The following is a 144,179-nucleotide window of genomic DNA, read 5'->3' on the forward strand; positions in this document are numbered from 1 at the left end:
TGTGCAGATTAGTTTCTCCCATGTGCAATAAATGCCTCGACATAGCAACAGGTATTACAGGAAAAGCCATAAAGCCTTTGAATGAAAACAAACGCTGCTGTGACAGTGATGTACTGTCTTGTTGGTATATGTATGATTTCTATACATTTTACATCAGATAAAAACTTTGGTTGTAAGATTCAGATAATTATTTTTTAAAAGCGAGACATTTTAAATGAGAATAAGAAAGAAAAGTGCTTCTTTGTGCCCCCCTCTCCCTGTTAATGCCCTACCTGCCCCCCTGGCAAAACTTTGCAAGACCCGCACAGTTTATAGCTGATGTTATCAGCTGATACTAGAAATTAATAGCAAATAAATTCTAACAACAGCTGATCAAGCTTAAACGTGCTGCTGTTGTTTAGCAGCTGTAAAGCTGCTGGTCATGATGTCGGTTTGGATATGTGGTGAGAGGGAAACATGAAGATGAAACCAGGAGATGTCCTTACTGAATCATCAGAGCTGAACAGGTGATGGAGAAACAGGTTTACCTTTTAGGTGACATGAATGAGTTGAAGTTATGAAGTGTTTCTGAGAGACAAATAACACCAGGATCCTTTTCTATGTAGCTGACAGCTGGTAACTGTGCAGGGGCGGGTCTAGCAAAGTGTTGCCAGGGGGGCATGTAGGGCATTAACAGGGAGAGGGGGGCACAAAGAAATACTTTTCTTTCTTATTCTCATTTAAAATGTCTAGCTTTTAAAAAATAATTATGAGTCTTACAACAAACGATTGATAGATTGATGCATATATACCATCAGAACAGCGTACATCACTGTCACAACAGTGTTTGTTTTCATTCAAAGGCTTTATGATTCTTCCTATAATGGTGGGCCGGTCTCTAGTCAAAATGCCCGGGACGATTTTCTGTCCCAGTCCAGCCCTGTATGCAGCTCATCTGCAGTCTGCTGTTACCTACATCTTCCTATTCAGAAGGCAGAATTTCCGAGTTCTGAGTACAATCAAAAGCACCACGACTGCAGTTTTTGTGTTGGATGTAAAAAGCGCACATGACTCTGTGACGTAGGCTAGAATCATGGCAGCAGTCAATGACGGTCCAGGCGTGGGATTTCTCTCGTGGAAATATGCACATTATCTTTTTCTTTCCATTGGTAGGTGGCACAGTGCACTGTGGCACGTAAGCAAGCTAGAAGACTGCAAAGTTATGGAAGCAACACATTAACAAGAGAAGTCCTGAGTAAAACCAAAGTTACTTTCCCTAGTAACTAGTTACTTTGAAAGTAACGAGTAACTTGAAGTAACTGAGTTACTTTTGATAGAAGTAACTAGTAATGTAACTAAGTAACTTACCCAACACTGCGTGCACAAATGGAACAAGGCAGTCCTACACATTTGTGTAATGTGTGCATTGAAGGACAAATCCTGGTCGAGAACGACTCCATGATTCCTCACAGTGTTACTGGAGGCCAGGGTAATGCCATCCATGTTCTGAGATGTTTAGCTAAGTACAATAACCTCAGTTTTATCTGAATTTAGAAGCAGAAAATTCAATCGTCCAGGTATTTGTCTTTATGATATGCCCACAGTTTAACCGCTCGATTCAGCATGGATAAACCAACATGGGTATCGTCTGCATAGCAGTGAAAATGTATGCAGGTTTTCTAATAATGTTACCAAAGGGAAGCGTGTACAATGTAAACATTATTGGTACAGCAGTGCCCTCTGTTGGCCAAATATGAACAAAGGACAATCCCACAATAAAGAAGTCCATGTGCAAGGCAAGGTCCACATTTCAGCAGCTTTGGGAAAGATTGTTATGCGGAGTTTCCAGCAGAGGTTAGGGGTGTTTTCCATGGGAGGACATCATGGCTGATAAAACCTCTGAGCAATCACTGCCGATTCTCTTGCTGTCTGCTCTCCTCTGGCCAGTGATTCCAATTTTAGGCAAAGCCGTTTTTTTCCTTAGAAATGCATGGAGTCTGTTTCAGATTAGAAGCTCACAGCATCTCACTGGAAAAGGGGATGTCATTAAAGTGTTGGCTCGCCACCTGCTTCTGTAGCGAGAGTACAGAGCAGGTGAAAGAGAGCCTGGAGAGGTGGAGGTTTGCCCTGGAGAGAAGGCGAGTGAGAGTCAGGAGAAGGAAGACAGAATACATGCGAGTGTGAATGAGAGGAAAACTGGTAACAATGTGAAAAAGTTGAAAATTGAAATTCTTGAAAATGTCTTAAAAGTAAAAAATATTTCAAGTGGGTGGAGACGAGCGTCAGAGGTGAACTGTGACAGGTGGAGAGCAGTGGGAGTGAAAGGGAAGGTTTACGAGGTGTTACTGAGACCTGCTGTGATGTGTGGCAGGGACAAAAAGACAGGAGGCCAAGCTGAAGATGCTGGACAAGATTAGAAAGACATCAATCAGATCAAGTTCAGTGTTTTGGAGACACAATTAGAGATGCAAGGTTGAGATGGTGCAGAGGAGGGAGAGTGGATACACCGGGCAAAGGATGCTGAAGATGGAGGCAGGAGAAAAAGAGCGAGACGATGCCAGAGGTTCATGCATAGGTATGATGGAGGAGGTTGCTGAGATAGGGTGATGGAGCAGCTGAAAGGAGAAGAAGAAGGGTCACCATCTGCTGCTGCCTTTGTGCCTTCAAATGGAATCTGAAAGTCTCAAACTCTATTTTAGGGATTCTTCCAAAAAGAAAACACCTGATTTAATGTCACGATGATAAAGATGGAGAGTCCAAAATCTGCCAAAGCTGACTGCAAAAGCCACATAATGCATAAAACCTGACATGAGTCATTCTCATCAAACCATTCAGTGACCTCTTAATCAACAGGAATGCTTCACCGCCACATAAAAGCATTGATTGTACACAGAGATCCTTAAACCTGTAAGGGGACAATTACACCTCCCAGTTCAGAATAAATAACTCCTAATGGCTTTAAAGAGAGGGCTACTGTAAGGATCCACAATTTGCGCAACTAAACTGTTTGGTGATAATAATCTTAACACAGCTTACGGTGACTCAGGACTCATCACATGCTCACTCAGATTCCCTCAGGTCATCTGTCTGCATATTAACAAGGTTCACATATAACGTTTTAATTACACTTCCAATCTTATGCCCCATGGACTGAGCTAAATATAGAAGCATGCAATTAATCGTGTTGTAGATAGATGTGCAGACAGATTTGTTGTTGTTTTTTAACATCGCTGTCCTTCAGTGACACAGAAGTCTGTTTCACCGTTGAGTGAATGGGATCGTGAGCAGGTGCATGCTCTGATAAAATCCAGACATAAGATGCGTGAAGATGGGAGACGTGGTGAGGCAGAACGAAAGCGTGGCTGCATTCTTCTCAAAAACATCCACCATCCTCGGTGCATTAGTGCCCTTGAGCAACATGCTGAATTTGCTCCAGCTCTGTGGTTATGCAGCACATTGTGGGCGTTGACATGCCGCAGTATTTATTGGGAAATGTTCTAGCAAATACACATGATATAAATGTGTTTTTGTTTGTTCTCCATCAGTTCATACGATGCTGGAAAAATGATGAAGTTCAAAAGAAGGCAGGAGAGTACTGAAAACGAGACAAGAAGCTTTGACAATTCTGCTCCACTCCATCAACGACAAAGCAGCTTTTGAATTATGCAGATCAACAACACTGGGGTCATTGTCTTCTTCTTACTACTGCGCTTCATCAGCTTACCTCATTGTGTTCCCCACAGAATTATCCCAACAATGGTCCATTGTTTGCCACAGCGTGGCTTGTTTCTTTTGCTAACCACTTGAGGGCGGTATAACCCAGATTACCAACCTACTGTCTTTTAGAAACAAAGGATGGGAAACAGATTGATGAATTGATGAATGGGCAGCCTTGGATTTGAAATGAAAGAGAACATTTACTTTTATTCTGAAAAGCACAGCTTTTTGTCTCCAGCAGAGAGATACAGAGCTCCCTGCAGAGCAAACATGGAAGGTGGAAAAGCTTTGTTTGTGTTTGTTTGTGTGCAAGTTAAGGGGTCGGGCACTTACTCCTGGTGCAATTTATCAGTATGTATACAGAAAAATAGAGACATCAAATGCATTTCAGGTATGCAGAACCACCTATATATCCATCCATCCATCTTCATCCGCTTTATCCGAGGCCGGGTCGCGGGGGCAGCAGCCTAAGCAAAGAGGCCCAGACCTCCCTCTCCCCAGCCACCTCCTCCAGCTTATCCGGGGGAACACCAAGGCATTCCCAGGCTAGCCGAGAGATATAATCTCTCCAGCGTGTCCTGGGTCTGCCCCGGGGCCCCCTCCCGGTGGGACATGCCTGGAACACCTCACCCAGGAGGCGCCCACCTCAGCTGGCTCCTCTATATATATATATATTTATATATATATATATATATATATATATATATATCACCCTATCTCTCTCCCTTAGATATATATAATTTTTTTTATTTTTTTATTTATTTTAATGCAATATAAAACTCTGCATTTAAACATTGGTTATTATTAATTTCTGGCTCTCTTCCACAATGTGTCTTTTGTCCTGTCCCCCTCTCTGAGCCTGGTTCTGCCAGACGTTTCTTCCTGATAAAGGTGAGCTTTTCCTTCCCACTGTCGCCAGCTGCCCAGTCATCTGACTGTTGGGCTTTTCTTTGTATTATTGTAGGGTCTTTACCTTACAATGTAAAGGGCCTTGAGGTGACTTTTAGTGTGATTTGCCGCTACGTAAAATGCTGATTGTTCTGTTATAGGGCCAAGCGTTCAGGAGTCGTCATTATAACAACTTATGCTGCAGTTACAATTAAGAAAAACTTAAACTTCAGAAACATATTTGACACATGTTACTTTATTCCCAACATTCTATGATAAACATTATTACGTGTCATCTCCTTATGTCAATGACAGTGGAGGTTTTTGCCCGACATTAGTTGGGCTGTATCACATTTGATATGTGAGTTTTTGTATGTTTTAAGATTTCTACATCATCTGTGTGATTTTTCCCCTCGGATAAACATAAATTAATTGCACTTTATGGTTTCAAGTAATAAACTGGAAAATAAAAGCTGGTAGCAGATATGATACATAATAAAACTCATTTATGGAAATTAATATTGATTTTTTTTTTATTTGTCAGAAGGTTCAATAAACACTAAAAAAACCAGAGCTTTGTCCATTTTTACTGTGTCCATGGAAACCTCACAGCTGAAACTAATTGTAGAGAGTACACTTCTGTCAGTATTGTGTTTGGTAAAACGCGGTCAAACTTATTGTACTTTGAAACACATTAATATGAAGTAGATGAAAGAAAAATGGTTAAAGATAATATACAGGAAACATGTTTGAGATGCATAAAAGTTGACGTGTCTCACACCAATTTCCATCAATCTATTAACAGACATGGTAGACAGCTTCAGTTCTTCGCTGAAGCTGTCTACCATGAGGCCAACTTCTGGTTAACTGGCAAACAAGCTGACCCCTTATCACTGTAGTAGAGGTACAAGACGCCATTAAATCCTTAAACACAGGTAAATCGCCGGGCCCTGACGGTTACTCTGCAGAATACTATAAAGTCAATTCTGATCTTATGGCACCGTTGTTGAAAGATATGTATAATGAAGCCTTTTCAAAATGTCAATTACCCAAGACTTTGTCCGAAGCTACTATTTGTTTAATTTTGAAAAAGGATAAGGATCCTTTGTTGTGCAGTAGTTACAGACCAATTTCTCTTTTAAATATTGATTTTAAAATACTATCTAAAATCCTCGCACTTAGGCTACAACGTGCTCTGTCACAAATTATCGCCTTTGACCAGACGGGGTTTATGGCCGGCAGGCACTCATATGACAATTCAAGACGCCTCTTGAATATTATCCATACATCGTGCAACTCAATTCCAGAGGTTGTGGTATCTCTTGACGCGGAGAAAGCTTTCGACCGCGTCGAGTGGAGCTTCCTCTATAAGGTGATGGATAGGTTTGGCTTGGGGGCTGACTTTATTCTCTGGGTTAAGCTACTATATTCCTCGCCATCCGCCTGTATTCGTACTAACAACAACTTGTCTTTGCCTTTTCCACTTGAGAGGGGCACTAGGCAAGGGTGCCCTCTCTCACCCCTCCTATTTGCCATTGCTATCGAGCCTCTTGCAATATGGCTGCGTTCAGAGGATAGATTTAAAGGCATTACAAGGTTCGGTGTGACTCACAAACTCTCCCTTTATGCAGATGACTTGCTCCTGTACATTTCTGACCCTCTAAACTCATTCCCGGTGCTTTTTGACATACTGGACCAATATGGTACACTGTCAGGATATAAGGTCAATTATCAAAAAAGTGAGTTGCAACCCCTTAATTCCCTGGCCAGAGCTCTTCCCCACTCAATAGTGCCTTTCAAGTGGACAGAAACCGGATTTAGATATTTGGGGGTTTTTATTTCCTCTTCTATACATAAAATGATGAGGGAGAATTTTCTATCCCTACTAGAAAATGTTGGGAAAGATTGTGACCGTTGGACTTCTCTACCATTGTCAGTGGCAGGGAGACTTAACCTGATAAGGATGAGTGTCCTCCCAAAATTCTTGTATCTTTTTCAACATGTCCCGATTTTTCTTACCAAGGCATTTTTTGACAAGTTAGAAAAGATTCTGTTACATTTCATATGGGGAGGGAAACAAGCTAGAATTTGCAAGTCTATTCTTCAGTCCTCTAAAAGTGATGGTGGTCTTGGTTTGCCCAATTTTAGACACTACTATTGGGCAGCTAACATACAAAAACTTTTACAATGGGTTCATAACGACCCCCCTGTAACAGCCTGGGTACAAATGGAAACTGCATCTAGCTGTTACTCATTATCATCAATACTCAGCTCACCACTCCCTTTTTCTCCAACCCTTGTTGGGGATAATCTAATAGCTAAGGAAACAGTAACTATTTGGCGACAGTTCAGAAAATACTTCGGGCTACTTGGACCGTCTTTGCTAACACCTTTATCAAAAAATTTTAATTTTGCACCTTCAAACACTGATGCGGCCTTTAGTAGTTGGAAAGATAACGGACTTAGGACTGTTAAGGACTTGTATAGTCAGGACACCTTTCTATCTTTTGCTGACCTATCGTCCAAATACGACCTGCCTAACTCCAACTTTTTTCGCTATCTTCAGGCTAGAAATTTTGTAAAAACGCAGTTTCCTCACTTTCCCAATCGGCCTCCAGAAACAAATCTGGATATCATCCTGCAGACGAACCCTCATCAAAACAGACTGATATCAGCCTTGTATAAAATACTAGATGCTTTGGTCCCCAAATCCATTTCTCATATTAAGTCGAGATGGGAGGAGGAGCTTCAGACAACCCTGCCAGAACAGCAGTGGGATCGTGCTTTGAAATTGATTCACTCGTCTTCAATTTGTGCTCGTCATGCTTTGATTCAGTGTAAGGTGGTCTATAAAGTACACTATACAAACGCAAAATTATCTAAAATCTATCCAACCATCAGTGATGCCTGTAGCAGATGTGGACTATCGCCTGCCAACCATGTCCACATGTTTTGGTCATGTTCGAAACTAAGTGCATTTTGGAGGAATATATTCGACACACTTAGCCAAGCATATGGCCAGACTGTCCTTCCTAACCCACTCTCTGCAATTTTTGGCATTCCTCCTGACTTGAACTTATCTGGTCCCCTCAAACAGGCCCTAGCCTTTACCACTTTACTGGCCCGGAGGCTTATTCTGTTGAAGTGGAAGCTTCCCCACCCCCCAACTCATGACCATTGGGTGAGAGATGTACTCTTTAACTTAAAGCTGGAAAAACTTAGATTCTCTCTAAAAGGTTCTATTAGGGAATTTAATAAAATCTGGAAATCATTTCTCTTGCTGGTCGACACTATTACTTTACTTCCTGAGTCTGCAGTGAACTGAGCGAAGCTACATTATAATGTTTTTGTTTTTTTTTTGTTTTTTTTATACCTTATCTATTTGTTTTTCCTTTTGTTTTGCTTGGTCCTTTCTCTGTTATTTGTTTTTTCTGTTTTTGTTTTGTTTGTTTTTGTTTGTCTGTTTGGTTACGGGGCGGGGGGAGGGGGGAGGAGTTGTGGTTGTTGTTGTTTTTTGGGGGGTTATGCTTGTTATGTATATGGGTCCTGAGGTGTTGGTTTTTTTTTTTTTGTTTGTTTTTTGTTTTTTGTTTTTTGTTTTTTTTTCTCTTTTTCTTTTCTAAATTTATTTTTTGGGTTTTTGTGTGTGTGTGTGTGTGTGGGTGTGTGTGTGTGTGTGTGTGTGGGCAGAAACTGGCTTTCTGCAGTGTTTTGTCTATTGTAGACCTGGTAGGGGGAGAATTTGGGTTGGGGGGTTAGAGGGTATAATGGACATACCACTGTTCTGAAATTAAGATGGACTTAACTGTTGCTAACTTTGTATGTCATTGTTGAAATTAATAAAACAAAGTTGAAATATAAAAATGAAAAAAAAAAAACAAAAAAAAAAAACAAAAAAAAAACAAGCTGACCCTTTAATGTTACACTAGCTGAAAAGAAACTGAGGACCATTCAAAGTCATTTTACTCTGTGAGCCACATAAAGCCTACTTTGATCTAAATGGGCTGGAACAGTGGAACTCCCCTTTCTGTAGCTATTTTAATATAGGAAAAAGAATTGTAATTTCAGCAGTATGTCTGAGTTTTTGTTCATGATAAAGAAATGATGCTGTAGTAAATGAAAGAAATCTGTCAGCATGGCTCTTTGGGCTTAACTTGTAAGAAATAAATGTGCAAAATTGCAGAAAAAGCTCTGGTATTTCATTGTCCAGACTGTCCTGTCATCATAATATAGAAAGTTTTTCTTAAATGACAGAAAACTTTTTTTTTAAAAATCTGAAATCACCAAAATAAAAAATAAACAACAAATCTTTATTAGTTTGCGAAAAACAAGACCTTTTCTGTAATTTAACTATCACTTTATTTACACTGGGTTAGTGTGAATAGGAAAATCATTAGGAAAAGCTGCAAAACCTTTCAAAATACAGTTAGAAGTTCAAAATGTATCTCCTTCACGTTTTCCAAAGCAGTCCAACGGGCTGGAGTCCGATACTGGCCCCGGGCCTTATGTTTGACACCCCCGCTCTATGGCATGGTATTGCCTTCAACAAACGTTTTGGTTATTACGCCCTCCCTTAACCCCTTAGTGTATCATATCTGATAAGTCAGTTTTTGAGACTCTTTGATCACCAGCACGTTTTAAGCAACACGTTTAAAAAAATGCCGGATGTAGAAAATGCGATTCAAATTAAAAGTTGTTTACGCAAATTTATATTTCATTCATCAAAAAAAGTCGGAGGGTTCGAAGAACACTGAATTTTCTGGTAACTTTGTCACGGTTCAGACTTTAACGGGGTGAAAAGCGTCAGATTTTGCGGCACTGCTACCTGTGTGCGACGCGTGGCCCCGCCCCTGTGCGTTCGCTTTGCGCAATTACGTCGCCGCGCTGCCGCTGCTGTGCTGCAGGGCAGACAGGCAAAGCAGCTGCGGAGACAGCGGGGAGTGCTGACAACAGCGCACAGGCTCGTGCTGGGAAACTCAGAAACGCAACATTTTCCTAATTTGCGGCTTTAATGTGCGGCTTTCTTCGCGCCTGAAACGTTCACTCTTTGTTTCGGTGCATGCGTGGGATTATTTTCTCATTCCGTCGGCCTGAAATGACTGCTGGTCCCCGCGTCTAGCCAATGGTTACCGCTGGGGGTCCTGTCCTGTGGATTATCCGTCGTCGCCGAGCCAGTCGCATGGTCGAGCCCGGAGGAGGCCCCTCTCTGCTGGATGGATGTGCGTGAATCAGCGCGGAACTCTGAGCCACTGATGAGCGCTGTGATAAAGATGTCGCCTGGATTTTATCGGCAGCGGCTGGACTGATCTTGGATGTTCGGGCTCTGTTGCCCCCCCACCCCCCCTGTATACACAGACCATTTCCTCACATAACAAAAATTGTATTCCTTAAAAACTGGACGCCCCTGGAGCAGTTTATGACGGTAAGAAAGACGCTCAGTCACAGCTTTTCCCCCCCTCTTGGAGCCAGCTGACGCGGGTTAGCTAGCTAGCTTAGCGCTGTCACTTTTATCCAAGTTGTTCCCGCACACACTAAATAGCCAGAATTGCGAAATAACAGCGGGAGAGCGCTGTTTCAAAAGGCACGTTTTGCAACTGCGCTTGTGTTTGTTCAGTGGAATCTCATAAAAAGCCCCAGCACATACACATTTTCTCCCACAGCCTTAATAGCCAGCGGTTGTGTAGCTTGCTAGCTGTTTCTTAGCTCATTCGATATCTCGCAGCTTACAAGCTGATCCAATGTGCGCAACATTAGTGCGCATTTAAAGGCTTATTTAATCAATGAAACTTTGTTAGCAGCCTCCCCGGATCCGTTTCATGTGTTAAGATAAACGGCTCGTTTATCTGCCAGTCACCGGACAGCGCACAATAAGCCCTTTAATGAGCAGTTAGAGCTCTCTGGAACCAGCGCGGCGTCATTTAATGTTGTGGCTTTAAATATGGCACACACCTCTTATCGAGCGATAGGCACCAGTGAGCGCTTATTACACGGTTCCTGCGTCCCGTGTGTTGTTTGACGGGCTCCGTGGATTTATTTTAACGTGTAGCTTGGTGCATTCAGCGACCACAGAGCTGGTTGTGTGTTTTTGGTCAATCGTTGCTAAATAATTGTTGGTGAAGCAGCGTTTGTGTACATGTCACATTCCTGAAATGTCACGGGAGGGGGGCCTGCGTGGACGAGCTGCTGAGACGCAGCCCGTGCATTCGTATTTATTCTTTTTTTTATTTTTTAATGTGAATAAAATGATGGAGATGATGTGCTGATCGGTAAGGTTTTAATGTAATGGATGTAAGGGGGTTCGCTGGGATGAGGCGTCCTCATTTTTTCGATGACGTAATCCCCCACCATCCGTGCCACATCTTTGGGTCGCAGTCGGTTCCTCTGCTGCCTGCTGCTCCCCAGTCTGCTGCCGCTGCTGAGATCATATGTACCCTGCTCTGTGCTGTTTATCTGACCGTGTCTCCGTCTCCCTTCGCTCCCTGACTAAACTGTGACATGACTTTAGAGTGATGTCCTCTGAATGGGAACCAGGAGCTGGGCTCAGTGTTCTCCAAAACAAACCCAGGCATCCAACCTGCACGGCATACTGTGCATAAACAGCAGAGTCATATAGCAGTTCGTGAAACTGTCATTGCATTCAGTCTGTTTTGTGTTCCTGCACATGAAATTTTGTATGATGGTCGTATATGTACTGATTTGTGTCCATGTACCCAATGTGAATGTTTTCACTCTTTTAAAGAGTAACAAAGTGCATTTTTGGGGGGTTTGGTGAGAGAGCCTCCTCTGCTCACACCAGACAGCACAACTACAATCCCATAATTCAATTAAGTTATATTTGCACAGTGCCAAATCACAACAACAGTCACCTCAAGGTGCTTTATATTGTAAGTTAAAGACCCTACAATAATACATACAGAGAAAAACCCCACAATCAGACAACTCCCTATGAGTTAACACTTGGTGACTGTGGGAAGGAAAAAATCCCTTTTAACAAGAAGAAACCTCCAGCAGAGCCAGGCTCAGGGACGGGCGGCCATCTGCCACGACTGCTTGGTGGGGATGGGAGAGAGATGGGACAAAAGACATGCTGTGGAAGAGAGCCAGAGATTAATAATAACTTGAGAGGTGTATAAGCACATAGTGAGTGAAGAAGAAAGACTCAGTGCATCATGGGAGTCCCCCAGCAGCCTACGCCTATTGCAGCATACCTAAGGGAGGATTCAGGGTCACCTGGTCCAGCCCTAACTATATGCTTTAGCAAAAAGGAAAGTTTGAAGCCTAATCTTGAAAGTAGAGATAGTGTCTGTCTCCTGAATCCAAACTGGAAGCTGGTTCCACAGAAGAGGGGCCTGAAAACTGAAGGCTCTGCCTCCCATTCTACTTTTAAATACTCTAGGAACAACAAGTAGGCCTGCAGAGCGAGAGCCAAGTGCTCTAATAGGGTGATATGGTGCTACAAGGTCATTAAGATAAGATGGGGCCTGATTATTTAAGACCTTGTATGTGAGGAGCAGGATTTTGAATTCTGGATTTAACAGGAAGCCAAAACAGGAGAAATCTGCTCTCTTTCTAGTCCCTGTCAGGACTCTTGCTGCAGCACTTTGGATTAGCTGAAGGCTTTTCAGTGAGTTTTTAGGACATCCTGATAATAATGAATTACAGTCGTCCAGCCTGGAAGTAATAAATGCATGAACTAGTTTTTCAGCATCACTCTGAGACAGGATATTTCTAATTTTAGCGATATTGCACAAATGGAAGAACGCAGTCTTACATATTTGTTTAATCTGCACAAATATGGACAGATTTTCAATTGTTATTTGAAGTACTTTATTAATCATCTTTAGGAAGTCCATTGTTGGGTTTTGGAATTAAAGGAACGGAGTTATACTTAGACAAGAAAAACTACTCCTGAGGTTTAGGCTTTAGAAGTACTAAAATTACTGGATTAGGATTAGCTAATGGGTTAGGTTTTAGGTTTCTTTCTTAGTTGCCAGGGAAACAGGACCCTCTAAATAAGCCGGCTGATACTAGACAACAGCTGTAGTTACAAAACATGCTTCCTATTGAAATACATGTCAAAGTCATGCTGACTGGCTTTGGGGGGGAAAAAGGAGAAGTCATGTCCATGAGCTCTTTTTTATGTATTTATTTTTTGGGACTATTTCATGTTTAGATTTAAGGGCAGGCTGGCATACAACACATGACTTACATGTATTAGACACAGAGCTGTTTCGACAGGAGCGTTTCTGTGTGTTTTTGTCCCCTCCAAAAAAAGGTAACAGATTGCTGTCCAGAAATGTATGCGAGCTGCTGTTTGGTGTTGGTCTTGACCTGAATCCATGTGGGAATCCCTGCTCAGGCTGCTAGTTTCTGGAGCTGAACTACTTATCCTGGGAATTAGGCCTGTCATGCATCACATTTTTATTTGGGACAGTATTCCAGGCTGTTGATTGCGACCATATCGTGTTAAGCCGTGGAAGCAAGGATTATTTGGCATTAGAGACTTGCTGGCTTGTGCAGTCATTAGTACTGCAACTGATGCTGGTTTTGTTATGAATTGCAGGTAGCAAGATTTAGTTTTAAATATGAAACGTAAATATGTGATACTGCTTTGAAAACAAGCCAAACCACGATGGGGTTTGAGCTGAAGATGCGAGTGTCCATCCGTTTACCGGACAATCCATAATCACGAAGCAGAATCCCACCCCGAACGCTGGTGCACACAGTGGGAGTGGGTGCTGTGCCGTGGCTGTGTTAGCATCTAAATACGACTAAGTACAGCAGAGCAAAGTTTGCTTCCATAAAATAAAAATGCACTCATCGTTTTTATTTTTATACACATTATAAATTCATGAGCGGTGTTCTGAGGAGAATCCTGCTTTGACCCCGTCTGCTCTGCCCGAATCTGAAGAGGTTTAAGCAGCGGATAGACACAGTTGGTGGAGCTTAGATCGCCTGCGGCAACAGCCCTGCTTTACTTCAGCGCCACACCTGAACCTGCCATCCCTGCGGTGTACATTAGGAGGGTGTGTGTGTGCGAGGAGGAGAAAGACATAAGAGGTACAGGTGTGGCAAGGGTAATTGGGATAAACTGCACCTGCTAGCAGAGGGCAGGGGGCTCCCGCGGGAGCACCTTTGGTGTCAGGAATGATCAGATCCCCAGGTAACCTGCTCAGATTTGTGAATGATTCAGTGAATGTGATGAGGAGGCAAACTATAATTTATGCATTTATGGGCGCCACAGACTGGAAGGCTTTGAAAAGACTTGGAGAAAACTTAAGCCTGAAGACGGTGTGTCAAAACTCAGAGGTTTAATCATAGATTGTAAGACTGGAGATGCTGCAGGGTCAATATTTGCAAGAGTACAACAAAAATTCCTCTCGGATTATTTCCCATCATCCTCCTGGTGGAAATTTACAAGATGTCGAACAATAGAGCAGAAACAGAACAAGCGCTTGGCCACAGCTGTGCGTGTGTGTGTGTGTGTGTGTGTGTGCGTGCATGCATGTGTGTGCACGCTCTATGGTTTGTTCTGCAAAAAAAGAAAGAAAAAGAGAAGACGCAGCAGAATGCGTGCACGACTCTGGCTGAGCGAACAGAGAGCGTGCCACCCTTCTGGCCGATGACAATATTTACATGGCTAAACTTCATGATTTACATGAGCCAAGATGAAAAAAACAGATATTAAACATATGTTATGATTATCATTAGAGTTTGCAACGCATTTATTTTGCTCATAATTTTCTATTGTTCAATAAGACTTTAAATATCTGATGGGCTTTTTACTGCAGTGAGTGCATAAGCGTATCCATGTGAGCATAAGGCTGTTTAATTTCACTCGGGAGCTTTATTGTCAACAAAATGACAACTACGTCAACCTCTCATGCTGTGTGACAATCAAAACAAGCCAGTGATATGGATGAGGATCACAAAATGCTTGTGCTGGTGATTGCCAGAGTAACCACCAGCACAAGTGTTGCACATAAGTCAGAAAAAAGTGACGCGCGGAGGTCGAAAGTGCAGCAGATTTGCATCTATTTCAGCTTGATTAGTCCTCTCATTGTCAATTTATCATCACACCATTTCTGTAACTACAGGGAAGGTGCATAAAGATGTCAGCCCCTCGGTTAAACATAGGTTATAAACCAGCCCACCTAGCAGTTTGGCCAAAGGTCAGCTGTTCTTGTTATGTGTACAGTCAGGGTTGGGCTGGGAGCAGCAGAGTGTTGGGGAAATGTGATTTTAAAGAGCCTAGAAAACTGAACAATTCTTGAGGACTTGATGCTGAGTTTCTGTACTGTCATAAAGTCATGTCTGTTCAGGGGAACGTCCGTCTGACTTTATCTTTCCAGCATTTCTTCCATCCTCGCCGTCTCCTTTTGTCCTTTCCTTATTTTCTTCTGCTTCCTTCCCTCCTCCTCTCCTCGTCCGGCTGCCTGCTCTTGTTAGTCTCAACGTTGGATAGCACACCCTTTCTCTCAGCGTGGTGCTTCTCCACGCTGACAGCTTAGTGTTGCTGCTAACTGAGAGTATTGGTAAGAAGATTGCTGGCTGGGTGCTGCAGGCAAGATACGTTATCATGCTTTAAAGATGCTAGCATTTGCAAGCCTCAGATAAGTAGGCTTGGAAATGTTGCCAGAAACGCTGTGAAAAAGCCCGTCAGAAACTTTGTGTAAAACTCGAAACATTTTGAGGCCATATATGTAGTTATTGTCATTTTTGCCTTCTTTATTTGATTGACACCAGCTTCCTGTGACCTTTTGCTCACAGCCCTGTTCATGTTTAGCCAAGAGGACCAGCGACCTTTCGTTATGACCCTTTGGACAGCTCGCAGTCCTGTTTGCACACATGAAATGGAAGTTTAACCATTGATCCACAGAGTTTGGCCGTTTCACTTTGGAGTATCATGCCAGCTTTCTGCAGTTACCCGTACGCCGTCAGCATTATCGCGCTGGACTGAACTTCCTTTAGTCTGTCAGACTGGCTGTGCACAAGTGAACCAGCAGCCATTCATTCACACAAATATCCAGCCAGATATCTCTCAGAAAGGCAGCTAGTTAGTGGTCTGTTGCTTGGGCGGATATGGCACGACTTTTTAGCGAAAACCGTCTCCCGAGCTCCAAACACAGCTGTGTTTATTTGGCGCGAGATACCACAGCTACAGGATGCCAGGATGAAGGTGCCTCGGCAGATCCAAACTTCCAAAATGGAAAGCGGATAGCGGCACATTTACAATGACACAGATTTTTGTTTTTGATATGCTGCGACGAACGAGTTATCAAATGGTGGATGAGTGTGACAGGCTTTTAGACATCTTGTCTGAATATCAATGGAAAGTAAAGCGGGAGGTTGACATGCACGAGTTTTTCAAAATCAAAATCCCAGACTAAAAATAATAATTGTCTGCTTGTGAACAGCGGGACAAAAATAAAAGCTGCCTTGTGGATTGGGTGTAGCTGTTCTTGCACTGAATATTATTTGCAAATGAATGCTGTATGTTATGACTGGATGCAGGTGTTGTAGCGGTTCTTCATGATATATTTTGTTGGCCATGTTTGATTTACTTCTGAGAAATCTTATTCTTTGTCCAGCTTCAGTGTGCTTGAGTCACGCATAACTAATCAGGTGAAACTGCATATTATGATAATGGTGCTCTCACTTAGCGGGGGGGTCATAATGGTTTGATTAGCTGGAGCAGCATGCTGTCCAGGCGAAGGGGAGGTGGATGCAGACTCCCTACTGCTTAGGCAAACGCAATTAATGCCTCATAGAGCTGCATCGATTACTCCATTGCTTAGTTGAGGAGAATGAATTGAAAATTATGATGATTTTAATCTTTAATTAATCCATTTGAGTTATTTAAAAGACATCCAGATATATTCTAAATGTAACACTTACTTATCCTGCAGGCTAATGGACAAATAAAACAGGACATCACCGATGGACACATTTCGAAAGTATCTATTAGGTGATAAAATTATTGTTTGCAGAAATGCAGACAGGTTCATTTTTAGGGTTCAATCAGAGCAATCGCTGATATTTGAGTAAGTAGTAACTGTCTTTGAACTGAGGTTGGCATGCAAAAAATAACCATCACAAATCAAACGTTTACTTTTACAAAGGTGGTCAAAATGTTCCGTTATTCACAGCATGTAAGTTGAAGCAAAGTCTAAGCTTTGTCTTTGTTGGATGATCTGGAAGCTTTAAGTGGCTGTCGTGCTGTATCATCACATCAAGCCGGCCTGGATCATCCACAGTCCTTTTTTTCCCAGCGGAGGCCCTAGGATGAGACTTCAAGGGATAAAGATCTCATGAAAAGCCTCCCTTCACTGCATCCCTAAACTGTTCTTGGCATTAGTTGACGGAGGAGAACGCAAATGCCCGATACAGCCTTTAATCTGCCAGCGCCCTAATTAAAAGTCTGTGTGATGACTGGTCTTGTCTAATATAAGAATAGTGCAGGTAATACTCTGCAAGTATGTGGTCTTCTCGCTGCATCCTGCGTGCTCTACCCAGGCAGCATGTTCACTTATACCAAACTGAGCTTTTCCCAGAAGTGAAAACGCATCTAAACCAAACGTATGAGGATGATTTGTAACGGTTCTTCAGACTTGTTCCAAATTTTGTGTGTTTTAATGGCTTTAGGAGAGGATCCTGTTTTAAAAAAAGAAAAAGGTACTTGAGGATTTTGGACAGTAATGTGTTTGCGTACAGGTAGGACTGAGTTTTGGAATCATACCCGTTGTTATGGAGGACCACAGAATGAAAATATGGAAAAAAAATAATGCGCTGGAAACACAAACTTTTCTGTCTTCTTACCGTCTTCAACGTGATTCACTGTGTTCTGACACCCACACTGCTGTAGACTTTGGAAACATTGTGACTCGAGGCGTCTATTGTAATTCAGCATCCTTTATTGGCCCTATTATGAGTCATCTGTGTGTTCTAATAGGGCTGTACAATTTATCAAAAATCCTATTCAATTAAAATTATGATTTCTAACAATTATGAAAACAAAGATGATGGAAATAAAGCAATGATGGGGCTGCCTTGCTTTGACAGTACAGCTGCTCTCATTTAGTCTTGTGTTAGAAACCCAGCTCACCTCTTTCCTTCGCAACGTTTGAACCTCTCCGAAAGGCCAGACTGACTCCCTGAAAGGCTGAGGCCAATTTAAACCAGCCTGAGACACGACGACTTTGGGCAACAAGACAGATAAACCAATCGAACGGCCTGGAAACTGTTTCACAGGGAGCCCAATTAGAGGGTGAGATTATAGCTGTGAGACAGAATTACTTGGATACATGTAAATCTTCGTACAGCCACTGATCACTTGAGATGGATAAACAGGCATAAACAGAGAAATGACCGTTTGATAGGTGTGGAGACAGAAAGGAAAGAGGGTGACTTCCTGGCATGAGTGGGCGTGTCTAATGTGTGAATTGATGTTTGTTCTTATTGGTTACATTCATGAGTTTACCAATACCGGTAACCTTATAGCTCTGAAATACCAGGAACTTCCTGTGATCCTTTCCATAAATAAACTCAAAAAATGAACTGAACTCCTTCTAGAACAGTCCAAGTATTACCGGGGAGGTACTCATCTAATGCAGCTATTGGGTGTCTAGAACCAGTTGTAGATGATTGTGCTCGTTATTTATTTATCTGTCTACCTCTCTGCAGTCTTCTTGTTCAGACTGCTGTCGTTCAAATTATCGGGAGTGTTGGCAAACTTTGTCAAACCAGTTAGAAAATGCGATGTTAATCGTACTTGTGGGTAATAACGCCGCGATGCCCTCAATATGCTGCGTTTTGGGAACGTCTTTGTAAAACTGCTGCACCGGTGAGATAATCATATCTGACGTTTTGGGGAAGTTGTCTGTTAAATTTGGAGAGCGCTCTGGAGCGAGCAGAAGAAATGTAATTCAAGTTTGCCCTGGCAAAATGAAGTTTTATACCAGTTTATGAGTAAAACTGCTACATCCTAACATTATTATCAGGATTCCTCTTCAGTGCTGCCCCACCCCCGTGTTTACTATCCTCAGGTATGTGAGCACAGCTGACTCCCTGGTTATGTTCCAGTGCTTGTTCAGACTTGTGTTTTCCTTCACTCTCCTCCATCCCACATCCATTTAACCCAGCAGCAGGTAGACACGTGTGCGCTTACACATACAAGCCAATGAACATTTGAGTTGTAGATCAATTGCCACGTGCCCATTTTAACCTGCCACCTGTGCAACCTGAGCTCGGTGTGTGCGTGTCACCTTCAGATCCTCAGGTCTGCCTTTGAAACAGCTGCTTAAAGAGCCTTGAATACCTCGGGGGGTCAGAGGACACAGTTGCTTAAGAACAGTGGGTCAGAGCCAAAAATGGATTGCTCTTTTTCTGCTGTGCCCTCGATGTAAAAACTGCATTGAAGGGCTTCTGGGCTTTTGTACTTCCTCTGTAGACAAAGGGAATTTTGACGTGACTGAGTTGCAAAATCCCAAATTTAGCCCGTTGTAATGTTTATCCTGAATATAATGTTTTGAGCTATTTTAAAAGTAATGAGAACGGGTCATAGGAGATATTTAGCCTACCTTAGTGACGGTAAGAGTGCTGTTATTTTGGTGACATAGTTAACATCTCCAACTTTTCAGTCTTATGCCATCTTTTTTCAGACATGCAGCGTTATTTTTGTGCTGCACTTGACGGGCTTATTACTGGAACGTCAACGGTTTACATGGTAAAACCTGGTTTTATCCGCTGCTTGTTGTTGTTGGAGGACTGTCGAGGAAGCCCGGAGTGATTCCGTATCCAACCTAAACACTCACTAAAAGAGGAGTTTGAAAACCTGGGACATTACTATTTTTACTTCGTGCTACTTATTTCCTCACCGTCAGGCCTGTTTTCTGTCCAAAAAAATCCTCGTTGGTCTTGAATCATATTCCACAGGACCAGCTTGTCCAAGACAAAGCTGTTTGTAAATTCTCTCTCTGTAATTTGGTCAGTTTTAGCCAGCAGATGGCTTGTGCCAAATGTAAATTTATAAATTTGTGCTGTGAAAATGTTTTCACTGTGTATATGAGTCGATGCAGGGACGACAGCGATGGGGATGTCAACATGCTTAAGTTGCTGCGCTCCTTTGTTTATTCCCGGGCCTCCGCAGCCTTTCTCAGCTGGACTCAAAGCCCGAGGATAGAAACGGTCCCGTCAAAGAGCCGACTTTGTCACAAACAAACAAAAAACAATAAACCCCGATTATAGCTGGCATACACTAAGTACACACATCAAAACTATTTACTCGTATGCCTTCACACACACATGAACTCGAGTGTCATCTCATTCTTAATCCACAGGGTTTAATATGATTGGCTGTAACAGCTTCAACTCTTCTAGGAAGGTTTGCCACAAGGTTTAGGAGTGTTTACAGGACTTTCTCCCAGAAGAGCGTTTGTGAGGTCACACCTTGATGTTGGACAGCCTGGATCGGCGTTTCAGTTCATCCCAAAGGTCTTCTGTCAGGTTGAGGTCAGGACTTTGTGCAGGCCAGTCAAGTTCTTCCTCACCAGACTCGCTCATCCTTGTCTTTCAGGATCATGCTTTGTGCACTTTGTTCCTTTCACTGCACCTAATGGGCCGAGCCCCACTCCTGAAAAACACCATAAATCCCTCCTCCACCAGACTTTACACTTAGCAGCGCAGCCAGGCAAGTACCGTTGTCCTGGCATCCACCAATCCCAGACTCGTCCATCAGATTGCCAGAGGGAGAAGCGTGATTGGTCGCTCCAGAGAACACGTCTTTACTGCTCTAGAATCCAGTGGCTGCGTCTTTACACCGCTGTATATGACACCTTGCATTGCGCTCGGTGATGTAAGGCTTGTGTGCAGCTGGTCGCCATGGAAACCCATTCCACCAACACATCTATGCATGCGCTGTTCCTGACTCTGCAGAAAGCCGGTAACCTTTGTGCGGCTCAGCATCCGCTGACCCCGGTCTGAGATTTTATGTGGCCTACCACTTCACGACTCAGTTGCTGCTGTTCCCACTCACTTTCACATTGTTATTGTACCGCTAACACCTGATTGAGGAATAATTTATATATAATTTCAGCAATTTAAGCCTACGAGGCAGCCTCTGGCCATCCACAGTCCAGTTTCATTGACCTAATGCTGTGTTTCTGTCATTTTGGCTTGAGCAGAGCTAAACTGTTAGTGAGCTGGGACTTTTAGGGAGGGCTGAAAGCACACCGCAGTAAAGTAAAGGGATGTTATTGGTTAGAAAAATGAGGCACGAGAGCTTTTTAAAAGTAAAGGTTTTATCCCAGTTTTCTTGTTTTCAGGATCATAATTTAAATTTGATGAAACGCCTCCGTATAGATACTTTGCAAAGAGCTAATAAAAAGCTAAAGTTGTCAGATTATAACCAGTTTGGAAAGTACAGCTTCCCATATTTTATTTTATCTATTTAGTTATTTACATGGACTCTTGAGGAAAAATCCCTTGTCTCCCGATTCTGCACATTCATATGCAGAGATCTGTTTCTGCAAATTAAGCTTGGTAGTAAATCTATGAAAACAGATTGAGGCTATAGTGAGCGATTTCCATTTAATCCTAATTGTTTGCATTGGTGCAATTCTGTGCAACTGCCAAACAAGGCAACAGGTCAACACTCGTCACCGGAGAGTTTGAAGGGCTGCTGAGTCAGCCTCACGCTTTACATAAAGGCTGCTGAGTGTACGCGGCTCTGTGCGGCTTCATTTCAACAAAAGGAAGTCTCGTGTCTGCGACGGTCGAATGATGTTACTGTGAGCCGCTTTAGACAAAAGCACGTGTGCCGCATGTATGCAATTTATCGACTGCGCTCGTCATTTGTTAGCAGTGTTGCGACTCATCCTGCTAAAAGAGACCAATGTAACTGTGGTCAAACACTTTGCTGCTGTTTAAACCCTCCTCAGAATACCATTAAACCCAGATGGTGTTTAAATTTGGACGTATATCGGTTAAATTTTAAGTGTGTGTGTGTGTGGAGAGAAAGCTAAACAAAATGGACAGCCATAGCCTGAGAGAAAAATGTGTGTGTCAGATTTGAGAATGAGAGGATCGAGAGAACAAGAGTGTGTGAGTGAGAGAGAAGCCAGCCTCGCTGCTATTTTCTGGGGCAGGCCATCAGGCTGCGAGGCAGCAGGGAGGGATAATAACAGAAGCTGTTACATTCTTGTGGTTTCTCTGATTTCAGCATGAGGCAGGGGGCTGGCTCCGGCTGACTCATGGCCGCTCTGCCCGCTCTTTCTCTTTCGGCCTCTCTGCCAGCACTGGAGCCTCTAGCCAGAGGACAATACATGACATTTCGTCACTTTAATCTCAGACATGTTAATTACAGGACCATAAATCTGAGCTTTTTTTGCAACTCCCCTGAGCAGAAACCTACCGACTGATTAAAACTGGCTAAGCTTTCACTTCCACGGTGAGCGGTGGCAGTAATTTCTCTTTATGGTTTGGTTGTTCAGGCTTGTTGCTCGGGCTGATTAAAGGCTGATTTTTAGTGGCTGCAGCTGAGGACAGGCCCCTTATTTAGATATTAGGTATCCTAGGATATGACTGTTCGTGTTTCGTTTGTATTGATCTTTAGAGGAGCTGGTAAATTGTTTTATGTACCCTTTATTGATCAACAGCACTAGATTGACACTGAGCTGTGTGTGGTTGTTGGATGTGAGTCAGAATCGTAGAGCTGAGGCTTTACTGAACAAGCTAGAAAAACAAAACCACAGTCATGTGTTCGTATGGATTAAAGCCAGTCCTTCTACATATTAAAAAAACAGATGTGCATCCTTTTTGGGACATTACATTTCAGACGCTAAGACCTTAAATCATTAGCGGCCTTTAAAAACCCATCGGAAATGATATGATGCCTCTTTGAAGTCATGTGTTTTTAGATGCTTGGTTGCTTTCAGAACCGTTTTTTGTCATTTCTCTTGTGCAACAGCTTCGCTCTGAAGTTGAAGCTCATTTTTAGGATCCGACATCTAAGTATCAGGTTGCACTCTTTTTGTGAAATCAAATAAATGCGGGGCAGGTTAAATCGAGTGCTCTTTTACTCTTTTTCGTACGTCAGGCGTGCATCGCAATACTCGGATCAGTGACACGGCTGCAGCTTTATTGTCGCACAGTATTCCACATCAAACCCGAGCGAGTGCCGTCTGAAGGCTGTCCCTACTGGGTCAGGACATTTACAGTTCACTGGTTTGAGCGATGCTAGCAGAAATAAAAATTCAGGGGAAAAAACTCGCTGCTTGCAGATTTGGATCAGCTGTTTGAGTTTAGCACATAAGCATGCGTCACATTTTTTTCTGCAAAGCAGATTGTGGCCTGAAAAGCGGCTCATCCACACAAAAATTCAAACTAAAGCACCTCAGGAGATGCAAAAAAAGGCAACAAATTGCTGTCTCAGTATTTTTTCACCAGCAGCTAACCTTATTTTTTAAAGCGTGGCAACATTTTACAGGCTCTGAGGTGACTGTCAGGTAGGCCCACGCTTTCCTGTTTTGGCCCTGTTTACCAACCGCAATGTGTTCCACCCACCTCCATCTCTTCATCTTCACCTCTTCATACAAGCCGTGGTGGAGAGACATCCCCTAACACCTCTCCCACACACATGCTTCGTGCTATTTAAGCTATATAATACATTCAAACAAGCTGTTTAATCATCAACACTGCTTTTGAATCACATCTTCCGCTCGAATTGGCCGTATCGCAGCAGAGCCTTTGGCTGTTTTTCGGCAGATCGAAATAGTTTGAAGTTCTTTATGATCTCCCCCAAGCCCACATATATTTAAATTACCTTTAAGGTTTTGTGTCTTCAGCGCTTACCGTACGACTAGCCACAGCCCGGCCTGTTGTCACCTGTCTTCACATTGAGTTCGAAAGCCTAAACCACAGCACTCGAAGGACAAAACCATTCTCATGTAAATGTAACGTAGCATGCAGAGGACATCCTGAATTTGTGCACGTGGATGTATACACACACACCAGAAACCACGAACAGAAGCTCAAGCTAAAGGTGTTTAGCTCAGAAGTGCACGTATGTGATAAAAAAAACCTCTGAGATGTTTTAAAGACTGCATGGAAGATCTTGCTTGCATGTCCCTCTGTTTCACACTGTTGGCCATCACTGCAACAAAGAGGCGAGTGGAAGTGTTTCACTTTACCTAATTTTTGTGCCCTTGTTTGATTTAAGCCTGTGTCTGCAGAGAAGCATAGACAGTAGATGCACAGCAGTAGTTGGTGCTGAGGACTGCGGCTGCACTCATCTTTCTTTGTAAATTCTAGCGAATGCAGAACAGGCTAAATGAAGCACCGTTTAACCCGAGTTTGTGAAACCCGGTTTGAGGTTGTTGTGCATTAGGGCAGGCCACAGCTGAGTGACACAAGGCATGCACATCTGCACTCACATCCCAATTTCAAGCTTTTTCCTTTGGTGCCATCGCTGCGTCGCGACAGGGTGACAGGCGAGATGGCAGAGTGTAGTTTGGAGCATTCGACTGGTGTCCTCAAGAAATAAAGAGTATTATTCATGTTATTTACATTATTTATATGCAGATGTTTAATTTGCATGCACATCATCAGGGTGGGCTCAGTATCAGCAGAGCCCCCATCGTAGCGCTTGTTTTTACAGCATGACCTAATGGTGTGGCTGGATTTTGTGCTTCTCACCTTTGTGTTTGTAAATGAAATGCATGCTGCGGGGGGTTAGGCCTGTATGTTTGGGTTTGAAATGCTAGTGCATGTTAGTGCAAGAGTCAGCCGTTCTGAAGGTTTTGCATTAAAGCAGCAGGTGTTTTGTTTTTAATGCGGTGTGCTTGGGAATAAGGAGAAAAAGGAGATGTTGTGTGGATGCACATATATGGAGTGGCACTTACGCTACCTGGCTTGTTTTGCATTAATATCCATTTTGGCTGTTTATGTGCTGATGTTTGTATGTTTGCTGCATTTGCATAATTTGGTGTGGTGAGAATCCTCTAGGTCCAGGTTTGCATAAATCTTTAGGGCCTTTTGTCTCTTTTGTAATAGGACCTTAATAACTCATTAACTGTGGGGGGGGGAATGATCCTGCACACTGATAATATGATATTATGGTCACATTTCGGTAAAGCTGCCGTAATAGTTGCAGAAACGTCCAGTGTTGCATCTAAAGGCTGTGCTCAGTGCAAAAAGCCTTTTCCTGTTTTCTGAGCTGCCTTTGTGTCATTTTGAATGTCAGCCGCTGTTTAATTAAGTTCTCAGCAAGGAGCAAAAATAAAACATGCGCATCTTCTTGGAGAAAAGGCTGGAGTAGTGTAAGGGGACACCTCTAATAAAGAGGTGGTTTGAACTTTGATGAGATGAGTAGTGACTGGTTTGGTGTTTGAGTGTTTTGACCTGAGCAGCTACAGCTTCTGAGAATAGAGTACAGGCTCGTCCCGAGGGTGACGGGGAGTAAGTGAATCATGTCGTTTTCCTGACTGTCACATGCCGTCCCGTCTGAGAGGCTGACACATTATGTTAGTTCCTAGCTGACAAAGAAAAATCCCGTGCCTCAGGCTGACTCCTCACATCTACGTTTTCATTTACAAAGTGGTATTTGAAAACAAAACTATCGCCACCTACACGACCATTTTAACACCGTTTTAGGATTAATCCCAGCTCTGCAAAGCTTTGCAGACCCACATGTATGTGTTTTGGCTATCTGCTGTTACTGAGGGTCAGAAATATGTGGAGCGACTGGTAATATGGGCGACTCTCGTTCATGGTGTTTATGTTAGCTCTGCACGTGCTGCAGTCGCCATAGACCAACAATTAGTTTGTTTTTAACAGGTTTGACTGAACTGCAGCCATTTTTTCGTTTTATGCTGGCCTTCTTGTTAACGTCTACAGGAACATGTTTGTTTGTTTTTTAACTCTTTCAAGTCTATCATAGGCTTTATATTTTAGCATGGATCTATCTTTATATTTTACATGCTATAGTGCCATAGCTGGGAGCATTTTAAGTTGTTATACATCAGTACAACCGTTATATCCCAAATTTCAATAATACGCCTGCATAAAGTCCATAGTAACTGCATAGCTTGCAAAAAAGTGCAGTAAACTACAAAAAACGTTTTTGTTTTTTTACACTTATTTCTAGTAAGAGAAATTTCAGAGGTGTAACCCTTAAAATTGTAAATGCAAAAAAGTTGCCCAAAATAGTTTCCAACCACAGGAAATTCATTTTGAGTGTCTTCATAGTTTCGTTTTTGAGATACACCAATTTTTATAAAATGCAGGAAAAACAAAAACAAATATTATTGTACACAATTTGCAAAAAAACAGCATGTTCATCAAAATAAAACAAAATAAACTATTTGCAACAGTGAAATTAAGCCTCTCAGAAACTATACAGAAAGGCTTAAAGTCAAACGTGACTTTTACAAACACCAGTAAACCTTTGAAAGGTCACTTCCAGTTTTTGCAGATAATGGCAGACATGCGATAGTTCGCACTGACGTAGGAAGTACTATTAACAGCTGATCGAATTGCGTGTTTCAGGACGATTATGTTTTAGTTGTTGGCAGCGCTTTTTACGCGATTTTTGCAAAGCCACATGTGGGAGGAAACTGCGACCTGGGACAAGTTGAATGCATGATATGTAAGTGCAGCTCTGGTTTTATGTGCAAAAGAAATTATTGCGCTAGCTTATGTGGTTGTAGTTGTACCGGGATTTAAAAGTAGTTACACAAATTGGAGCGTGCCCGCTCCGATGGGCTTAGGATTTGAATATTTACCAAAAAAAGAGATTTTACCTGCCTCCAAATGAATATCTTGGAATATGTTTTTACTTCCATGACTTACTTTGAGGCAGTTTCCACTTTAATGAGTCAAAGATCTGCCCACTAACAGCTTCACACTACAGTATTTTGTGTTTTTGGACAAAAGCTGCTTTCGCACGATCAGAGCATCGGAGCACTTAATGCTGCATCTGTTCATGTTTTCAATGTATGCATGTTGTTGGAATTTGAGCTGAAGTTGTCATGTGAAGATATTTTCAGATGCAGCACAAACAAATATGTTCAGACGTGTGTCAGCTTAATTGTTGTGGCAGCAGAGTTTGGTGATGAGGCCACAGACGCACACGGTTCAGATAATCTCACACTGCTTATACATAAAGAGCCTGCTCCTGTCTACTGTAGTGTGCTTGGCTTCTAGCGGGGTTTCTGCACCTTAATGAAGAGAGGCTGATTAACTTACAGCTTATTGACTCCACAGACTGTTAAACACACACTCGCTTACAGGACCAGATTCAGGGAACGGGGTTCAGCTTGGCACAGAGACACGGTGAATGTCAGCGGTGGTTTTACTGATATCAACATTAGATGCTTGTAGTTTGCTTATTTACTCATTTATTTATATTTCAATGCTTTTGGGTGTGGAGATGTGTTGAGCTGTGTTTGCCACTTAAATCACTGGGATCTTTCGAAGGATCGTGCGAAGTGCTGCATTGTCACTGAGCTAATCTATCTGCCTTGCAGCAGGAGGGCGTGCGCTTGCTATAGAACACCTGGCCTCCCTGCTGGTGGGGCAGGAATGTGCAGGGTTGGGGTGGATGCGGGTGGAAATTTGCAGAGTGTTCAGAAACCGACCCCGGTTGCACGTAAAGGCGCCGGCGTCAGCAGGAAAGGAGAAATGTGCAGCTTTAATCAGACCTGCATCTCTCTCTCTCTCGTGTGTGTGAGAATATTACTGCACAGAGGGCCTGCTGTTGTATAAACGGGGGCCCTCCCCTCTCACATTCTCAGTCCAAACTTTCCGTGGTGTGTTTAAAACATCAGTGACCACTCTGACAAACCCTAAGTGGTATTTTATTGTTGTCCAGCTAATTCATTAGTGCCGGTGACAGACAAATGTGGTCTTTACATCACCCACTCCTGGCTTATCTCCATTGACTTCCTGTATGTGTTTACAATTGATTTTGTGGATCTGTTTTAAAGCGACGCCTGCGTCTGGCCCCGAGCCTCAGAGCACAAACGATGACCCGGCGTGATCCAGTCTGCAGCCGTACAGCCTGAGGTGCCCTTTTATGGCCCTTATATCTCCTTTTATTCTAGTTTCCTTCCATATTTTCCTGTTTTAATATTTTTATCTTTATCCATTTTTAATGCATTGTTTTGTTGTCTTTTCTTCCGCGCTGTTTTTTGGACCCGTCCTTCAACTTTTGCTCGTCTGTTGTTAAGATTGTTTGCTTTTCACCTGTTCATTTAGTAACACCTGTGCTAATGAAATCAGTTTTTAACCACGTGTAGGATATTTGTTGGCATTGTTTCAGTAATTTTCTCACACAGAAATGCTGCTGTGTATGTGATGAACATTATGAATAGATGAATGATTATTTGCACTGTTAGCTAAAAGCAGGAAACCTCAAACCTGAGATAGTCGCCACTGATACCATTGCAAAAATAACAAAATGCGACGTGTGTGTGCATGACAAGAAGAAGAGAACCCCAGGTGTGAATGTCTACTGTAATTCATTTATTTCTTTTACCGTACTCAGACTATGACATGTTTTATTTCTCCTCAATATTTTAAGAAAGTATTCAGTGTGCACTTTACAGATGCAGATGTGTTCACGGCTGTTGTGCAAACAACAAAGCGATTATTTGTCTCCAGGCCTTGAAGAGTGCCGTAGTTGAAGCTAAATGTTGTTTTGCAGACAAATCAAGTGGACAGGATGTGCTGCTTTTGTGCATTTGTGGTGGAACGACCACTGTTTTGCAACCTTTCTTTATTCCAGCGCAGCTGTTGAGATTAATCTGTCCTCAAATAACTCACAGTGATGCAACACAGAGAGTAGATGTTACTCGCTCACACAGTTAGCTCTTCTCTTAGCAGAAAATGCACGTTAGCGGCTTCTAAAGGGGAGACGGTGGCGCCAATAACTCGGGAAAAGAAGCAGAAGAGAAGCGAGAAGTGAAAGATGGAAGAGCCAATGGGAGAGGGGAGGTTGTGAAGACGATGACATTATAATAAATCTAATAGGACGATGAGATGTCACTCGAGATGCTTGGAGAGACGAGGACTGCAGCGGGAGAACGAGCTGAGAAGTCTCCTCTGTGTTATCTTTGATTCAGCAGGAATCTGTGACAGGTGTTGGCTTTTATCAATGGCTCTGTGTGTGTTTGTGTGCAGAAGTAAATGGCTGCTCTCTGGCACTGATGACTGTAATTTGCATAATGGACTCACGCTCCATACTGACACTTAAAGACAGGATGAAGAGGAGGCGAAGAAGAAGAAAAGTCAGGGATTTAGTATCAAAGATTATCGGAATGTTTCTGCATTGTTTGGAAAATCGGATTCACAAATTTAGGATTTATTCTTAAATTCATTAGAAGGAAGTTGCTCAGTTACTGCTCCGCCCTCATGCAGTAACTGGTGGACTTGCAATAATAACAGTAATGCTGTGATTTATACTATGAAGAGACTTGAATGCTTCAGTACTAACGAGGTAAATTACATGTATGTTAACAGTGCTCCTCATTAAACTGGTGCAGTTCTGGAGGATAACGTTTTATTCGCTTTTTCTACGTCAGTCTTGTTTCGATCACATTGCCCGTGCACACAGCTGGGACTGACTCTGCAATTTTTAAATAATGTCATATATAAAAACGCTCATGTGCAAATAAACGTGCGCCCACTGTGTGACGCTCTGGGGAGTCCTTCATCTGTTTGGACCCAAACTCCAGTCGGCGAGCGGTGATCCTTCTCCCGCTCCTCAGTGACCCCCTGAATGGACGGGCAGAGCAGGTTAGCAGCAGCTGGATCGAATGTTAAAGTGTAAAATATTCCTGGGGAGGTAAACCATTTAAAAAAAGTGAACAGACTCTGCTAGTTCGCCTTAATAATTACACGCAAATTACATCTGAATGTTTTTATATGAGAAGTATTGGGCATGACTTTCCCATTTTTGATAGTTCTAATTATTGTTGATTGCCTAACACTCGACCTTTAACACTCGGCTTTACTGACTGAATGACCTCGTTTTATCCTTTTGGCAAAAACCTATTAAAATATGTTTTTATTGTTATTAATTTAGTAGGTTTTCTGTAATCGCGTTGCCCCGGGGCTCGGTAGGAACGTTTAATTCAGCGGTTTCTCATTCATGTCTCAGGAGCAGGTTATTTTCCTCTTTTTCTTTCTTGTAACTACAGGTGAAAGTGCACAACTGATGTGTGAATCTTCAAATGGAGCTCGTGATCTCAAAGGCATTTTGTGAGGTTTAAATGCGAAACGCTGAATCTCTGTTAGCTCGACTAAAATCACAAGTGCTTCCTTTTTCATCAGAAAGCTTTAGTGTTGCTGAAAGTCTGTGTCGTGTCAGGTTATTTAATATAATTCAGTGATGAAATATCGAGTGTGAAAGAAGTTAATAAGAACTGAAGCGGTCAGGAAGCTCCAAAATATAAATAACTTTGGTTTTTGGTTTCTATGAGATGCTCTTTGCGCAGCAGATTTGTTTGCTCTAATTATATTTTTACGTTTTCATACAATCTGTAACGTGTGAATCCTTAAACGTGTGTCTGCTTTAACTGTGCTCCGTGCTCTATACGTAAAATGAAATTTCCCCCTCTCAGGCTGTTATTGCTCTTTGGTTTTGTAGCACACGTTGGTGCACTTGTGTTGAAATGCCCGATGAAGTGCTTCTGGAAAGCTGAGAACTAGAATGGACGGTGTAGTTTTTCTAATCAATGCAGTCGGGCCGGCTGAGTCAGGATTTTCATTCATGCTCTCCGAGAGGTTTATTCCACAAGGGCTCGGTAAGGTTCAAGCAGAGGTCTGCAGACGTTTGCAACTCTGCACGGCTGAATGATGATGGGTTTGAGACCAAAGGGGGCAGAAACGGAACCGGAGATTTATAGTTTATAGTTTGCACAGTTGATTTGATTTACTGAATCTGTGGATTAGCAGTGTCTGTTACAGGCAAACTGAACGCGTGCAACACAAAGTCTGACTTGGCTCTGGTACTGCTCAGAGTTGCTGTTATAAATGATATTCTAGCTTCTTGTTGGGTCTTCATACATCTCTCTTCTCAAGGTTATTTGCTGCCTCAGCTTTCTCACCTCGACTGGCCCGAGTTTTTGGACTCCCAGACTATCAGAGACGCGCAACAGCCCGATGCTGTTGCTGCCCTAAAATCACAAGTGGTTCCTACATAGAAGAAGTAAAATCAAAGGGTTCATAGTGGTGATCTGATGGGGGAGAAGGGAAAGGATGTAAGACCTGGTATAGGAAGTGTCTTTCTGTCTTAATGCCAAACAATAGTTTATTTCCTCATGTTTATTTGTATAGCACCAAATAAAAACAGCAGTTGCATGAAGGTGCAGGTGAAACCCTCCAGTGTTCAACCGAGTGCTGCGCCACTCGTTCTTATTCTGATTGAAATCGTCCACGAGGGCTTTAAAGTAGTTTTTCTAATCATTTATAATGAAAACGGAAATCGCAGGCTGTCTACAAACACGCACGCGCAGTGGCACACATCTGTAATTGACCACCTGTTTGTGTATGACCTAGTTTACGCTGTGCTGTGAAGCTGTTATGCACAATTCCTTTGGGATTCCTAACTGCAAGCCTCTTATTTCAACTGTTCCAAAGCAGCACAAAGGGACAGAAAAACCATACGTAGCAGTTCCTTTGAAGGAATCGGGATTATAAATAGAAATGTAAAAGGCAAGCAGAGTTCAGCTGTGAGCCCGTATTTGAGCTGGAGCAGACGGCGCCAGTTGTGAAGCTTTCGCTTTGAGGACTTCGGCGACACTAGTATAAATAAGAGGCACGGGGAAGGACGGTGCTTCAGCCCTGTTGGGATCTGCTTTATTATGTACACAAGTGGTGTGCATGCTAATAACAGCAGAGCCATGTATACAATGTGGAGCAAAGGTGATACTTTGGTCACTTTTGCCTGAATGTGGGTAAATGCTCAGTTGTTGGTGAGCCGACTCACTGAACAGAGACCTGGCGATTGTGTGGCAGCACTCAAAGCTCAAATTTATGCAGCTGCTATTAAAAAAAAAATCATAATGAAGCTGGACAAACGAGGTAAAATTGGGACATTGGAGCCGGGTGTGCTTGCAGATGCAGAGAGGATGTTGGGAACTGCTCTGTGTGGAGAACGAGAGAGAAGAGAGACACAAACCTACAGAAGAAATCATGAAACGCAGCTTTAAACTAGAATGACCGAAATGCCCAGCCCGATCTTCGCATTAGATAAGTCTGTTTGTGTGTGCATGCTAATATCAGCATGTTTATATATGCGTTTACATTAAAGGCTCATTTTCCTGTGCATGGACAGGAAGGCTGCAGGAGCGTCTGTGTTTGCAATAAGCTGAGGGAGCCGCAGGAGCCCACCAGTGAGGGAAGCTTGAGGGTCAAGGGCCCTTGGTTAGACACACACACGCATTTCTGCCTGTTTGTAAGCTCCGCTGACTTCGGAAGCACGCTACAATAATTGCTTCCTGCAGTTCCGGAGGCTTCTCTCAGGGGAGAGTGGCTGTCCTGTCCAGCTCAGCAGAGCAAAGCTGGAAGGACCACAGCGGAGCAGAAAATTTCAGTACGGCGAGAACGGAAAGAGTGGAAGAGGAAACGGTGTAGTAGGACAGGAAAGAGATGAATAAGGAGGAAGAAACTTTTAAAAACCTAAAGAAAAACAAATGAGCTTAATCTATTATCCAGTTAGTCGACTCATTGATCCATACCACGAATACTACTCAGACAAATTACTTTATCTATGTGCAACACTTTTAACTGTTCCTTCTATACGCCAAGGGCTGCAACCCCGGCAGATGGCTTTCTGTCACTCTGTGACAGGAAGTTGTAAAGAAGCCAGGTAAAAGCAAGCTGCACCACCCTGCATGGTCCTGCAGCACTGTAAAGATGGAAAATGGACTGAACAGCAGACGAATGGAGCGACGTGTAGCCACATCCTGCACAGACATGGATGCTAAGGCTGATGCTTATGTCATAGCAACACTATGCAAACTAATCTAGTATGATATGTTTGAGATGCTGTGCACGAAGGCACCGATTAACCAGTTTAGACTGTTTAAGTGGGTTCCTACTTTTATACTAGTTGACCGGTTAACTAATGAGCACCTCCAGTTTAATCCATCCAGTCCTCAACTGTGTCCAGATTCTGTGTGTGGCTCAGGCTGAAAATAAGCCTGCTCGCTGTGGCGGCTCAGAAGACAAAATAAAAGCACTGTTGTGAAAGGAAGCAGGCACGATAATTGTTTTATCTCTTTTATCTCGTTTTCCTAATCCATGGAGGCCACAATTTTAATTGAATAGACATTTCGATTAATTGCGTCACTCTAGTAAAAGTTCATGAGAACAAATCGAATGAGATAAAACCTTGATGAAAATCATTCTTGACAAACTATTTTCATTTATATTTCAAACAATGGTTTTATGCCGGACTTTAAACTGATCATTAAAGCTCTCAGGCTCAGGTAGGTAACGTGAAAACGTGATTCAATGGTTGCAGACAGGATGGGATCATCCTGTCTGCAGTTTTGAAATTGTCTTCATGTGGATAAGCAGAGGAACGTTAAGACAGGAAAAGGGCAGGGCAAGGCGATACAGCCTGTGGAGTGTGTGTGTGTTTATCCCACAGCTCGTCCTCGGAGAGAGCCAGCGATAGGAGCACATTGCTCCGTCCCTCCCTTCCTTCTGCATGGCTTCATCCCTGCATCCGTCTCCCTGCTCTATTCGCTCTGTTTCCCAAGCTCGCAGCGCTGTGGCTGGCATCATCGCGCATGCTTGGCCACGTCTGCGTGCGTTTGCCCGCACTGAGGCCAGCGTGCTCGTTCCGCTGGCAGAATATACCGATCCCACCAGGAGCACCTACAGCACGACCAGCTCTGCATCTTGCAGCACTTTGTGCTCTGATGCTGTGGCAGTTCTTGCCCAGGAAATTGTGAGCGGACGTGGTAAACCGTGACCCACTGATGTGATTAAGACCGATACAGACTGATGTCTTTGTGTGATCAGTTTGGTTACTGTGACATCATAAACAATCAGCTTGCTGCACATTGTAGCTTCTTTTTCCTCGATAGGCTAATGCTTTGCTAGTTCTTCTGAGATTGTTACTGAACATCAGAGATAAATTTATGAATTTAAAAATTCTTTGTAATTAAGTAGCTGGAGGCATTACATACATGTTCCGGTTTAAGATGTCAGTAAACGGTAAGTAGGCACAAGAGATCGCGCTTCTGGGTTTGGTCAGATCTTCTGGGATGGCAGAGGCGGTTGTGCTTTTGAATCGTATAATTTTGAAATTGTTATCAAAGACATGCCTTTCTTTATCTTTGCATGGAGGAGGGGAGCAAAGGGCAATGAGTTAACTGAAACTAAAATAATAAATGGATATTTTTCACCAGCCTGTCATTGAACAGAGGAGTTTGACAGTGTGAGAAATGCTTAGCTGGAGTTTCTGAGGTTTCCCTGTTAGTTCAGTGAAGGCGAGATGCTTTTGAATCCACACTTTGCATATTTTATGTTTGTATTAAACACCTGCAGCGTCATGCTGTCTGCAAACACGATAGCTATAATTTGACTTATATCCACCAAGGTCTTCAAGTCAGCTTAATGATTAAAAAAATGACCAAAAGAAAAAACACCTCATAGCTTGAGCTTGTGTATTGAAGGTCAGTAGATTGATCTGATCATTTAAAACTGTGTGTCTTACTGCCAGTGTTTGGACTGATGAGATGTAGGCATATAGGGAAGGATAATGTTACAGTAACAGGTTGTAACTGTTTCAATCAAAAACATTTTTCACTTTATTACATTTACAGACATTTTACCAAAAAAGGATCCTATACATGCATGATATCCACATAAATTGTGTCAGGTATATTAAAATGAGTCTCAGCAGGGTACAATTACAAAGTTAAAGTCCATTTAAGGAGAGCCAAGAAAGCTAAATGAATATATAGAATAAACCATTGGCCCTGGTGGAGCACTTCTCATATTTTTATGCTTTCCTGAGTTGTTCTTAAGTCACTGGACATTCAGCACGATGAAGTAATATAATGTGACCACAGGGTGATAGATGCTTTCTTGAGATGTCTGTCACATGTCATTGTGTCTATTTTTGGTCTATTTTTGGATGAGGCGACTGTCAGAACTTCCTCTGTGCATATGACATATAGATTATTGTGTGTCTGTGTGTGTGAGAGGGAGAGTTTGTTAGCGGTGACCTGAAGTATAAATGTGCATTTATAGAGAGCGCACCATCTGTCAGTAGGTCATCCTGGTTTGTGCTCATGTGTAGTGATGAGCAGCTCGGAGAGCTCTCCCCATCCACAGATCCGTCGCTACAGACACAGCAGCCCGCGATGACAGCACCGTGACCCCTGTGGGTTTGTCACATCTGCAGTCATGCTAGATGACCTAAAAGTAAAAAAGCAGGATGTGGACAGGAAGGGCTTGGAGCTCATTGCAGCATCATATCATTCCTCTGTTTCATTGACCAGCCTCTGACAGACGGCTTTAACGACGACTCCAGACAGTCTGCGAGCCACCGACTTCTCATCAGAAGCTTCACAGAACTGAACTGTTACTCACTAATCGGATAATCGGACAGAAACACAGTTTATTGTAAAGGAAAAGTGAAACACTGTGGGGGAAACGGGGCCCGTCTGATTTCTCTGAAGCAGCTCAGAAAATTCAGAGTCGCTATTTCACTTGAAATTGACAAACAGGAAGCTCAGCAGCAGCAAAGGTGACGAGGTCTGCTTATCTCTTCCTGTGAAGCTCTCCAAGTTACATCGCAGGTCTCTTCTTTGTGTAAAGTGAACCAATCATCTTTTTTAAAACCCTCGGTTTGCATGGAGCATCCGTCCAGAACAAACGTGGCTTAAAGGAAAATAGAACAGCCCTGGTCTGAGATAATGAAGACTTACTCTGGATAAGAGCTGCTCTAGAATCTGAGAATATGCATCATAATGCATGAAAATCATGTAGAACAGGTGCCCGTGATCTTGTCTTTACTCTTTGAAAGAACTCTTCATCTACGGAGATTACAAACACATTTAGAGTCACGTGAAAGAGTCCTCAGCAGGGTGTAAAAGCAGAGAAATCCCACACCTTCATGTTTTACCTTCAGTCGACATCAGTGACTATAGGAGGTTTACTCATTCGTCGCTTTGTGTGAAGCAGGTCCGTCATTCGCTGCTCTAACTCTGCTGTAGCCTTCGTGTTTTTGTCTTCATGTTGGAAGTGAGTGCTGCGTCGTCCTCCTCATCAGCATCACCATCAGCAGTGTGTCTGCACAGATCACACAGTGAGAGCTGCACCTACTCAGCTGTGCTCTGCCGTCACAGGGCGCCTTTTTTGTTTTAGATAGCGGCGTGCTAACAGCGTGCTAACAGCGTGCTGCATTAATTCTCCCCACTAAGATTAAAACTGAATTGTTCTTTGTTTGGAAAGATACATCAGGTGTGCTGTGGTTTTTGAAGCTTGTAATAAACAGGGCAGCATGGCCCCGGTTGTTGCATTATTCTTCACTGACGAAGTCTAATTGCCTCTTAAAATAATAAAATGTGTCATCCTGGGTTGTCCCGTGAGTGTTTGAGGTGGCGGGCTGAGCCGCATCACCCTGGCAGGGAATCTGCCGCTTGCGTATTGACATTCTTTTCCCATGAAACACTCGCTCGCCGATGCTTCGACCTGCTTGCACGGACTTGCGCGGCTGCCGTCGCTGCGTGCCGTATTGTGCATCTGTTTGTAGATGGATCGAGCCTTGAACAAAGAGGTTTTTGTCCCCTAAAGCGCACTTTAAGTTTCGTGGTGTTATGCATTCATTACAGGCAATCTTAGATCTTTGGCAGATCGGACCCTGATCGAGCCCCGTTTTGGTTTTGCTCTCACTCATCGTTTTCTCCTCTGTGCTGTGTCCTCTCTTGTTGCAGACCCTGGTAGGAGCGTGATGAGCGCGCGCTTCCGCTTGCCTGCTGGCAGATCCTACAATGTCCGGGCGACTGAGCTGGAGCGAGACAGGCAGCACACACAGGTTGTGTGCAACGTACTGCTGCTGGACAACACAGTCCAGGCCTTCAAAGTCAATGTAAGTAAACCCCCTTCAGTCCCAACCGCCTTGTTTCAATTGTGTGTGCGAGTTAAAAGCACATGGCAGAACATTACGTTTGTTTTTTGTTTGTTTTTCTTAGTGTTTTCTCAATAACACTGAAATTGTTCCCAGACAAAGACGTTAGGATGAAGACAGTGGTCTCGTCTGCTCTTTCTTTTTTTAGAATTGAAAACTTCCAGTATCAAACCCCTTCCCCTTTCTCTCAGACCAACTTTCCTACATACCTTTTTCCGTTACTGTGAATTTCCCCTCAAGCCCACCTCAGATTCATCTGAGAGTCGGTGGGGGAAAAAATCCCTTGTGTTTCGACACATCGGCAGACATTTAAAACGCAGCCCACTCTCTCTCTCTTTCTCTTGTGTTCTGATGATACTAATGGGTAGGGTTTCACTTGTCCCACTGGCTTCAGTTTGTTCCATTTCTGGCTTTGAGGTTTGATCTCAGCGGTTGATCAGTCGGTCTTTATCTCGCTTTACAAGCATTCGGTCTCACGCAGGCGAAGCTCGAGGGGAAAATAAAGCAGGGTGTCTGTAAGCGAGCGCGGTGCGTGCGCTTCAGACCAGGTGACGAGCCAGCTTGTGACTGATGTTACGGCCGTCTGTCTCGGCTCTCCGTCTGATCAAGCACCGTGACAGAGAGACACACAGTCAGTCGGGAAATTCCCTTTGAGTCACAGCGCAGTTCTTCTAATAACATCCTCTCAGACACATCACTTCCTGTTAGCGTTGAGATTTGTGTTTACTGAAAGAAAAGCACGAACGACAATATGAACATTATATCTGATGAGTGCTGATGTGATAATGAAGTCGTACTTTTTACTCTGTGCGTTAATCCACGCTACTTTGTAACTGCTCGTTCACTTCCTGTCAGTCTTGTCATGCAGATGAGTCTGAGCCACGTATGTAAAAGACCGTCTGTGTGTTCAAGCTTAGCCGAATGTGAGAACTTCAATGTAGTGTGAGCTCTGTCGGCCTCTCTGCCAGCTTCATTGATCAGGCCCCCGCAGCAGCAGTAACTTCCTGGAAGGACAAGCCATCCCGAGAGCAACAATACTTCTATTGATCCTCTCTGTGGCCGACTGGCCGTGACTCCGGCGGAGAGTGAAAATCCAGAAGCAGCCTCTTATTGTCATGGGAACCGTGGGGGCTGGTGGTGTGCGAGTGTGTGGGTTGGCTGTGGGAGGCACATGAGGGGCTTGTATTGATGATCGTATAGATGGAAAGCCGTAGGCTGAAATAATATCAGTGTAAAGTGTTATTCCAGATATTGTTGTAGCGCCGAGCGTAATTTAAATGTCATCTAAAGAAGGGTCGATGAAATTTCAAGCATCGAGCGCTTGGTTTCCATCATTTCTTGTCAGTTTTGTATTTGTTGCGCTTCAGTTTACGATGGAAAATTCAAGAAAAGCACCAACGATCAATGCGACGACTGTATTTTAGACAATAACTCCGCGAGGAGGTCAGGTATTCCGATTTACGTTCAGATATTTATTCTAACTTTTGTCTCTTAATTGCATTCATGCTGAGGCTTTTTTTTTTTTTTTTTTTTTTAATGATTACGTTTGAATTTGTAATTTTGAGTAACTGTGGAATTGCCCTGTTTTCACATTTAGTTTGAGGAAGAAGCCTCGTTAAATGTCAATGTGTCACACTTTCATAAATTAATGAACAACAGCCCCTGGACTTACAGTTTCTGCACAGTCAGAACATTTCAGACATTATCTCTGTAGTTCTCACCTACGTAATTGAGACTCACTTAAAAACTGCCTAGCAACAACACTCAGCTTACTTAATTTTCAGGAAGAAAAATATCAGATCGCCTCCTCCTTTTCCTTCCGGCTGTTCCATCCTGCACGCCTGCACGGTGCAGGTACCAAATTTCATATTCATAGTTTGCAACCCACTGCAGAAGTAGGAGAGACCTGCCAGAGGCATTCATCGCTGAGTAATAGCTACACCCATGTCGTCATCGGAAACACGATCACTAATAAAAGCAGTTTTATCTGCGTTCACCTTAAGTTCAGACTCGGTGTGGAAAATGAGGCAAAAACCCACAGCAACCATCAGTCACACCAGTCAGTCACCACTGCAGCGTTTAATAAAAAAGGAAAAATACAATGATATCACGCGTTATCCTCACATATGCGTGCTTGGAAAACCCACCTCCCCACATACAAAAGCAGGGTTAGCAGCATGGTCAATTCACAGGAAAGCAGAACCAAAGTAACCACAATACCCAACATGAATATTCAGCTGTCTGTAACAGCTATTTGGTAATCAGGCAGCTCTTAACAAAGACCCAAGTTACTGGGGTTTTTTCCCAGGCTCACAGTCAGTCTTTCGTTTGTCACACATGTATAGAAAGCACCACGTGTCCCAGTTTGCATCATTGAAATCACTACATTTGAGTATTTCATAAACAAAAATGTCTGTGATTAGGTAATATCCCTCTACTGCTGTACTACATACGGAGATCGATGAGTTGAAATGGCACTGGGATCATCTGCCCAGTAGAGAAAAGTACAATAACAAACTTAAAGTAGAAACCATCAAACTGCTTCTTTAAAAGAGCCAGCTGCTGCAAACAAGCTAATCAGAGCTACACGCTACTGTTGTTTTCTGTTTTATGTGTGTACCACAAGGGCAGTCCTGTGAACTAAATGTACTTAAACACACTAGTAAGCGGACCTGACTTCAATGTAACAGCAAAAGCTGAACTGGCGTTTGTCAATGAAGCGCCCGGCCCACTACAACTGATTTAAATGGCTTTAAATGGGGCTTATTGTGCTCACATTTCTCTTGGACATTCAGTATTAGCCCAACATTATTCCATACCATACCCACTTTATTTATAAAGCACTTTAAATGCAGGCACGACAGATACAAAGTGCTGTATGCACACAATAAAAACGATTATGAAATAAAAACGAGTAAGTGCTCACACTAGGTGGAATAATGGACAGGCTCCGCCCCCTCTGAGCTTGGATTTCTGTTTCTGTTGGTCAGAAACTTTGACATGGACTCTGCACATGCAGGCAGTGAAGCACCGCCACGACAGGTGTGCTTGTTCTTTTTATTTACGTGTTTCATTTTGAACCAGCTGCAGGCGTGACTGGAGTGTGCTTCTTTAACCCCAGACGTTCGTGTAGATCCATCGTTGAGCTCAGCTTGGTAACTGCGCTTTTCTTTTTTTTATTGGGATTTTAGAGGCCAAGCAGAGTTTTTGCCACCTCTCCCCTTTTTCAGTTATTGTATTTCTTTTTTCCTTTAATGGGACTCTATTGACTCAGTGTTTCTGTTTAAGAGATGCCCTTAAATTCCTTCTGAAGCGATTCCTGTTCTTTTATTAATGCGTCATTTTTGATTCCTGATCAGTTTTTCTCTGTGGAGCCAAAAAGATTCGATGAGCTTGGAGATTTTATTCTGATGGAGTGAACAACCACTCGTTCTCGACTTCTCACTTCCTCCGTGTGTTTTGGTTTTTGCAGCCAGCGACAGGACAGCAGAATTTGCATGTGTTGTTGTTGTAGTGCTGACAGTTTCATGGAGTTGGTTATGCTCGATGGTGAGAAAAATGAGAGCGTAACAGTAAACGGTTCGCTCCACCTCTGTGACTGGAAGAGCCAAAATAGTGAATGCAACCACGCTGCTTAGAAACCAGGGAGGTGTGAGGGAGGTGTCACACTGCATGTGTGGGCAGGATGTGCTATACGTGTGCGCTCTCGCATGTTTCTTGGCCTCAGCACGACGTCCTTTGTTTTAGGGCTGTTTAAAATCAATATTAGCAAAACAAGGCTGCCCACTAATTTTAAAATGAAGATCACTGTTTGCCCAGATGAGTTTTCACCTCCGTTGTAAGATAAGATAAGATAAGATAGAACTTTATTAATCCCTCGGGTGGGTTCCTCTGGGAAATTCGATTTCCAAAAAAAGCACAGCAACGACCGAAGTTACAGTTACAGAATTGTTATATATATACACACACACACACACACACACACACACACACACACACACACACACACACATAAATACAGAAGCAAATATAAATAAAATATACGAAGGGGATAAATAGAATAAATAGGAATAAAAAATAAAAATACAAGTGAATTGCACATTTCAAGTATTGAGTCTGTTGACTATTTACAAAAGTATTGCACAAAAGGTATTGCACAGTGAGGTGAAGAGGCACTACAGCTTAGTTGTTCCCCCCTCCTTTGTCCTCCTGTTTCCCCTCCCTCTCCCCTCCAGGGAGGAGTTAAACAGTCTGATGGCGTGTGGGACAAAGGAGTTTTTAAGTCTGTTAGTTCTTGTCTTGGGGAGAAGCAACCTGTCACTGAACAGACTCTTCTGGTTGTTTATGGCCGTGTGCAGAGGATGCCCAGCATTGTTCATAATGTCCATCAGTTTCTTTAGTGTCCTTTTCTCTGCCACTGTCACCAGAGTGTCCAGCTTCATGCCGACCACAGAGCTAGCCCTCCTGATCAGTTTCTCCAGCCTGGATGAGTCCTTCTTTGCTGTGCTGCTCCCCCAGCACACCACAGCATAGAAAAGTACTCCAGCAACCACATGTGCATCACATGCCGTCGTGCTTTTTGGCGTTGACTCGGTGTATTAAACGAGAGCTGGTGCTGCTCATTCAGCGAGGTGGACGGACGTGCAGAGATCACAGATCGGTCCCTCGGTTCTCATCCTGAAAGTCTGTGCTGAGTTTACTGGAAAAGGAAAACGGCTATAGATGTCAGCGCCTCCACCTTCACGTTGTTCCTTTCCTGCCTGGACAAGCTGCCTCATACTTCCTGAAATTCCGTCATTCTTTAACACACACACACACACACACACACACACACACACACACACACACACACACACACACACACACACACACACACACACACACACACACACACACACCCATCTTGTGGGGACATCTAATTGACATAATGCTTTCCCGAGCTTTTAGAATAGAATAGAATAATCCTTTAATTGTCCCAGAAGGGGAAATTTGGTTGTAACAGCAGCCAAAAAGACAGATATACAAACAAACAGTACACAGGAAGTGGTTACTATATACAGAGAGTATTGTACAGTTATTAAATTAAATAAAAATAGCTACAGATAAGAGGCAAAGCAGGTTGTAGTGCGAATCGGTTGATTAACTTATTGCAGTTACAGCGCAGATGTAAACATCTGTTTGTTGGGAGCAGTTCTGATTGTACAGTCTGACAGCTGCAGGGAGGAAGGACCTGCGGAAACGCTCCTTCATGCATCTAGGATGCAGCAGTCTGTCACTGAAGCAGCTCTGCAGCTTTACCCTAACCATGAAAGATGAATGCCTAACCCAACTGTAACCCGTCACTAAAACCACATTTGGAGTCTTAAAAATGCCTTCAAGCTCGTGGGGACTGGGATTCTGGTCCCCATAAATATAATAAACTTCCTATTTTTGGTCCCCACAAAGATATGAATACACGCTCATGCACACACACACACACATTGACACACTCAGTTGTTTCCTGTGGAAGGACTTCTATAAAAATGTCACATTTTTTGTTAACCTGTCATAAAACAGTGGAATTTCCCCCCGAGTGTTTGATGTTCGATGGTCTGCTCCCCTCCAACCCTGAAGATGAACCCCTCGGGGTGACAGACTTATCAGAGCATCTTTTTCCCCCCCTCTCTCTCGCGCTCTCTGCCCCTCCTCTGCTCTCAGCCAATCTCTTGTGCTCTGATTGCTCTCTATCACCATGTCTCCTTCCTCTCTCTTCATTCTCACGCACACAGACACTGTTTCAGTCCGCGGTGCGGGTGAAGGGCACAAAGAGGGTTTGTCTCACCCGCTCGCATCGTCAATCACTCCGTTTCTCTTCTTCCATGCTCCCTCTCTCTTTTCCTCTCAGTGACTTTCTCTCTTCTTACGTTTGCATTCTCTTTCTTTTCTTTGAAAGTCTTTCTGCATTTCTCTGCTCTTTCTGACTCGTCTATCCAGAATGTGGAGCTGCTGTTGCCATAGTCTGTGTAGCTTGTTGCGTAAAAGTCCAGAGGAAGCGTGTGTGTGTGTGTGTGTGTGTGTGTGTACACGCTGGTGCTAGTCTCTTCTGGTATTCTAAAAGCGTACGAGCCAAATGTGCGATTGCTGTGAGAGCAAACAGACATACATTGTTAAAAGTGAGCCAGGAATACACACAAAAGGCAAGCATGCCCGCTCACACACAGACACACACACAGGCGATGGGTTTCCTGGGATTGCAGTGTAAAAGTGCACAGAGGGCTCCCACATCGAGCTGAAAAGCTGCTTCGTACAAAGGAGAAGCGTACACACAGAGTTTCTCATGGAGGCAGCAGACACGTTTATCAAGAGTCTCCGAAGGAAAGTGTCACACGAGAGGCTAGCATCGCTAGCTTCCTCATTCTTTCGGTTAGCCGCTGTCAGCTGGCTGTAATCATCAGACTTTTCAGGCACTTGGGATTTCCACCAGATACTTTAAAGCAGCCAGAATTTAAAAACTGATTTTATATCATCCTAAAAAAATTAGTATATTTCAAAAGCCCTTCTAATGTATTTAAAGAGGCATTAATAGAGATTTAAAATGCCCCATTTTTCGAAATTTAAGGTGTGGTGATGATGGAAGGGAAATGTAAGAGCCTTGATGTTGATGAAGCGCTGCTCCCTTCATCTGTCGCCACAGCAGATCATCTGCATCCATCTCACCCCATCCCCAGCATCCTCTGTCCTCCTTCACTACGTCCATGAACCTCCTCTGAGCTCTTCCTCTTCTCTTCCTGTATTTTCTTCCCGTCTCCAAACCATGCATCACAGCCATCTTGTGCCTCCTGCTGCTCCCCAGACACTCGTCTCCTCCAGCTCCACTCTGCCTGTACTCTCTTGTTCACCACAGTTGCTTTGGATTGTTTCCTCCTCTCTCTAGTGCATACCTCCACCTCTTCAAGCTCCACCTGCTCCCGATGCACACTACAGATCAGTGTTGTCTGCACGCATCATAGTCCACAGAGACTCCTGCCCGACCTCATCTGTCAGCCTGTCCATCAACACTAAGAACACTTTGTTTGATTTTGAGGAAAACATGTTTCATTTGTTGGTTAACACATGAATTCAGGAAGAGACAAAATATGGATGAAGGACAGCCCACTTGTCTTCCATGTTTAGCCCATATTTCATATTAAAATCACAGAAAGCAGGGATGAGGTCCGCTTCGGTGACTCGAGCAGCTATCGGCTAAAACCAGGATGCGTCTGCCTGTTAGCAGATGAGTGATGGCAAAAATGATCATCCCTGCAGACTTGCGATGAAGGGTAAATGCATTATTGGTAGCAAAGCTGTTTCTAGAAACGTGTTTATCGGTGATGTCAATCTGGGCTCTTTAATATGGGAGGCAGCCTCGGGTGCGCTTTAGTGGAACAGCAGCCACAAAAGGGCCGTTTGACGCAGTGAAATATGAATTTGCTACTAGAGTAAACAGTTGTTTACCAGGTTTTAATGCATTATTAAACTGCAGATAAATATTTTTTAATTAAACCGCTCATGCTCGTTTCCAGCTCATGCTGCCTGATAACACTTTCTTATTTTTCTGATTGGTGGGCTTCTTATTAGGGGATATCCCTAATGTGGTCATCCTCTCTTCACGTCCTTATTTTAAACTTCTTCTAATAAGCAATGAGCACGTAACTCGACAAAGACAAGGAAAGCCTAACCGATCACCTTCGACAATGTTCTGACCAAATTGGCTTTGTCCACAGGTTTTCCTCTCTGCAGCGCTCCTCTTTTAAATGTAGCCATGTTGAATTTTTCATGTTCACCTGAGTGTGACTGGAAAGGCCAAAAAGTCACCAGTTCTCTCAGTACACCAGCAACTCACACATAACAAGGCTTTGACATTAGTAGATTGCACACATGCAAGTTGTCCTAGAGGGCTGCCATGTCAACATGTCAACTGTCAGCTAACATTGTGTCTGTTTGCCCCACACACACACAAACAGTGCGTTGTAAAACTGTGTCAGCAGGGCAAAGGGGAGTGTGTGTGTGTGTTCTCCCATGGGAGCTCTGATGGAGCCACACATTTGTGCCCTGCCTCCTCCTCCTCCTCTTAAAGTTGCAGCAGATCAGGTGTGACTTTCTGCCCCACTTGTGATCCCGTGGCTTCTCCTCTCACCCTCGCTGTTTTCTCAGGAAATGATGTGATATTAATGATGCGTTTGATAAGTGATTTCTCACATTTTACAGCCTTTTAATTGGCTCTCTGTGGACTCTGTGTTTAGGGAGAAATCCCCCCTTTCCTCTTCCTTAATCCTGATCAGAAACCATCTGTAAACGAAACCTGCTCACCGCTTCGCTTGAAACTGATGTTTATCTTGACGTCTCGTGGAAGCTCGAGTGCAGATGGGCAGTTTCTGTTTCTTGTTTTGTTTTTTTTAAACCTGTCAACATCAGTGACTCTCACATGAAACCTGTTTCCAGGAAGGTGAATCAAGGAGATCGTGTATACAACTTTTGTCTATCATTATATGTTGGTAGTAAATAAAGCTCAGCGTGGATGACCGTGTTTTCCTTTGTTCTCTGCAGAAGTCGGATAATGGCCAGGTGCTGCTGGATGCTGTCTTCAAGCACCTGGAGCTGACCGAGAGGGACTATTTTGGCCTGCACCTGACTGACGACTCATCAGATGCACCAGTTAGTATGACAGCTGTGTGTGTGTGTGTGTGTGTGTGTGTGTGTGTGTGAACTGTTTTCACTCAGGGATCGGCACTTCTGTGGAGCACTGATGGGCACTGAAACTATGCAACGTGTTGCTGGGTAAAGATCAGCAGCAAATTAAACTTTATCAGCCTAAAGTTTGAGTCTCGCAGGCCAATAGACTGATCCTCTGTGATCCTCCGTGCGCTCTGAACACCTGTGGTGAGTGGTTCCTAGCTGTCACTGTGTAACATTGATTGCAAAGAGGGCGCTGCACCAAAATCCTCCTCGCGATTGCTTTGATCGATTGCAGATTGCTGTGGCTGACTAGTCTTTAAAGACTAGCACTACAGAAGGTTTGCCTTCAAAGTAAAAGTTCACCTGACTGCTGCAACCAACACGTTTAAAAAGGTGCAAATTTCACTTTAACATTCAAATAGTCATGCAAAGTACAGTAACAGTTGCCATGACAACCCGATGACGACCTGATAACAGCCACAGAAATCACAAAAGAGTTTTTAGTGCAGCATCTTATGTCTCTTAGCAACCAATTTCACCTAGCGACTGCTAGCAGCCAATGACGGAATGCTCACTTTACCTTAGCAACCAGTCGTTGCCAGGAGGTTGCCGACCGGTCTCTGTGAAGCACGCCTGAGAGAAACCAGTATCAGTTTAATGGTGCTGTGTTTTTAGGGGATTTAATAGAATTACATTTGATCTTTAAAACACGACAGACCCGCCTCCTGCCGCCTTACTCGGTTAGCTAGTTTCATTATAGTTTGACTTTTTGGTAAGTTAGGTCACATGTGTTTACTAAAGAAGTGATTCATGTAAAGCAAATTTAAACTGTGCTGATCCTGTATTTTGTTGGGAAAGTTGGGAGTTGATAAGAGCTTGTTTAAGGGCCAGTGTGATGAAATTAAATCATGTCTGCCTGCGAGTAATGATCAGTGTGTGCGTGCGTGCGTGTGCGTGGCCACTGGTAAATAATTGAAGTTGTGTGTTCACACTTCATGGTGTCTCTAAGTGTCTCTCTATCAATATTTTACAGCGCTGGCTGGATCCCAATAAGCCCGTCAGGAAACAGTTAAAAAGTATGTGAAATCCTCCGCACACACCAGCTCAGCTAATTCACTTCATCCTGCAGCCAAACACGTTCACTCAAGTCAAACTTCATTACACGATTTTTATTATTAATTTTCTTCCCAGCTGGTTGAGGCTGCAGCGTGCAGCGTGGTCCCAGCAATGGTTAAAAATCCACTCTCCACCTGAGGCTGATGTCTCTCGTCCACGCTGCCATTTAAAATTCTGCCTGTGCTTTGAGCCGTTATTAAACTTAATTTCAACTCCGCTCTTGTTTTTAGTAACGAGTAATATAATATGTGACGTGTGGAACAATTAAGCTTGAGTGGAATCTGCAGTCCTCCTCCAGCGATGTTTGAACTGCGCTTCAACTTTATTTCATGTCGATTGGCTCATTGACAAAAAACACTGCAGCTCTGTTTCTTAAGCAGCATGAGCGTACGTGTGTGTTTTACACTTATTATTAATTATCCCATTATCTGCATCACTAAACAAAAATACACATGCATAATGTTTCCTAAAGAAGCCCCTGAATAGAGAGCACATGTTCATTTATATCACAGACTGACACTCTCCGATGAACATTTCTCCCCTCTAACTGCTCGTCTCTGTTTCTGCAGGAGGGTCTCCCCATAACTTAAGCTTCAGAGTCAAATTCTTTGTCACAGACCCCAATAAACTTCAGGAAGAATACACACGGTAAGAGTTTCTAACAACACGACAGGCTAAGAACAGCAGCAACCACTCGGTTTGTTAAACGCTGACATTAAAGTTCACTAACAGAGGAATAAAGGCTCAGTTGTAAACGAGATCCGCTCCTCACAATGAATGAAGTGTTTTTGTCATTTGACTGAGCGTCACAGAAAGTGCTAATCAAAGCAGAGCAACTCGAACTCGCTGTATTGATGTCGTTTCATTCAGAAACGGAGCAGTGATCTCTGCGAGCAGGAGCTTTGCAATGGAAATGATGTTTCTGTAGATTTGTTAGTTCTGCGTTCAGGGTCAGTCGTCAGTAATGGCATCAGCATCAACAAAACACACACCATCAGTAGCTCTTGTAGTAGCAGGTGTTTAAACACGCTAATGCAAAAAAAGTCAACTTTGATGCTCTGAAGTGTTTCAGTCTGAGCAGCAAAGAAAGAGATTTTCTTGGTCCAGAAGATTTAGGGACAGGTTTACGTGTTGGGACATCCCAAACTGGGGTTTGGCATTTAAAAAAACAAAACAAATAAAACGGAGTACTGTCTGATTGCTTGTAAAAGGTGGGAACTCTTGATGCTTGATGCTGAAATGAAGCGATCTTTGAGCGCTGTTTTGTCCCGTTTAGTAAATCTGACCTGGCTGCAGACCATTAAAGGGAAACACTGTGTGCAGTTTTTAATAGGAGAAAGATACCTGTACTGGTTGAGATGCTTTTTTTGAGCCACACACAGCAGGAAACATCAGTACAGTCCCGGAGTTCCCCCCCAAAAATGTCATTCTGTTAAGTGAATCTGTACAAAATATGTGACGTATGCGTTTAATCTTAAGTGAAGGAAATAAACAGTTGACGTTTTTTAAGGTCGCCCACATCGGTTTTTCTCTGATTCTTCAAAAATTCTGGCATGAAGAATAAAAAGATTTAAAAACAGTGACCCTAACCCCAAAAACAGCAAATTGATTCTCTGGATCTGAGCTGTATTTTCTCTCTTAATGCAGATCAAGAAATATTTTTAAAAAGCATCTTTTTCTAAGAGAAAATGTTCTGCAAATCCACTGTCTGCTTTGTGCACGTGCAGAGGAGCAATCGCAGCTCTGCAGAGATCGTTTCAGCCTCTCTGAGCCTTATCTCGGTTTTGCACAGAGCTTGTAAAAGTGAATAGAGAGCCTTGGATCTGACGTGCCCGTCTGATGCTTTGTACATTCAAGTCACGTTTAACAAGCACTCCTGACAGCAGTGTAGTACACAGAAAAACCTTAACAGTGTTCACGCTCAGGTTTGAAACCTAAACTATATATAGATATAGATATATACACACTTCACATCCATCCCGCAGAAGTTGTAACTGTGATAATGTTCCCACCAGGCCAGTGCTGTGTGCTCGTCCTTACATGACAGTATCACTGCAGCTGTGCTGGTGTTTCACTGATGACTTGTCCTGATGCTCTGTTCCTCCCCCTCAGGTACCAGTATTTTCTGCAGATCAAACAGGATATATTAACTGGAAGGTGAGTGTGTTGTTCTTTGTGTACACAGTGTTGCTGACTCAACTAGGTGGAGCATTCTGCCTCAGGCCAAATGCACTCATACAGGTGTGTTTACGGCATGAGAACCATTTATGCAGATATTTTTAACAAGCCTACACTTTAAAGGGCATTTCCCATGTTTTATTTTTGACCAGGGTAACTTTGCATGACTTACAGTTAATCCGTATTTTTATGTTACTGGGCCTTGGTGCAGCAGCGTAGGTCATCTGAAACAAGCCGCTTTAATTTTCCCCTCCCCTGTAAGCCGGGGGTGTCAAACATGTGGGTCGCGGAACAGGTACGGCCTGCCAAAGAGAATAGTTCGGCCCTCTGAAAGTCGTGAATTCATTATTAAATATTTGTAGATCAACACAAGCTCTTTAAATCATGAAGGATGTAAAAGTCGTGCTGTAGTTTAATTCCAAAAACACACAGAGGTAAAAATAAAAGTCACCTTGCGTTCATTTCGGGGCGTTTTCTCATTAAACGCTCATTAACCGTGAGAAATCGGCACAGGTGAGCATCCTCTTCTTCGTGGAGGGAAAACGAGGGCATTATTATGCGATGGTTGCATTTGTTCGACCCCATAGATCAGATGGCGTTGTGCGTGAGTGAAATCGAGGTTGACACCTCAGCAGCCTTCTGATTGTTGCACAGTGGGTCCTGCTTTAAAGCCAAGATGTGGGTGACTGGAGGAAATATGAGTTAATGCAGCGCACGTAGGCTCATTGGGCAGTCGTACAAGCACTCACGACACGCTCATTATCCTTTTTGTCAGTGAATATAAGGCTCGCTGCTTCCTCTTACTTGGTTCTTCACACAAACTCGAATAGATTTTTCCCCCTCCACATTTCTGTTGCTGTTATTGATGATAGCTAATCTCTGCTCTTTGAAATGAACTGTAATAACTTTTGTATTGATCCAAGGCTGAAACGTCTGTTTAATCTGTGTGAATGTGTGTGTGTGTGCGCGTCTTCCTTCGACTTCCAGATTGCCCTGTCCTCACAACACAGCCGCGCTGCTGGCTTCCTACGCCGTGCAATGTAAGTAGCGCTCCCTCGGTGCTCCAGTTCTACTTAATAATGGAAAGGCAATTCATTAGGACTGTCTTTAGCTGCACACGCTCTTAAATGTAATGACTGTGGTTGCCTGAGTGCATTTATAACTGCTGCTCTGAAGCCATTACATTTCAATTAAGCCACGTGCTGATATTTGATATTAACACCAGTGGTATAAATATTCGATGAGGTTGTGGCTTCTCTTTGCAAAAATGGCTGCTCATAAATAACATGCAGAGGTGAAAGTGGTGAGAAAGCCTGCTGCGACGGCGCTCCTCTGCAACGGCGCCAGCTCCGTCCGCTCTGAGACGCTGTGGGTGCATCAAACGGGGAGAATATATAAACTAGACTCTCAACATGAGATGTTTTACCTGAAGGTTTTTCTTTCTTCACCCTCTCCCATGATGTGCTGCCACAGTTCTAAAGCGTTTTTCTTTGTTATTGCGGTTCTGTGTCGTAGACTACTTTTAAGGAGATTTTCACTTTGCCGTGTGAGAGCATTTTAGGCTCTTTGAGCGTGTTTTTTGACGCCGTTGAGGCCCCATTTTAAAGAGGGCCTTAAATTAATTGAATTGTGACAAATACCAGATACTGGACAGGACACTGTGGCGATTTCATACCCGAGTTTCCTCATCTGAGAAACTGATGACCTTAAACCAGAAGCTGATGGTCGACGAGCTGCTGGAGACATGGAGGTTATATGGAAACCACAATGGAAACCGTCACCAGAGAAGCCGATGTCCATGTTTGTAACACTGCATGGCTCAGAGACACGGCCACTCAGTAAGAGCCTCAGAGCCCGGTTGGATGGATTTAACTCTGGAGCACCCAGAACAGTTCAGCAAGCCAACCAGGGAACACAGGAACGTCTGATATCTGCTTTGTGGTTTGGACATCTTCTACCTCTCGACCGTCCTACAAGGTGCTGCTGGATGGAAGCAACCGATGGATTCAACAGAACGTTGGCGTGGATCCTGTAGCTGCTCGGCCGTCACTCAGGAATGTCTTACGTGGAAACCTCTAGTGTCACGTGCCAATGTACTGTTGCAGCAGTTGTAACGGGTCAGCTTGGTGGTATTATATACAGCAAACACTTATTAGCACACTCCATTAAATAGAAGCATGCAGCTGTATAGCTTAGAATGCTGATGCAATAGTCAGTACACTACACGCCAGTGGGACCAGGCTATTTTCTGGTTTTCATTGCTCTGGTGATGCGTGCATAGACTCAGTCGCTTCACCCTTTCATGCATTTCAGTAGCTGTTGTTCAATATTTATTAGCTTCAGGCTCAACACAGTTAGCTCAGTTTCACTGGTGATGGCAGAGCAGTGCAGATGCTCTGCTGCCAACAGCAAAGCAGAGGTTCAGCACACAAGTGTAAATCAAGCTTTATGCAATAAAGCACATACAACTCGGTCACTAACAGCATTTCAAATCCAGCCGTTCTCAAGGGAATTTGATATAAAAAATTAAATAATAATCAAGTTTCTCTGTCTAATCAGATCTGTTAAATCCACTTCTGCACTTGGCTTGATGTGATCACCTTGTGCCTTACTTTAGCTGTTCTGGAGCCTCATTTAACCACTATAACTGTAAAACCCACTGACTGCAACCTGTTCATTACTATGCAGACCTGCAGACTAGGCCATTGCAGTCGATGTTCAGCCCCTCCTCCACCGATTTATGCGCTCATAAACCCCCTCTCTTACCTCGTTCCACTCTGCCTCCCTCTTCCTTTCAGCGCTCTTCCTCTATCACATGTTTTGCTGGGAATATCCTCAGCTTCAGTATGTAGGTCACAGAGCAGATTTGGCCTAGTCTAGCTGAATCACACTGCTACTGCTTTTACACACACGCGCGCACACACAGATACAGAGTGTAGCGAGGTCCGTGTCGTCACGTCGCTCAGTGCCAGCATAGATTATGAAGATACATGTTCACTTTTGGGGAAAAACTGTTCGTAGCAGCTGTTATGCTGCTAATTCAGTTAGCTCAGCCCAAATGCTGTACTCACAGCTCTAAATCCAACTCCAAAGCTCTGAAAGAAAAAAAGGCAGAAAATGACTGCCTGAAAACCAAAAAGTTCAAAAGAATTTGAATATCATCCTAATCTTACCGCAACTTGTACCAACACAAGTATCCACATTGACATATACACACTTCTATTAAATTACCTGCAACGTGAGTAAAATCATCAGTAGCATCATTATAAGACCCTTGAGCTCAAGCTAGTATCTCCCACTTTGAGCCAATCGGCAGCTGAGTATGGATTTCACATCAAGAGATGGATCCACAAAGAAAGATCAGGTTGACGAGTCTTTGAGGTTCATTGACCTTCGCGCTGAACCTTGGTAAAGAAAGAACTGCAGCTTAAAATAAAACTAACCTTAAACTACTGTATGAAACAAGAGCTATTGACCGCACACACGCGTCCCTGGTGGTGTGTACACATCAATAAAAGGGAGAGCTAGAATTGATTGGTTGGTCAATATGCTCTGGCCACCAGGTTTGTAGGTTAGTCGAGAGACTGCTTGAGTGAATTGATGGTTTTAGCCTAGTGAGCTCGCTGGATTCACTTTGAGCTCTTCATCTTAGAGCGCTTTGAAAGCTATCAGAGATCTGACAGTTATCATTGCACTCATCTGTTACTAATGTTTTGTTTTTGAAGGATGCCAGCTATTCCCATTTCCAACTCTGTGATGTTTCACATTTGCTTTTTACTGGGGCTTATTGCAGTATTTTAGTTCGGCCTCTGTCTGAAACTAGCAGATTTAGCTCCTCTCCCTTTAATGACTCTCTCACTGCTCTTCTGATTGGCTGCCCCTCCTGACAGAATATTGAAACATCTGGTGGGCGGGGTTTCTGGGCTCAGAGGCAGAGCAAAAGTTCTTCACACACTTAGTTTAATGTGTTTAGTGTGAAACCCCAATTGTGACAGTGTATATAACAGAAAAGGTCGCTTTAAGATATTTTACGTGTCGAATGATGAGGTCATTTGATGTTATTAACAAACATCCTCCTGATGTGTTGTAAAACTAAGTGCACAGTTAGTACTTAGTTAGTGACTCCACCAAAGTAGCTTTGCATGATTAAGTGTTCAAAATAATCCTTATTCGTCTTAAAACAAACTCTTTTGCCAACTTGTTCCTGATTGGCTGCCCCTCTCAATCAAAAGGTTTGAACAGCAGTTGGGTGGGGCTAGTTGACAATAGACGGTTATATCCACTCCCACAGATGGATATGTCTGAGCCAAGAATGGGGAAAAACTGAACATCCTGAAGCCTAACGTGCGTCTCTCTTCTCTTTCTAGCTGAGTTGGGGGACTACAGTGAAGCAGAGCATAGTCCGGGCTATCTGTCTGAATACTCCTTTATCCCAAACCCCCCTCAAGACTTTCACAAAGAGGTCGCCAAACATCACCAGCAGCACAGGTACGCTGAGACACGCTACAACACACCTGTGATTTGGTACAGTTTCCTGCATGTGGAGGCGGAAAATTGAAAATTGGTTCTTTATGTTGATTTTCAGCACCTACACCATCATACTGTATATTACGGGCCACGACTAAGGGCGTGGTTCCCGTGTAATTAAATCAGATTTAATTGTTATTTATATTTACCTGCAAACACTTAAATGTAGGTACAGTCGAATGACTGAAACCAGCCCATTGTTTCCTCAGTGGGCTGGGCACTTGGATGAGTGACGAAACGTTTCTCCCACTGTAAACGCTTCGTCCAGATGAACAGAATCAACCTTTGGAGCTTAATTTATTTTTCTTTCATGATCGCTGCTCAAACTAAACTGACAAAAGGAGTGTACAGAAAGGAGTTTCTGCTTCCCTGTAATGTACCTGGAAGTTAGGCGAGGTTAAGCAAAGGTTAATCCATAACACTGAACCTTAGAATTCAGTCATGATGAAAGATGGGGAAATATTGTTTGTTCCTCTGCAACATTATCAAGAAATGATGCAATACTTAAAATCACTTGCATCATAATTGGTTTCTATAAAATACCTGCAGTTATGCAATGTTTAAAATTACTCATGCATCCCTCAGCAGACTTGCAGTATCATTATTTCTTTGTTTCCTGTCAAACCCTGACCGGTTACGACAACCTTTGAGCGTTTGCAGGTAAATTTAATTACTTGTAATTTGATTACAGGGGTGTTACATTGTTAGTTATGGACCCTTATTATAAGGTGTTACCAAATACAGTAGAAATATGAAAGACTGATTACTGTCCCTGTATAAAAGCACACATATGGCTCACATGCTGCAGGTTTAATGACCTTTTCCTTCTGCCTGGCTCGTTTGTTTGCTGCTTTTCTTTGTGTATTTTCCGCCTCCATATGTCTAACACACACCGCGTCGTCGTCGCTGCTCCGCACGGCCTCCCGACGGCTGCTTCACCCTCTCTCACTCTGTTTATTTTTTCCCCTCTCTCTCTCTCAGCGGTCTATCTCCGGCCGAGTCAGAGTTTAATTATCTGAACACAGCACGCACGCTGGAGCTCTATGGGGTAGAGCTGCACTATGCAAGGGTAAGTCTGTTAACGCCTGTGTGTTAAAGACTGTGTTACGAAGAGTTTGTCCTTGCTTCTGGAGCATTACGGTTCATCACCTGCAACATTTTTATTTCTTTTTTAATTCCACCAAAGCTCGGAGGCCTGTCAGACATGTCCAGCGTCTGCGATCTCACTCTAGCCGTCTTGCTTCCTTCCCCTCCCCCCCACAGCAACCGCGAGCAGTTAGGTGATAATCCAGAGTCCGGACCCACCCTCAGCCGTTGTGCTCAAAACTGATATCACAACGTTTTAATCTGTAAAAGGTTTCCCTCTTTCCCGCTGTCACAACGTGGTTCGTACACTGTTTTCACAGAGCCAATCACGTCTGTGCTGGGACTGAGATCAGGTCTGTGGAGCTGCAGCGTGTACAGCTGACGTTGTTGCCCACACCCTGCAGAAATGCCACACATTGGCATTCAGCTCTCATCATGACACCAACACATAGAAGCAGAGCAGGAAAACCAGCATTTAATCCGTATTTGCGATGCAGTTCTTTTTATCCACGAGCTTCCTGACTAATTCATCTGCATTCTGTTAGATTCATGTAGTTTCACTTCACAGCAGCGAGCTAAAACACTCCCATGCTAACTTAAGAGCTGCTCTAGCCTGTTGTAATTTCTAGCTGAGGCAGTAGAGAGTGGCGCTCCAGCTGCTGAAGGAAATGAGAGCAGTGATTTTTCAGGTGTGTTATTATGGGATGTACAAACGGGACTCGAGCGTGGATTAAATGTGACGGACAAAGTATGAAATGCGTATGAGAGCTATAATCATGAAGCTCAGTTTAAAACTGTGACTCTGTGTCAGATTTAGGAACACATACTTGGTTTACATCAGTGAGGAAGCCAGTTTTACTCTCCTCCCTCCCACCTGCCTCCACCTTTACCACGCCCTCCTTCACCTGTCCCACTCTCCTCTCCTCAGGACCAGAGTAACACAGAGATTCTCCTCGGGGTGATGTCTGCTGGAATTGTGATTTACAAGAACAGGGTACGGATCAACTATTTCCCATGGTGAGTGACCCACACGTCAAGAAGAGAGGATCACAGACATCACTGTGTATGTGGGCTCAGTTTCTGTACTTTCCTGTGTCCTTTAAAATACAACAACACAAAGTAAGAAACACGTGAAAAGCAGAAGTGACAGAGGTAGTGCTATGACTGGATTTACATGGGTTTTTTTAAAGCGAGGTTTCAAAGGGAGCTCTGGGGAATCCCTGAGGATGACTGGGATGCTCCCCTGAGTTCTGCGTGACTTCCAGGGTGTTTGCCAGTATGATGCTCTGTGAGCATAGCTTCCAGCTGGCAGCCAGACTACAACCACAACAAGTTGGAGGAAACAGAGTTCAGAGTTGAGTGGTGGTTGTGTGTCATGGGTTTTGTGATAACACTTGAAATGTGAGTTGTGTGGTTGGAAGAACCTGTTTTATCCTGTTTTAAGTCGTATAGCATAACATTACAAGTGACTTGTAAGTAGTAAGAATACAAGGAGCACTGAGCTTGGACGGAGCTTTTCCCATTGCTAGCAGATGTTGGTGTGATTTCTGAACTTGACTGGTTTATTTCTTACCCTTCACAAAGCCTTTAATGTTACTGGATCCAACTGGTTTTAGAGTGGGCACCAGCAAATACCCAGCCGATGAACCCTCTGTGCTCTCCTTACCAGACTATGCCAGTCTGTGGCAAAGGACAGCATCTGACACCTCTGAGCCGTTGTGGTTGAAATCGAGTTTCAGTGTCATTTTCGGTCTCGATAGCTTTACAAATTGAGAGAAAGTGCCGGGGAGGTTCCTCTGCGCAGGCAGATCAGATCCTTTGGGGCCAGCCTTTTGACGCCACTGGTCTAGACTGTTCCTCGTGGATTGGCATCACTCAAAGATGCCTCTTTAGTACCTGTTTACCCGGTAGTATTGCTTAATATCACCCCCCACACAACAGGGAAATAAGAACTTTTAGTTTCCAGTTCTTTAATAATTCATGTGTAGACTTACATAAAAGGAGGACTTCCTCCATGATATGTTTAAAAATGTGACGAGGTTCCTCTGGTCAGAACGTGTCCAAATACGACTCTGAATCTGAGGCTGTGTGGACCTGTGGCATATGGGATTCACAGGTGACTCCTCTCCATCGTGTACTTTCAGTAAAGTGGTTGGTCAGGGTGGAATGACTTGCATTATCAGTGAATTTGATGATGAATGAGAATATACAAGATGAACAGGAGAGGACTAAAGGGTACTAAACCCCGAGGGACACCACAGGGGGGAGAATCTTTGCCTCGGCACACCCAGGAAATCGGATAGATTAAAAAACGTAGAAACTACATATGCTTTTCGAAACATGTATGTATTCCTGTAAACATCGTGTATTCCACTTATTATTTTCGGAGTATCAAAAAACCCAAAAGACGCTTATGATCTGAGGCTGCAGTTTCACCTGCTCGGAGCCAAAGATCAAGGTTGTTTGAAAGCAGCTCTGCAGCCAGCGGAGAACCTGGCACGTATCCGATGTGGATGAAAAACGGTGCACTGCTGGGGGAAAGAAAGAAAGCGTACTTCACTGATATTTTCATACTCTGTCATTTCCTCCTGCCAAATTTGCCCCGAACTGGGAAATCAAACGGTGGATGTTCTTGTCACAAATCCACCTCTGCGCCTGTCGGTCTGCAGTTCCTCTTGTACTGCTTCCAGGAACCCTTTTTGCTGAGAAACGAGCTGCATAATATTTTGGAAACCCCTCACATGGTGATTATTGACATGGCATATTAATGTTTAAGCCCCTGTTGAGATTTTCTAGAATTATACAGATGATTTCACCAGATTTTTCTGGGAAGTGGGGGGAGGGGGTTTGTGTGAAACTAGGTTTCCTGAAAATATTACAGGCGTCAAATCAGCTCTCTCTCGTTCTCTCTTTGTCCTGCTTTTGCTTCTCTCTCTCTTTCTGTGTCCAAGTCACTTAATCTCATCGCCTTTTGCTCTCGGTCTCTCTGTGAAGCATCAGTTCTTGGAAATCTCCCATTCTCTGCCGTAGCATTGTGGGTGGTTAAATGTTAATGGGTGCTGAGGGTGGGAGATGAACTACTCAAACCTCTGTAACGCTGGAAGATGTGTAGGCTTAATACATCCTGAACACACTCACACAGCGGCTGGTGTGTGTGTAGGTGCATCTTTGGGGGGTTTTCTAAGATGAGTTTGATTCGATGGAAGGATTTTGTATTACAGACATTGCGAGGCCTATATTCATAAATCTGAGGTCTTTCCATTTGGGCCACAGGAAAGCCAAACCATGAAATCGTAGGGTTAAGACTCTGTTTCCGGTTTGAGCGACTACGGATAAGTCTCCGTGGAATGAGCGCTTAAGCGAGAGAAGCTGATGCAAAGTCGTCCTGAGTGGAGGAAAAATAGGCTAAAGGAAGTGTGCGTGTGCATCCAGTCTGTTGAGCTAAATTTAGAGCCCAACAGCGGTGTCCCCAACAGCTGCTGACTACCATGTGTGAGAGAGGGAGGGAGCGGAGCAGAAACATTATAGTCAACAGCATCTCTCGGCCTACGCTCGCCAATTTTTCTTCCCGTTCCTCTTCTTTCTGCCCTCCTTTAACAGAAGCTCGCCGTTTCTGCGTCCGGTTCCCTCCCGTCACACCTCACGCCGCCTCCCCTTTTGCCTTATCGCAGATCGATCTGTCAGATGAGGAGGGGTCAAGAGAGACATTTAGATTTCTGCCTCTTTCTTATTTCTGTTCACAGCAGCCTGACAAATGAGCCACACTTAGATGGGGCATGACTCACGCTCTGGGTGTGTGTGTGTGTTCATGCACGTGTGTGTGCGAGCAAGTATGTAAAATATATTTAGCAAGCAGCGATGAGTCACAGCAGCAACAAAACTAGAGGAAGGGATTAGGTTACTCTGCTCCTGCCGCTCATCAGCAGACTTTCTTACTGTGGTCACGCGTGTGCGGTTTCTGAGTCATTTTTATAGCGTGTGCGTTTCAGGTAATGCACAGATTGATGAGGTAATATCGGCGTGGTTAAAGCCTCGGACTCTCTGGTGTTGGCACGGTCTTTTAGCCCACGCCTTCAAGCTCTGGCAGGAGGTCAGAGGTTAAATGAACAGTTGATAGGACACGTGAGTCAGCCAGCTGAGAAGAAATGAGAGATTTGCTTTTCAGAGCTCGGGTCAGACTTACAGAAGATTGTGGTGGAGAAGGAAGCAGGAGTACAAAAGCACTGTATGAGAACCAGAATCAGCTCCAAATTAATTTAATTAATTCAGTTTCTTCTTAAAATGTAAATATTCCACAACAGTTTAAAACTAAACTTGACTAAACCCTAAAAATCACCTGACTGTGGGACCAATCCCAAAGGATTTTATCTGTACACTCAGATCTCATCACGCAAGTCTACGAGCTGTGACTGCTGTCTGTTTAAAGATGCACTGATTGTAAATAAGCTTTCGCGGCTCACCTGCTTTGCTTTCATTGAGCGCTTGTAGCTGCCGTGTGGTCACGTATTGGTTTCTGGACTCGGTCATAATTTCAGTGTCTGCATACATCAGTAAAAGTAGGTTTTGTGGTACTTTTTCCTGCAGTGCTCTTAATTTTAAGCCTTAATGGTATCCTCTAAGACAGGGGTGTCAAACATAAGGCTGGGGGCCCAGAATTAGCCCGGCAAAGACTTGAATCTGGAAATGTGGATGAGGGGATAAATTTTGGACTTTTAACTGCATTAGGAAGTTTTCCAGCTTTTCCTGCTGATAAAGATAAAGACCTCCCTCATGGCCAGTCATACAACACCAGACTAATTAAGTCAGAGATTTGGCTGGATGGGTGGAAATGAGAAGAGATGACGAGGCAGACGTGACAGCAGAGAGGAGGCTAAATGTTGTGCAGCGTGAAAATGTGTGACGAGTGGAAAAGAGGAGAGTGTGTCGCGTTGTTTGAAAGTGGAACGTCAGCGTCTCAGGACTGAAGATTTAACTCCGCTTTTCTGCTTCCAGGTTGAAAATAGTGAAAATCTCCTTCAAGTGCAAACAATTCTTCATCCAGCTGAGAAGAGAGGCAGTAAGTACACACACACACACACACACACACACACACACACACACACACACACACACACACACACACACACACACACACACACACACACCTGTTAACCTCTGTGTGTGTGTGTGTGACAGCATCAGATTAACCCCCTGCTGTCTGTGTCCTGGGCGTCTCTGTTGTAATCCCTCCCTTTTGTGTTGTTTCACCCTTGAATGTGTTTCTGCTTTCAACACAACAAACAGCATGTTTGTCTCCACCACAAATATTTACTCTCCTGTCCTCATTTAGCCCTCTTAAACCCGACGTAATATCTTAAGCTCAGCGTTATTACAAAGCAAACAATTACAGCCGCTGGCAACTCCCGTTCTCAAGCATCGTTCTCAAGATTCGACGTTAAGCTTCCTCATTTTTCAGTGTGTTGTTGTTGCTGTATCAACACATTTCATTCCAGGTGTTTCAGATCATAGTTCAGGAGATTAGTTGTTATTATTGATGACAATACAAATTATAATACACAGGAAAGTTTGAGTGTTGATCATGTGAGAGCGCACACAGGACGAGTATTTGTATTTGCCAGCATGAGACCAGCGCAGGTCAGAGACACTGAGTCAGGTAGAAGGTGGAGCTCGGGTGTAGGTGAGTTGCTAAACAGCTTGGTTTCATGGCCCGTCTGAAGTTAAGCTCATGTTTCTGGTGTTGGTTGTGTGTGCATTATTCTGTCTGTAAACACAATAGTTTAAAAACTTAATTCTAATAAATCTTGTAGGGGTGTCGAGTGGGCTCATCTTAACGAGCCGTTTAAATTTGCCTTCCACCCACCAAGGTCTTCAAGATCAGCTTCATGAGTTATTATTGGAAGATGGACAAAAAGCCTTCGAGCTTAGAAACCGTGGTTCTAACACGCGAGCTGTGGATTCTCAACATAAGGACATGATCACATATCAGGTCAGATTTGACCTCTGACCTCTCCAACAAGTTCAGTCTGGTTGATCTGACTTTGAAAGTCATAGTAATGTTAGTTTAGTATGTTTGTATTTTTAATGAATGCACTATATCCACATCAATAATAATTATACTCAGCAGTGCAGATAACAAAAGCTCGCACTTTTACGTTTAAAAAGAAAACTAAATATAGACTGGGTCTAGAGAGTATTTTAAATTCAGGGAATTTAAAATAGAAAGTAGCTCGTCCACAGAAGGACTGGTAGCTCCCCTTACGATAAGGGTTCAGATCGCGCGAACAGGTGTGAATGTGAATGTGTGTGTTTAGTTTGTTTGTTTGCTTGTTTTAATCAATTTTAAATCATGCTTTTTATTTGTTCTTGTTTCTAATGTCTCTGTAAAGCACTTTGAATCACCTTGTTGTTGAATTGTGCTATACAAATAAATTTGCCTTGCCTTGCCTAGAAAATAAAAACAGTTTTCTTAAAAGCTGCCTTGGTGGAGTTTGTGCTCTCTGAGCGCTTCTTGTTTATTTATTTCTGTTTTTTGGCTCCGGACCAAAAGTGTTAACAAGCTAAATGTTTGAAATAGACTCAGAGTACTAAAGACAAGCTTATCTCAAAGTAATGAAGTGTGACGGGGCTTTTCCTGGATTTTTGCTGCTCTCTGAGCCACACGATGTTTCTTTCTTGCACAGTTATCACCCCCTGAAGGCCCTTTGTGATTCAGGAGAAAAGAACCTGTCTGAAATCGCTCAAAGTAGAGAATAAAAAGTAATAGCAGGGCGGCAAACATGTGCAACAGTTTGTTACTGTAGCTAACAGTTATGGATGATCGGAGCAGGTCACGAACTAACCCCGTCCTCTCCTCGCTGCACACAGACCGAGTCTCGTGAGACGCTGCTCGGCTTCAACATGGTCAACTACCGGGCCTGTAAGAACCTGTGGAAAGCCTGCGTGGAGCACCACACCTTCTTCAGGCTGGAGCGGCCCATCCCGCCGCAGAAGAACTTCTTCGCCTACTACTTCACCCTGGGCTCCAAGTTCAGATACTGGTGAGAACCGCAGGCCACAAACACGAGCTGTCAGAGAAGCACCGGAGAGCCTCTGAGCATCCAGGGTCTCACATGTCCAGCACACACACAGATATGTGGGTGGATGCTTTGTCTGGCCCTCCTCCTTCGCGTCAGTTTGCGAGGCTGAAAGTGGCCGCCGTTTGCCTTTGAACCTTCTCGCACTACCTTGCCCCTGAAAAGCACGGCTTAATTATTCATGGTTTGCCTGAAACAAAGTAACCGAATTCGTGTTTGGCCTTCCCACCGTTGTCTTTCAAGTTTTGCGGGAAGTGTTTGTGTCCACGTGAGAGCCAGCCGTGCATTTCATTTCATTTTCCGTCACGCTGCCGCCGCCCTCCTCCTTTCAGACAGAGCATTCCTTCCCGTTTGGTTTGATAGTTTTTTGTTTTTTACTTCAAGTTGGAACCGGCACCGAAACATAAAATAAAATGAGGTTTTCTCCTCGCTGCTTTATGACATTGCACTGTGTCAACTTTGTTTCACTTCACTGGCGCCATGTTTTTCGTTTCCTTTTTCTATGAAATGTGAGCGAGAGCTGAACTGAGAGCTGGAGGTCTTGTGATGCATTATTGAGCAGCAGTGATGCAACGTGAGCTAGGCTCGTCTGATGTTTGGCTCCGCTGAGTGCGAGTGGTTGAGATATTGACTGACTTTTCAATAAGCACAGACCTGAATTGTGAATTTGTGCTGTTAAAAATCTTATTAACTTTGTTTCAGAAGATGAAATATGCTGTGCTTGTTACTGGTTGGCAGGCAGCTCATGGTGTTTAGATTTCTTAAAGATCGGAGGAGCTAATTCACTGAAGTGCCTCTCGTTATTAGAATAAGGCAGCACGGTCTTTTTGTGTTAAATAAAATCGATATGCATTTATGGATTTATCACATTTGTCACAGAAAACCTTCGATAGCTGCTTTTTGAAACTGTCCTAAACTTAAGAGTTGTTTTTGTCGTCTTCAGCGGGCGGACGGAGGTGCAGTCTGTGCAGTACGGGAAGGAGAAAGGCATCAAGGACAGAGTGTTTGCCAGGTAATTCTCGGGTTCTTGATGGTCAGCTGATGATTCATGTTGATTTTGTGCAACGCTGAGTTAGTGCGTCTGTCTGAGCAGGTCACCCAGCAAGCCGCTGGCCAGGAAGTTGGTGAGTGGAACCGACTGGGAGTCGGTCAGCAGGAACAGCCTATCGGACGAGAGATTGGAGACCCAGAGCCTGCCCACTCGCTCCCCGCCCGGCACGCCCAATCAGTGAGTTCTGAGTACAGTTCAGCTGTCTCCGTAACTCTTCACCTATGTCCCGCAGACCTGGACTTATCTGGGATTCAGACAGCAGAGATGTGATAGCCCAAATGTTCACCTGCCAGCTGCTGGTGCAAAGTCCATGTCAGATTGTGCCGATGTGGGAAAAGAAAATAGTCTGGTGTGTTCATCCCAGCACATCTAAAACCTGCAGCTCCCCCACCCTTTCCCTAAACAATATTCAAGATCACTGCGTAGTTTCACCTGTAAAGAAAACTAAATGTTAAAGTGCACGTTCACTGATGAGGAGTTTCTCCTTCGTCAGGATATATCGGATATTTCCCGTCCACTCCTCTCTCACAGGGCTGAGGCTGTGTTTATTTTCAGGTCAGCTTGTGCTCTGTTATTATAGATTAACGAGAAGCTTATAAAGTAAATAAAACTGCTGTATTTCTGCAGGTAAAAGTCTGCTTCACTGTGGAGAGAACAGACCAGGCTCTGGTCCAACTTCTGCTTTCTTTCTCTCCTTTTGGACACCTGTTTGTGTTTTTATTGAACTTGTCAAGAATTAATTGGTGGGTGATAACGAGTTTTTCAAGAGTCGTTGCTGGTTCTGAGTGGCTCCGCCTCTTTTACCACAACGTTTGTTAACTCAGTATTCAGCCAGAGAAACATCGACTTCAGTCTGAGCAGCACTGCTGGGATCTCCTCGACCATAATGGCCATTTATGGCTTTCAGCCTTACATGAGGAGAAATCGTAAGGCAGAGAGCAGGTGAATAATCTTCCAGTTGTTCAGCATCTGTTATGAATCAGATGAAGGCAGAGCGTCATTAAAGTGTCAAATCTGGATGCCTCCTTGCAGCCTTACAGCTGACATAAATCCAGACGCGAATGTAAAAAGAGTTAAATTGTAAAGATCACGAGCTTTAAATCTGAACGTCTTGCTGGTAAATAAACGAATGATGCGTTTGGGGTCACGTTTCCATCGCTGCCCTTGAACACTGTGTGTCTGCGTCTGTTTGTTTGTCAGGAACTCGCTGTTTGTCCAAGAAGGCACGCGACTACGGCCGTCGTCGGTCGGCCACCTGGTGGATCACGTGATCCACGCTTCACCCAGCCTGCCCGTCTTCTCCTCCAATCACAAGTCGGCGTCGTCCACGCAGGCTAACAGCATCAGCCTGGACTCCACACCGTAAGTCGTCTCCTTCTCCTTTAACGCACGTCCCACTCACGTTTCTTCAAGCTCTTTGTATTTGGGCAGCAAACATCAGCTTTGGACTCGGTGGCAGAGCGGTGGTTGGATCATAATTTGACTGCTTCGTAAATAGAGCGTCCCCCGAACACAGACACCCTTTAATTTACATTTTACTCATCAGATTTAGTCTGAGAGTACTGCTGAGTTGACAGCTTTTGTTTTTAGTCTGCCTGTCGGTGTCTGTGGCTTCTCCCGACAGTTCACACCCTCCCAGTGTCACTTAGCTGGCCCCAGTGGAAAGATGAACCCTTTGAAAAACAGCCCGTAAAATGTGTTTATAGCGCATAGCAGGGCGGAGCGCTTGTGCAACAGGGCTGAACTAGGAATTAGCACGCGCGTGTGTGTCTGTGTGCGCGTGTATCTGTGCTTTCTGGATCTCCTTAAAATGCTCTCACACTGTGAAATATTCGTCGAGTCGTTTAATAAAGTTCCACACGGCTGCTTCGGCGTCTGAAATCTTGCATCGAGCTGGTAGGAGAGATGGATGTCTCAGTTGGACGTCAGGATGGTTAAGTAACATTTAAGTGGTAGTTCCTCTGCCTACAAAGCTGCACACGCAGACGAACACGCCAAGTCAGTGGCTCATCGCTCTGTTACGGAGCCAGAACATGACATAATCACCTGCTCTCCCTTCCTCCCTCTCTGTTATTGTGTGCTTCGTCCATCGTGGTAGTGGAAATAAAAACAGGCCAAAACAGCGTTTTATGAGGTGAACCTCAGATGCTTTATTTTGGAGTTTGCATGTTTAACCCTTCAGACTTTAGTCTTTCCTGATGAAAACAAGTCTTCACATTTAGTGTCAAAGCACCTCAGGTCCGTGAGTAAGAGACATTCATGATCCATGTTACCTGTTCAGGTTAAAAGCAAAACACATCACGGTTTAGAGAATATATAAAAGCTATGAATTCACTGATAATATTAAACCTGGTGAATTATTTTGATTACACTTTATAATGCTGCCTGTGAAGTATTTGGAATTATTTGAATGCATTATTTAAATTTAGTTACAATGTAACATACACGAGGTTCTACTTAAATGAGCTTCCAGTACAATTCCTTTGTTTCCTGTAACAGCCTGGATTGTTAGTGTTAGTCTACCCAGCTTTGAGTCCATATAGGTAAATATCATTTCAAAAATTGCTGTGACGTTGCACGCTCAGTTGAAGGTCGAATTATTACAAAGCGTTAGCGTTGTTTTAAAATTTGTTCTATTTTCAGCTACAGTTGTTCAGAAGCACATCTATCAGTTTTAATCACAGCGCTATACTTAGTATTAGCCACGTTCCTTTTGCTGTGAATGTTTTCTGCAACTGTGCAGAAGAGAATTGGGACGCTAACCATTAGAAGAAATGTTTTTAAGTACGTCTTTCAGCTTCAGTGGTTATGAACCTCAACCATGAATCACTTTTTGATATCAGCCGCTGGTTGGAACCGCTGTGGTTTGGCTTTGATATAAATTATCAAATAAATTCTGCCTTTTCGAGTGAATATTTTCAGCATTGCTTGCGTGTTTTCAGGTGGATCACTCCTCGGCATTACGCGTTGGAGATTTTCCTCCAGTTAAACTAAAAGGAGATTCTGCTTTTTGTCACCACGCCCTTTAAAAAAAGCCCCAATGTTCTGTTTTCTAGTGGCGTGAAGTTGAAAATGATCTGTTTAGCTAACCACAGTACACTGGAGGGATCCTTATTTTTAATTGCAGTGTCTTTATTTCCTTGACAGCGTCAGGGAAAAAGCCTGGCGTGATTATGCCTTTGGCCGGAGCTGGGAGTTTATGACACGGTGGATTTTCTTTCGTTTGTTATTGTCGGATTAAACGTCGATTGGGTCATCCTCTTTACAACAGCGCGGCGCTGCACACGCAGACTTCTCGCTGCAGTGCCAGAAGGCGTGGCGTTGTTTTCGCGTGCACCCAAATTATGTGCTGGTGCATCTAAATGAAAGTTGTCATAATAAATTATTTTCTGTGCTGTAATCAAACTCTTTTCTCTGAATTCAAAGCAAAGGCAGGCTTTGGTGAATTATTTAGTTGGAAAATAAAAACTGGGTGTGCACTGAAACAGGTCTTAAATTTGTCTTTTTGTGGTTTCTAAAGCAACATTTTTCTTTATTGCAGCTCCTTTTAGCCCTCTCGTGTACCCGCATATGATTTTTCTGTCACTGCACACTCATTTGGTTCCCTCTTACACCGTGCTTTCAAAAATTTATCGAGCGATAAACATAGATCCAGTATGGAAGTATTTGATAGAAGGAAAGCTAAAAAGCAGGGCTTAGCCGTGTCCTCATCCCGGGGCTGGCCTAAGGTTGTGGCTGTCGCGCCGAGCAGATGCATAATGCAGGATGATGTGCAGCCTCGGCTCAGGCCTGCTGCGCGCTGCCCTCTCTCTCTCTGAAAGCCTGACCTGGTTTTGACCCATAATAAATGTTAGTTTGCATTCGTGTGTTTAAGAGACAAAGTGACAGTGGTAGCAGAAGCCAAAACAAAGGCAATGCTCTTTGACTTGTGCTTCTGCCTCCGAGGAGCGCCCGTACGCAGCAGTGCACACGCGTGGATGCAGACATGCACTGAAATGCTTTTACGCAGCAGAGACCGAGCCCTGATGATGCTGAAAGCCTCACCTGGCTGCTGATTCGCCGTACACGCCGACTGCTTCTTTATTGTCGGGATGATGGAGGGGGGATGTTTTCCTTCCTCCAGCAGCCCTTTTATCGAGGTTAATGCATTGTGACTAACACAGTGCTATTAAGCCTCCCTGTCTCTCACGGTCTCCTCGCCTGCTTTTCTCCATTTGTCTTCACTCCACCTCTTTAACAAAGAGGAAGACCATTGTTGTGTAGTTATCATGAATGCATGTTTGCGGCTTTGCTGTCCGTCCTCGAGCGCTCACAGCAGCTTCACAAATCCTGTGTTACTAACGGTATCGTAACAAATGGCGACACAAAGGACTTTGAAACGTGTTTCTCGCTGTCATCTCGCCTTCATTTTTGCTTTATTGCTGCTTTCTTCTTCTTCCTCCCGCCGTTTGCCTCCCTCAGGTCTCCAGATGGGGTGGATGGCCAGCCTCCAGCTCTCCCGCCCAAGCAGCTGAGCAGGAAGACCCTGAGCCAGATCATCCAGGCCCACTCCCAGCAAAGCCTGCTGGACAATCACCTCAATGAGATGTATGACGTTCCCGTCAATGCCGACAAGACCACGGTCAGTATGAAGGCGTCATAAAAAAAAAAACTGCAACAGTTTCTGTACAAGTAAATGGAAACTGTGTTAGCTTCAGAAGTCGTCTGATTCTAGATGTTTGAATATCTGAATAGATGAAGAGAAATCCCCGAGTATTTTATATTTGTGCCGTTTTTATATAATCTTTCTAAGCTGTTTAGAGTCTTTTAGCTCATTGTTTTGGCTGTTAAGCATCTACCGGCATCATATTAAAAAGGCGGGGTCGTTGCTGTCTTTGGTCCCAAGACTTATTTCTTCTATGAGTCTCTAAATCTGGCAAAATGAGGATGAAAGAAGGCGGCACGCTCTGCTTGGACGTATGTGTAAAAGGGACTAAACCTTAGAGGTGGTTTTAAATGATTTGGAAACGGTGACATATACCTGCAAATATTATGACACCTGTTGAAGTTTCTCATTCTGTTTCATTCTTTTTATGTGTTTCAGACTTGAATTTACTGGTTACATTTTTTAAAAAGTGACGTTTGTGCTAAAAATGCAAGAAAAGTTGGGCTGAAGTGAACCACTTTATTCTGGTGTACTGTGGTGCATTTATAGCCGTCTGTATTGTAATGTATTTCCAGTTGTACTCGTGTAACAGGAAAGAGAATGAATCTATTAAGCTTACAGGATCGGCCGCTGTTAAAGTCTGAGCGCTCGGAGCTGTTGTTTGACAATGTGCTGATCCGTGATGTTGACGTGATGACTTGTGTTCTTCCAGCTGAACGGAGTAGTCCCTCACGATAACTTGGTCCTGATCAAGATGAGACCGGATGAACACGGACGCTTCGGCTTCAATGTCAAGGTGAGAGCTGAGGAGACGGGAGTGAAAACTCCCCTCGCCACCTTTTATCTCTCCTGCAGCCGCTCAGTCTGACTTGTGTTTTTCTAGCTTATTTCTATGCCTGGTGTAAACCTTTGCCCGTGGGCACGTCATCTGTAAGCACGCGGACACATCCGCACTGCTTTCCCAAATGTTAACTCGACCCTAAATATAAAAAGGACGTTTGTGTAAGACGCTGTTAACGTGTGTGTGTGTGTCTGCAGGGTGGAGCTGACCAGAAAATGCCCATCATTGTGTCTAGAGTGGCTCCGGGAACCTCAGTAAGTCAACAAGAACCTCATTTGTCTTTACACTCTAGTGAGTTGCACATTTTTTCCTCTCACTCATAAAAACACGTCTTCAGCCGCCAAACTCTCTGAGGTCTCCGTGGTGGAGTCAGATTGATGCTGACTTTAGTATAAAACGTCCAGAAACACAAAACTTCAGCTATCTTATTTGTTTCTTCTCTTTCTCCTCTTCAGGCTGACCTCTGTGTGCCTCGCCTTAACGAGGGCGACCAGGTAGTCCTGATTAATGGGCGGGACATCTCTGACCACACCCATGACCAGGTAGTCATGTTCATCAAGGCCAGCTGTGAGAACCACTCCGGGGAGCTCATCCTATTGGTCAGACCTAATGGTGAGTGGTTGTTAGAGTGCCCAGTGCATTAAACACTGATCAGGTGTAACATCCTGACCGCTGACAGCTGAGGTGAATAACACCTATCTCTTCATCATGCCATCTGCTAGTGGGCGGGATATATCAGGGAGGAAGTGAATATTTTGTCCTCAAAGTTGATGTTAGGAGGAAAAATGGTCGAGTGTAAGGATTTGACAAAAGGCCAAACTGGGTCAGAGCATCTCCAGAACCTCAGCTCCTGTGGGGTATTCCCAGGTGTCCCCCAGGGGTCAGTGTGCATCAGCGACAGGGTCATGAGTGGCCAACGGTCACGGATGAGCAAAGGCTGACCCGTGTGGTTCGATCAAACAGCAGAAAAAGTTGATGCTGGTTCTGATAGAAAGGTGTTAGAATACACCGAGTTTGCTGTGTGCTGAGCTCCAGACCAGTCGGGGTGCCCATGCTGACCCCTGTTCACCACCGGAAACGCCAGCAACGGACATGTGAGCGTCAGAAATGAACCACAGAGCAATGCAAGGAGGTGTCCTGGTCTGATGAATCCCACCTCACAGCTCACAGGCCTCACAGGTATCTGTTGCTAACATCTTGGTGCGGTTACCACAGCAAAATGGGAACCAGCACAATATCAGGCAGGTGGTCATGATGTCATGTCTGATCGTTTACACCGACAGGCAAACTTCTGGTACTTAGGCCTTTACAGAAAGTAATGAAAGATCAGATTTTTAGAGGATATTTGTACACGTATAAACTGTAAGTACTCTCGAACACTAGTACTGTAGGTATGTGAGTAGCTCATATATTTTCTTCAGGCTTTAACCTTCAGAGTGTCTTTGTATGCTAGTGAGCTTCTTCTGCCACTTCCTGGGTTTGAATATTTGCTCCTGATGAGACTTGCAGTTTGTGCGGTGCGGCCGGTTTTAATTTAAGGACCGTAAACATTCGAATGAAGTGTTTTACAGGCTGAGTTTAACGTATTAACACATGGTGCAGCACACTCCTGAAAATGAAATGTGGTCAGAAACTGGTGGAAACGAGATCTGCGAAGCCGCACGTGGTGGTATCCGTACGTCTCGGCCGTATGTGTGTTCACCACATAGAAGACTCGTGCTGAAGCGTCTCCTTTAATCAGCGAAGCGGGGAGAAGTGCTCTTAAAGATGATGAAACAGAGAAACTGTTTGGTGTGTGGATCAGAAACAGATCAAAGCAGATAGAAGAGTCCATCGAAGTCTTTACGTTATTCAGTTTTGCTGTTGAAATGTTGGACTGTAAGTATTTACACACAGAGGACACGTGTTCTCTTTGTGCTCGAGTTTTGTTGTATTTAAAAGTTTGTTGTTTAACTCCATGTTTTTATTCTTGGGCTCTACTAGTGTAGCTTTGCACGACTTACAGTTGAGCGTTAACGTGTCCTCTGTAAGTCCTTTATCTACTCTTCCTCCTCTTCCTCATTCCTGATTGGCTGCTTCCTGCAAAGGACAGATTTGAGCAGCTCGTGGTTTGAGCCGCATGCTCGACACAACCACTTTCATGCGGATCCAGGATTAGAGCCTTTGCCTTACAGGGATGTAAGCTGAGCTCATTATTGTGAACTTTGTTTAATCTTAGCAGCGGTGATCTGTATATGTGTCAGATGGAAAAGCTCATAGATTCCTGTCACAGTTTGTTTTCCTCTCCTCTCCTGCTCAGCCATCTATGACGTGGTGGAGGAGAAGGTGGATCCAGAGCCAGATTTTCAGTACATCCCTGAGAAATCCCCTCAGGACCCGGCCCAGCTAGACCAGCATGCTTTGAGAGACTCTATGGTCGCACTGAAGGAAGGCCTGGGCGGCGGAGCCATACTGGCACAGTTTGATGTAAGAAGGACACGAAAAAAGTTCACACGCTCACGCACACGTGAAACTGCAGGCTCGAGTCGGTGGTTTGTCATTTATTTTAAAATATTTTGTTGATTAATTCTTTCCTCCACGTTCCTGATTTATGCGCTTTTAAAATTTATAATACATAAAAACGCACAAAACAAAGACAAATGCTGATATTTGTGTTCCTTGTCTTGCAGCAACTGTACAGGAAGAGGCCGGGGATGACGATGCTGTGTGCCAAATTACCTCAGAACGTTTCCAAAAATCGCTACAGAGACATCTCTCCCTGTACGTGACCCCACAGCGCTATGCTCGCTAACTTTCTCCTTTTTCTCATCATTTCCCCTCGACTTCTATTTTCTGACTTTTTCCAACAACTTTTAACAGAAGTAACAAAGTAACGACCCGAGAACAAAGGATAAAATCCTCCTTAAATGCAAACATGCATTAAAGACACAGTTTGGACTTGTTGCTGTTTTTCTTTGCCTAATCTGACCCCCTTCTCTTGTTCGTCTCTCCCGACAGATGATGCCACCCGCGTCATTCTGAAAAGCACAGATGATTACATCAATGCAAATTACATCAATGTGAGTTATCTTTAATGTCTGCAGTTTTGCTTGCGTGATGCTCTGTTACACTGATGCTGAATCGCAGCCGGTGCATTTGAACAGGACTATCATATCACACGCTGCTCCAGTTTCGGAGCCGTGAGTTTGGGTCCTTGTGGCCATATTTGGACGAGGGGCTTGAGTGCTAGTTTGTCAGTGAATCCTGGAAAGCTGCACCCATCATCTGGTAGTTATGCTAAGTAACTGAAACTGGAGCGCAGACTTCTTGGGCTGGCTCTGCCACATGGCAGGCTGTGGTATCGGCCCGCCAGGCCTTTATTTTTCAAAGCTAACGGCAGCTTGCGTGTAGAAGAGGGTTACAAACAGAGAACAGGTGCTTCTTGGTAAGAATTTAATATAAGAGCGTAATATTTTAATGAATTGAATCTCCTTCCTGTGGGTGGCTCTGTCTGTTCATGTCATGCCTTCTCAGACCTACTGGAGGTTTGTTCCCTGCAGCAAACACGACAACCTTTGCAAACAGTGTTTCAGTGTGAAGGGCGGCATTTTAAAGCCTTGTTCACTCTGTGATCAGTAGTTGTTCGGCGTGAAGGACACAGGCCCTGCTTCCTCGCCGTCTAATCAGCATGAACAAATCCAGCTTCTCATCAGTGTCATTATTAATTCAGGGGCTGTAGGTAATCTGATAAAGACCTGGGATAATTTGACTGTTATTTGATTTGATAGAGTTGGGACGCTCATGGAAAATGACCATTCATTTATTCTCTGTTAGCTAGAAAGTGTAGTTAATGACATGTTGTATTGGGACAAGCGCTGATCCAAAAAAACAACAAAATAAGTTGGAGTAAGATGCAAATCTAATGCAGTCTCTGCTTCTTTAACCTGAACCTCTGTGTGTGTGTGTCGTCCTGTGTAGATGGAGATTCCTGCGTCCAGCCTGATAAACCGCTACATCGCGTGCCAGGGCCCGCTGCCCAACACCTGCCCCGACTTCTGGCAGATGACGTGGGAGCAGGGCTCATCCATGGTGGTCATGCTGACCACCCAGGTCGAGAGGGGGCGGGTATGTAAAAGATCTCTTCAAGGACGAGGGCAGGAAACTGAAAATGTACTGTTAGAAAGAGCCGTTTGAATTTAACGTTTCGCCGGTAAGCGGCACAGGTTACGACGCTGAGGCGTCTGGTCGAGCTGCGTCGTAATGCCTCAGTATATTTAATTATTTACAAAAGTCTGCAAAGTCTCACACGCTGCAGACTTCTCTGCAGCTCAAGCCGTTGTTAGTTTTGGAAAGAAGTAATCCTTAACACAACATTACGTAACAACGAAGCTTCCAGACACGGTGCAGATAAAAAATCTCTGGACTCGATCTACAGTTTACATCCAGGGATGAGAAATTGGAGAAACTGGACATGTTTAATGGTTTGAAATGTAACGGCGAGGACGCGATGGGTAGATGCTGAGAGTCATAAGGTGTTTGATGTGTTTACAGGTGAAGTGTCACCAGTACTGGCCCAACCCTGACAACAGCGCCACATACGGAGACTTTAAAATCACGTGCCACAATGAAGAGGGCAACTCTGCCTTCCTGGTCCGGGAGATGACCCTCACACACACACCGGTAAACTCTCTCACACACACACACACACACACACACACACACACACACACACACACACACACACACAGCCAGATCACATCAGAAAGTAAAGCCGATGACCCGGGCGGGCGAGGGCGCCCCAGAGGAAGACTCCGGGTCCAATCTCAGAGAGGGAACCGCGTCTCAGGAAGGATGAGCTGTCGAAGGACCCCGAGGAGGTGTGTTGCCATAGTGACCAGTGTGGGCTGTTCTTTTTCTGGCTCCCGCTGCAGCACGCGGGCCACATATTGGGATCTGGTTGCCACGACAACCCAAACACTCCAGTCGGCCACATTGCAGAAAAGGAGAAAGACGGAGAGCAGAGGAACAGAGAGTGGGATGAGGATGGTTTGAAGAACGGGGACGTAAGTTCGGTTCGATCGTGGCGTCGAAGCCTTCGGCGTGCTGCGGCGTGCTGCGGCGCGCTTTTAGTTCTTTCATGCTTTTAAACCACACACAGCCAGAGTACAGCACGGGCGCCAGAACGAGCCACGGCGGCCTGAGAGCAAAACAGAACCACCCCCTTTAACTAGATTCTTTGTTTGATACTTTCATTTATTATATTTTTTATGGTCATTTCAAAAAACAAATAAAACGAATACTAGAACAAATAAGTCTCGGTCGTTGTGTCCTTGGGCGAGACACTTCACCTGTGTCTGCTGGTGCTGGTCAGAGGGCCCGGTGGCGCCAGTGTCCGGCAGCCTCGCCTCTGGCAGGTTTGTGGGTTTGTTTTCATCACTCTGATGATGTCAGAGAGCATAGATATTCTTAATATGGTCATCCACACCCCGCTCTGGCTCCACCTACCCCTCTGTTCTTATCTTTTAATCTTAAGGAGGATGGTTTGAAAAGAATGAGGAACACGAACCAACGGATTTCTCCAAAGCTCCTCTGACTCCAAGTAAACAGATATCTTTCTGGAAATGAGCACAGCAGATCCCGCCTTGATCTCCCTGTGAGGAAGAGGAGGGGGAGGCCAGTTTGGGGTATTCAGTGCTACAAATCAGCTGACCCAGCTGTTCGTGTGCCTCTTTTTGAAGGAGGTGCCTCTGAATGTGCCAGAGATGCAGAGTGAAGCATGAGCCCAGGCTTTTTAAGTGCAGCGACACACACACATGGGAGGTGGGCGGGGCTTCTGCGCCTGGACGTCCACTCTCGGTGACGTCATACAGACCCAAGAACAGAAAAACCTGCAAGAAATGAAACTTTTGGCTCACAGGCATTATTTGTGTGACCTCACCGATTGTTTAATATGAGCATTCGCCATGGAAACGGTAAAAAAAGGATGATGGATCCCCTTTAGTAAACCACATGCTGCTGTATTGTCTCCTGTTAAATGGGCACTGTTCGGGGAGTTGATATATAAAGTTGGTATGAATAAGTAAACCGAAGGCTTTTGTTTGTTTGCTGCGTGTAACATGTGTGATGTGTAAACGTAGCGTCCAAACGGCGAGCTTTCGTGCCGGATCAGCTGTCTGTTTTTCCCGATCGCCTTCCTGCGTGCGGTCCGCGCAGCGTGACCTTTAAAGTATACGGCTATAAGAGGAGCCAATTAGCATTCTCCTCTGCCTGTGATTGTTGCTATGGAGATAGATGTGTTACCATGGCGATACGGCGAGGCAGTATTAAAGAGGAACACAGCGGCTCTGATTCGCACAAGAAACGGTGGTCAGTGCTTGGTTTCTTCTGCAGGGTGTGTGTTTGTGTGTCACGGTGATCCCGTGGGGTTTAAATCCTACCAACTTCGATTTTTCCATCATGGTTGGACCTTTTTTTGTATTTTTCTTGTCCCTGATGAATCGATAAAAGAGAGAAGATCTCTTGTGTTTATTCAGTGTCTAATAGAGACACTAAAAAATGTTTTCATAAGATGTGATTTACCAAATGTGTCCAGCAGAGTAAAAAGAATTAAACTGCTGTTACTTCTTCGCTCTACCCGTTTCATAACATAATTACACAAACAGGGTTCTGTGTTGTGTATCCCCAGGATGCAGAGCTCAGTGAAACATGCTTAGCGGTCTCCCACATAAAATACAATTCCTTGTTTTGGCGTGAGTGTGGTTGACATTTGAAAGTGAGGAATTCTTTGTGAGCTTTAGGTCTTCACTGAGGTCAGGGTGAATACCCTCAGTTGGTCTTCAGTGCCCTCCATCATGAAGAAGAAGTCTTTGTGTAAAAGATTACATAAAAACATAAAGGAGCATTTGTAGTCGGGCTAGTATCGGCTGGCTGTTGATGTATTGGTGTAAAGACGTTGCAGAAAAATGAGCCCCGGGGTAATCAGACGACTGTATCATCGGTGTTTGTTCAGCAGAGCAGATCTGATGTCGTCTGTAACGCTCGCGGTCTGCAGCACATGCAGCAGAGCAGCGTCACTGCTGCGGAGTCGAGCCGTGTCTAACTTCCCCTTTTAAACGTGTTGTATTTACACCGTTGCTCCAGCCAGCCGGAGAATCCTGGATGCAGGACCTTGGGAGTGTCCGGTGGCGTCTGGTGTTGGGAGGGTAGCCTCGGGTCCTGTAGGTCGAAAGGCTGAAGCTCTGTGGATCAGACTGACGTTACACCGTAGGTCTGAGTTTGCAGAGCGGGCCCACGGCACAATTTTCACTGCCTGTCAGGAATTCTGATCCCATTACTCATCAGCGTGTGCACATCTCAAACATCTTTACTGTATCTGCATCTCCAGAATCCAGCACTGCTCGTCCACTGATGATCTTTATTTTCTGTGTGCGTGTGTGTGTGTGTGTGTGTGTGTGTGTTCAGAGCGAGCAAAAGAGGGAAATCACTCAGATTCAGTACGTGGCTTGGCCCGACCACGGCGTTCCCGACGACTCCACTGATTTCCTGGACTTTGTGGCTCTCGTACGGACCAAACGGGCTGGACAGGACCAGCCAATGGTGGTGCACTGCAGGTACGGCCATTCTGTGTGAACCATGTGACCATGGCGAGCCAAAGATTACAGGATAAAAGTTAACCTGTCTGAGCTGGAAACGATGGATGTAGTGAAACGAGTGACTCTTCCAAACAGGTTTACTTCCAAGAAAAGTTCCAGTTTCCGTTACCAGAAAATGATTTCTCTCCTTTCCCAGGTCTCAAATGTTTGAACACCTCTCACCTGCTCCTCATTACTTCCTTCAGGGCAATTTGTTATACCTTAAGTCCCGCCTCCTTCACAGCGTGGGCAGTACCGTGACAATATAGCGCACAAATGATATCCATAAAGTCTCAGAATTGTTGGAATTTAGCTTATTTGCTCCTTACAGAGATTTTTGTTACTTCGTTAAATAATTAGTGTGTGTTATTAACAATCAAATGATCTTTCTTGATTTTTTTCCAGCGCTGGGATTGGTCGGACGGGCGTTCTGATCACCATGGAGACGGCGCTGTGTCTGATGGAGTGCGGTCAGCCGGTGTATCCTCTAGAAATTGTCAAGACCATGAGAGATCAGCGGGCCATGATGATACAGACACCTGTGCGTACGCAGCACCGTCCGCTTGCTCTCCGACGCTGTAAACTTTAAAAGCTTAAACTCTGCCTCCGCTTTTCTTTTCAGAGCCAGTACCGCTTCGTGTGCGAGGCCATCCTCAAGGTCTACGAGGAAGACCTGTTCAAGCCGCTGAAGACGGCCCTCTACCAGCAGAGAGAGAAGGCGGCTGACGAGAAGGAGGAGCGGAAAGAGCAGCAGAAAGCGGGAGAGGAGCGAGACGAGGCGGCGACGGCAGAGAAAGGGGAGGCGGCCAAGGTGGAGATGCTGGAAGAAGAGCTGGACGGAGAGGATGACGACGAAGTCGAGGTGCTGGATGTGGGAGAAGTGACAGAAGAGGGGGAGGAAGAAGAAGAAGAGGAGGAGGAGGAAGTGGAGGAGCCGAGCGTCGCCAGTGCCACCAGCGTGACGAGCGAGACCAGCGCGAACCCCGATCCCGCTAACCCGTGACGTGGGTGGGCGGGGCTCACCGGGAGGAGGCCGGACGAGAGAACAAAAGCACTGTTGCACTTTAAGCTGACAAAAAATGAAACGAACAGACAAACTGACATGAAAACCTTTGGACGTGATGAGTTAAAAAACCCAGCTGTGTCGAACAGGTACCTTTAGGGGGAGTTAATGTTCAGGGTAACGAAAAGAAGAATCAAAGAATGAACGAGATGATAAAACGTGGATGGGGAGTTGCTGTAGTGCCATAAGTACGAAGGGGAAGGGCGGCCACTGTGGATGGAAAGCCTCCCCTCCGCTCTCTCTCTTATTATTTTAGTTTTTTTAAATCCCAAAGGGTTGCCCTGTCCCCTTCGGAGTGAGTCTGCCAGACGGACCTGCCTTTTTTTTTTTTAGTGTCCTTTTAGCAGATAAAGAGAAAAACCTTATCTCTTGTTCCTCAGAGTATTTATTGTGTTTTAGTTTGTGTCAAACCCTGTCCACTGAACAAAAAAACGCTGTATGTTTTGTTTGTACAAGTCTAGAGCTTCATGCTTTCCTGATTAAATCTTAGGTAGTAAAGTAGTGTGATTCCTCTTCTTCGAACTACTTCATTATTTCTTTTGATTTTTGTGGTTTGGGGGGGCAAAAACAACAACAGTGATTTAATTTATTGTACTTGCTTTGATCTTTCTCGTCTCGCCTCTCGTTCGGCGCTGGGGGGAGTTTGGTACTCGATCCTTCTGTGAGCGGTGTGTTTGAGCCCACAGACGCACACGTGGACGTTGTTTGGCGGGGTTTTTGATCCTCGTCACCACAGCTCCCGTCCGCTTTCGCTCACTTTCACGCTCCTGCATCGATTCGCTTCTCGCTAAAAACCGCGGTGTCCTCGAGCCGGACAGCGTCCCTCCGACCAGAGGGGCGCACCGTGGATTAGGATTAATGTGGAGCCTGAAGTCTTCATCGTGGCAAAGATGGTTTCTTTTAACCGAGCTGGATCCCGCCGGGCGGTACCTTCTGCTGAACCCGGTCCGAGCAGGTCATGTCAGTGTTTTGGCTTAAAATCATCAGGAAGCGCCACATTTTCCTCACTGTCTACCTGAAAACGCCATTCATGTTTTATATATGCAACCTGTAGAGCCCAGTTACAGATGTGAAGCTACAGCAACATAAACTCTGCTGCAATGAATTTGAATGTGTTCATTTGGTGATTAAGGTTTTTTTTAATTACACTGCGGGAAGTGAAGACGATTAGAAAATTCTTCAGGAATGTTCGATTGGCCACGAAATGAAAGTGATTCCCACGTCTCCTGCAGTATCCTCTCACGTTTCACACCTCTAATCTCTGGCCACATCAAATTCTTAATCAAATATAGTCATTTGAGTTAATTGGTCCATTTCATTTTGCAAAAGAAGAGTCAGACTATATGTCTGTATGCTTTATGTGCGCCTGAAGCAGAGATCCTGGAGAAAGAAAGCCTGGATATGTTGACCTTGCTTCCTCAGGCTGGAAATACTGGTCTTCTTTATGCAACTCAGATAGTTCTTGCTTTCTTTGCACAGGTCTTTAATGTTTAAAGGAACAGGTAGAGGGTCAGACATCTGTGGGTGAAAGCTGCTACAAGTTTTGTGCAATCAGTATTGTTTTTCACCCCCACAGCGTTTGCACAATAGTAGCAAACTTTAATCGCTCCCTCCATCGATCTCCCCGCGTTTAGTCTTTTTGTTTGTTCAGCCCAGACCGGAGCAAACCCGGGTACATGCTGACAGTCCAGGTGGAAGTGTGGTTACTCTGAGCAGTTAACCTGAGAAAAACTCGCTGTGAGAGGTCTGACAGCAGCCTGTGCGTGAGAGTTGTTTACAGAAGCAGCACAAACACAACATTCAGCCGATATTTCCCTTTTTGTTGGTTCTCTTTTCCCTAAACGATACCTCATCTTTGTAAGACATGTTTAGATTATAGGTGAGACTAAACAATTTTCGTATTTTCATTTCACAGAACCCAGGTAGTCGGTTTTATTTGTAAAACCCGGTGATGCTGCTGCGCTCGAGTGTGGCGATGAGTTTCATCTCGGCTCTCGCAGCGGATTCTGCTGGAAACAAATACCGCTGTGTGTGTGTGTGTGTGTGTGTGTGTGTGTGTGTGTGTGAGAAAAATACGAATGTGTGTTTTCGGTTTTCGTCCTCCGTTACCTCTCCCTCTCTGTTCCTCAGCCATCTCTAACATGTACTTTGGCAGCTGTCTGCTCTCAGCCTGCTTGCCTGTAAACTGGAATGAAAGGTTGAGCCGTGAAGCCGCAGACCTGCTCGAACCTGATCTCAAGTTTCTGGAAAAAACAAGACAAAAGAAACAAAATAAGAAATAGAAAGGGAGCCTTCCTGAAGTGTGGTTTAAAAAAGAAACTGGTTGAATCTTCGCCTGTGAAACAATTCACTTTGTGCTCATGCCTCCTTTTCAAACAGCTGAATCATCCTTGGCCACATGTAGAGGTGGGATTAAGAAGAGCCTGGAAACTGCTTTCCTCTTCACTCTTTTCTTTCTTCCCTCCTCCTCCTTAATCTCTCCCGTGTTGCATCCCTCTCCCAAAATTGGCCTAACACACTTCAGTCATTTCTGCAGAGCCCACGCAACATCCACAGTTCTCTCCTCATTGTTTTCCCCAGCTGCCTCTCTTTTTGGATCATTATACATGGATCCCACTCTCTGCACGGCCTGGAGGCGAGTGACACATCCGTGCAGAATACCGTGGGTACAGTATCAAACAGCCTGTTTTCCACAGAAGGACAAACTGAGGCTAGTCATGGGAGGGCCGGCGATTTTTTTTAACTTTTGCTTTTATTGACAAACGCGCCGCAGGCCCACATCTGTGAGTGTGCACTCTGGAAGAAGTGAAGCTTTTGTTTTTGGCAGCAGAATTAAAAGTGCCACCAAAAAAAAATACAAAAAACTCGTCATGAGACGAGAAAACGTGCGGTGAGAGGTCGATGACGGAGGATTCGAGCCGTCTGTGTTCGACGTGTTTTTGTTGACACGTAATCGGTACTGTCTGTGTATCCAAGGTTACTGAGCTGAAGTAGTGTGGAGGGGCGCGGGGAGGGCTCGGGGTGTATTTTTGTAAAGATAACGAAGAAGAGACAGCACTTTGTAGAAGGCTGATTGGCGGGTAGTCCTACTGAGAGAGAAAGATGAGGCATAAAGCATTGTTCAGATGTTCTTCTTTTTAATTTATCTTTTTTAAATTTTGTTTGAAAATAAGACACCTGTAGGGATCAAGAATAAAAAAGAACTAACTACACAGTGCCACTTGCTAATTTTGTGTAAATAGTACTAGAACATGTAAATATAATGTTGTATATGAAAAAAAAACTTTAAAATAAAAGGGAAAATCATTTGTGAGCAGAAAGATTTTGTTTCTATTTTTATTTTTTTCTCTCCTTTGGATGATTCAAATGTGACACAAATGGTGTGTATTTCAACAATGCCCTTTCCAACTTTTTTTTTCTTTCTCATTTTATTTGAAAGGTAATCTATAACAGCGAGTGTTATATATAATGAACCACAACGTCATGAGAAATGTTTTACCGTATTATACCCTTGGTTAACTTCTACCTGTGTCATAAAATCCTTTGTCCTCAGTTGCTTGTTCCTCTCTGGTATCTTGGTTTTTACAGTGCTTTGGACATGTCTATAAGCTTGATTATGAACAATTAAAGCTTGTCTGTCAAAGCATGGAGACGTGGCTTCGGATCACCTTGCTTTTCCACACTGTAAAAGTGAGGTTGGGCAACGTTAGAGCGACTGGAGGCTGAAGATCTCGACTAGAATTATTTGGTGCCGTTTTAAGCGTAGAGTGAAGCCATCAGTCACACAAGGGAGACACAGTGCTGATGCTGTTAGTTGTAGCTGGAGAAAATGATGTTGGACCCCAAATGCACACAGTGTTAATATAGATAGACTTTCTGGGGTATAGCACCTGCCTCCATCTCCTCCTATCCCAGCATCCTCCTCTGTCACACCAACCCTCTGCATGTCCTCTTTCACTACATCCACAAATCTTCTCTGAGGTCTTTCTCTCTTCCTCCTGCCTGGCAGCTCCATCTTCATCATCCTTTGTCCAACATATCCACTGTCCCTCCTCTGCACGTGCCCTGACCATCTGTACTCATTTCTTATCCAACAGAAGGTCTTAGCATCTTCATCTTTGCCTCCTCGCCTGCATCACTGCCGATCTCGCTGCTTTCTCTTTCGCTCTCGCTGCCACCAATCCACTTCTGTCACTCACAGTTTTCTGGGGTATAAAAATCTGTTTGGGTTCCAGATGCAAACATGTGGTCAGTGTGCTGCATTAGGATGCAGTGCAGCAGTGCATGTGCACAATTTCAAAGGCACACATGGTGCATATGCACTTAGTTTAGTGATATTCACCCATTTTTAACGTGCAGGGGAATCGGATTTGAGTGGCAAAGCTGTAAAACTTTGAACATTAATGTGCAAAAATCTGAAGACAGCTGAATCTTTTCAGATCTTAATCACAATAATATAGAAATGAATCAGGATAAGGCATTGTTTTAGCATTTTAAAGGCCTTTTGACAGAAGTCTGCCTGTGTACCTGGCCACAAAACCTCAAAGATGGGCTAAATTTAAAGGCACAGCTGTATTCATATGTGCAGGAAACAAAACTCTAATTTCAAATGAAACAGCATCAGTTTCTCAGAGGAGATGTTTGCTTTCCAAGTGCCTCTTTAGGTCTAGGGGCCAAGAAAGCTAAACCTATTTACTTCCAGATTAATTTCTCGTGATAGTTTTCTTTTTCTTAAAAAGGTCATTTCCCGTTTTTCCACAGCGTTCATTACTTTCTGTCTAGATATAGTAATAATGTTTGGGCACACCAATTCCCTTAAATGAACCAGCAGTTCCTACAGCAACCAGTAGGGGGTGATGCTGTTAAACAGTGGCCATACTTTATAATTCGAGTTCAGAAAAATTAAATGAGTGGTTAAATCCTTAAGCGCTGCAGCTTTCCAAAAGCATGCAAGCTGTTGCGAGTTACACGTTTACACATATTTGATTTTACGTGTACCAGCTCAGCAGCCCCTTTCTCTTCTCTCATAAATAAATGAAGTAGAAACTGAAATAAAGTAAATATAAATTGCAAAGAAAATGACCGCTTAATGACTTTTTTTGTTTGTTCGTTCGTTCCAAGTGAGTGGAAAAGTTTAAAAAAAGAAAAGGTGTGTCGCTTTAAAAATGCTAATCGAGTCCCTTTCTTCGGGATTTGTCGTGACGTCACTTCCTGAGGAGCGCTTGCCTCCTACTTTTTGTTGGGACCTGGGAGAGAAAATTATCCCGCAGAGGCACCGAGGCGGAATAAAACAAGAAAAAGGAAGATTAGAAAACCAGAAGTCACAAAGTGCGGAAATGTCCGAGGCTTCTGTTTAGCCGACTGCGATGCAGGCGGGCGTCCTTTCACCGTGAATTCCCGCGAGGAGGTTTTTGTAAGTAGCCCATCATTCAGACGTCCTCGGATCCACAAGTGTCTGCTGGAGCAAGTGTACGTCGGCTCTGGGCGCTAAACGCGGCGTTCGTTTTGCTGTGCGGGGCGCGCCTGCCCGGTCGGAGTCGTACTTCTTAAGCGCGTTGGTGGCTAACGGTTAGCCCGCGCGGTATAACGAACGCACACCTGTTGCTTTTGCTTACACCAGGTACTTGGGGCCTTAACTGGGTAAGGTTACCGATAAAGCTAGGGCTAATTTGATTAATGTTGATCCAGTGGATTTTTTAAATTATTTTAGGTCTGTTTCGGACTCTTTTTTTTTTTTTTTTTAGGAACTTTGGTTTACCGGGTGACCTGAAGTCACAGGAAAAAATAAAATATATTAAAAATACGCACACTTAAGGTCGATTACCGTTAGCAGCTGTTTCAGACTAAGTTAAAACGTAAACTCTAACTTTGTTTTGTCGTGTTTAACGTTACTTTGCCTTCTTGATGTCAAATAACATCGCACATATTTATTTTCTAGATTTATTGTTATATTTAAAAAAAGCCTTATCGATGAAATCCTCCCATCAGTCTTTATAATCTATTTGGGGATTCTGTTAGATGGAAAGAAAATCATCTGTTTGACACCAGGTACACGGTTACCTGCCGTCAGTAATTACAGCCCCACCTTATCAGTTCTGTTTTCTTGACTAAATGAGCAGCATAACTTCATACAAAGTGACATAAGCTGTATTTGAATATCAGATTTTTGACAGCTTAGCATAAAATGTGTCACCTGTGCAGCTGTACACCCTAACCAGAGGACACACCTGTTCAGTCACAGCTAAAAACCACTCAGGAGGCATCCTAGTCAGATGTCTGAAACACCTCAGCTGACTCCTTTCAGGTTGGAAGAGCAGTCATTCTACTTTGAGCTCCTCCCAACCCTGAAGTGACAGAGTTCCTCACCCGATCTCTACGGGAGAGCCCAAGCACCGTTCAGAGGAAGCTCATTTCCACTGATTCTACCTGCCATCTCATTCTTTCAACAGCTACTGGAAGTTGTGGCCTTAGGGTGAGGTGTACGAACGTAGTTTGAGAGTGGGCACGCCACCGTGGTTAGGCTGACGGCCATGGCTCGACTACAGACCAACTGCACACAAAACTAATACATTTTTACCTTAATTATTAAAAAAAAAAAAAATCTATACACTCTTTGATTTCAGGTGCGTACAGGTGCCCTTCCTCTCCCCCCGTCATGTTAAGTTTCCTGCGCAGGACGCTGGGGCGACGCTCCATCCGGAAACATGCAGAGAAAGCCCGGCTACGAGAAGCCCAGCGGGCCACAACGCACATCCCTGCAGCTGGGGATGCAACGTCTATCATCACCTGCCGTGTGTCTCTGCTGGATGGGACAGATGTCAGTGTTGATTTACCGGTAAGGAGTTTTTAAAGATACTTCCCATTGTGCCAGGAAAAGTCTGTCAGCTCCACATCGCACTCTCTTTTATAATTATGATCCTCATTAGAGCCTTTACGTCTTAGAGAATTTCGCTCGCTCTGCGCTCAGTCTTCTGTGAAACTATCAGAAACTGGTGGATGTTAAGTTTTGGGAACATATGCAGGCCTTCTCTGGGCTCCAGACCGGCTCCCAGTTTGTGGACTAGTTCAGGTACAGAGTCCTGATTTGTTCATGCAGGTTCCTGTTATTTCTGACCTTTATGATCAATAAAAATATGGTTTAAAAAAAACAAAAAAAATTATGCACCAATGCAAATCCTTACAAAGTAATTAACAACTTAACTGTTTAGATACAGGAAAACTTGCTGCTCTGCTACATGTGCTGCATACAGTGCTGAGTATATTATAAAACAGACTGAGAGCTACTCTGCTGGACAAACTATAATATAACACCATTTCTAAATTACCAAAAGTATATTTTTCTGCATTATTCTTCAGGGATGAGGAAAACTGGCAGCTTACAAGAGAAAATAGACAAATTTCCTGGGGGAAAAGAGCAAATTTACCAAAAAAAGAACTCTGAAAATAAGTGGTCCTATTATTATTAATTTTTTTAATTAAGTCAAGTAATATTTAATTTTTGATATTGAGTCGTATAGAAATTCATAAAACTTTGATCTTCTCGGATTATTGACTCATAAGAAATATTAGAAACAATGTTATAAAACCAACCAACTTTTACAGATGTGACAGAACAAAATAAAACTGTCCTGAACTAACAACACTGGTCACTATGTTGTTGTACACTGTTGAAGATAAGTGTGCGTCTGTGATAGGACAGATATTTAGGTTGATATCAGCGCTCTAAAAATGTACTTAGCAAGGCTGAATAGCACGTTACAAAAATAAAGAATGACCCATTAACCAGCGCGCATGTGAGAGAGTCTTGTTTTTGGACGCGTCCTGATCCTTGCTCATCCTTGAAATCGACACCTTGTTAATAATAGCATCTGAGTGAATCATTCTTTGTGACTAATTGCCTTCAGATGGGCTCTTGACATAAACGGTGTTCTTATGTGGTTATGAGCTGGAAAGTGAAAGCAGTGTACCAGTGACCACAGTGTGCCTGTGTCAGTGGAGCAGTCCTGTTAATCCTATGAAGCGCGTGCTCTCGTGCTCCTGATCACCTGTAATTCCATGATCCTCTCTGGAGAACACGCTCGGTCACATGACATGCTGGTCACCACTCCAGAACTCACTCCTCCCCTTTTTTCTCTTTATTCGTTTCACTTTATTGCCTCACAGACGAGCGCCTTGCTGCACAGTGATAGTGATTGCACTTCTAGGACAGTTTCCCCCTCGTGTGATTATTATTTTCCTGTCACTTCATGTTCTTCCTCCCGTGAGCCAAAACTCCAGTGAAGCCAGAAGCTTATCTTGAAAGCTGTCTTGTATAAATTCCAAGGAAAATGTGCTCGGGAGAAATCCTCCTCACTGTTACTGCCTGATTTTGCTCTCCCCGTTGTAGATGTTGTGGCTCAAACTGCCTGCTGCCAGCAGCAGTGCAGACCTCATTACAGGAATTTCTCATTTGCGAGCAGGAATGTGTTTTACTCAGCATATCTCACAGGTGATGTCACACATCTGAGCCCGTCCTCAGCCTGACCTGCCAAATCCTTAACGTGTAATCCCTCCTACCAGCTCAGTATTGTGCACATGAAGAGAGAGTGCCATTGTTTTCTTACTCGGTCCCTTAGAGGAATGTTATCTGCTTGGACGCGCTCTCTTGGCCTCTTGTTTCTGCTGGGGAATTGATGATTACAGGAATGTTACTACTCCAGCCTGTGCTTGCATTCATACATCTAGAAACTCAGACGTTTGGTGTGTGTGGAAAGCTTCTACAAATGCATTCCAGCAGGACCTTTTTCTTTATGTTGGGACTCTTTGTTTTTCCCCTCCCCAAGATATGCTTGTATGTAGCTTCTGCAAACACTCCCACCTTATCTTGGCGCACTCTCAATGATTGGGCAGCAGCAGACACACACTTGTTAACAGCCTTACTCAGTACTCTCCTCACTCGTTTAACTTCAGTTTGCAGTTACGATAATGTCCCCAGTTAGCTGAAATAGTTGTTTTTCAAAACAAGCAGCTCAATCTTGGTCTTGTTTGACTGTCAAACTTTTCTCCAGAAGGCGTTTGACTCGTGCTGTGTTCTTCTTGAACATCCTAATCCCTTTTCTGTCATCTGAGGGTGATTGTTTGGGTCTTCCTCCAGACTTTGTGGTCACACATCCAAATAAACTTGTACTTAAGTGCAGTTGTTTGAACTGATGATCGTGGAATCTGCAGTTGTGCAGAAATGGCTTCAAGGGATCTTCCCAATGTGTAAATGCACAATTCTCATCCTTAGATTTTAGGCTACGTTCACTCTGCAGGTCTTGATGCTCAATTCAGATTTTTTTATTTTTTTGTCTGCTTGTTCACACTACAAATAAAATGCGACAGCAAACGCGCTCTAGTGTGAACGCTCAAAGCGGCGCAAGCGCAAAAGAAGACGTCACACACAACGCGCTCAGTTTAGACCCAGAACAACAGTTTGACTGATGCACCTTAATATGAAGACTTGTTTCGGACTTTACGTTTCCCAATTTTGCTTTAAGTTATAAAGTTATTTTGTTATTTACATTTGGCCTAATAATGACCCTTGTTGCTGTTTTAGAGGAGCGCTGCTTCAAAGGATAGCTGCAGATTATACAGTACAAAGAAAATGTTCACGTTTCTCCAACGTCGTCTTCTCAACAGTTTCACTGGATGGACAGGAAGCGTTCACGATGCCTTCTCCGGCGCTGATAGTTGGCGTCTGTCTTGTGTCAGTGACGTAAAAGACGGACTTAATGCGACCTGACCATCAAACAGCAGCCGCTTTATAAAACATCAGATATGTATCGGATTCAGGACCACATATGAAAGTGACCCAGATCGGATTTAAAACTATCGAACTTGTACAGTTGACACTGTCATAGCATGATCGGATATGGGTCAGAAAAGTTGGATTTGAAGCGCTTTCGCCTGCAGTGTGAACGTAGCCTTAGAGTTCCTTAGACTTTCCTGTTGTTCGGGAAGGTCCAAGGTCAATCTAATGACCACACTCATCGGATTGGTCAGTCCAGTAAGTGCTGTCAAACAAATCCTCTTCATTATGTTGACAAAGAGAAGCTGCCAGTTGTCGTCAGTCACAATATTAACTTCTCATCAACTCAAAAACACTGTAGAAAGTTCAGCACTGCTTATTAATATACATTATTGTGGAATACAGAAAAATAAAAATCTTTGTGTTTTGTTTATTTAAGATGTATGCTGTACAATAATTTCACCCAGAGAATGAACAGTTAAAAGAAATGATTGTAGCCTCTGTAAACGTCTGGTCACAGCTGTAGTGGATGACTCTGGCAGCTTTGCTAGCAATCCAGCTTAGCCTTCTGTGGTACTTGTGACACAGATCTGCTGATTTTCAGAGTCAATTTTTTTTTTTTAATCATCAATTTTTATCATTGAAGTTGGAACATTTGTTTACAAAGCAAGCACAGACGCAGGCTATCAGTGTGTTAGTCCCAGCAGTCTTTTCTTTCGTGTCTGCTTCATATCTCATCCTGCTTTAATTAGATGTCATAGACGTCTCCCCTCTGTGCTCTGTCAGTGGTCCTGCCCTTCACTACTTTAAAGCCTGCCTAGTGTAGAGCAGTACCTGTTGACAGACGCTGAGGTGCTGCTGAAACTGGGGGTCTTTCTGATAACCTCATAATAAGCTGTGTCTCACCGGTGGGTTTGTCACTACAAAGTTATGCAGTTTTTCTAAGTGTAGTCATCAGAAAGATTAGTAAAGATTTGGAATAACAGGGATTTTCCAATTAATCAGTTTGAGACACAGTCTGTGTTACCTTCTGTGACTGAACTCGAGTCCTGTGATTTTTGATCATTTGGATCACACAAATATCCGCTACGTTGGAGCTCATTACTCCCCAATAAAATTAAAAATAATTTCATTACAGTGCTGGTAATTTTATTTTGACTCTGACTAAAGCCTCGTTGGGGGATGCCCAATGTACTGTGTATGAAAAACTGAATAATAATGAAAGTTACTAAGAATACAAAAGTGTATTTTAAGGGGTTACGGAAGCACAATTAAAACGTTGTGATGTTCAGAGAGGACCTTTTTGTATTTGCCAGAAGCTGTGTGTGTGTGTGTGTGTGTGTGTGTGTGTGTGTGTGTGTGTGTGTGTGTGTGTGTGTGCAGAGTTTATTTATCAGTTTTAATTTGACGAGATCAAGATGAAAGAGAATTTTCCCGCCTTGCAGCAGAGCCCTACTGGGAAGTGTTGGCACAATGTTTAGTTAAAAGAACTTAAAGAAAACTTGTTTCCTGTCGCTTTGGGAAGCCTTGATGGTTTGGAGAGGCTGTTGTTTTCCTTTGTTGTTCTATGCTGTTTGAACTGTTTCTCCTACGCTGCCAGCAGCACAGGGAGCTGGACTTTCATTATATTTCATACCAACAGTGTGAGCGCACAGAGTGAAGCAGAGCGAGGTTTAGGAGCAAACGCTTCAGCTTTCAGCCTCCAGATGTCTGCGTTTCAGACACTGTTAATAATACGCATGTTACACAGTTCAAGATTCGTTTCTGGAGTTTTATGGTTCAGTAAAACTTAAGTTCTGAAATGAATCGAGATCTGAAATTGGGAATTTAGCACCAGGAGGTGTTGTGTAAGCGCTAAAAATTAACCATGTTGTTGGTGTTGTAACTTTAATGGTTAACTTAAGAAGTGGCTGAATCACAGACAGTTTTTCACTTTGGAGTTTTTACTCTCAAAGAGGAGAACTTTACACTCATAAGCACACGTGCTCAGAAAGTGTTGGCCGTCTTTGGATCTACCATCATCACATTCTCAATGATGAAGTCTAACAAACCCAGATACACAAACTCTCCCAGTGACCGCACTGAACCTGACTTTCATGCACTTAAAGCCCAAAACAGACCAGATTTCTCTCACTGAGTGAGAACTAAAAGGGAAGTAGCTGAAGTAAGTAACAAGAAGCAAGACAGCAATAGCACTTTGTATTAAAAAAGCCTTTGAAATTTTACAAAGCATGCACGTGCACACAACAGTCCCAGTTTGTCATGTGGACTCTTGGGGAAAATGAACTGCCCGCCCTGCTGCAGAGGCCTCATTAACAGAACCTGCAGCTGCCCTTTTAACCACTCGGTCAGCTTTCAGGTTTGTGTGACAGGAGTGTTGGTTAGCTGTTGTTGCTCTCTGCATTTATACTGTGCCGGCCATCGAAGCAGCAGCTCCGCTGCCTCCTGGCCCTCTCTTCGTCCCGGTCTGCCTTTGCAGACTTCTCACAGTGAAGGCTCTATGGTAGAGTCTAAAGCTGACCAATTTTGCTATAATTGAGCAGCCCTACTTCACAGCTGAGGATAATAATGACAGAAGACCTTTGGACAAAGAGCGGGCTGGATTGTAAACGGCTTCATCACTCATAATCGTATGATTTTTACGATGCTTGTAAATGAACGTTTATATTAGAAAACTAGCAAAAAATCCCTTCTTTGCATCTCTAATTTTAATCTGCTCTGTATTTCACTCACAGCTGTTTGTAAGAGGCTCTCTGTGCTCCTGCTGTCAAGTGTCTGTGTGTCACACATTCATTTGCATTGTATAAAACAGTGATTTTTTTTTTTTTTAAACATTTTGAGCTTAAGGTGTAACAAAGGGAAACCAAAAATAAAGCTAAACCTGTATTCATATTAGTCCCTTCTTCTCCTCTCTGCTAGCGTATGCCCTCCATGCATCACCTTAACGTGGCTTTAGGTTCAGACCCAGTCCTCCTTTGAAGTTCTCTACATCTCTCTCATGGTGGTGTTTCAGTGTCGGTCTAGTTTGCTTGGTGACATATTCGCATCCCAAGTCAGACTTAAGCTAAAGCAGACTAACATTTCTACCACCTGAGCAGTGTGGATTGGCTCAGTGGACAGAGGTGCCCTTCGACTCACAGTAAAAAAAAAAAATCTCAGATCACTATAGTGTGTTTTAACACAAACTGGGAACCAGTGGTATAAACATCTGGCACCAGGTGTCAGCTTAGACATACAGTAACTTAGGAAATGCTGTGTGTCCCTTCTCAATGCTTCCTGGTTTCCTTTATTCTTGTGAGACGTCCGAGTGGCGGGAAATACACCCTGAATAGGATCCACACCTCACAGGTTTACCATCTCTGGTTCTTATATGTAAGACCACCCCAGGCCAAAGGATCCTTCCCTTTTGGACGTTTATTCCCTTCTGTTTTGTTTACACCACTGCCACCAGTTACCCCACCCTATCACCTACACTGACCTTCTTTTGTGTGTAGCACCAGAGAAAAGGTCAAGCCCATGGATGCTTTTTGAATGGAGTATTTAAGAGTAGACTAAATTTACATGCATGCAAACGCTCGAATCGTGTTTTTCTTTCTAAAATAACCCCGTAACCCTTCTACTCATCTTAGATATTGTTTCCTTTTTATGGACACATCGCTCCCCCGGCTGCTTGGTTGGACTCGTACTGCAGTAGTTGATATTGGTTAAAGACTTTTGTTGTCATTAAACAATCTGAGCGTCTCAGAGGGAGAACTGTGTGCTCACAGGGAGGCAGAAAGACTGCAAAGACTCTAACAATGCTACACACACACACACACACACACACACACACACACACACACACACACACACACACACACACAATGAGTCCTTTGTGCTCCCTCTCCCAGGGTACTGTAGGGGTGCGGTATGCCTCGTCAGCTATGCCAGCTAGCATGGGGCCAGCCCCTGTGCTGCCCAGGAGCTCTCTTGGGGGGGTGTGTGTGTGTGTGTGTGAGAGAGAGAGATCGAGGCAATCCTGCTTAAGCTTTTTACTTAGTTCTTAAACACTTCACCCATTTCTGGAAATAACATTTTGCACATAGTTGTGCTGTTATAGCCTCAGAAAGAATGTCATGTAACTGGTTTGGTTGCATGAAGTGAGATAAATTGGAAACTCTAGGCCTAGTATGTTAGAAACAATGTTACCTGGCACATGGAAAAGTACTGTGGCATCCAGGGAACGTTTTAACTAAAAAGGCTTGTGCTCCAGTAACCGGGGGTGGTGAAACCTGGTAAACAGCTGAAACTGCACCTGTTTGATCAAATAATTCCTACTTTCTTATTATGGACGAACAGACGCTGCCAGCTCGATCAGGCAGTGGTGACCGATTGGTACCGATTTTATAGGCTGATTCTAAACTCCTGAACACTAGAGGACTATGAGAACTGTGGAGCTGCAGATTGATCTCGGATGCACACAAAGCTTCTGTCATGAGATGTGACTGCTCCTCATGGAAATGTGAGACTGAGAGGAGAGCGGTGTATATTTGAGATATTTCCCAGTCCCAACGTGAACGCAGGCAGTGACTGGTACGGCCTCGTCAGAGAGGGCAACACCTATTCAGCTTCTGACAGCTTAACATTTTCTCTAATCTCTTCCACACAAGTCAGAATGTATTCCAGGGAATTATATTATTTCCCATAAAAAATTTTCCAGAGCTGCAGGCATTGCAAAGACTGATCAAATAATCAGTTTTATCATTTATAAACTTCTTGGAGGCCGAGGCAACCCTAACTTTCATTAATGTGCTGAAACAAGAGCACTGAAGTCTTCTCTTTCGTGTGTTTGCCTCTACAGAAAAAAGCCAAAGGCGAGGAGCTGTTTGAACAGATCATGTACCATCTGGACATTGTTGAGAAAGACTACTTTGGAATACGCTTCATGGACTCGGCACAAGTTCCAGTAAGCATGGAGGGTGTCTTGTGACTCTGTACTGGTTGTTTTTTGTTTATTTATTAATAAAAAAATTTAATGCCTGACTAAATCTGCAGACTTCCTGTTAATACTTAAAGTTAACATTTTTCCCCCATTACAGATATTGGATTGATGCATAAAAAGTAAATGTTTACACACTGTTTGTTTACTTTTCTAACTTTTAGCACTTATGTTATGGAGAAATATACATCTTATTGTATTTGTTGGGTAAGGAGTTCATTTTAATTTATGACTGTATTATAGTAAATATCAAAAATTTAAATATCTGTTCTTTATCTGTATGTCGCTGCCGTATAATTCTGTGTCATGCTTTTATTTGATATGATACCAAGTGTCTCTGACAGTCGTGTTTTAGCCACATATCCCACATTACTGCTCTCCCAGGAAAGGTTGAGACACAGACTTTCACTTTCAGGGCTTAAAGGCTCGGTCCACTCTGGGAGTCGGGCTGTCCTCTTACACAAACAGTTTGAAGTCATCGGTCTCTCGGGGACTCTGTTCCTTCACTGGGAAACTCAAAGGCAGGCAAACAGGAGGCAGGTTTAGAGCGCTGGGAGAGGGAGGGCTGCAATAAGGAATGTGGGGGAGAGAGATGAGAGAGTGCTGTTCCTCTGTTATCTATCTCTGTCTCTGACATGGACACAGACGCCTCCCTCTCTCTCTAACATAGTTCATGCCTCGCAGAGCCTGAACTTCTAAGAAGAAACCTCGAAGAACAGCGCACTTATTAACCAATTAACTCAAGTGGTCGCTTTGTATCAGTTGACCACACCAGTGCTTTGTTTCTATGTTCAATAAAGGCGCATGTATAGTAATGTTGCTGTTGGCTTTCATGTTAGTTTTGCTAAACCTTGCTGTGTTGATTTAATTGTTGTTGCTTTGTATTCTTTCAGCATTGGCTCGATGTCACAAAAAGTATCAAGAAACAAGTGAAAAGTGAGTATTGCAGCCCAAACACATTGATCCCTGTGTGAAGAGCATGTTTACGTTTTTGGAAGAGAAACTCACCAGCTGGGATTCTCCAGCCGACATCACAAATGGATTTCTTTGAAATGTTAGAGGCCAATACGACTGTGTTCATGTGAATAACACGAGGCACACATTACACGCTATTGTGTTATTAAATTTCATAAATATCTTTTTTAAATTTTTCCATTTAGTTGGCCCTCCTTACTGCCTTCACATGAGAGTCAAGTTCTACTCCTCAGAGCCGAACAACCTGCACGAGGAGCTCACCAGGTGGGCTTAGACACCCACACCTGCATTTCTTTCCTCTCATTTTAAAATCCCACTGTAGTGAACTTTAAAGGAAGTTTTGCCACGCACCACTCAGAAGGGTGAAATATCTGATAATTTCCTTCTGCTTTCTTTCAGATATCTTTTTGTGTTGCAGCTGAAACAAGACCTCCTCAGTAGCAAGTATGTAACTTCTGTTTCTTGCGCACACTTTTAAGCGTTTGCATGTTTTAAGTTGTCAGGTGTTAAGAATGATGCCTGTTCCCATATTTGTTCTTTACATTCTGAGGTTTCTTCTGCTTGTTCAGAGCAGAAAATGATCAGCATTTTTCAGCCTCTCTGCTCGAGCTCTCAAAGCATTTTTATACAACATGTCTCATTCACGTGGGAACACTTCCCTGACAGCTGTTAATACAGCTGTGCTGTAACTGTTTGGTAACTAAACAATCCTGCACTGTAGCCTTTGAATTTAAGTAAGAAGCTTTATTAGTTACCAAGGCGTGGACAGCTTTTCAGTCAGGAATGAAAGTTGGAACGTTTGGCTTACTGAAAGGACACGGAGACATTTACATAGGACTTAGCTGCATTTATTTAAAGGTCAAACTACGTTAGGTTTTTACTTCTGCTTCAAAAAAACGCTCAGTGTGCTCTGCAGACTGTCCTCAGTCATAGTTTCTAAACTCTGACTAGTTAAAATGAACTTGTCCTGCTCAGATGTGATCCTTTTATAAATGTTGGGTTTGCAGTTTTTACCTTGTAAGCTTAACGTTGGGTTACCGAGGAGTTTGTTATTAACAACAGCTCGTCAAACAAGTAAATTCACTGAGTAAGAGAGATGTTGGCAGTGTGGGGGGAACGTCTACAAATCTCTATAGTTTACACAGATCTGAGGAGACACTCGACTGTTGAACTCTGGCTAATGTGTTTAAATGTGAATCCTTTGTGTTGGTTTTCTTTGCCCTCTAACCTTCAGAGTCCTACAGGATTATATATTGACCTGCTGGTCATTGGAGTGTAGATGCCTTCATTCAGTCATTAAATAGAGATTAAAATATAGAATTCTGATTTCCTCTTTATGGAAGGGAACCTGCAGGCTTGAGCTTCATGGGTTTCACTACGATTCATTTTTGCACGTCTGTGTTTTTAGGCTCGAATGTCCGTTTGACACAGCGGTGGAGTTGGCTGCCTTCTCACTACAGGGTAAGCACATCAGTGTTTCACACACAGCTTATGTTTTATGTAGCTGGTGATTGTTCTGGTCTGGAGATTCGGCTTAGAAAGTCAGTGCAGCCAGATCTTACAGCAGCTGGAGAACTTTAGTCCATGCAAACTAAACGAGGCTGCAGAGCTGTAGCCTCAAATGCTAACTTGGTGTTCTTGGTGAGGTTGTGTGCCAACGAGGCTCTCACATCACAGATGCGTATCTGGAACCAGTCATGGCAGTCTTTGACTTACACTCTGAGCTCCTACCTTCACACACCTGCAGTAGCTGTTTCATAAGTCCAGTGTTTACCTGCAATGAGCCATTTCAGAGGTGCTGCAGAGGAGCAAAGACTGAGTCGCTGGAGACATTTATGGAATGGGCTTGCGTGCACCAACCCTTGTGTGCTCACACTTACACATGGTCATTGTGGGTAAATGCCAGCTCATTAGTGCTCGATCCTCTTCTGTGGCCCCCTAATCCAGCACCCTTTCTGCCTTCTCCCTGCCCCTCAGCTGAGCTTTCTAGCTTTATCTTCAACTTTTTCACATTTCTGTTGTTGGTCCACGTTTAGGGATAGGCTAAAGTTATATTTTCTCCCCCTTTATCCCGAGGCTTAGCTCACAGCTGGACTAGCTAAACAATGAAGATCACAAACCTGAGCTGCTTCTGTGTATCCAAACACTGAAGCCGTAATCACGACTCTTTCTTTCCCTTCTCTCAATTTTTCTGTGTGATGGTTTATTTCTTATGCTGGCAGCTGGAAATACCCGTTACCTCATTGGAGACTTTTAGGTGGGTGATTCAGTATAAAACCAGTTAAATCTGAGGAATTCATGCACACAGTAGTGTTCAGAAGTCTCGAGCAACCCCTCATTTCTTTATGTTTTGCTTCCATGGAGCCAGACTTTCCTGTAATTTTCAAAGTGCTCTTTCTTTGGACGATGGCTGCTTTTTCCTCTCGCTTTCAGTCCAATCCTTGTACCCGACCGTTTTCAGGGAAATGCTTTTGTTTAAGCCGCGTAACTGACCTCTAAATCATCCAGGCACTCAAAGACCCCTAACTCAGTGTTGTGCCTACACATAAGAGGAAACATAGCAAAGAACCAATTTTAAATTTGATTGTCTTTGTTACAAGCAGCCGGCCACAGAAACTCGGCATTTATTCTCTTCCTCAGTTAAGAAAATGGTAAAGATAACACAGACTGGCATAAAACAGTACTTTTGCACCGTCAATGTGATTTCCAGAGAGCTGTTTGCTGAAAACGTGGCAGCAAACAGAAGATGACGTGAACAGTATGTGAAAGTCAAGTTCTTAAGGACACAGGACCTGAGAGATGCATCTGGAGCTTCATCTGATCCATGTACGGAAATGGTTTCAGTGGGCGATCAAGCAATTGTGCAAACTCTCTTCATGCCTTAAATACTGTTTCCATGTATGTTTGCACAGTCTATAAATTGTTGTACCCATTTCCTATTTTTCTAGAAAAATATAAAGAACAGATTTATTTTTATTAATTCATGTAATTATTTAATTTTTAACCCTTCTAAGCCCATCGGAGCGTGCACGCTCTTATTTGTGTAACTATTTTTAATTCCCAGTAGAAGTGCAACCACATAAGCTAGCGCTATAATTTCTTTTGCATATGAAACCAGAGGAGTTGCACTTGCATATCATGCAATCAACTTGTCCCAGGTGGCAGTTTCCTTCCACATATGGCTTTCCAAAAATTGTGTAAAAAGTGCTGGCAACAACAAAAACACACTCCACAAACACGCTTTGCCGATCCGATCAGCTGTTCATAGCACTCCCTACGTCGGAATAAATATCAGGGCGAACTATCGCATGTCCGCCATTACCTGCCATAACTGGAAGTGATGTCATTTTTCATGGGAAAGTTTTTTTTTTTTTTTTTCCATTACAGGGCCTTTCAAAGGTTAACTGGTGTTTTTGAAAGTCATGCTTGACTTTATGGCTTTTTGTATAGTTTCTGAGAGGCTTAATTCCACTGGTGGAAATAGTTTATTTTGATGAACATGCTATTATTATATTTATTTTGTTTTTCCTGCAGTTTATAAAAATTGGTGTATCTCAAAAATGAAACTATGAAAACACTCAAAATACATTTCCTGTGGCTGGAAACTATTTTGGGCAACTTTTTTGCATTTACAGTTTTGATGGATAAACCTGAAATTTCTGTAACTAGAAATGTGCGTTTACAAAAACATGTTTTTATGTAGTTACTATGGACTTCATGCATACATATTATTAAAATTTGGGATGTAATGGTTGTATTGATGTATAGCAACTTGAAATGTTTGGTAAAATGCTGAATGGGGGGGGGGGGTATTCCATCATTAACTGTAAAGATGCGTCTGTGTGTTTGCAGCCGAGTTGGGCGACTGTGATCCATTAGAACACAATTTGGATCTCGTGTCAGAGTTTCGCTTCATGCCTGAGCAGACAGAGGAGATGGAGCTGGCTATATATAACACATGGAAGGAGTGCAGGTAAGTGTTTCGTTGTTACTGAGGTAGTGTGTTTATGAGCACAGGTAGAAAGTCATGTAATGGCCACGCTGCCATATACGCCAAACATCTTAGGACTGCACTTTCATTTTTTTTATTTAATTCGCACAAAGTTGTTTTAAATCACAACCGAAGGTAAAGACCCGACGATTAAAGAGATCCCCAACAACCAGATGAGTCCACAGCTGGTTTGGGGGATGAGGAGGCAAAGGGAAAGCACATGAAGCGGTGGCAGGGAAGGAGGGGAGTGTAGTCTGATGCATGCGTTTCCTCCTCACCTTTTTCAGAGGTCAGACACCAGCCCAGGCTGAGATCAACTACCTGAATAAAGCAAAGTGGCTCGAAATGTACGGGGTGGACATGCATATGGTGAAGGTAAGTGACACGGTCTTTCTGTACCGTTTACACACACATCAAGCACACGTAGGATCCCAAACAGGAAGTGCCCTTGATGAAAGACAGGAAGAGAAAGGAATGTGCATCGCAACATTAGCATATGATAAGATCATAATGTGAGCTCTTTGATGTGTCTTCTTTCTTCTCCCTTCCTGTCTTTTCATCACTTCTGCCCTGCAGGCTCGAGATGGTAACGAGTACAGCCTGGGCCTGACACCCACTGGAGTTCTGGTGTTTGAAGGACAAACTAAGATCGGCCTTTTCTTCTGGTACATTTCATTCGGACCTAATTCACTTTTTTTTTTTTTCTTTTCATGCTTTATAGACATAATATTTTGTCCTGCCTTCCTGTGTGACTGTCTTAGGCCCAAGATCACTCGTCTGGATTTCAAGAAGAGCAAACTGACGCTTGTGGTCGTGGAGGATGATGATCAGGTGATCACGAGCGCACACACACGATGCACACATGACGGGCAGCAGACCGTGGAGAATACGGAGTAGATGGGCAGTATCTTCTTAATGTTAATAGAAACAAAGTAAAACCAGGTGTAGTAAAAAAAAAAAAAAAAAAAAAAGTTTAACTCCTGTGCTTACAAGACTAAATTAAATTCAAAATATAGATAAAATGTCTTTAACACCTGCAGTGTGATCACATTATTCAGCACATCAGGTGCGAGCAGGTGTTTTTGTGTGTGCGTTAGGCTGCAAAGTCTCCATTACAGTGGCTGTTCTGAGTTTTTCACTCTGAGTCATAATAAACTCAAATAAAACCGAATTAAAAAAAAAACAACCTTTAATGAAACTAAACAGAAGTGAAAAAAAAATCAAAATGAAATAAGAATAAAAGCTAATTTAACAAAATTCAAACCTTGTATTAACTCTAGTTGCTGTACGTTTGCTCCTGTTTGAATGAGCTTTTATCATTTTTCTCAGCTGGTCTGGTTGAAGTAAATTAGAAAATACCAGACGCTATAAAAGCTAAACTTTGCAGCTGTAACTCTACACTGTTCGATCTCATGAAACTCACTGAACACATCTAATGTGTCAGCTTCCACAAAGAAACACAAATCAGGATGAATTTCAGCATTTTGAGAAAAGTTCATCTTACAGTGTAAAATCATTTTCTAAGACCTTTCAGAAAATTCCAACAAACAACATTTTTTGTTGTTTCTTATCAAAGAAAAATCCCCCCAAAAAACTTTGTTTGATGTTGTTCCCAATCCATATTATAACAGGGAGGTGTGTGTGTGTGTGTGTGTGTGTGTGTGTGTGTGTGTGTGTGTGTGTGTCCGTGTGTCCGTCCCTCGGGTCTTTGACTGAGGTTAATAAAGGAGCCTGCCCCCTCTGGTATTTCTGGTATGCGCCCCCCAAACCTCCCAACACACACACATTCTCGTTTTGTTGTCTTAGCAAGGACATGTAATTGACATAATGCAATGCCTGACCCTAAACCTAATCGTAACCCTGACATTAAAACCACATTTTGAGCATCAAAAAGCTTGTGAGGATCAGCGTGTGTGTCCTCACAAGTATAGTGGAATGCCAGTTTCTGGTCCTTATAAAGACGTCTAAACAGGTACACACACAGTTTTCACCTCCTAACTCTGTCCTTTAACAAATGTATGCTGTAGTAATGTGATGCGCACACACACACACACTTTGACAGTAAACCCGTCTGCTCGGGTGGAGGAAGTGAAGCAGTCACTTCCCCTCATCTGTCACTCTAAATTTCAGACCATTTTTTTTCTAACAGCTGGCCAGTCTGTTAACTCACGTGACTGTTTTTTGCTGAAACCCCTGTTGTGTAAAGGATGTTGTGTTTTTCCCCCTTGGAAAGTGGGAGGTTGGGGTGTAGCTTCATGCATGTGTGAAATACCAGAAGTACACCTGAGAATAGATGGAAATGCAGGAACAGTGTGACTGGCACTGGACCGGCTCCAGGTCTTGTAACTGGCTGCAGTGCCAGGCGGGCTTTCATCCACGCCTCTCTGAGAAATCAAATTAATGAGGCAGCACCTGCGCTGGTGGTACAGCCGTTCATTCCTCGCATATCAGGCCCCTTCAGTAAGGAAAGCTCTGACTGTACTCCATCGCAGACGCAAAAAGCTGGAGGTTCGATGACCAAGCAGTCATTCCTATTACACTTCAGTAAGTCTATGCATGGCTAAAGTACATGCGTAGTTGGGGCATGTAATGCAGACGTGGAAAAAATAATCAAAACTTGTTATGCAGTTTTTCCTGCCCCAACTAGTTTTTCTGGTAAAATGCAGGGATTTTAAACTATACTTAAAATATTAGATTCATCATAAAAATTGTAAATAAAAAATAAAGACATCACTGGCTTGTTTGAGTCCTTTTTACCTGCCAGATCACTGCTGCACTTTCAAGTTCTACTCCAGCTGCAGAAGTTCACAATTTGCTCTAATGATGTCAAAACGCTTTAATCGAGTCCAACCCTGTCCCGATTCTCCTCAGGGTAAAGAGCAGGAGCACACCTTTGTCTTCAGGATGGACCACCCCAAGGCCTGTAAGCATCTCTGGAAGTGTGCTGTGGAGCACCACGCTTTCTTTAGGCTGAGAGGACCTGTGGAGAAGAACTCTGCACGCTCTGGATTCATACGCATGGGCTCACGCTTCAGATACAGGTGAGAGATGCACAGCCAGGGCTGTGGTTGTTCAGAGTCTTTGTGTGTATGTGGTCTTAGTCAGTTTTACGTAACCTTACATCCCAGATCATAAAAAATATAATTCCCAAGCTTTTTTAAAAAGGAAATCACAGGATAAAATTAGGATTTTAGCTCTGAGAAATATGGTTGTGGTGGGAGACTCAAACGTAAACTGGGGATTGTGGCAGACTGCTCGAGATTAATATGTCACAAATTAGATGTGTGTGTTTGTCATTGTGCGCCAAGAAGACCGTCTCAGATTGACAAACAGTGCTTAATCACTCTCTATACATGCCAAGTAGCCCATGTGTGTACACACAGATACTTGCAGTGGTACTGACAGGCACTCGGTATCAACATGCTGCAGTAGCAAGCTGCTTCCCAACTGTGTGTTTAAACATTACCCAGTTGGATAAGCTCTGCAGTAATGTTGTTTTAACACGGGGGTTGAAGGGGTTTGTTGTTAATGAAAGGTTATCGCCTGGATGCTTTCAGGGTTCAGCAGGGGTCATTGCTGCGCCTGTTTTTGCCACAGAGCATCGTTAAGAAAGAAATGTTTGTTGGGAACAGTTTGCAACTGTAAAGAAATTCTTGTGTTTGCACGATCAGCGGCAAGACTGAATACCAGACAACAAAGGCCAGCAAAGCAAGGCGCTCGGCATCATTTGAGAGGAGACCGAGCAGACGCTACTCGAGAAGAACCATGCACAGCAGAGGTGAGCCTGAAACGTGACAGTCAGCATTAACACTCACGGGAACAAATATTCATGGGAGCATGCATCACAACATCAGGGGAAAATATTTTATAGTAGAAAGTATTCTTGTGACGTTTTTCCTGTCAGTTTAACTTCTGAAAATTAAAAACACTGACTGATTGGCCACAAAGGATTTCACCTGTGAGTTGAATGAATAAGAGCTGAAGTAGCTGGGAAGGCTTGCACCTGTGCACACAAGGTCCCCCTATGTGCACTGCGTGCCGAGCCGTGCAGTCAGGAACACTGTACGCTTGGGACACAAATGAACAGAGCTTTAGAAATCCTCTACTCCTTGTGTAAAAAGCATACGATGACCTGCTTGCCCCACTTAGGCAGAGCTACGAGCACTCCTCATCACCCGAGCAGTGCCCCCTGGATTAGCTATGTGAAGGCTAACGTAGTCTCCAAGATGAGCATCATGCCAGGGGGCCTTTGTGTTGCAGGGTCAGGAAAAACCGGTTCGTACTGGAGGAAGGATGGAAGGAGAGGTCCTTGAAGAAAAGCTGCCCAGAGTACAGAGTAGCTCACCTTTAAGGGGGATCTTACAGAACATAAGTAACCTGCTGTAACCTCACGAGCCCCTCCCTAAACTATAACACAGGCACACCATGCACCAGTGTAAATGCTGGACATAGCCTCGACCCTTCGTGCAGCCTACACTGTAGCTTTACTTGTGTTAAACTCAAAGACGCTTCTGCAAAGAAATGACTTCAGGGTCTAAATGTTGGTTCAGCATGAACAAGAGTAAAAACAGTCACGTCTGCTGTAAACAAACAGCATTATTCATGTGGACACAGTTCTTAATGTGTTTTCTTTGCTTTTCCAGGACCGTTCAACCCACCAGAGTGAGTACAGAGATGTATAAATGTGTTCTTGTACATTTAAGATACTTTATTTGTCTTTTTTGTGACCATTTTCACATTAATTTATGTAAATGTTATGTCTCATTTATTGATTGTACGGGGGCTTTCGTTCTGAACATCCATACTGGGTCACATGATATAAATTTATCCGAGTATTTTCACTGTTTTCGGGTTAATCATCAGGTTGAGCTATGATCTCGATACAGAGCCTTTTGTTACAGGTGTGTGTGTGTGTGTGTGTGGGGGGGGGGGGGGGGGGCTAAGACGTGATGTCAGCTGTAGCTTTAAGCTGTCGTGGGAACTGAGCTGCTGAGTCAAAGCATTTATGATAAATGAGACTACATTACAGCTCATTAGACTGCACTTTTTTTTAAAGCTGTGTCCAAGACTTGCTGTCTTAATTATGTATGAGGGTTTTCAAATTGCCTCAGGGCAGACGTTAAATTAAAACTTTGTCATAATTTAAGACAACTTTTATGTTTTCATTGTTCCAAAATGTGCCGCATGTGTCCTGGCCTGCAGGCTCGAAGCTCCACGAACACTTTGCCACCAATGATGGTCGCTCACCCAAATTTGCAAGACTTGAAAACTTTATTCTTATTTCTTAAATGTTCTTAGCGTTTTTTGTTTTTGTCTGTCATTTCAGTTACTTGCAGTGTAAAACCAAATAACCTGTATTAAGAATGCTTGAGCAGAGCTGTTTGCTCTTCAAATAAAATCTGTTTCTTTCTCTTAGGGCTCTTTCCTCAGGCAACGGAGTCAATTCCAGCAAAGACAGAAAGGTGAGGGGAAAAGCTGCTGTTTAATTTCTCCACTGTTATCTGGGGAAAGAGAAGAGCAGTGAAACACAGCATCAGGTTTAGATGTTATCACTGAGAGAACAAATGAAGTCATTTTAATATCCCCAGGTTTAATCATCCGTTCAGCCATATCTGTGGATGTGTAGCTTTAACTTGTTTGCTCTGTGCTCCTCCAGGTGACCCCCAGCAGGAGTGCATGGGCAGCCATGCCCGTGGTCAGCCCGGTCGCTGCTTCTGCCTGTGGACCGATTGAGATCGAGGCTCTGCCCAGGAGTCCTGGGGGAGAAAAAAGAAGGTTGGTGCCTGCACATTTAAAGACTCCTCTAGATCTTTAATTTTTTGAGCTCGTCTTTCTCCCTGACGAGCATTTTAGAAAAGTGAATCAGGATTTTAAAGTTGATTCCTTATTTTTGAATGTCGCTGACGACTTACAGCTGCTCATTGCTGTATGAAAGAAAGATGCAGGAAGACACACAGCAAAAAGATTTGGGTTAAAAATAAGGGAAGGCCACCCGGTTCCTTTTAAATGTTTTAACTGTTTCCTGATTGTTGATTGGATAAAAAACAGGCCATGATACTGGCCTCATCGTGCTGCGAGTCCCTTTGTGTGAGAATAGTTTTTTCATGTGAGACCGCGAGTATGGAACGACCCCGGAGTGGACAGGACGTGGATATTCAGTTTTTATCTTTCTACTGTATTTTTTTTAATCCCGTCATTCAGCCTCTGAGTGATGTGTAAATAATTTCAGGCTTTTTTCTGATTTGATCTGTTATTTATGGATTTATTTTGTGCGTGTGTGTGTGACTGAACACAAATGTGCATTTGCATGAATGTATGTAAGCATCCAGCTTTGTTATAAACCTCCCGTGTTTCCTTGTGTGTTCCAGTATGATTATGTACTGAGGATAATTGTCTGGCAGCACGCTGGTAGGTACAGTCAGACTGAACATGCTCTCGCTTTAACCAATCATTCGCTGTGCACTATCGGCTTTGAGACTGCGGCTTTGGAAATGGGTTTTCTTGCACCGAACAGACAGCAATTCGCCGCCTTTTGCTGTTTGTTCCCTTTTGATCAGCATGGAATGCAGCAAATCGGTGCTGGGAATGGTGTTGTGATTTGGCTGCTGTGCGGGAATCGGCGATGTGATTTCAGCTTTGGATCTATTCTCTTTGATACTGTTGGTGCTTTGTAGTGTGTAGGTATCCTTGCTTTTTTTTCTACTGATGTCATTCTGAGCATCCTGTGAACCACCAACCTCATACTGGAAAACTTTAAGGAAAGTATCAGAACCACAGCTGTGCGTGAATCGGTGTTTATTTACAGATCTGTCAGATATATCATATCGTATCCCCAGAAGAGACCTCTGCTTTTATACGAGGATTTCCCAGCATAAACGTGAATGTTTCTGACCCGAACGCGGGTCGGAAACATTCACGCGCTCATTTGGATTTGCAGCTCGGGCTGAAACCATTTCTGCTCAGCTTCCTGTCACGTCTGTGGTGCACTGGCTCATTTTTGTTTTTAGACTTAAACAATAATCCTGGCTCACGTCCTGTGAATGTGGCTTAATGAGTCATTTGTACCCTCGGCTAAAGAGATTCCGAGCAGTTTACCAATTAGTTTACCATTGTGGTAAATGATGCCCAGTAGGAAAAAACTTAATTGTCCTTTAAATTGACATAAGACGATCTTAAATCAGGCCAAAGCATTTACATGGCCTCAGTCTGCAGACTGCAAATACCTGAAATGAGTTTATGTAATCATTTATTCATTCACTCATAAAAATCTCAGCATTCCTGCTCTCACATAGATTAAAATGCTGCTGTTACACATTTCCTGTTTTTACCCCTCAGCCATAAAAGGCTGATCGGGTATTGGCGTCACCCACTGGCCGGGCGGCGTGGACGCCCAAGTTTGTGAATGTGATAACTCGAGAATGAGGCGACGTAGGATTGTGATACCGTAAGCCCCTGTACTGAGGGGCTGAGGTAGAGCACCGACTGCCTCCAGTAGTTTTAGAGCTTTTAGGAAAGATTACGTTTACGTCTGATGTTGTTTCAGCGACACGTACGGGCCGGCGATGCTGTGTTCTTGAGGCGATGCTGTCGAGCCTTCAGGGACTTCATTAAAAATGTTTCATCAGCCTAAGATCTTAAACCGAGATGACCTCAGTCTGTTTATAACCGACTGAGTGGACACGAGGAGGATGCTTTGACAGTGACATTGTTACATCACTAATGCTTTCGACTAATCCCCCGTGCTCTTTCCTTTCTCCTCTCCAGCTCTGCTTTCTCTCTCGCTTTGAAATCAACGGGGTTTTGGGTTTTTGCATGGACCCCACCCCACCCCCCATTAACCCGCCTGATAACATGAACAGTCAACAGAGAAATAAGTTGATTTTAAACTGTGATACAGACATTATAGTCTAGATTATATATAACAGGCAGAACTTCTAAAACCAACTTTATTCAGAACAACAACGCACACATAACATCGACGTTCAGCATAAAAACACATAACACATATTATTTGTAAGGATTCGAGCGTTATAAAAATCCCCAAATGCTTTATAGATGCCGACAGTTTTGATATCTTGGGCAGTTTATATGGTGTCATCCAGATTCATTAACATGCATACATACGCTATGATCATCTCTGTGACATGTATATAAAATAAATAAGACTAATCATCAGTGGCAGCAGATTAGAAAAGCCTTGATGTTATGGTGAGAGTGGAAACATTGGGGAGTATTTCAGGCGAGCGTAACAGCAAAAAACAAAGTGAAATTAAAATGTGAGAAATACTAATTTAAAAATAACGACTGAAATTTCTACAAACTTTTAAAAAAAGGCATTAATGAGCCCACGGTGACATCATCAGTGTCCCATACTGCCATGTGTCTTTAAAGGTTGCCCCCTCCCTGACCCTTATTCAGTCCTGTAAGCTGTTTTACTTCTCTGAACGTTATCGTAAGTGTTAGTGGGTCGGTCTCAGCTCAGTCTCTTTGGAAACAATGTAACGATTTAAAAAACATAAAATGAAAAATACAAATCAAATCTGTTGCTAAACACTGCACGCAAAACCTAAAGGTCATTGGAAGTTCACCCACTTATCATCCCGTACCATCAAGTCAGTCCCAGTTTGGACTCAAACTCCCAGGAGACCCGTCGCGGATAAAAGCTTCTGCTCAGGAATATATAAACAGTATGAACATGGATTTGACATGAGCTATCAAACATCAGCCCCTAGAGGTGCAAAGCTGGGTCACCGATGCCCCAGAGACGTCCAGTCACTTCACTTAAGTGTTTATGTGACAGCACATGTCACACCACACTTCAGTGCACGCTGGCAGACGTGTTGCAATAAGCTGGATGGCATACTCCTGACACCGCAGAGCTCGTCACGCAAACCCGCGTCTTACTCGTTTATCCAGAATGATTTATGCCCATCAGAGCAGCTGCTTTTGTCACTGAATAAATGGTAACATATTTACACAACTTGTCACAGTTATTACACACTCTCCTACGTTCATGTTATCAGCCTCCTGCTGCCTTCTTTATTCCCTTTCTTTTCTTTTAACCATCTTCTTCTTCTGCACAATAATTGCTTTCCTCCCAGTCTCACTCTTTACTTCACCTCACACACCCTGTATCTTCACTACCTCATCACCTTCCCTTTGTCACTCTTTCACTGCCACCCTGTTGTCCTCAGGTGTCCTCTTCCCTCCATCCTCCACGCTCTTTTTCATCAAGGTTCCCCAAACGGAGTGGGACAGAGCCGACCAGCTGGCCGCCGTCTCACCAGCTGTACCGGCGCGAACTGGTCTGCACGCTAATGAATGGGAAAGGCTCAGCAGTGAAGTGACTCGCCTCGCCTAGTGCGAATGTACAGATTTGTGATTAAGTGAAGCGTTCCTCAGCAGAAGTCTAACACTACCCACATCCCCCCCTTTCCCTTCAGTCCATCTCTGCACCTCATGCCTCTGCTCCTTGACCTTTGGCTCAGTGACAGTTTTGAAAAGATAACTTCCCATTGCTGCTTTCCCTCTGCTTCCTTGGCCTCTCCTTTCTGTCCTCCTCCCCCCTCTTTTTTTTCCTCCTCCTGACCTTCATGCCAAACCTCAGGGGGGAGGCTGGCAGGCAGGGGTGAGATGGTATCAGGCTCAGTTTTATGAATTCAATTCCAGTCTTGACTCTGTGAGGAAACAGCAGGTCAGAGGTTCTGGGGGATTTAGGCTGGTCCTCTTCTGCTCCTTTCCCCCCCTCAGTCTCAGAAACAATTTCCTGTGTTTGTAATATTTCACACACTACTGCTGTGTTTAAATTCAGTTAAACATTTTTATAAATGAAATGAATTCGATTTTTTTTTTAAAGTGAATCTGTTCTTGCATTTCTGCTGCTCTGTTTAAAAGGGAGTTGGATAAGAGGGTGGGTGTCGTTCACCTGTAGGCAGATTAGTCTGAAAGGGTTTTAGCTGTAGGTGAAAAATGAAGCTAACGGTTCACCATGTCTATTTCCAAATAATGTCTGGATTAGTTAAATTCTGTTTGAATGTTTTATTGTTGTCTAATCATATTTTATGTTGAGCTTCTGTGAAAGCTTCTGAAATGAACCCGATGCTGCCTCCCCATTCAACTTCTAGCAAGAGATCGAGCTAGAATAATGCATTGAAACGTGCTGCAGTACAGTAACGTCTACCTGCGAGCATGCCACAGTTAAATGCTGAATAATCACGTAAATAATTCAAATGCACTGATCTTACATGGTAATTACACTGTTTATTGCACATCTCAACCAAATGAAGATAAATATGTAATATTACGTAGTTAATTGTTTACAACATGACCAGAGCGTTTGTCTTTAGAAACTGTGTTCGATTTTAAATCAAAGCAGGATAGTTTTAAATAAAGTTAGTTGTATTTCAGATCAGTCTTATTTTGAAATGATGAAATCAGAAAAGGCTCCAACTTTGGATGTTTGTTAGAAATATTTTATTTAACACGGTCACAACTTTGTCATTCTATGTTCAATTGTTTTAAGCCAATTAAAAAAGCTAATAAATACACATTGGAAGTAAGTCGTACATTTACGTTCTCACCTTTGCTTTAGAATATAGTGAAAATAACATTTTATTGTCTGTAATGTGATAAAGTTTGTGTTTTCGGTTTGGAACAAATCAACTTATCATTAGTGCTGCCACGATTAGTTGACTAGTCACGATTACGTCGACTATCAAAATCGTCGACGACTGATTTAATAGTCGACGCGTCGTTTGAAGCTTTGTAAGATCCCAAAAGACGCAGGAATAAGTAGTAGGATTTAAGAGTGTAATAACAGACATAAACAGAAGATGGCAGCACTGCATGTACAAGGATGCCAGCTGCCGTTAAACCCCGACGAAGAAGAAGCTGTGTCCCAGAATTCATAGCGCGGCCCTGCTCAGTTTCCAACAATGGCGGCAGCTAGTTAGTCTTAATATTACTCTTATTATTCTTTCTGGGTCACAAAATAAACGTTTAACATATTTTCAGGCGAGAATGTAGCTGTGTAAACCTCAAATATCTGCTCAGTTTATCAGGACACCACATATTTTCAAAAGCGCTCCGACGTTTTCGGAGACGTCTGTTACCCACTAGCTCGATAGCTAGCCGGGGGCTAGGCTCACTAGACCCGTGAGAACACCGGACTCCCGGCAGATCATTTTCAAACCCACCGCCGTCTTTCACTACTCAGGTTAAACATGATATATGAGTCACTTAGATAACTTACAAATGTTGTTTGCCTTTTTTTCAGTATTTTATTTGTTCCTGAGTAAATCAGTTTGTCTGAGATTAAAGTTATAGTTTTTACACAGCTGAATAAACATCAAGCAGACAGCTGATTATCAGAAGTGTGAGATGCTCCAGAATTTACTCCGGTGTCCTGTTATATTTTAGATAGCAAGGAGTTTATTAAACTTCACCGAAACAATCTGCAAATGTCATTAAAATTGAATAAACTATCATCTTGTCTTTATTTTTAGTTAGCACAGACCTTAAACACTTAAAGCTGTAAGCTAATGATAGTTATATAAGAGCAGATGCTGCTGGTGCAATAAGCTGTACGTTTTATGTCCGATGGATGATGATCTAATTAGTCGACTAATCGCAAAAATAATCGGTGACTAGTCGACTATCAAAATAATGGTTTGTGGCAGCCCTACTTATCATCACCCAAAAAGCTCCTGATTGTAAGTCTTCGGCCCAGTTTGATACTTTACATGATACTTTGATACTTAGATACTTACTTTTGTCACGCTGTAATATTCAGTCAAATCCTGGTGATTGTATAATTATGTCGATATATGTGAGTCGTACCGGGTTACTGGATTACGATGTAGGATTTTTCAGTGATCTTGTATCGGATAAACGTGTGCAAACAGATATTTAAAAACGCTGCTTCTGTTGTGGAGGACTGAATAAAGACTAGGGAGTAACCGGTTGCCGGTTTCAGTTCCAGTCGGTGTGCGTCTCCTCGGTGGTACATGCATCTGTCATACTTGCCTTCGTGTCTTATTCCCCACGCGACGGCTCGATTCTCCTCACGGTGGATCTTTTAACATATTTATTGGATTTTTGAGCCCACGTACAAAGAATCGCACTTTTCTTCACATCTTTTTGTGTGTTGTTCTTTAACCCCTGTACTCTCCAGGCAGTATGTTGTAATATACAACATTTGTTATGTTTTGCTGCGTCTTCAGGCTACAGAAATATGAGGTAATTACAGAGCTGCTGGAAGAGCTTCTGCTAAGATCCGTGTGTCAAATGTTCTGCTTCAAGCACCTCTAATTCTGAGAATATTACACCGCATTATTTCCTGCTGAAGTTATTTTGTGGGCAGTGTTTTTACCTCCGGAGACATTTTTGAGTGGACTCAAACATGGTTTCATACTTATGTTGTAAAATACAATCGTTTTATCACATGTCGGCAACGTGACCCTGTAAGTTAACGTTGGTGATGATGCTAACGGTTAATGACTATGGATTACAAGTACTTTATGCTTTTCTTTTGGTTTTAGTAATAATTATTTGACATATTATTGGATGTTGGTGTGTTGCTCTTAAACACCTTCTGCCGTATCAGCGCGGATCAGTTCTGTCATCACTGCAGAGTCTGTACATACGTTGTCGAGGTAAGCTGTATGAATCACAATCCTTTTCTTCCAGTTTGTGTTAAAAACCCATAAAACAGCCTCTATTCTCTGTTTTCTCTTTGAATGTATTTATCATTAACCCTTCCATCCACAACTCAGGCTGAATCTGCCATGCTTTCTCTTCTTGTATGTCTCTAGTTTGCCAGTGGTTGCTGACCTAATGGAGACGTGTGTCGACGATGTCCTCAGAGGTCCCGTTGTCCCTGCAGTCACAGCTATCGAGGAGCCCGTACAAGCCGCTGCCTATGCCGGTGCTAGCGTCCCTGCAGAAGATGCGCTGAGTCTCGCTGGTAAGGCTGCAGCGAACTGGCCAATATTTAAAAACTCTCCTTAGAAGCCAGGCTTTAAAGAAAACTGCTGTAAAACAATAAATGTCTGTTTTAAGAGACTGACATAACTGCAGTTTTTGACTCTATAGCCTCATTTTTCACCGTGACGGCTGCCGCCTGGTGCGACCTTACTGACCATTGATTCACTTATATTTTTCTGTTAATGCAAGCAATAGTTACACTCAGCCAACACCGTTATGAAAAAGACCCAGAGCTGACTGTTAATAAACATCAGTGTCCTGAGACGAGACGATCACTTGCTAACTATATAAATAAAGCGAAGATAACTCTGTTTGTTTGTCTTTCTGTGTTCATGTGCGGCGACTCAGAAGCAGCAGCTCGTCTGAAGCAGCTGGAGTTGGAGAGCAGTCCGCTTCTCGCTGCGCCGAGAAATAACATGAACGTCAACGTGGCCATGAACAACCAGGCGAGTGTTTGTTATTTCCTCTAAAATCAGACTCTGCTTGCTTTGATGGAGACCAGCAGCACTTCTGTGTAGTTCACTGGCAGTTCAGCATAAACAAACACATGTGCGGCACAGCGTGATGAAGCCTCTGTGACATCTGACCCAACAGGACGATGTGGTGAAGCTCACAGAGAAGTGCGGGCTGAACAGTGCGGGCAGCAGTCCATGCGTGACTCCGCTGCGCACCCCGGAGGATCTGAAGAGTAACATCCTGAAGGCTCAAGCTGAGGCGGCCGCGCTCAAGGTGCGCAACAGACCGGGGGGTGAAAAAGAGGGCCCTCCGATGTACTCTGATTCTGCTTATCCATCAGAGTGAAAGCCTCATCAGCTGAGCGGTCTTTAGCTAAGCCTTCAGTATTTTGTAGCCTTTTGTTTTTAAACACATTTAAATCAAAACAGCTAAAGTGACGTTTTGATTCATGTGTGGGAGCCCTCTCCTCATAAACGCCTGTTTGCTCTGTGCAGGGGGCTTTGGAGGAACACGCTGTGATGCTCGGAGATAAAAACTGTAACCTGCAGGAGGCTTCTGCGAGGTACGTTTTCACTCACCTGCACTTTCAGGAATATGATAACTTCTTATGTTCAGCTTCAGAATCAAAGAAAATAGAATCACGTTTCCACTCAGACTGTTATTTAACCCTTTAGGATCTTTGCATTAAGCAGCTCTTCAGAGCGCACCGTGCTATCGGCACAGGGCACACTGTCACCGCGCCTCATTGTCTTGAAACTCGGCCTTCGTTCCTTCATCTTACTGAGTCATGCCAACTGTCAGTGCTTCATCCCAGCCAATCACAGCGCTCGCTGCTGCTCGAGCTGATTAACCTCTTGAATATTTATAAGGATTATTAGCATAGCTCACAACGTTACGTCAGCCGCAGCTCGGCAGCGCTCCACAGAATGACAAACGAGTCCACGACGGCTCGTAACCGAAGCAGCAAGCGACTCACGCTGGAGAATAAACAACGTTGGATTTGGCAGATTCTGTTGTTGACGGTTTTAGCAAATGTTTCCTGTTTGCATGTTGTTCTAAAAGCATTTCTACTGAAACTCATAATAATGAAACCTGTTTAAAAGTAATTTGTTTACTCATGTAGTCGGAGAAGTTTGACCTCCTGTCTTTCTGTGGTAACCACAGTGAATGTTTTATGCAGGAATAAGCGTTATGTGTGTCTCTCTGCCAGGTTGAAGGTGCAGTAACTCGTCTCTTTGTGTTAGCAGCCGCCCTGACGTCCAGGACACCTGGGACCTGCTGAAGCCACCATCCTCCCTGGTCTCATCTGCAGGCGCCAGGTGAGCCTTTGTTTAGAAAAACAAAACATTACTGTGGTTTGTACTTCGTTGCATCAGATCTCTCACACGTCATAGTTAAGGCCTTGACAAAGACCAGTGACAAAGTGTCCTGGCTTTGTAGGTTGATTGAAGTTAAGGTAAAGAGTTTGATTTTTCATAGTTAGCAAAAGGTGATTTGTTTTCAAGAATGTTTTAAGGTAAGCTTAACACAAAACATGTTGCACATTTAGATCAAATGGTTTAAAATAATGTTAACAGAGATGCATGTAAAGTCCTGCATCAGCCAAACAGGCAGTGAAACATTAATGGGGCAGATTAAAGTCCTTATAGTGTTTGCTGACATCTGCTGGTGTGTTTGAGTAATGCATTCGTGCATGTGTGTGTCTGTGTGTCGGCCCGGGTGTGTTAAATCACATGACTTGAGTTCTGCCTGGATACTGCTGCCGTCTCTGCAGAGAGTGACACATAAAAGCAGACGCACAGTTAGCTGTGCTGTGTGAGTTTGTGCTCTTAAAATTTGAGTTTAAAAGTGGCGAAACTGTCTTTGCTGGTTTTGGTGACTCGCAGTGTTAAAAGTTGTTAAAAGTACGCGGTCACATGCTTGTGTGATACCATTTCTTCTCCTGTTTTCAGCGCTGAGAGATTGGCTGAAGATTTAAAAGCTTCTGTTCCCAAAAAGTCCTCCGAGTCGACCAGTGAAGCCCCGGCACCAAAGGTAACGTGACTGCACGCTCACAGGTAATGACTACTGTTGTGCTTTACACTCACCAGCCACTTCTTTAGGCACAGCTTGCTAGTATCAGACTGGGGGATTTGAGTTCAGTGAACTCGTCATCAGGTTCATGAAGTCAGTCTGAAACTTTTGTGGTGTTGTGCGTTGTCCTGCTGACACGCTGTGGTCATGTGGGGATGGATGCGGTCAGCATACTGAGCCCCCACCACCACCATCACACAACCAACAGCCTGAATGTGTTGGATGCACCAAATTCTGATCCTACCATCTAAATATCATAAATGGAAACCTGCCAGACCAGGCAAGCTACATTTAGCATATGTAGCCTGAGTTTGCTGTTCTTAGCTGACTAGCATGGCACCCCATTCTGCTTCAGGCTTTAATCTGCTGTGTTCTGCATAAACTCTGCAAATGGCTGTGTGGGAAAAATTTCAGCTACGTTCAGAGTCACTTACATCACCTCCCGATGCTCATTTTGAACCTCAGCAGGTCGTCTTTCTCATCTACATGCCCAAATGCATAAAGTTGCTGCCATCTGATTGGTTCATTAGATATTTTCATTAACAAGCAGGTGAGGTGGGTTGTGAGTGCATATTGATTACTCTGTGAAAGTAGGTTCAGTCTTCAGTGTGATGTAATTGGTAACAATAGCAGGTCGTCCACTTGATCCCGGACTGCTCCAGTCTGATGCCAAAGTATCCTTGAGCAAGAAACTGAAGCGAGTTGTTCTGAGATGCATTCATCTGATTGTGAATGTGTGAATAAAACACTTTGCGTGAGTAGAGTTTATTTACCCTTCAATCTGTGCCTACGCAGCCCGGTGTTTGCGTGTGACTAACACAGGAAGTAGACGGTTTCTTTAGTGCCTGCGTGTGCTAATAAAGAGTGTTTGCATCACGCTGCAGGTTAAAGCAGAGGAGGTCGACCTGCAAAGCGCCGCCCCACTTTCTGACAACCTTATTGACTTCACTGATCCAGCTCCTGTGGTAAGAATTACTGCACTGTGTCCTGAATAATCTGCAGTGAAACTCCCACTGCATGTGTGTGGGTTAAAGTAGACCTTTAGCGTGGATGCTAACATTCTTCTGATGTTGTTGTAGCTCCCACCGGTGCAGCCGACCAAACCTCTCATCACACCGCGCTGGATCGTCCCCACAACCGCTGTGAGTTTATCAGCCTCACTTTTTAAAAGTTCACCTGTTTATGTTTTTTCCAGGTTTGGCTGTGAAATGTTAAAATGTTTTAGAAGCTGTTTTAACTGCATTCATTGTTCTGAACCACGAGGCTTTGGACTTCTCTGCACTTCCATAGTCGCTGTGCAGTTTGGCTAATGTAGAGGCGCTGTAGACACTGACCTCGGACCTTCTCCTTCACCCCCTTCTCACGCAGCCTCCCGGCGCCTTTACTAACGGCCTGCTCGACCTTGACCCCCCGCCTAAGGTCAACCCTCTTCTCCCTTCAGATGGGGGAGCATCCCTCACCTCAGCCCTCCCTCACCTCACTCACACACGTAACGCCGTCTCCACCCTCTCCACCAGGTAAAAGTGTTTGCATTTTGAACCCAAAGTTTGTTTTTTACATCGCAGCCGTCGCTGAAGAGCACGAAATGTCTCCTCCTCACTTCACTGAGCCTGAAGTTTCAGAAGAGAACATCCCTGAGAGTTTAACAGGAATCGTTAAGAGCATTTTGTTTGTGGAGGAAGAGACAGCAAAGCAAATTAGTTATTTTTCAGGTCCTTTATGCACAGCTTTTTCTTAGTTTTTTATGATTTTGTTTGTGAATGAATCAGTATTAAACAATCAGAAATGAAAAACAATACTGAACAGCAGAACTTGAACACATGCTTGAGCTGAAAGCAGGTGTTTCAGTGACAGCAAGTCAGAACATCACAAATCAAACTTTCTGTGAGGATCTCTGAGTTCAAGCAGACGTCTCATTCACGCCTCAGTTCTTCAAAAGTTGTGATTAGAAGAGTCTGAAGGATACGACTCTTTAACCTCGTAATGTGACGGCGTGTCTGGTTCTTTTATGTTTTCCTTACATCGAGCCAGATTTTTAAATCACCAAACTGAGCTCAAGATCACATTTGTGCTTTGTCACCTGTAAATAGCGATGGAGCTGGTTTCACTTTGTCAGACTCTAAAAACACGGGTGGATGTTTTAGCGTTTTCATGCAGGTCGAATGAGAAATTTATTGAAAAATAAAAGCTGCAGTCAGAAAAACCCAAAAAACCCACAGAAGGCAAATATACGGAAGAGGATTAGTGCCACCGAAAATTCTGTTGCAGAATTCTGAGAAAAAGTCAGAATTCTGACTTCAATTCTGGAAACGAAGAAGAAAAAAGACGTTTTTTTCCATACAAATAAAAGGACGAGTGATTTTTATTTTCTTTCTTTTGTTTTGTGTGTACAGTAGCTTAAATATATGTATTGGAGCCTTGCATTTTGTTTTCCATACAGGAAGTCATTTCTGATTCATAGGTTTATACATACAGGTTCGAGCCCCGGCTCGGACAGTCTCGTCGTTGTGTCCTTGGGCGAGACACTTCACCCGTTGCCTACTGGTGGTGGTCAGAGGGCCCGGTGGCGCCAGTGTCCGGCAGCCTCGCCTCTGTCAGTGCGCCCCAGGGCGGCTGTGGCTACAATGTAGCTGCCATCACCAGTGTGTGAATGTCTGGATGACTGGATGTGTAAAGCGCTTTGGGGCCCTTAGGGACGAGTAAAGCGCTGTACAAATACAGGCCATTTACCATCAAATCTGGGCTTTCAGTGTCACTTTTTTTTCTCCAGTGTTTCGAAGCTCCTACGAGGTCGTAAGTGTGAGATATGGACGGTTTATAGAAGCCTGACTGCTAACCATGTGACCTTAACTTCTCGGCCATTTTGGACACACAACAATGTAAATTCAGTGCATAACATTTTATTTTACTGTTGATCGAACGAGGTAAAATTATAAAGCTATTATTAAGTTGTCGCAGGTTGTCAGACTGCAGCGTGTTCGCATTTTAGCAATTTCTTTCAAACTTACGACTCTTAAAACTGGTTCCTGCACACAAACGTTTTCTCTTTTCTGAGGCAGTAATTTGACCGTCTCTTCCACTCCTTCGTCCACAGCACTGTTGCTCAGCCGCCAGCCTCAGAGGATGGAGCCAAACCCAGAGGTCTCTTGACCACTGAGCTCTGATGAAGAAACGAGCGGCCGCCATCACGCTCTTCATCTTCCCGCCTGGTTTCCCGCTTCACCCGCTCACCCACCCGCACGCAGGCCGGCCGAGTCTGAAAACGCAAAAGAAGAGGCAGCTTGCAAACCACCGCGACCACAACCGTAGCTACACAGATCAGCAATATGAAGTACTTTTTTTTTTTTTTTTTAATGATCTCATGGCGTCGAGCTTAGTCTTTGTAAGATGGTGTATACAAACATTTTAGCCTCAGTATTAAGAAAACCTTATTTTTAATCTCCTGTTTGTGCACCACGTTAGTAACCTGCCATTACAGAGTCCATCCAGTCACCCAAAGCGCTGTCGGCAGCATCTCTGCCTGCTTTGAGACTCTGGTGGAAGCTCTCGCCCTGGTTCTGAGTTTAAGCACCGGCAGTGCAAACCGCTGGATCTCTGAGCTTTCCTCTGGGAAGCTGCTGAACGACACTGGATGATGGACGCACGAGATATAAGCTTGAAGTGTTCGAATATAAGAGATCACGCAGTGCAGCGCGTTTAAACCCGCTAACGCTACATGATGTAGCCACTGGATCTGGAAACGTCACTGGATTACCTTCAAACACTGGACCTTCAGCTGATTTTTATTTTTTCCCACATTAGATGATGATGATGATGTTTTTAGTTTTTCAGCTGATTTTTTTATTTTATGATCCTGTTCCTGCTCTTTGTAGCTGTCGATGCTTTTAAATGCCCCCCCCCCCCCCCCCCACCACCACCATCATGAGGACTTCCTGTTTTGATTCCGATCACATCTTATAATGTAAATTTGAATCCACACTTTTACCCCACTCTCGTTCCTGCTCACTCATCATTAAACTTTTAGCTCCTGTGATCGCTGGACTGCGTGGTGGGAGATGTGTCCGGGTATCTGACTGGATTGGACTCTCCAACATGTCGTAGCTGTTATTTTGCCTTATGTACATGAATGTGCTCTACGTGTCCGATGGGGAAATGCTGGAGATGCCACTCGTACGTCACCTTTGCTGGAATCGTTTAACCTGTGAAATATCCTGAAAGCTGGTTTTGTATGAGAGCGAGGTGAGGCCTACGTCGGCACCGTGGGAGTTATTAAATATCTTACTTTGACCCTCGAATGGTAGAGTTGTAGTATCTCACTGTTACTGTAACCACCACGTCTGGCCACTCACTCAGGTTGTGGCTCTGTAGTACTTCTCATTATGTCTTCAACAAGGGAAGCCGGCTGTTCTTCGATGTCGTCTTAGCAGCGTTTACGCCTCAGCTCAGTGTCATTGTTCAGATATTACATGTTGTAGCATACAGGTTTAACGTTTTCACTGTAACTGCTTCAGCTGCTGTTGATATGAAGTAGACGTATATTTTTTAAGACTACCTTGGCAGTATAGTTACTACTCTGAGGAGACTTGAGGTGTTTTCTAATTACAGAGGAAGTATTACAGATCAGACTGTGAAGTCTCATTTTTATATAAACTCGTATTTTTCTGGAACACCTGATCATGATTCAGTAAAGTTTTGCCACAGTAGGAGTCGTTGTCTCTCATTCATTTTAAAACTGCGGTGAGTGTAATAATCACATCACACGCTTATGTTCCTTTTGAAATACACTTATTATGTAATTCTTTTCCTACTTTTTACTTTTACTCCCTGCAAGTTTAAACAAATATCTAATTCCTGCACATTACATTTTCAAAACTCGTTACTTTCGCTTTAACGTTGTTGAGCCAAGATCCTCCTGTAAGTTTACTGTTTAAAGAGCTAAAACCTCCAAAGTTTCAGGAGTAATAAGTCATCATAAGAACTAAAAATGAAGAATGTGGGACACTGTTTGTTTGGGATTTTGAGCCCAGTGCACACCTCTGTTATATGTTATAGCCCAGTGTTATATGTTTAAAAGTAACCTAGTCAGTTTTGAAGATTAACAAAGACTAACACTGAGCAGTGCTGATTTTCTAACACTGGAATATTTCTAACATTTTGAGTTATTTTCCAGTGTTAGAAAATCAGCACTGCTCAGTGTTAGTCTTTGTTAATCTTCAAAACTGACTGGGTTACTTTTAAACATATAACACTGTCAAAGTGTTAATTTAACACTCAGAGGTGTTAATTTAACACTCAGAGGTGTGCACTCATATAAATACTCTCCAGTGTTAATTTAACGCTGGAGATTTTGCTGTGTACCACTTAAAATTACTTACATTCACGTGAATTATAATTAATATGTATGTATTCTTTTTGTTTCCTGTAAAAACCCGACTCCCTACCCTCGTATTCTAGTGTACCTACCTTTAAGTATTTGTAGTAAAATATAATTGCGCTGAAATTTCAAATACATTGAAATTGCATGTTATTACAGGGGAATTACGTTTGTACCGACTGTCAAATTAACTATGTAATAAAGTCCACTAGTCAAATGGCAAAGTTGACGTAGGTGAATGAAGCGGTCCGTTTCATAACCAGAGCTGCAACAGCGCCGTCAGTAATGTAGTCCATGTTTTCTACCACTAGATGGCAGACGAGTACCGTTGTTACTCTCGATGCAGTCCAGCGTTGAGCAGAGCTCCACCTTCCATCACTTCACAGATGGCTTCATGCAGAACTGCAAATATCAAACTCATGAAGTCATTAAAGAGCTGAGCCTGCATTTGAGTCCTCGTCTCTGAGCGTGAACAAGGCAAAAGAAAAAAGACTGCATCCTGGCACATAATGATCTATTTCAGCCAACACGGTCTATCTGAAATGACAGCCATGGCACGCAAAGCACTGACTTTAGCTTATAACACTGAAACCTTTATTTAGTATACTTTAAATCAGGGGTGCCCAATCCCGGTCCTCGAGAGCTACCGTCCTGCAGCTTTTAGATGCATCCCTACTCCAACACAGCTGAATCAAATGAATGGCTTGTTATCAGGCCTTTGCCAAACACGATGGCATGCTGAAGAGGTAATCAAACCATTTGATTCAGCTGTGTTGGAGTAGGGATGCATCTAAAAGCTGCAGGACGGTAGCTCTCGAGGACCGGGATTGGGCACCCCTGCTTTAAATGAAATAACTTGTACCTGTTCATCTACCTATTCATGCAAATATCAAATAGGCCAATTGCAGGGCAGGCTCTCGATGCATTTCAGCATGTAGACATGACCAGGAAGACCTGCTGAACGCCAAACCGAGCATCAGAATAAGGAGGAAAGCTGAATTTGGACGAGGCGTGGTGGTTGCTGGTCTGAGTTTTTCAGAAACTGTGGATCTCTTGGCATTTTTCAACACAACCATCGCTTTAGTTTCTAATAAGCACTCATTACAATCAAGGTATGCCAAAGAGGTCGAGTCTTGACAGCCTGGTCTGATGAGTCTCTGCCTTTTCTGCTGAGGGCGTATTTTGTCTTTAAAAGTCGATGTTTTCTCCTTTTTTATCCTCTTTCAGAGTCTTAACACAGGCCAGTAGGTCCAGTAGTAGCAGAGGGTGGACCTGTTGACTGCTCTTTACTACTGTTAACCTCTAGGGCGCAGTGTAGCTCCAACGAAGATCCAGGGAACTCGGTGGTTTTTAATCAACACATGGAGTTATAATTCCATCTGATGTGTAGTAATAAAAATATTTAAAGAATCTGAACAGAGTGATCAGAGACTGAAACTGGGATTCCAGTGGATCTCGCCCCCTGGATATACTCTGCCATGTCTATAAATCACATCTGTGTTCAAGATTAGTGTTTGATTTGCTGTTAATCAGATTTCATATGAGTGATGTCTGTATGAGGAACACAGGAGTCATTTGTGACAGTGTGCTTGTATCAGGAGTGAGCTCCTTTCCCCCCCTAGAAGTAGAAGTCGTCCCTTTTTGATGAAGTGGTGCATCATCTCTCCAGTTGCTTCATTATCAGAAACAAAACATCAACATCCTTCAAGGCACGATAAACAAGCTGCAGCGTGCTTATTCTGGAGCCGTGCTCGGTGGCTTTAGCCAAACATTTAATGCAAAGTAAAATAAAAATGAAAAGTCTTCAGCGAGTGTTAAAATGAAAGCAGAGCCTGCTGATATTTGCGAATAGCCATATTGGTTTACATTGGTGACTGGTCTGGCTGCAGAGCAACACATAGTTGGATCATTATGAAGAGGCAGAGCGGCCTACAGCTCAATAACTCAGCCAGGACTGCTCCCCTCAGCAGATGGGCCGACTTTCCACACCTTCCAAATGAATAATTGATTACGTACACGGACCTTATGCCAGGTCATGATTGCTTAAGCATGCTCAAAGCTCTGGGTTGATTCATGCAGATTTGGCTAACAGCCCGTGCCCTGATGTCACCAAGCAGACATTACATGGCTTCTCTTAAATTTTAATGGTCTTTGAGGCCGGCTATCAGAACTGTTGGGTGAATACCAAATGCATTTAGAAACTCAGCCTTGTTTAGAGTTTGGGTTTTGGTCTGATAAGGATGTGTTAGAGCCAGGTTTAGAGGACATAACTGCATAGTTCTTCACAAAAAATAACCAAAAAAGTAAAATGTCAGGTGTTTGTTATAGTAAGTTATTTGTTATTCACTTCCACAAGAAGAGGTGCTAGAAAGAGGAAGTGATTTGTGACAGAAAGAGGCTCCAAAATGTGACCTGTCACTTTTTTCTTTTAATATCAACACTTTGTGGAAGCTACTTTGGATTTTTATATATGTTAGTTTTCTGATGACCGTTTGAAGACGGAGCAACAACATCTGTTCAAATCTTAAGCTTGATACGAATATCTGACTCATGTCAAAAAAATATGAGTTTTAGATCGAGCATCACGAGTCATGGCGACAAAAACGTCGGCAGTGGCTGATGTGCCGAAAGAAATGAAAACCAAGAGAAACTCGCCATCACGGGTATTTCTCAGACACTTGTAAACCAATGTTGGACAAATTTATGAAACTGTATTTGTCAAAATCTTCACAGAGGACGAGATTTTCAACATTTCATATTATTTTTATTTGTACACAAAAGAATTATGTTTGTGTTTGTATGTGCGCAGATTAACATGTATATCAGGATAATGTTTGTCCCTTTTCCTTTTCTTTTGACTGCATCTCATTAACCAACTGTCTCTCCTGTCATTTACAGCCTGTCCTGTTATTTTGTAAGCCTTTGTCTTAAGCTATTGTTCCTTTGTTAAAAATGTTTAAAAAAAGACTTGAGAAGAAGAACTGTTGATGCTCACAAAGCAGGAGATGGATGTACAAGTTATCACAGAGTTTCCAAGTGTCAAGAACTGGAGTGAGAAGACTCATCAGTCACACAGTGCAAAACAAGCCTGGCACAGGTCGGAGCAAAAGATTTCAAAAACTGGAAAGAAACCTGGACCCCAACAACCCCAAACAACTGCCAATCACTCAAAGAAGCCCAACACTAGAACGCTGCACAGACTGGACTACGAGGCTGCAGACCAAGAAAAACTCCACTTCTGCAGAAGAGACACCTTCAAGCCAGCCTGTAGCATGCTGAGAACAACCTGGAGAAAGATGATGCAGATGACATGAAACCAGAGCTCTTTGGCCACAGAAATGATGCGTATGTTTGGAGAAAGAAGGGCGAGGCATACAGCCCAAAGCCACCGTCCCCACGGTGAAGCACGTGGTGGCAGTATTATGTGTCTGGACGTCGGAATCCCGACGAGGTGGAAAGAAGACGTGAAGATTTTAAAAGAAAACCTCAAGCAGTCAACAGAAAAATCAGAGTCGGGGTCATCGCGTTGCCTTGCAACATGACAACGACCTCAAGAAACCAAAGTGACCGACTCTCCTGCTACAGAGTCGGTAACGTCCTGACTAGAATCCCACTCAAAATCTGAAGTGAACTGAAGACCAAGGTCCATGCTGGAAACCATCAAATCTGGAGGAGCGCGAGATTCTCCGAAGAAGTCTGAGCCGGGATTCCTCAGGAGACGCATGCGAGACGTGTTGGAAACTACAGCAGTCGACTGCAGCTGTTAGCATCAGTCGACTAATAATTTTGAGCCCTGAAGTTTTTGTGAAATAATTTTGTTTCTGTGTGTAAAGTAAAATTATGTAAGCATCCAAAATAAAACCAGGATTTGGGGGAAAGCTGTAACAAAAATTCCGACTGTTTAACGACACTTGGGAAATACTTTTTATGAAATTTGAAATTGAATTTTCACAGGGGGGCTAATAACTCTGTCCTCATCTGCACATGCTGATGAGCCCCCTGCTTTTTGCCATCTTCTTTCAAGCTAATCCATAAAAGTTTTTGCAACGTCTTGTGTCACGAGACAGGGAGGCCAGCAGCTCAGCCATCGATGGGTGGTTGTGCAAGGTCCGTAGCAATGTTTCTGCTGTCTGTTACATGTCACAGTAAGATCCAGGTAAGATTTCACAACAGAGTGTTTTCAATGGTGCGGCTCAAAGAGAAACAGGAAAAAGTTTATGGATTCATGGATGGAGTGGCAGCTCTCCACCACTTCATTTAAACTTCCTCTCCAAGCAAACCTGAGTTGTGTCCATAGAGTTTGAGAGAAAAAAGGATGTTTTTCAGAGATGTAAAATCAAATGTTTCTAATCAGACCTGCACCTCACAGGCTTTATTTGTTTTGCAAATTAAAACATACTTTCATTTGCTTGGTGCAATCCAGATGCTGATGAAATGTCCTCTATTCCTGGCCCCACATCTGTCTGCGTGGCGTTCTTTCTTGTGATTGTCAGATCCTGATGAAGTTTCCTGTTTCTGCAGAATAAACTGACCTTGGCGGGGGAAAAAATCCCCGCCGCAAAGATGAGCAAATGGTGGAGCATCTGGACGGGTGGAGAAAGGGAGAACTAAAGATAGTGCTGCTTTTGACTGTGTGTGTTTGCGTACATGTTTGATTGGCATCCAGATGTCGGGGAAATTCAACAGTTAATCTCCACGACAGGGAAAAGCCAGAGTGTCTCTGTTACACAGACACAAACGAGACTCAGTCCATCAAAACAATAAAGACCCGTGTTTTGTTTTTTCTGGCAAGCGTGTTTGCAGGAGACGGATTCCTGTGTCGGAGCGTTTTGATAATAAGCTTACACATCTCCGATATCGGAACAGGTTTACATCCTTGGTGTGTGTGTGTGTGTGTGTCACAGAGTTTGTACATGTCTGGTCAGTGTAGAAAGGTATTCATAGTTAAAGCTCTGAAATGAAAAAGACGTGAGTGAGCAGTAATTGATCCCTAGAGGGCTGCATTGTGCCAGCAAGTGTGTGTGTGTGTGTGTGTGTGTGTGTGTGCCAGGTGAGATAGTGATGTGCCAGAGTCAGTAAAAAGCCTCATTATTCACACAAGAAAGGACACACACACGGACAGTCATTTTAATTGGCAATATTCATGTCAGCAGTTTGTCTCTCTTTAGGAAAAGCTTATTATTTATCTGTCATGTGTTGAGTATTGTGTTGTGTCTGCTCGAGTCCAGCAGGCTGGATATCAGTGTGTGTTTGTAGACACGCACCGTGTGTCGTGTCTGTGCGCTTGGATCGTTTCAGGTTTCTGCTACACCGCTTCCAGGAAGGCAAACACCTGATCGGAGCTCGACTTGCGGTGCACTCGTTCTTCCTAAATGTCCACGTTTTACCCCTCAGCTGTAAGAGAAGGCCGATGGGGTGTTATTGTCACGCTGTCGGGCAGCCAGGTGAGCGGCACAGACACCCAACTTTGTGAACGGGGTAAGTCGAGAATGACGTATGAACTCTTTCCTCCATAAAGCCGACATGTGATGACCTCTCCTGAGTTTATTGATGCACAGTGAGGTGTTTAAAGATGTCTGACGACTATTCCAGTGGTTTTTTCCCGTCTTTCCTGTGGGAATGTCTCTTCCTGTTTGGGCTGCCGTTCTCGCACCTGCTCTGTGTTGGTTCGGTAAGTTCATAGTATCTAAAGGCTGGATGCTGCTGCCGTTCCTTCCAGATTGTTCAGGCTAATATGGTGGGAATCAGTCCCTCTTTGATCCCTGTTCATGGTGCTTTTTGTGTGCTTGTTCCCGCCTGCTTCCCATTTCCCTGTTTGAAGTCCCTGTTTTCCTCAGTAATTTTGCAAACACTGCCAGCTGATATCATCCCCTTCACAGGAAATTAATTATCAATAATCCAGTTGCCTGCCTGCCCGCTCTTCACCGCCACTCACCGACCTGCCCGCCGTTTACCCCTCCAGCAGCTGTACGAGAGACAGAAAGACTAAGGCAGCTGAAACTGAGCATACGTTTTGCAGGATCCTGTTGAATTTTGAACTCCATCTCTCTTCCCTTTCAGTGCCTCGGGTTGTGTTCCTGCTGACAGATCGCTCTCTCGAGGCACCTCCCTGCTCTCCGCTAACTCGTGCCTACTTTATAATAAATGCTGTAAAACTGCTGTCGGCTTGTTGAGTCTGATTCCCGAGTCCACGAGCTCAAACCTGACACAGACTCTGTGCCTTAGTCAGATCCTGGGTGGAAGAGCCCATAATGTCACACCTCCACCTCTCTCTGACCTTCTGCACATCACCGCTCTGAGATCTTCCTCCTCTGTGACTCTCGCTGTACCGCCTGCTCGTCTGACCACCGTGAACTTTGAGCCGAGTGGCCCCTTGTCACATGCTGTCTTAAAGCCAGCCTGTGTCTTGAACATATATAACTAACTATATATTATTGTTTCTAATTATTATTATTAGCAGTTTGCAGTCGGTTCTGTTTGTCTGTTAGCAGTCCATTGTCCACAGTTTCAAATTTGGTGTGGTGGTAGATGCCAATAACAGCATCATTTTAGTAAAACTCGGGTCTTTATTGTTGTTCCTGATCCGACTTGGTGGGACGCAGCCTCCTGCTGATGGACCTGATGTAAGAACTCACTGCACTGTAACCAGATTATCAATGTGTTAAAGTGATTTATTGATTTAACTTTTTTTTAAGTCTATATTGTGTTTGTAGCCTGATTAGGGACAAAGGTTGGGCATAATAATAATAAACCTGCTCAGTGTAATAGTGAGACCCTCCAGAACAATGCTGTTCTGCTTAAAGATACCCTGTATTTTCCTCTAAAGAAACTCATTCGCTGCTTTTAATCCATCTGAGACATTAGGAGCAGTGAGCAACCACGGTGAAGCACCCAGGGACCAGCTCTAGTTGTAAGCCACGAGGGCAGAGTGACGGGAGAATTAACCCTGCGAGTGTCTGACGGTGGGAGAAGTCCCAGAGGAAACTCTTGCAGGCACATGGAAAATCTTCAAGCTCCACACAGGAGGGTCTTGTTCTGGCCCAGGCTGTAACCGAGCAGCGTTCCCTGGACCTGAAAACAGAAGGTAAAGCTGAAAACTGCAGTTCACTCAATGATCACTTGGGGCCGGTTCCAAAAGCAAGTCAAGTCTGGGGGGTTTCTTTATAACTCATCTGCTTGGATGATGGCGTTAGGGGCGTGGCTTCTGTCTGATCCTGAAAAACAAACATGAGGCAGCCACAATACCAGGATTTCATCCTAAACTACGGATGATGGCGTCGCCCATCTTCTATGCAGTGCATGGTTGTCTCCAGGACCAGCCAGCTCTGCAATAACGCAGCTAACCACCGAGGACTGTGTTCAGTTTTTATGTAAAGAGACGTTACAGCGAGTCATTTTCCCACCATATCTTGGGAAATTTCTAATTCAGGATATTTTCCACATTTGCTCTTTCTCACATGCACGAAACGGTCTGAGTCAGGCAGTTAGATGTGCTGCATGCACAACGATGCAATCTGATATTATCCGAGCTTCATACTAAGCAGGTGTGTGCATGTCAGAGAACAGCTGATGCTCCATGTGACTGTGTTGGACATTCAGTTCTACTGAGTAAATCCTGGAAATGTTCATGTTTGAGTGCGGCTCAGAGTCCACAGCTGAGCTCAAGCACTGCTTCCCTCTGCAGCTCTGAACCTCTGTAGTGAAATCTCTCTCTCCAAATGTCAGCCCGGTCTTTTGAAACAATCCACGGTGACAAACACAGTGACAGAGATTCCCCGACACATCAGAAGATGCATATGAATGAGACAGCCTCACCCTGCAGAGGAGAGGGCTGCTGTTATCAGTATAGCAGGTTCAGTGGCTGGCCATGGGCAGGGCTGTGACAGGTTGTGTGTGTGTGTGCGCGCAGAGGCAGGATAGAGGGGATATTGGGCCTATACGGCAAGTGTGTGCTTGAGAGCAGAGACGAATTCTGTGTGTTAAACACAAACAAGAGTCATTGTGAAAGAAAGAAATTGAGTTGTAGGTGTGTGTGTGTCTGTGTGTGGGTGGCTGACGGGCAGACAGCTTGACAGAGCTCATCTGTGGCAGTCACCCTCCTGTGTGTTATCAACAATGCCCAGACGGGTGCTGCCAATCATCCCACATGCCAACGGGACCTCACATCAACCCATCAGCCAGACCACAAAGACACACAAACACACACACGCATGCACAAACACCTGGGTCTGCAGCGTCATCTGCATGCACACACACACACAACAGGCTGCGTGCTCTCGCCCGTCACTCTTAGTTGCTGTCATTACGCCTGTGCACACTGGGAGCAGGTGTCACTCACAAGCAAAGATGAGGGTGGGACACCCCCTCCATGCACAGCCTCTACACACAGACACACAAACATACAGGGCCCTTTACTGACTTACAAATCCACCCATACGTTGTTCTGTGGGCTAATGCCACACTTTCTTCTTCACTGAGACAATTTCAGAACTATATTCGTATGTGGATGCACAACAGGGTGGCAGTAAGAAAAGGCCTGAAGCTGAAGTGTGTGTCAGCGTGCTGGAAACATGTAAAGACTTTGACTGCAGGTACTGTGGCGACTTAAAATTTCTTTTTTATAATATTTGTCACACAGAAAAGTTCTGACGTGGACCCACTCAGGAGCCGGAGGGCAGGTAGTGAAAATAAGGAGTTAAATTTAAAAAATGTACATGGTTACAGAAAGGTTCTGCAATAAGGAAGCAGGTCATCTACAGTGAAATAAGGAAAAGTCCAAAGAGAACGACACAGAAAGCAAACAGGGAGCAGCAGGAGCCAGGAGAGCAAGAGCAGAAACAGGAGGACGGCTCCATGATGCAACAAAGACGAGCCCGCGTGCAGCTCCGCCACGCCACGTTCTGATTTTATTCCATCCTTCTGCTGGCTTCAAAGCAACCTGAGGGCCTGCACCACATCACTTTGCTCTGTGCTCTTCATCCTGCATATTTTTAGCTTCTGAAACTTGTGAAGCTTCTGAAGCTTTCAAAGCACTTATTAGCTTGAGTGGTGGATCAGCTCCAGTGGCCACGGTGCAGGTACCCCGAGTGGGATTCGGGCTATACGGAAGACACTAAATATACACAGAGGGGGGAAGGTAATGAGGGACAGATGACCTCAGTCAGACAACAGGAAGGTAGTAAACCCACTGTAAGCCAAACTGAGGAGCAAACCTTTAACTAAAAATGAGAGAAACTACATGTTACCTGGAGCTGTACAGCTACATGAGAGTGTGCGATGGTGTCGGTTACCCACAATGCCTTAGCTTCCTGAGGAGAAGAGGAGGAACGAGCAGCCAAGTTTGTGCTAGCAGGAGGAATTTAGCATGAGCACAGCCTGACACGCTAACGTGTGCTCCCAGCTAACATCATCAGATTTTACTCACACTGTAGCGCTGTTTAGTGTTCATATGTGTTAAATTATTACCTTTGAAATAGAAAACGTGTGTCGTGCAGGGTGACTGGCCTTTTCACAGTGGAACAGTTAGCATCTCAAACATGGTTGAATATGGGGAAACATGCCAGGTCAGATCTGAAACACAGGGAGCAGAAAAGATGGAGGCAGCATCTGTGCTCCCACCCACTGGTCAGACCTCTACATCGGAGAGACCAAACAGCCACTTCATAAACGCATGGCACAACATAGACGAGCCACCTCGATGGGACAAGACTCAGCATCTAAAGGTCAAAGGTCACTCTTTGGGGATGCCAATGTTCACTTTTTGGACAGAGAGGACAGATGGTTTGAAAGAGGAGTGAAAGAAGACATCTATGTCCACTGTGAGCGACCATCTTTGAACAGAGTGGGTGGGTGAAGCTGCGTGGGTCCAGCCTCCGTGTCTTCACCCACGCCTGGTCCAGCCTCCGCCTCTGCCTCGGCTTCACCTGGTCCAGTCATGACACTATGACTATCATGCACAGTCAACGAGTTTAGAGAGAGTTCAAAGTTTAGCTTTTACTTGCTGTAAATCTTCAATCTTACTGAAGTCTGCTTGTTTAAAATACAATTAAGCCAAACTTCAGATTGTCCATTCATAAAGTGTATTGTTCTTTAGTGTATTAGATTAATTACCGACTCTTTTTGTTTAACTCAGTGATAAAAGCAGCAGTAAGAAAAACTTTGAAATGAATTGCCAGTTGTTGTTTTTATTCACGTGCTATTTGATGGAGGCGTTGTCCAAAAGTACTGAATAAAAAGTCCTTTTTATTTATGTTTATTTGCACATCTCAGCTAAATGCCACCAAGTTATTACAATGACGGGAGATAAATCTTTTTTTATGCTTGAATTTGTCGCTCATTGTACTTGGTAATGATATGATTCATAATATTTACCCTTAATTAAGTCTTTAAGTCTTTAATCAGGTGGAATACTACTGCAGATTGACGCCTTCATTCCAGTTTGTTGGCATTTAGCAAACCCCTTTTCATTCGATGAAAGCGTTCATCCACCGAGTCCATTGTGATGTGTTTGTATTGTGTTTTGATTCTTTATATTGTTGGGCTATTTATTCGCCAGCACTTCCTCCAAATCCGTCAGCATCCCTTGTGGTTTGCCGTATCCTAATTGCCACAAACGCATCTGTCACACCAAACAACGTTTCCATAACAACCATTATTGAGATAGGCAACCGCAGCCTTTGTAGAGTGTCAGCTAACTCAGAAGGGAACGATGCACACGGACACACATACTGTCCACGCAAACGCCGCAAACACACACTCATAAATATTTCAGTGACAGCATCGGTCACATTTGCTTAACTTAAGATGTTATTATTCCACCGATTCAAACAGAAAATAATGATCACTCACTCATTACCATGTCTATTTCCATCGCTCTTCTTCTTCTTCCTCCTCACTCTCTCACACATGCTGTCTGGATAGAGTATCAGGCCTCTATTCAAGGTAATTAGCGAACTGTAATTCTGTCACTCAGGGTCTCTCTCCATCTGTGTGGCTGTGCCATAGAGATAACATCTGCTGAGACGACTGCATGATGCTGTATTCGTTTTGTTTGTCTCTGTTTTATATTGAAAGAAAAATAATGCCAATGAAGAAACAAGGCTTTAGGGTTCAAGTGCAGCAACAGCTCAGTGACGGAGCTCAGAGAACGTCAGCAGTTCAAATAAAGCACAGGAGAATCAACGTCGTAGCATGAAGGGAGCTTAACCTACACCACCTAACCCAAAGAAGCTCAATTCTGTCTTGAGTTGGTTTAAAATGGCTTCAAATTTTTTATTTAATATGAATATCTCATCATCATGTGGCAGGGATCCTATGGTTTTTGACAGGCTTACCTTGGATCAGTGGTTCAGGCTGGTGGGTGGGATATGTTCTTTGGTTTCATCTGATCACAGAGCTCCAGTCATCTCAGACATGACGATGAGTTCACTGTACTCAAACGTCCTCCAGGTCACCAGATCTCAGTCCGGCAGAGCACCATTGGGATGCAGTGGAACGGAGATTAGCATCGTCGATGTGCAGCCAACAACTCATCAGCAGCTGTGTGATGCTCCATCTCAACATGAAACACGGAATGAAGCTCTGTGTAAGAGCAAGGTGTACCTAATAAAGTGCAGCCAAAGTTAGAAGGAGAGCTGGTGAAAGAGCACAACTGACCAGTCCTTCTTATGCACCATCATTAAGACAGAGGTAGATCTGACAATCACTGACAATCATGTGTCACTTTAATGTATTCATCTTGGGTGGAGGGGCTCTCGGGAGCAAGTGGAGAGCCAGTAAGTAGGCTTTGCTAATATGAGGTCAACAAGCAGACAACGAGGTCTAACAGCTCACTTTTCTCAGGATTATGTTGCTACACAAATGCCTACAGAACGCTGAAATGGCTTTGAAACTGCTTACTGCCAGCAGGAAAAACATAAACTGGGGAATAAATTTCCCTCTGCTCAGAATCTGTATCTCTTATTGATGATCGTCAGGGAAAACCAAAGGATTTAGACGGTCTATAAAAACAGCAGAGCCTCTCACTATCCCCAGAGAAATGACTGGTCAGGAGGCAATGGTTCTCAAACATCTGTTTTCTGGAACATGGGCTGCTTAGAGAAATTAGAGATGCAGCATAAATAATGAAGACAACAGACCTCAGAAGAAAACTCTCCTGTAGTTGAACCTTACTGTACGTATATCCTTGATACTCATCCTGCTCTGACTTTATAATGATCCTCATTTATAAAATGGACATAATGAACAATAAGACTTCCACCTAGAACTAAGCCCACAGGTGCAACAGTGAGAGAGTTGTTGTCTTTTTGCCACCAGAGAAGGCGCCCCCTGTAGGCCATTCTAAACAGTGCAGACTGACTTTAATTTTAAGACCCAAAGGTTTCAACATTTTTTACAGTCTGTCGTCAGAAATGATGAGAATCTTCATCGGTCTGACCACTAAGCACTGGTAACCTTTTATTCGTGGCACTGTGAACAGGAGCGAACATTTTCACCTTAAAGTTGATGTTAGAAGCAAGAAAAATGGGAAAGTGTAAGAATTTGAACGAGTCTGACAAAGGGCCAAACTGTGACAACGATTTGGGCAGAGCACCTTCAGATTTGCAGCTCTTCTGGGGCGTTCCTGCCCTGCAGGGGTCAGCATCCATCAAAAGTGGTCCAAGGAATGAACTATGGTGTACAGGGATGATCTGATATCGTCGTGTTGGTGTTGTTCCCACATCATCATAATAAATGTTGTTCCAGGTGCACATTGCAAGTGACCAATCACATTGTTGTGACGTAATACTTTTGCAAGCCAAGTGATTTGTTCATTTATGAATGTTGCAAGGACAATATGTATAATGCTTACCGTTTATTAAAGAACAGCATCCTGGAATGCAAAGAATTCAAATTGCTGGATCGGCGGACAGAGGCGATTTCTCGCAAGTTAAGTAGATTTTTTTTACGGCGTTTTTTTCCGAAGTCGCAAAAGTATGACGTCACAACAATGTGATTGGTCACTTGCAATGTTGAACCTGGAACAACAGTTATTATGATGATGTGGGAACAAAACCAACACGACGATATCAAGATTGTGCGGTGTACAGGGTCATTGGGCCGCCAAGACTCACTGATGAGCGAAAGCCGGCCCATATGGTCCAATCCAACAGACGAGATGCTGTAGCTTAAATTGCTGAAAAAGTTCATGCTGGTCCTGGTAGAAAGGTCTCAGAATACACAGAGGGTCACAGTCTGTTGTGTTTCGCCAAAGGCACCAACTACAGACACGTGAGCATCAGAACTGGACCACAGAAGAAGTCTGAAGAAGTCTTAGTCTGATGAATCCCGCTTCCTTTTACATCATGTGGATGGCAGGGTTCGGGTGGGTGGGTCCGTTGCTTACCTGGGGGAACACCTGATACCAGGATGCACCATGTAAAAAAGGCGAGCTGGTAAAGGAAGTGTGATGGTTTGGGTGATGTTCTGCTGGGAAACCTGGTGCTGCATCCACGTGGGGATGTTACTTTGACACATACCATCTACTTAAGCATTGTTGCAGACCGGATATATACTTTCATGGAAACAGAACTCCCCGATGGCTGTGGCCTCTTTCCGCAGGATAATGCAGCCTGCAACAAATCAGAAATGGTTCAGGAATGATTTGAGAAGTTGACTTGGCCTCCATATTCTCCAGATCTCAATCTAATCAGGCATCTGTGGGTCTGATCCATGGAGGCCTCACCTCCGTGGACTGTTGTTAACATCTTGGTGCAGATACAGCACAGCTTCAAGGGTCTAGTGGAGTCCATGCCTCAATGGGTCAGGGCTGTTTTGGCAGCAAAAGTGGGACCAACACAGTTTTAGGCAGGTGATCATAAAGTATATGTTGACTGAGAAAGCACAGTGTATTCAGGGTCCTGCAGCTCTGTGAAACACTGACCTTGAGAGAAAGAGAGGAACACAAAGTCGAGGCAGGAAATGGAAGATCGTTCAGAAAAGCAAAGAACCAATCATCCGTACTGTGCAGACATGCACGCTGGCAACATATTTGCAAAACATTTCTGTTATTTGAAAAAGCTCAGAGGCTTTCATAGAACAGCAGAGAGTAGAGCAGAGGCTATTACTCATTAGATCGCTGGAGAGAGCTACAGACAGATGTGGGATGATTCAGTCTGAACTTTGGTTTATTGCCATTTCGCTCTGTCTCTACTCACGAAATAGAAGCGCTGCGCTTTGATGGTTCAGCACAGAACAGGAAGTTGAAATGTGGAGTTTGCTTGTTTTTTGAACACGGTGTTGTTGTCCTTGTCATGCGTTTGTCTTTGTGTTCAGGTGCCCCAGTTAAAACTCAGCGCTTTGTTCCTCAAACTAGTGCGAGCCTTCAAGTCTCATAACAACGCCTGCACACACACAAATTTGACAAATGCAAATATGCATGCACAGCACTAGTCAGGGATTTCAGGGTTACTTGATTCACCAAAGGCAATAGGCATGGTGAAGAAATGCACTCCCTTGAATAAGATTTCAAACTGAGCTGATGTTGGGAGTCTGTGCATTTTGAATAATTATTCTGTTTTCTAAAGAACGGGCAACCTTGTCTTAACATGAGAGCGATGGATTGTTTTGCATTAATTAAAATACCGATGCTCTGATTGACAGTAGAGAACATCATGCACAAGATAACGTGTTGCAGGGCAACCACAGCCCTCTGACCCCATGATAATCGGGATAAAGTGCAGTTTAAATGTTCGCACTGTGCTGCGTCACTGTTTCAGTCTCCCATGTCACGATGCTTCTTTCATCAGTCGCCTGCGCCGGCTGTCAGTTGCAGCACAATAAAGAAAAATAAAACAAAAACACAAAGATAAACAAGGTTTCTGTTGGTTGCAGACATTTTCATTTACATGAACTGTGACTGTGATGGGCCAGCCGTAAAACAGGAACACTGAAATTGTCAAAAGTGAGTAATCTTTTTAATTTAGTCAGTGTGTGTGTAATGGCGAGGAACACACTGAATAGGGCAGAATCAGTGGAATGAATAAAAATGATTATCTTATTAGAGAAAAAAGGCGATGTAAGGGAAATCACTACGTTTCCAGTACTCCGACATAATGATGTATATTTTCAGTGACATTCAAAGCTGTTACGATTGCATACACGTACATGTATACATGCATAATAGAGCATCATTTGTTGCTGTGGAAATAAGTAACGGCGCCGGCTGTGTTTGAAAAATCTGCATCGCACACATTGCATCAAAGAAAAACTATTACAATGAGACACAGCGCAGCATCTATGTCAATAAAATGAATCTAGCCTCGCTCGCGTTTGTTTCATCTTTCCACAAAATCGAATCATAAATAGTTAAGACAGATGTTCACTGAAGTTCGGAGTAAAACAGACAATAGGCAAGTTTTCTCTTTTAACTTATTATGAAATAGATGTCAACTGCGCAGTGCAGAGGCGGTGGAATAATGATGTTATCAGTGTTTAAGTCGGTTTGCCTTCACTAATAATAACACTTTTTTGTTTTTCCCGGGAGCTGAAGTTGTCGGAAGTGAAACAGCTGGAAATGCTGTGGAAACTCTAAGAATGTGGGTCCCACTGTTAGACAAGCAAAGGTGACAGAGACCAGCAGCAAAACCTAAAAGTAAAGCTTGAGTATTGGAGGCTGTGTAGGAGGACCAAGTAGACATCTTAGTCAGGTTTTGCTATAAACTCAGCTAGTCAGTTAGCTTCAGATATAGATTAAAAACTCTGATTCTTACATCTGCCCGAAATACAATCAGGATCTAAGTATAAGACCAGTGGCTTTATTGCACCTGTCCATTAGTCCAAATACTATTTTCTAACCAAATACCTGCAAATATAATGGCTCCTAAGTTTTAGCTGTTTTCGTTATAGCTAATATGCTAATATGCTAAACCAAGAGGTTGTACGGTCTTAAACTTTTTACCCAGTTTTTGTTTGCATTACCCTGTAATGTCTGTTAAAAACCAAATACCTTTGTACTGTGTTTACAATAATATTGATTATATATTCCCTGAAAAACCAAAACAGTGTTAGCTTGTTAGCATGAAACTTCATCCATCTAGCTAAAACACCATGTAATGTCTAATACATGAAAATTCTCCTGAAAATCTTTGGAAAGTCAACAAAAATTTAGCACACAGTTTACCAAGCTGTCGAGGTCATGCGAGAAGAAAAGTGGCAGAAAAGATTAAATTTTTAGCTCACATTTATTTTATTTTATTTTATTTTTTTCAGTACAAATAGACATGACAAACTTTTTTGTTAACAGGTAAATCATAGCATCAGGTTGTACAATCGTGAAAAATCTTTGCAGTCCTGTGGAAAAAGTGCACCCCGTGATTTAAGATAAGATAAGATGACCTTTATTAGTCCCACAGGTGGGAAATTTGTTTTGTTACAGCAAAAGTGCAAAGTTATGTAGCAGAAATTAGAAAACACTGGAATGCAATAAAATAAAATACTATATACAATAGAATAAAATAGAAATACAAATACTATATACAACTGAGTAGGAAAATTTAGCAGCAGAATCCTGAAGGAATTATTTTCTGTAGGACTACATCAGTCTCTCACATTTGCCATTTGCTCCAGACTAGCAAACCGCCAGGACTTCTGCTTTCATAGACGTGGTCACACTTGCTGATAATCAGCTAATCAAGTGATTAGCGATACCTGGCTGACACTTTTATTCCTATGGAAGCAGTAAGGGAGCACATAGTTTTTCACATGACTGTGAAGTTATGCAGAAAAGCTTTTATTAGCAGTAACATTTATCAGAGAGGTGTTTATGCTTTGTGTTGTTTCCACAGTTTGACTTTACAGCACACAAACAAATCAAAGTCTGAAAAGCTGTTACCCAACTCAGGAAACGGGACCATCTGAGGACCACGTGAAAGCCAAGTGAGCCTCACAAAGCAGCTAGCATCACTGTTTTGCTTTCTTGTCTCTTTTTCTGTTTCACAACTGCACCGTTACACAAATCTCTTACCTCGTGTACTTTATTCTTTATTCATGGCAGTAAAATTGAATTTAAGGGTCCATTTTAGTTGTTTTTGTGATGCCCAAGTCTGTACAATTGTGCCTTTAAGAGACTGACATCAGATTTGCAAGTGCTTCACCAAAACCTCCTCCTACCTCTCTGCCCAAACACATGTCATTCACATATTCATGAGGTCAGGGCTGTGCTCTGTGGCAAACTGAGCAGATTTGAGAATAATATCAATTCTCCATGGGAAACTAATGAGTGGTGGACATGCCCACTGGTCACAGGGGGACACAATCCATTCCTTCACACTGTGGGCGCCTGTTGGAGTCTGTGCTGTCCCTCTCTGTCTTTGGAGCTTTTAGCTCCGTGCTCTGCCATATGGCCACTCTGTCAGACCACTCCAGGAATATTTAGGAGAGCCCCGACTCTCTGTGCCCAGACGTGGTCCACTCATGCTAGGCCAAGACAGAGTGACAGCGAGCCCCCTGGATGGGAGGAAAGGAGGGAGGGTGGAAACAGAAAAACTGCTGTATAAAGGAAAGGAAGAAATAGTACTTGGAGAGATGAGAAATGGATATTATAGACTGAACAAAACAGATCCCTGCATTATCTTTGAAGCCATTAAAAGAAAAATCAAACGGAAGGAGAGGGAGGAAACGGAGACGTAAAAGGCTCCAATAGCAGAGACGCAAACGCTGTCGGGAGAAGAGACAGATTGAGGAAGACGCACAAAAGAAAAAGAACTATTCATCTGCAAAAAAGGAGAGAGAGGAAGAGGACGAGGGTGAGATCTGGCAAAGTGAGAAGAAAGAGAAATGATGAGAGAGGAGAGAGAAAAGGAGTAAAAGGGAGGAAATGGAGTGAGAGAAAGTGAAGAGGCCAGGTGCAGCGTCAGAGCAGATGGAGAGAAGGAGGAGAGGGAGGGAGAGAAAGAGTGATGGCAGAGAGGGAAACACAGAGCGGAGAAGTTAATGTCTCGACCGTTGTGTGATGGGGCGTGTCTGTTCCAATGCCAGGACGCTTTTCTATAAACTCATTTAAAGACCCTGTTTTGGGTTTTTCCTGCCTCCTCTCCGCCTCCCCCCGCCCGGTCTTCTCTCTCTGTTTCTTCCCCTCCTGCTCAGCCTCCCTTTCTTCGGTCGGTCATAAAAGCACTCTGAACCATTTACCACAATTCAACTTTAGATTTAACTTGATTTAAAAACAAGCTACTGAAAAGGAAAAGATTTGGCGGATTTTCAAGTTTAATGTTTTGGCTAAAGTGTGTTTCTATTTTGATTGGAAAACTGATAACTGATCCTATCAGTGTGGTGAACGTGAGGCTAGAGGCGAAACCTGCCTACCAGCACGCCTCAGGCTCTCTGATTATCATGATGTATATTTACTTTATTACTTGGTGTAGGCAGTAACTGCCTAACTTCCTGACTCCTCTCCCTGTTTGTTATATGTGTAAGCTGTTATTATGTCTTATAGTCAACATGTTAATGTGGAAACTTCACATGCACAACCACACCACCTGCCTCCTAACGCAGACTCATTTTTAGCTCTTTTAGTTCAGTGACAGCCTGGTGTCCTCTCAGGAGATTTCACAGAACATACGATTGTTTCGTTGGAAGACTCGTGAGTTTATCCGTCTGCTCGTAAAACTGCAGCGAATCTGGGTTTTTTTTTTTCAACGTGTGAAGAGTTAAGCTAGCTTTCCCGCATCACATATTTACTTTATATTCAGAGGATGCTACGTTCAGTGACACATGGGTACATAAGGTTTTTGAATAATGACCCATTTTCAGGATCTCAAAAGTAATTGGACAAACAAATATAATTTTAAATATAAGGATTGTTTCTAGTACTTGGATGAAGATCCTTTGTGGTGAATGGGCTGTGTTTCCGCCCTTGAGATGATCTCTGGGCTTTTATTGCAGCCACCTTCCTGCTCCTTTTGCTAGCAGTCACATCAGTAAACACCTGCAGCCTGGTTCAAACACTCCACCATGTCATGATTAAATGTTTTGAAAGTTTTAATCAAAGCAAGAATTCTGCGATCATCTGCTTCAGTTGTCTTCTTTGGTCTACTTTTGTAAAACCCCTTGAATGAAACCTGGAAGTCTGCACTTCAGCCACATGTTGTTCGTCTCATTTAAAATCCACTGTGGTGCTTTACAGAGGTCAAATTAAAAAAAAAAACCTCAAGTCTTAAAACAGGTCCAAAGATTTAAATTAAATCTATGAGTTGTTTTTGTAAAGTTCGCATATTATGGATATGTTAACAGTTTTGGTCCACATTGCGTGAGTATTAATGGATAAATATATAATAAGTCCCGTGGCTTTTTTGACCTGCATGCAACTGAGCCTTTTCATTGGTTAAATCCCACAGTCCTTCTTTCCTCTCAGCCAAACAAGCAGCTTAATCTTGACACTAATCCTAACCTAAACCTGATTCTAACACTAAAACCAAATGTTAAATCCTGTTAAATCCTGAAAAAGCAGTCTAACTGTGAGCACCTCCATCTTTGGCTTCACAGTAAAAGTCCCCATGGATACAAGTGCATTCAATCCCCACTGTGACATAATAATAGGAACACGCACACACACATCTGTCCGACGTCCTGGAGACGCTTTGCCAGCGCAGAAAGCATTGTGAAAATAGCATGAACAATCTCTCTTCTTTTCTGTCACAGGGTCACTGGAGCAGCGCAGACATAAACATAATAATCCCTTTGAGCGCCATGGGGGGACGAGATGCCCATATTAGGAAGCGAGGAGAAAGGGAGGCGTGGCGAGCCCTACAGGGCCACGATGGGGAACTTGACATGGCGGAACGGGTGAATTATATTGGAAACCCTGAGAACAGTTCAGCATCCAGACTGCTGGAGTGGGATGACTGTCTGTCTGAGGCTGGCATACTCCCCCACACACACACACACACACACACACACACACACACACACACACACACACACACACACACACACACACACACACACACAATATGCTTGTCTGTCCTCTTTCCGTTTCCCCGTCTTCATGCCTCTGTCCTTCATGCCTGTTCTTTTTAAAACGCTGATTTTTTTAATCCCATCTGTCATCCACGCCAACTTTAGCTTCCTTTATTCTTTTATTTGTGACTTCTCTTCCTCCTGTCCTCCCACTGCTTAAACCTTGGTGTTTCACACCTGTTAGTTTTCTGTGTAACCTCCAGTGTTTTCCACCAACGTCGGCTAAAAACACCCCCTGATCCTGCAGCACACACTTGGCTTTCCACGTGTTGCGTGAAATCACCTAGTGCTGGCTAACATCAGCTAAGAAATCCAAAAATCCAAACAGTTTGCCGAAGAGCATTTTACCCACACCGTATTCTTTTTCTTACTTCCTACCACCAGCTGGTCCCAGTGAAAATGCCGGGGATTTTGTGAAATGCCAGCATGTACCTATTCCTGTTTTCTGTGCCATGAAAGTTTAAGGAATTGGTTTCAATCGTCTCTTGTTTTTTTTTTACCTTTGCAGCTGTAACACCTGTGTCCAAGTCCCCATGAAAGAGCATGTTTTAGTGATACTTGGGCATTGCTCAGTGTCCTTGCAGACTGATAGAAACATGTGAAATTTCTCTTCTTGTTATTTTAGTCCACACACGACTATCAGTCTCAGAAAAGATCCCTCCTTCTTTTTCAGTCTTAAAACTGAAGTTTGATGGTTTACAGATTGTGACAGCTTTTAAGGAACATTTGGTGCATCCATATTTTGGTATATTCATACTTTAAAAAAACACACACACATTTGTTTATTGGTTTTAACAGGTTTTACATAAAACACAGTGAACATAAGATAAAATAATGACAAAAGACATAATAATAGAAACAAAAATAGTGCAAACCATAACAGAAGGGGAGGGAAGGGCAGACAGACATCAAATTAGCACTTCAAGCCGTCAAGTCCACAGTGTGTACGTTGCAGTTCTCCAAAAAGTTGGAGAATTTTGACCATGTGGCCCAAAACTTGTCCAGTTGGTTTCTTAATACATAAGTTATTTTCTCCAGAGTTAGTATAGACGTCAGTCCATTAAGCCACATATTTTTTTGATCTTTCCAACACTTAGCAAGACATTGCTTGGCTTCCAAAAGTCCGATCGTTAACAGAGCTCTGATGTTTGCAGCAGGTCAAAATTGTTCGGATATATATTTAAAATACATATTTTGGGATCAAGTGGAATCACATCAGCAATGATTTGGCTTAACAGATTTATTACCTTTTCCCAAAAGACTTTCACTCCCATATAAGATAAGATAAGATAAGATAAGATAAGATAAGATAAGATAGAACTTTATTAATCCCTCAGGTGGGTTCCTCTGGGAAATTCGGTGCAGTGAAACAAAGAGCCCCTATCTATTCATACTTTTTAGTCAAATAAATGCCAAAGAAACGCGATCAACACACCATCCCAACATGCTGGCCAATGGTGATTTCATCTATTAGATGACTGGAAAAACTCTCAAAGGAAAAAAGAAATATCTGAATAAATATGAGGCTTGTAAATGTAAATGTGATCTAAATGTATTCCCAGTATCAGTGTGTGAATCTGCAACAAGAAGGGATTGGAGTGATTTTTCTCTGCGCTTGTCTGAAATCTTTTGCACTTTACTAATACTTTACCTGCAGAGCCATACTCTGCACTTTACAAGCAACTGTGAACAAACCGAGTGCATCACAGCGAGCAGCTATCCGACAGTTTGTCTACACGAAGCCAGTTTCAGGAACTGAAGGAAGACTCGGTTTGTGTGTTCGTCTCACGTAAACGCTCTTTAAGTTCCTGAAAACTGATTTTCAGAAGCTCCACTTTTGTGTTTAAGGAAGGAAGACGAAATTCTGGCTTGCAGCTAAAGGTTTTGTGCCTTTATCTCTTTTTGATGAAGGTGCTATTATATCGCCACCAGCGATGGTGATTGATAAGAAAAAAGAAACCTAAACCTAAAAAGACCAAACTCACTTTGAGGGTGGGCTTCATACGACATATATATTAGTTACACACAGAGAAGTTTACACATCGAGCAAATACATCTTAATCAAAGATGGAGCGTAACGGTCATCAGGGTAATTCAGGACAGCAGTCATTCTGTACATGCTTAATGTTTGTAACCTCTGAGCTGTCGTAGGAGGGTTAGGCCTCATTTCAGTTCATGCTGATTATTTTTCTTGTGCTCGTCAACAAAGTATGTTAAACATGTAAAATATAATATAAATAATTGTTCTGTTTGTTCCAGAAGGAACAACATTTTCACTTTATTCAGTAACTGGAGAGATTTCCTACCAAGTGTTCTTTAATGTGAAGAACTAGAAATGTGTGACCTGTTGAAGACTTATTATCTGCTGCTCCTCCACTTTTCTCTGTACTCTGAGTTAATGCAAGCTGTATTGGCCTCTGCTCTGCGCCTCAGTGGTGTATCTTCAGTCTGTGACGGGCCTGATTGAATCACTGCAGTTGTTTTTTTAGCTGTAAAAACTGAGGATTGCATCTACGAGTGACATTTGTTCATTTGGATGAGCCAAAAACTGTTTAACCATCTGGCAGCAACCAAATACAGGATGTTGTGGATACAAAAAACGAACTTTATTACTAACAACATGTAAACAGAAAGCACCGCACAAGAGAATTGGGTAATCCAGCACAAAGAGCTAAACGAAAATGAGGTGTAAGGAAACAAACGAGCAGGGAATGAAACGAAGAGCTAGACAAGCTGCGGTAAACAAGCAGATAATCTGACAAATGGCAAGAGCAGATTTTATTTTATTTTTTTAAATCTCCCTTTTACCTGCTAACGCGTGGTGTCTGTGCAGGCTCATCAATAGAGGGCGCTGCCCCAGTGAAAACACTGCGAGGAAAAAAATCCTTAAATTACGAATGATATCATTACAGGGCTCTAGACTAACTTTTTGCCATGGTTGCACTGGTGCGCCTAAAAATAAAATTTAGGCGCACCAGCACAAAATTTAGGCGTACAAGCACAAAAGTTAGGCGTACCCAAATTTTTAAACTGCATTACTTAACACCGCAGTTTTACATGTTCACGTTTTTTTTGATTTGTAAATGATTAACTAACAACCTTTCAAAATGATTAACTTGACACCCCCTTTGCTGCCCAAATTAACAGCAGCTCCATCAGCCCCCATAGCAATGATTTTATCCAACCAGTTACTGCACTGGTCCCCAAGAGCAGCAAATGCTTTCTTTGAGGCAGCATAAATTCCTAAACAAATTTAAAAAAAAATACCATTTACTTATCAGATCAAGAGTTTACAATGCAGTCTTTTTCAGTTTGAGTTTCTATATTCATGTATTATTGCTATGTTTAATTTTCAATGATAAGAACATGCTAGATATGGTTAATTCAGTAACACGACGTAATATTATTAATCATATACATAGGCTACGTGACATGACATGGCTTACCTTGGGCATGGGCATGCTGGACCTCAATGTGTCCAATCAGTATATTCGCTGGTCTTCCTTTTTGAAAGATACGAGCGTACACAATGACACATTCTTTTGTGGCGATGTCTGTGTCTCCATCGATCAGGAAGGCCATGTATGTACTGTTCGCAATTTCCACTGACGTCTTTTTTTTCAGTGTGTCAGCGATTACGCCTATAAACTGGGCGCACGCAACATCATTGCTGTATGTGGGGTTTATGTCCAAGCCATTTTTCCTGTGAAGAGTTATTTCTGACTTGAACTTAGTAAACGGAACTTCTTCTTTTGCAATATTGTAGGCGATGTTAAACTTAATGATCATCTCGGCCTCCTCCGATGACCTGTTTACTCCTGCCTGCCGCTGAAAGGCAGTGGGGAGCGGGGACATTTTGGCAGAGCATTTATCGCGGCATATAATGTGTCTTCTCGATGCTGTATGCTTTTTCAGCGTTTCAATTCGAAACGTATTAGCACCAGTGACAAATGCTGTGTTGCCGGCCATGGTCTTTCCACACTCGCGACAATAAATGCAGTGCATCATATTGTCAGCTTGGCTGTATCTTAGCCAGGGAAACTGGTCAAGCCACTCGATTCGAAATCTATGCATTTTCTCACTTTTACTTTCAGTGGACTCCGGCTGGGAGTCGATCGTATGTGGCTCATTTTCTGATGCCGTCTCCGGACCAGTGTTTGACAAAAACGGAGAGGTTGATGGCTCCGTGTCAGAGCGCTGGCTCAGAATTTTGGACTGATCAGGCCTTAACTTAACGAAAAAGTTATCAATTGTTCTTTTCATATTTTCTCAATACCAACTTCATACACTTCTGACCTGGGCTACTCACCCTTCTCTATCTGCCCGCACTTTCAAACGTAAACACAAGTAGGTCTGCAGGAATATCTGGACCACGGCCAATCACAGAGGTCCCCGCCTCTGAGTATCTCTGATTGGTTTAGAACACGACATGGGCATAATGTGTGCCTGTTGTTGAACACACGGAGACTTTCAGGGTTGCTGAAACTTTTTTTCCGAGAAAATACTTGGTTGCACCGGTGCGACCAAGTATTTTTTTTACTTGGTCGCACCGGTGCAACCAAGTATTTTTTATTAGTCGCACCATGGAGAAATTTGGTCGCATTTGCGACCAAATTGGTCGCACTCTAGAGCCCTGCATTATGTATCCTTGTGTGGATGCCGGCCAACTTCGATCTGTGGACAGACCATAGGTTTTTCAGTCACGAGGGTCTGACGCCGAGTTTCAACTGGAGCTCAGAATTCAGCCCTCGGGATGCAATTTTGTGCGTCCCTGACCAATCAGCTTAGATTACCTGCCTCATTTAGGATTTTGATTGGACAGTTTGACACCATTCACCCGTCGTCCCAGCACTCATTCGTTAGCTCACTCGTGACTGAGGATGCTGACTTCAAGTACTGCTGCAACAGTAAAGTTAAACTCAGTGGCTTATTTACAACAAGGTAATCGGTTGAAGAAAAAAGAATTACAGAGCTTGGATCCAACAGTCCACGGATCGTGGGACAGCATATGCACGGACCTTCTCTAGCACGATATACGACAAGCAGAGATGGCTAACTGGATGTGGGGTGAGCAATGCCTTTGTCTGCTGTTCCCCCACCCCCAGATTTTTACCACCAGCCGTCAATGTTTAAAATGTGTGCGATGTTCAAGCTTGGGTTCTCTGACAATGGCGGTGTCCAAATTCATGGGATGCATCCTCCTGAGGCCGCATTTGTAGACTGATTACTTCACAGTGACATGCCGAAGGCTGTCCAAATTCATAGACTCCTCCGAATGCAGCCGACAAATGCGTCCTCTTTTTCCCCGAATTTGAAGGATGGGTCGGGCAATGTTCCCGCTAATTTTTCATGTGTCTGAGCGAACACACAAACTCCCTGAGCGGTCCCTCGGACCACTGTGAGCAACAGCAGACATGTGCAATGTGGTCACGGCAGCATCGAATCCATCCAAGTTACATGGTTTATTAACCCTGTAAAACCGGTCGGAGCAGCACGCTCCGTTTTGTGTAACTATTTTTAAACCCCTGTAGAACTGCAACCACGTGAGCTAGCACAATAATTTTTTTTGCATATGAAACTGGAGGAGTTGTACTTACATCTTATGCCATCATCTTGTCCTAGGTCACGATTTCCTTCCACATATAGCTTTGCAAAAATTGCATAAAAAGCGCTTGCAGCAACAAAAACATAATATTCCAGAAATACGCTTTGCCGATCCGATCAGCTGTTTGTAACACTTCCTACGTCCATCAGCGCGAACTATCGCATGTCCGCCATGTCCTGCCCGAAACCGGAAGTGACGTCATTTTCGCAGAAATGTAGTTTTTTTTTTTTTACCATCAGGGCCTCATGAGCCTATACTGGTGGTTTTAAAAGTTATGTTTGACTTCATGACTTTCTGTGTCGTTTCTGGGATGCTTAGGACTCATATTGCACTGCTGGAAATAGTTTATTTTGATGCATATGCTGCTTTTTTGCAAATTTGCATTATAATATTTATTTTCGTTTTTCCTGCAGTATATAAAAATTGGTGTATTTCAAAAATAAAACTATGAAGACACTCAAAATAAATTTCCTGTGGTGGAAACTATTTTGTGCAACTTTTTTGTATTTACAGTTTTGAGGGATATGCCTCTTAAATTTCTCTAACTAGAAATATATGTTAAAGATTTTCAATTTTTATGTAATGACTATGGACGTAATGCATACATATTATTAAAATTTGGGCTATAATGGTTGTATTGATGTATATCAACTTGAAATGCTCCCAAAAATGGCACTACAACATGTAAAAATATAATATAAGCTCTTCTTCAAAAAAAGTAACTGAGTTTGGCAAACAACAACGTTTTTTGCAGCTATTTTTTTTTAATGCAGCCAAGGCGTTTTTAAACAAACATTTCAAACTATTTACAGAACAATCAGCTGTTCTGCATCAAATCTGATGCCACACAAATTATTTGTGCCACTCCAAAAATAACTTCTGTCCACTATGAGATGAAGGAGAACAACAGCCTGATACCTGCAGGCCTGACAGCAGCAGATGTATCACTGCTGTAACACCTGTAACACTCAGCAGTCGCCTCATTGTTCTGACACACAACAAAACTATTGACTACACTACACGCTAACTACACACTAACTACACAAGATTTGCGCTAAACATCTCAAATCTCTCACATCTCAAAACACCGCCGTCACTCCTAAAACTTCCCCCTCCCTAAACAACTAAAGGCCATGTTGCCATATCATTTTTTGATTGGTCGACATGGTACATTTTTCCACCAATAGGAAAGGGTGGGGTTTTTTGGTGTTGTTTTTGTTCACAGGCTTTCGAGCGTTTTCCTTATAAAACGCCGTTTTTACCGTTTCTTCCCGCAGTAAATATAAACAACGACAGTATTCAGGAAGGAAACCAAACATTGCAGATATTTTATCATAACTCTGGTTTTACGTGGCCGATCAA

The 144,179-nt window shown here is 43.4% G+C and overlaps 2 protein-coding genes across 7 annotated transcripts; both read left to right on the top strand.

Annotated features, from left to right (window-relative positions):
* The first annotated feature begins 9,449 nt into the window (after window positions 1–9,449).
* Window positions 9,450–77,118, top strand: ptpn4a (protein tyrosine phosphatase non-receptor type 4a). Its single transcript, XM_026145418.2, has 27 exons — window positions 9,450–10,006; window positions 36,540–36,694; window positions 45,299–45,406; window positions 46,461–46,503; window positions 47,113–47,191; window positions 48,656–48,700; window positions 49,709–49,761; window positions 53,089–53,209; window positions 54,230–54,317; window positions 55,263–55,351; window positions 59,327–59,390; window positions 61,199–61,371; window positions 62,351–62,419; window positions 62,501–62,635; window positions 63,659–63,820; window positions 66,920–67,079; window positions 67,816–67,899; window positions 68,142–68,198; window positions 68,400–68,556; window positions 70,244–70,410; window positions 70,614–70,704; window positions 70,942–71,003; window positions 71,902–72,048; window positions 72,475–72,603; window positions 75,385–75,533; window positions 75,960–76,095; window positions 76,177–77,118. The coding sequence occupies exons 2-27, from the start codon at window positions 36,557–36,559 to the stop codon at window positions 76,555–76,557; spliced, it is 3,087 nt and encodes a 1,028-aa protein (XP_026001203.1). The 5' UTR covers window positions 9,450–10,006; window positions 36,540–36,556; the 3' UTR covers window positions 76,558–77,118.
* Window positions 77,119–81,817: 4,699 nt separating this feature from the next.
* Window positions 81,818–116,546, top strand: epb41l5 (erythrocyte membrane protein band 4.1 like 5). 6 transcript variants are annotated; one of them, XM_026144397.2, is made up of 26 exons: window positions 81,818–82,030; window positions 83,241–83,452; window positions 91,227–91,331; window positions 92,258–92,300; window positions 92,525–92,603; window positions 92,739–92,783; window positions 93,748–93,800; window positions 96,192–96,312; window positions 96,618–96,705; window positions 96,907–96,995; window positions 97,092–97,161; window positions 99,202–99,371; window positions 100,002–100,108; window positions 100,974–100,992; window positions 101,747–101,792; window positions 101,987–102,105; window positions 109,143–109,294; window positions 109,663–109,760; window positions 109,909–110,043; window positions 110,265–110,332; window positions 111,015–111,089; window positions 111,723–111,804; window positions 112,728–112,808; window positions 112,923–112,985; window positions 113,212–113,360; window positions 114,938–116,546. In XM_026144397.2, the coding sequence occupies exons 2-26, from the start codon at window positions 83,273–83,275 to the stop codon at window positions 115,005–115,007; spliced, it is 2,307 nt and encodes a 768-aa protein (XP_026000182.2). In that variant the 5' UTR covers window positions 81,818–82,030; window positions 83,241–83,272; the 3' UTR covers window positions 115,008–116,546. The 6 variants fall into 6 exon arrangements, with proteins under 6 accessions (XP_026000182.2, XP_080147258.1, XP_080147254.1 ...); XM_080291132.1 differs by having other exon boundaries at window positions 111,018–111,089; XM_080291128.1 differs by having other exon boundaries at window positions 114,614–114,994.
* Window positions 116,547–144,179: the final 27,633 nt, after the last annotated feature.

Source organism: Astatotilapia calliptera, chromosome 16 (genome assembly GCF_964374335.1).
Source record: "Astatotilapia calliptera chromosome 16, fAstCal68.1, whole genome shotgun sequence".
Lineage (NCBI taxonomy): Eukaryota > Metazoa > Chordata > Actinopteri > Cichliformes > Cichlidae > Astatotilapia > Astatotilapia calliptera.

Bases quoted from the DNA above. Each gene is read 5' to 3' on its own strand.
- ptpn4a (XM_026145418.2), top strand. From the start codon at position 36,557: ATGAGCGCGCGCTTCCGCTTGCCTGCTGGCAGATCCTACAATGTCCGG. The intron at 53,210-54,229 runs GTACGCTGAGAC...TCTCTCTCTCAG, and splicing joins AAACATCACCAGCAGCACAG to CGGTCTATCTCCGGCCGAGT. The intron at 54,318-55,262 runs GTAAGTCTGTTA...TCCTCTCCTCAG, and splicing joins TAGAGCTGCACTATGCAAGG to GACCAGAGTAACACAGAGAT.
- epb41l5 (XM_080291128.1), top strand. From the start codon at position 83,273: ATGTTAAGTTTCCTGCGCAGGACGCTGGGGCGACGCTCCATCCGGAAA. The intron at 92,604-92,738 runs GTGGGCTTAGAC...GCTTTCTTTCAG, and splicing joins CTGCACGAGGAGCTCACCAG to ATATCTTTTTGTGTTGCAGC. The intron at 109,761-109,908 runs GCGAGTGTTTGT...CTGACCCAACAG, and splicing joins ACGTGGCCATGAACAACCAG to GACGATGTGGTGAAGCTCAC.